This window comes from Polypterus senegalus, chromosome 4, assembly GCF_016835505.1.
Source record: "Polypterus senegalus isolate Bchr_013 chromosome 4, ASM1683550v1, whole genome shotgun sequence".
NCBI lineage: Eukaryota > Metazoa > Chordata > Cladistia > Polypteriformes > Polypteridae > Polypterus > Polypterus senegalus.
In genome coordinates, this window is record NC_053157.1 from 116,883,522 (window position 1) to 117,027,700 (window position 144,179).

General features: G+C 37.7%; 1 protein-coding gene across 1 annotated transcript; it reads right to left on the reverse strand.

Moving 5' to 3' along the window:
• Positions 1-3,389: 3,389 nt before the first annotated feature.
• LOC120527613 (probable protein S-acyltransferase 23) lies at positions 3,390-54,952 on the reverse strand. Its single transcript, XM_039751215.1, has 11 exons — positions 54,901-54,952; positions 54,334-54,560; positions 52,777-53,183; positions 43,616-43,686; positions 29,049-29,111; positions 26,908-27,050; positions 21,586-21,682; positions 16,911-17,063; positions 14,437-14,609; positions 5,814-5,979; positions 3,390-4,736 (listed from the first exon to the last, which is right to left on the reverse strand). Exons 2-11 carry the CDS (start codon positions 54,465-54,467, stop codon positions 4,542-4,544), a joined length of 1,602 nt encoding a protein of 533 aa, XP_039607149.1. The 5' UTR covers positions 54,468-54,560; positions 54,901-54,952; the 3' UTR covers positions 3,390-4,541.
• Between the last annotated feature and the right edge of the window lie 89,227 nt (positions 54,953-144,179).

The following is a 144,179-nucleotide window of genomic DNA, read 5'->3' on the forward strand; positions in this document are numbered from 1 at the left end:
ACTAGATCTATGCAGTATAAATCACAAGTATATCAAATGGTTAGATGTTGCTATTTTAATAACAAATCTATTTGTAGTACACATCATTAAACACCAAGCACTGTAATATAATACATTTTGTGCAAACTGAAACTACCACAGTTCAACACCCAAGTATAGATTTTTCCCACAAATGTTAGGTTTTATGAGGTATTGATTCTCCCATTTCATTGAGCAAATAAAGGTTGCTTAATCACAGTAACTTCTTTCAAACATATTAGAAAATATATACATATAAAACAATAGCACACGTTTTACAAACAGCCATTTCACAATGTATTAAACATTGAAGCAGCTTACATTTTGGCAATATTTTGAACAATGCTAGAAATTAAAAATTTCAAAGTAGTTGATAGCAAATGTGATAATTTTACAGATCCTTACAGTTACATAAATACATATAAATATATACTGCAAATAAGCTATACCTTTATGGCTTGAGGAATCTGCTTCTTTTTGTAACAGCAAAACAACTACATTGAGATTTACAGTTACAGTACAGCAAAATAAATGGTTATAAACACAGTCTCTGAAACATTAGTCAAAATATGCATATTATCACCATTTTATAGATGGAAAAATCTTTGATAACACACCTTTTTTAAAGCAACCACACATCAATTTGTACATAATAATGCAGACTGGAAAAGTAGTATAAAGTGTAAAATGCACTGCACACATAAAAATTGCATCTGTAGTCTGTTAAAATGTATGTAATTGCGTTGACTAAAATGTCATAAAATGTAGCAAAAATAGTTGAGGTTATCTAACTGAATATTAACTGGTTGATTGTGCAATTTCTATTTTATTCAATTGTAGAAATTCACTGCATCAGAAATAAGCTTTCTAGAATATTGAAAAATCACAGTGTTGAGGTAACTGCTTTAAAAATGTGTTTTCCACATTAAAAAGAACACCCATAGACTGAAAAGAGCATCACTTTATGCTGTTTGTGCAGCAGAAGAGAAATACTTTTGGACTTCTTGTGAGGTTGCATCAGTACTCAAAGACACCATGCAGATGCTGATTGTAAGTACTGTATTCTGATTAAGCAGTATGCCAGAATGTTGTGCTTAACTATAATGTAATCAGTTATTATTATTTTTATCTTGGTTGTTATTGTTTTTCTTTTTCATATTTGATAGAATCCATTAGAAACAAAGTGACGATAAATTGTGGCGGAAATGAATTTAATTTATTTATTTAATTAATTTGTGCTTTGTACATACTTTTTTATATAAATAGACTAATATATTATATATATATATATATATATATATATATATATATATATATATATATATATATATATATATATATATATATATATATATATATATGCATGCATTAATCATTTGAGCTTGTGGACTGGTGAAACTAAAATATACGCAATGCTTTAAAATAGTAATGAGACACACAGTATGAGGACTTGCACAAAGGAAGCATTTACAGTTTAATCTTATTTCTTGTATTACTTCTGGTAATGTTCAAGTGCAAAATATTATTTGTTGAATGTAGAAAGCACAGCATGTTTGTTTGAATACCTAAATTCCTACCATTCAATTTCTTGAGTAGAAGGTAAAAATGTTCACATTTGCAGATTTTTTAAACCTGAACTTTGACTTGCAACTACTATAATGATATGTTTGAGTAATGTATCCCAAATATTTATACTTTTTATTGAGTAAAAAATAAATTGACATAAATAAATGGACATAACATGCAAAGTAATCCAAACCACCCAATCCCTTCCAGCCTGAGCCAGGGGATTATTTAGAAAAAAAAAATCAAGGAGTTGCAAACTGAGATTTAAAAAAATTCAGGCACAACAAAATAAGGATTCAATTGCATTACTGGAAGCACCATTAATTTGTGCTGCAGACATCTCCAAATGCATTAAATTGTAGGATGTCTGTCAGCTGTCAACAGTGACACATTCAGGTGTCTTCCAGCGGGGAGGCAATAATTAGTTTGACTGCCAGGGCACACAGACAGAATAACTTGCATTCAAAGAATTTGAGTGGAAGCCTACAAAAGTCTAAAAGAAGAAAGATCTGAGGTAACAGAGGGATACTGCAGGAAAGAAAGGAAGACAGTAGGTGACACGTGTGCGTCCAAAAAGAAAAGACAGGAGGGAGAAGTGTCAGAACATTTGGAGAAAAGTGCCAGGTAAACCAAGGGAATATAAATGACAGAGAGGATCAGCAGTGAGGCCCATCAGAAACTGCTTGCGAGGAGTAGGATAGAGTCTGTGTAGAATTTTGAACTAGGAGTGCTGGTAGTTTGGGTTGCTAGAACAAAGCCTTACATTGGAGAGAACTGTGTCCCATGAAAGGGTGAAGGGAGAGGAGAAAGGTCTCGGGACCAAAGAGAAATCAAGGGCAGAGGTTTATAGCATGCTTTGCATAAATAGTAGAGGGTATAGACAGTTTTTTTTTTTTCTCGGGGAAATAAAGAATAATACAAAGAGTGAGTTGGTTGGGGGTTAGGGAAATTCCACATGTCCTTAGCACTGATCAGAGTTGAAGGTAGAAAAAGAAACTGGAACCAGGTAGATTAAAATGTGCTTGTAAAGACTGGAATGTCATAATCCCTGAACTATTAAACAGATCTCGCAGCAAGCCAATTCCAGCACGCTGCCAAGGAGGAACTACACAGGCTCAGAAAGAGCAGGTTTATGAAATATAGGAGTGAGGGAGTCCCATTTTCCAGAGTGCGCAAGTGACTTTTTCACAAGATGCCAGATGTTGATGGTGTACGGCAAAATAGATCCCAGGGTAAGTTTGGCGGCTTCAGACTTCAAGGAGGTAAACAAGACACCTTGAATTGAAAGTAGGAAAGTAAGGGAGGATTCTGTAGGGAGCCATGGAGGGGGATGAGGAAGAGGACACAGCCATGACAAAATAGGGCGTAGAGAGAGAAAGCCCAATGGTATAGTTCTAGATCAGGCAGCGCTACAATTCCAAATATTCTGTTGTCAATACAGTCCCTACGCCAAATCTGCACCTAGAGTAACACGGAAGAAATTAAATAAAGGGCTAAGTCTGTAAAGCAAACTATTTTTGAATCCACAAATATTAATATAAAAAAATTGTAGGGCAGAATATTAATACAAAGAATATTCTTGAGATAATGCCTTCCTATTATAAGTGTTTGCCCAGGGTCACCAGTAACAACAGACCAATGTATGAAATGCTTAGCATGAACTAAACCATAAAAACTGTATGTACTTCATGAAGAGTAAATGTATTACTGGACTCATACTGTACAGATGCATCTTCTACACAAAAAGCATTGATAGCTAATAAAATGTTTTATTTTAGAAACATTTGATTATTAGAAGTGTTCACTTTACTTAGTGTTTTCTTTTACAAAAATATCAAAGTTATTATTGTTTTTAAAGGACAAAATATTGATCATGAAAACAATCATGCACACGAATATATATAATTCAAATTGTATGAGACCAAAACCGGCTTCAGTGGCACTGGGTGCAAGGCCGGAAACAATTCTGGACAGAAAGTATTAGTCCACTGTAGGGCCCACACATACACCCAAATTCACTCACACAGACTCACACAGAGACCAATTTAGAGTCGCCATTTAAAATAACCTTTACAATGTAAGTAAAGTGGGTTTGGGGAGGGGGTGTGTGTGGAATGGGAGTACCCCAAGGAAACCCACATCAAGACAGAAATAAAAAAAAAATCCTTCACGGATATGAACCAGATAGAAGACTGCAGTGCTAATCACAAAAAATATCCAGTATCCCAGGAAAAATCAATGAATAACAACCATTTAGTAATTAATCTCTTTTGAATAATTCAGATATGCAAGGCTTCTAATGGTACAGAATAAATAGCACCATGTGTTTAAGGAATCTGTGCATTCAGTAGATGAATGTTGCAGGAAGTAAGTTCTCTAGAGTGCAAGCATACTGTCAAATGTTCACTTTTTTTTCTTTACAAGTTACAGTAGCATGACATTGTCCAAAAATGCTGAGAATAGGCAAATTAAAATGGCACTTTGCTTCTTTTACATTAGGTGTTCATGGAATATCTAGTTTGTTCGTTTAGCTAAAAACTGTTTTAAACCCCGATTTTGACAGTTTAAATTACTGAAGTTTTAAAATACAAAATAAAAACCTTCCAGGAAAGAAGTGAAATACATCACATGGCTCTGCCATTGTTTTCATTATTAAAGACTAACTAAGAAGACTTTCAATTTTTATGCACATACTTATCATTGTAAAAATTACAAATCAGAAAAAGCAGCTATTCAAACATGCCTCCTTACAATATTTACATAGTGCATTACGAAATATAAGTATATAATAAAGCCCTTCTGCTTTAGTGCAAAATGCAATCAATGTCTTAACACCTGATTTAGGAAATTTTTTTGCCAGGTAGCTTTCTTCTTAATAATTCAAGTTATCTCCTGATAAAATCACAACTGTAATGGAGAGCTGTCTGATGAAAAATTACATATGTAATATTTAATGTTTATACTATTTTCAGCTGTCTTATATTCCTTATTTTATATCTTAGCAGTTCTTCAAGATGAAAAAACTCAAGAAGGTTCAATAAAATCCCTCTGTCAAATTGATTGCTGAACTGACCCTCTTCATCCTTGAGGTAGAAATACTTCTTCTGATTAATGTGCTCATTGGTTGTCAAGTTCTTTGCTGCCATGAAAAGCTATTCAGACATGAAAACATGTCAAAACAAAAAACATACAAGAATATTAATTTGTAATACAGTAATAAAAAGTTTGATCCATAGCAAAAAGTTCTACGATATTCAATTAACCATATATTTTGCCTAACCTTTAAACCCACATATTTTCCTAAATGGTTCAACTTGTATTTTTAAAAATCCTGGTCTATTTTAGAGTTTAGCTTGCCTTTTTTTGAACTAGACTCTGGTTTGTAGATTACTGTTTTATTGCTTCAGTAGTTTGTGTGTTTCTCTTTCGTTGCTCAGTGCTGTGCGCCTCAAACATGGCATTTACTACTTTCTACCTACACAATTATGAAAGCAAAATATAAACGAATACATGCAATCAGAATAAAAAATGACTAATGCTTATAGATTTGATTGGATTTTAGAGTCATTATCAAATATCTTAAAAAATACATTTTCCTGCTACAATAGTTATGATAATAAAAGCCTAGCAAAACAAAGGTTTAAACCTTCATTGGACTGAAACAGGCAAAAGCCCCATATTTTTAGCTACAGTAATACTTGTCTAATTTGAAGAGTTCTAGATTCTGTTTCTAGATTCTAGAGAAACAGAAATATTTCCAGTGTTACTGATGACATTTACTTGATAGAATAGGGGATATTTGAGATAACACTGTTTGTCCATCCATCCATCCATCCATTATCCAAACCGCTATATCCTAACTACAGGGTCACTGGGGTCTGCTGGAGCCAATCCCAGCCAACACAGGGCACAAGGCAGGAAACAAACCCCAGACAGGGCGCCAACTCATCGCAGGGCACACACACACACACACCAAGCACACACTAGGGACAATTTTGGATCACCAATGAACCTAACATATATGTCTTTGGACTGCAGGAGGAAACCAGAGTACCCAGAAGAAACCCACGCAGGCACGGGGAGAACATGCAAACTCCACGCAGTGACTCAGGAAGTGAACCCGGATGTTCTAACTGCGAGGCAGCAGCGCTACCCACTGCGCCACCGTGCCGCCCAGCACTGTTTGTGCTTTTCCTAAATATTAAAATTTAAAAGTAAAAAATACTTACATATGTGCCTGACATTATTCCAGTAATAACACCAATAAATGCAAGGAAGATGAATCCAATTCCAATAAAAATGCTTCGACCCATTATATAAAACCAATCAATGCACAAGTATGTTCCAAGGAAACAATTAAAGCACATGGAAGCCAAGAACCCTAAGAAGTAAACCCTAAGAGAGAAAAAAAGATAAATAATTAATTAATAAGTTTTAAATTAGACTATAACTTCAGAGTTGAAAAACTAACAGAACTTAAAAACTTATGCTAGTGTGTTTACTGTACTTATTACAACAAACATTCAGTAGTGAGTCTAATCCCAATGTCTATAGATTTTACATGACTTTAGTAATATAGATAAAAAAGTTGTACTTAAAGTGAATTTATTTTATTAACCCTTCCATTATTTCAATATTTAAAGCAGCTATAATTTTAAATTTAAAAAAATTATTTTCTATTCTATTAAATAAGATTTATAAATTGCACTGGATGTGTATGGCAGACCACATCATTAGTACCATGAGGGCTGCTTAATGGTGTGCATGTTTAGTGAGTAGTTAATTGATGGCCAGCCTACAGAAAGCCAAGTAAAAACTTAATGGCAAGGAAAGACAATTGTCACCAGCATTGCAAAAAACTGATAAAAATTTTGGACATGAGCGTCAGTAGGCTTTGCACCCTAGAAGTCAAAGTATCAGAACTATTCTATAACATTTCAGTAATTATTTACCGCTCTGATGCTGGTCTTTCTAATCATAAAATAGGTCATCATGATAGATGAGAAGAATTCAGAATTAATTGCAGAATTATGACATTTGAGGGTTCCTCTAGAGTGCCTCTTTCTCTTGCACAATTTGGCTCAAAAACTAATCAACTCATCGTCATTTCATAACAGGCTTAAGTTTCAAGTTTGGTGTTTTTCTGTCAGGCTGTTTTAGCTCTAAGCCATCCTCAAACTGTGACACAGACACACACATACACATGCACACACACACTCATCACTGAGATATCATTGGAAATGGACTCCAGAAGTACAGCCCTGCAGGGGTCCTTGGGGAATGATAGAGGGTCTAGCCAAGGGAGGTCATCCCTGGTTTCCAGATGACCTGGAAATGCTTCCAACAAGCCACAACTTGCCACCGGAAGTACTCTTGGGTTCACTTTAAAAGGAGCCCGCTTCCATACTGCAAGTGAGTTAAGAGTCAGGTGGAAGTGGACAAAACTGATTGGAGGAGAGAAGGAGAAGAAGAAGAGAAGGCACATCTAAAGTTTATGTATTGGCTATATATTATCATGATTTTGAGCTGTGTGGATTAAAAAATCTTATTTTGAAGAAAAGTATGTTGGGTCTTGTGTGTCTGGGATTTGGGGCTCAGTGGCACTCCATACTGTTCATAAAGTACAGTGACTTTTGACATTATCACATCAGATTGTGATTCTATCTGAATGAACACCAAGGATTTAAAGTTGACGAAGTTTCTGATTTTAAAATACCTAAATGCAAGGTCAATTTACTGTATGTTTGTTATAACAGGTGGGTCAGCTGTAAAAAAAATACAAGTTATTTTGTTACAGGGTCCTTGTCAGCGTATTAATGTAGTGCAGTTACATAGTAAGGACTGTTTTGTATATAAAAAGAGTGTGAAATTAGACAAAAATTTTAAATACAATTGAATGTAGGTTAAATATTTTAGCACTATATATGCAATAAATTTCTATATTATGTGTTTAGTTTTTTATTATCAATATTTTCACTTTTTAAAATTGTAATATATATTTTGACTTTTTTTACTTGCATTGTATCTGTAAAGCACAAATATGTGCAATATTCCTTAAATGATGCATGTGAAATACACAGCTCTCAAACAGATGTAACACTTAAAAATATAGCCTTTCATACAAAGGTTACACTGCAAGCACAGTGATGTAATCAAACAAAACACACACAAAAAAAAAGCAGTGCCATATATGCTCTAATAATCTACAGAAAAAACACAAAATATATCATGACAGCTCAAATACGATAAAGACAATCTTTATCAAATATCTTTTTTCCCCGGATATGTTTTTTTGTCCAATTTTAGAGGCCATATATAATGCAATATTTTTACAATAATTCAGAAATGAAGGAACTGAATGTACTAAATGTTGCATTTTTAGGTACTGTCTGCTCTTAATCAATTTTTATTTAGAACATTCATTTATTTAGAACAATTTACAAACAATTTGTAAAAAGAGTTTCAGTGTTTTCTTTATCAGTGAAGAAAGATTTAAAATAATGCAAATGAACCATTAGAACAATCTAGACGAGAATAGGCCATTCAGCCCAACAAAGCTTGCCAGTCCTATCCATTTACTTTCTTCTAAAATAACATCAAGTCTAGTTTTGAAAGTTTCTAAAGTCCTACGGACTACCATGCTACTTGGTAGCTTATTCGTAATGTTTTATGCGAAATTTACCCTTAACAGGTTTCCAACTGTGTCTACATGTTCTTGATGAAGTCATTTTAAAATAACAGTCTCAATCCACTGTAATAATTCCCTTCATAATTTTAAACACTTCAATTTTGTCTCCTCTTAACATTCTTTTGCTTAAACTAAAAGAGTAGAGCCTTTTAAATCTTTCCTCATAATTTCTCCTCTGTAGTCTTAGAATCAGCCTAGTCACTGTTCTCTGGACTTTTTTCCAACCCTACAATGTCCTTTTTGTAATCTGGAGAACAAAACTGTACACAGTACTCCAGAGGAGTGCATTATAAAGCTTCAGCATAATCTCTTTGGACTTGTACTTCACATATTGTGTTATATTAACTAGCATTCTGTTAGCCTTCTTAATGGCTTACCTATGCTACACTTGGCTCCATGGCTAGATGGAATGATTAAAAAATGTATTTAAAAAAATAAGAAAAAGAAAAGAAAACACACACACCCCACACAAAGACCAATGCTGGAGCAACTAAACTGATGACTTTTTTCCCCCATTTACAGCTGATGCAAAATATATTAAAGGCAGTTTCAATATTTTTTTTTTTAATTTTGCTTTATTGCTTAATGCGTTTCAAGTCAGAAGCCAATGAAATATTGAATAAGTTAACTAAAATATGCACTGCCAAAATTGAAAAAAATCTCTGTAAAAAGGTGATAGTAAAATAACAAAAGGAAAATCAGAAATACAGCAGTCACCTTCTATTGTCTACAATAAGAAAAACAAACTAACCATTCAGAAATGCAAACACGTTGATCCTAGAAGTGATGTGCAAAAATAAATCTATAAAATGCTTATATAAATATTGCGTAGCACATGTGGAATAATACAATGTTGAAATCAGAGTTGTGGAGTCACAAAAAAAAAAAAAAAAGTCTGAATCAGTCTCATGCTTTAGGAAATATTATTCTAATATTTGATAATTATTAATTTATAGCATTATAACTCATAATGCACACCCTCATCAGAATGTGTGTGAATAAGGATACTGCTAAAAAATGTGCATCTGAGTTGTGCAACGGACTCCATTACTCAGATGTCGATAATACTGGCACTTAGCACCAGAAAATGGTGGTTGACAAACTTAACAAACATGAATGAAAACCATTGTAAGAATAAGTTATGTTTTAAAACTCCATTATGATGATGATGTTATTTCCAAGTATAAGATATTCAAAGCACATATAGAAAATGGAGTAGGCAAATGTGCAAAGGACCAACACAACCAGCCAGGATCACATTGTAAAAAAAAAAAGACAGGCAAGTCAAACATCTGGAGCAGATAATCACTGGTTTCTGCTTCAGAAGAAAGTATGCGAGTCATCTGAGCCATTTTAATACTTGATGGCCAAACCAAATTGTGCCTTATAGAGAAGCAAAATGTACTCCCTGCTAGCATTAAGCAAGAAAATAGTGAATTATGTTGAACTTTATGTGTTTGAAAATATTTGCCTTTATGATTTTGTACTGGTAATGGCTTTGTACAGTTTGCTCAATACTGAATTGACAAGGATACAAAAATATGACAGATTTGACAGCCACAAGTGAAAAATGCTTTTAAATACAATGCACATTAAGATGTAACCAGATTAATTTTTTCATGTAATTCTGTACAGCTCCAAAGTATAGATGATACCAGATGAGGGACACTGTGATAAGTCTTTGATAAATGTGCACCCATCGTAAACGTGGACTCACTGTATGGGACGCAGTATCCATATCAACTTTAAGTAAACAAAAGTGGATCCTGCCATCTCAAGCCAAATGAGTACTTTTAGAAAATTAATATGTACTAGGCTGACCCGCCTTTTAAGGCGACTGACTTTTAAGTTGACCACTTCTTAAGGCAATTCAATATGTAGATCAATTTGATATTTTATACAAACTCATTAATTTGGTTATACAGGGTGGGCCATTTATATGGATACACCTTAATAAAATGGGAATGGTTGGTGATATTAACTTCCTGTTTGTGGCACGTTAGTATATGTGAGGGGGGAAACTTTTCAAGATGGGTGCTGACCATGGTGGCCATTTGGAAGTCGGCCATTTTGGATCCAACTTTTGTTTTTTCAATAGGAAGAGGGTCATGTGACACATCAAACTTATTGGGAATTTCACAAGAAAAACAATGGTGTCCTTGGTTTCAACGTAACTTTATTCTTTCATGAATCATTTACATGTTTCTCTTTGTTTACAGCCATTGACATGTCGCAGAGGTTAACACGTGAGGAGCGGATAGAAATTGTGTTGATGTCTGGTGAACGCAGTAACCGGGTCATTGCAGCAGATTTCAATGCAATACACCCTACGAGACTACCCATCTCCCATGCTACAGTTAGCAAACTGCTTGCTAAGTTTCGTGAAACTGGTTCAGTGTTGGATTTGCCAAAATGTGGGCGCATGAAAACTGTCACTAATGAAGAAACATCAGTGGCTGTCCTAGCTTCATTCAGCAAGAGCCCACAGCGTAGCACTCGCCGCATGTCACTGGAGAGTGGCATTAGTCGAACATCCCTTCGGCGGATATTAGCTACTCACAAATGGCACCCTTACAAACTCCAGCTACTGCAGCATCTCAACGAGGATGACCCAGATCGGCGCACTGAATTTGCAGAATGGGCAAAACATAAATTGGAACAGGACCCTCAGTTTACGCAGAAGATTTTGTTCAGTGATGAGGCAAACTTTTATGTGAATGGTGAAGTTAACAAACAAAACCACCGCTATTGGTCTGACACTAACCCACATTGGATAGATCCCTCCAAGACTGTTGGAACAAAAAAATTGATGGTATGGTGTGGTATATGGGGTACAAAGATAGTGGGGCCATTCTTCATCAATGGAAACCTCAAGGCCACTGGATATGCGAAATTGCTACATGATGATGTGTTTCCCTCTTTATGCACTGAAGCTGGCACGTTCCCTGAGTTTTTCCAGCAAGATGGTGCACCACCACATTATGGGTGTCAGGTCCGAGCATTCCTAGATGAACAGTTTCCTGGAAAGTGGATTGGTCGTCGTGGGCCAGTTGAATGGCCCCCAAGGTCTCCCGATCTGACCCCCTTAGACTTTTATCTTTGGGGTCATCTGAAGGCAATTGTCTATGCTGTGAAGATACGAGATGTGCAGCACCTGAAACTACGGATACTGGAAGCCTGTGCTAGCATTTCTCCTGTGGTGTTGCTATCAGTGTGTGAAGAGTGGGAGAAGAGGGTTGCATTGACAATCCAACACAATGGGCAGCACATTGAACACATTTTATAAGTGGTCAGAAACTTGTAAATAACTCATGAAAGAATAAAGTTACGTTAAAACCAAGCACACCATTGTTTTTCTTGTGAAATTCCCAATAAGTTTGATGTGTCACATGACCCTCTTCCTATTGAAAAAACAAAAGTTGGATCCAAAATGGCCGACTTCCAAATGGCCACCATGGTCACCACCTATCTTGAAAAGTTTCCCCCCCTCACATATACTAATGTGCCACCAATAGGAAGTTAATATCACCAACCATTTCCATTTTATTAAGGTGTATCCATATAAATGGCCCACCCTGTATTGCATTTGAGCAGTATTACTTTAATACTCGTAGTTTCTGTTATTTTTGTGATGAACTTTAAACTTTTTTCTATATTGAGGTCGCCCTTTTGAACCCCCCGATATTTACTACGTGGTGAGGCATTTGTACTCCATCAACATTAATTATTTCCAGAGACTTAATTTTGTCTATTTTTCCAGCACATCGCGCACAAAAGCAAAGGAACGGAGGGAGCACCAGAACTCTGCTCACATCATGTCGCTTCATACCGCAAGCTGCAAGTAGTAAGTCTGTGATAAGCGGAATACCGCTACGCTTTCCACTCACGGGACGGAAGGACAATCCCGACCGCTTTTATAAAGTAAGAAAGAAGAAGAAGCGATTGCACAGTCTGGAATAGAAATTTTTTTTCCTGGAAAAATGAAACTACAAATCCCATCATGCATTGCAAAATGGACGGGGCGTGTGTGAAACTCCGCGCCTGCGTAGCACTCACGGGACGGAAGGACAATCCCGACGACTTTTATATAGAAGGATATCCAGCCCTGAATGAAGGTAGGCGGCCCTTTTAATAATCACCTGGATGTGCTCCAGGTGCTTCCTGGCAATCTTCCACCGGCACTCCCAGTGTGGCGGAAGTGCCAGCTGCGTACCCGGAAGCACTCCAGGTGTCCCCGATTGTCTTCCCCCCAGCACCTCCGGGTGTGGCGGAAGTGCTGAGGTCCAGGGCTCCATAGGCACGGGGGCGCCCCCTGGCGGTGACTATGGGCCCCTAGAGGGCTGAGTTTTAAAGCTCTCTACCCGTGGTCCCCAAAGCAACCAGGGTGGTCGCCCCCTCGTGGTCTGGAGGATGCGCTAGCCCTCCTCCGGTCCTCCTGGGTGTCCCGGCAGGGTACCACCCCCAGCCACATGCCACAATATAATGTAAATCACCCTTGTGTACCAAAATGCCACACTTGTCATTTTCTCCACAAGCAGTGTAAAGCAGCCAGTCGCCTTGCTGTTTTTTTTTTTACCCAAGCAGCTTAGAGCAGACAGTACCTTTAAGAGTTCAAGTTGCCAGAGTATCCTTGTCTAGTTCAATAAATAAAAATCATCAGGTATCAGATTTTTAATTACTTTTATGATTGGTTTATTTGGAGATTGAACAGAGCTCATTAGAAAGCAGAGTGGCTATCGGATGGTTGCCGGTTCGAATTCCATAAATGCCAAAAGGGACTCTGCTCTGTTGGGCCCTTGAGCAAGGCCCTTAATCTGCAATTGCTGAGCACTTTGAGTAGCAAGAAAAGTGCTATAAGCGCTATATAAAAGCAAAGAATTATTATTATTACTAGATTAAACAAGATTAGAATTAGGGAACAAGATTTAAAAAAAAAATCTCACACATACAGTACCTTTAATGTGAATGTAAAATACAAAAATACTTATTGGTGTTGGCATTCAAGGTCACATTATAACTTTATTTGTGCATACTGCTTGAGCTGTGTATCTTAAAATCACATAGCAACCTCTGTGCAACTGCTGCATTCCGGCTTTGGGTCAGTGTCAACGTTCTTGAATTAAGTTTAAATAAATTATATTTGTAGCTGTCATACTAGTGTGTTAACCACTTTAAAAAAAACACACACGGACAGATGGACAAGTGGAGTGTTATTTCTGCAGCAGACCACCCGGTTTTGTTTTTTTTTTTAAAGCAGCAAGGTCCTGAAGTATGAGTTAAATTAAAAAAAGTGACTCTGACTCCCGCTCCATGACTCCGACTATGATTTCAAGTTTGACTCCACTCCACTTGAAATTAGTGTGAGTAAAAGCAACTCACTTATATTAGAATGTCTGCTTTTGCATTCAAGTGTTTTTTTTAATTGGTGACACGTTAAAATTATATTCAAATAGTGATTTGAATATATTCGATCTCGCATCCCTGTCTCAACCAGATATGTATGTTGGCTCTGGTAACTACAGTATACAGAAAGCATTTTTTTTAACAAACCTCTAAGGTACTTCTATTGCAGTTTATTAGCAGCATTTTTATCTGTGGAGAACGGTTGACATTCTAATATTTGCAGCTGTCGATACTTTCTATAAATTTCAAATGTGTGCTAGTCCATCATTTTACACTAGATGCAGATTCAATATAGAGTAATTGCATAATTTTCCTCTTTTACCTTCTCGCTCAAAATGTACCCATTTTTGAAATAAAGTTTTATTAATCATGTTGTACTCATGTATAAGTAGTTATAAAATCACAGTTTTGCCATTTATACTATTCACAGCCAATTACAGACTTTCTACAGGAATGGGCACCATACACTAAACTGGCAATAGGATGGGCTTTTCATAAGCAGCAGATTAGCTACTTAACATTTTGGAGCTTTGAATCATTTATTTAATACAAGCATTGTAGCTTAAACAATAAAATAAAAACCAAATGGAAATACTATAAAGCTGTAGTAGCCTTTACAAATTAGTCAAAATTGGCTTAGCCATACTTAACAACTTAGTTTAGCAGCATGGAATAACTAATATTAAAATACACACAAAAAAATCTTAAAACACTATTAATATAATTAAACATGCATTTCAAAGTACTTTAGTTAAGCTCACCTGTTATTGTACCCCACTGAGTTGTAAACATAAGGACAATAGTGATCAAAATCTTTTACACAGCGGTTTGTAATCCGACAATGTTTAGAACGAAGGGGCTTTACCAGGCGACAGGTATGGCACAGTCGATGCAACAAACTCTTCCTATTCTTCCAATCCTCATAAAATACAGCCTGTAAGAAGTTATTATGAAGGCATGAACTGTTAGCAAATTACACAAAAGGCATTGAAAATAAAAAATATTTATGGACAGATGAACTTGAAGGATATTAACTACATTAAGTTCAGCTTTAACTATCAATAGTAGCAGGAAATGTTGCCCATCTTTTTTGCTCAGTTGACTACTTGTAGTATCCAATTTATGGCAATTATTTTAAAATACTGATTAACCCCATCATTTTTGTATGTGACCTATAAATATTAGAACACCACATAATATAAATAGTACTCAAATGATTTTAAATAATGTTAAAAATGTCTTCCCAAAATATTGGGAGAGCCTGTTCCAGCAATGTCAAAAGAGGTATACCATTTTCTAATCCTAAAAACATTAGTTCAATTATCTACCTATTCCCAGCAGCAGTAGGAGCATGGCACAAACCAACACTGAATAGGACTGCGGATATTCACAGACACTCTCAGTCAAATTAGAACTGCCAATCAACCTAACTTGCAAGTCTTTGTTATTTGGAAGAAAACTTTTAATACCCGAAGAAAGCCCACATGGGCACAGGGAGAACATGCTAGCTTCGGGCTTAGGCTGAACATAAAGTTTAAAGTAATTATTGAAAAAGAACTACATATATAAAAAAAACTTTTTCAGAAAATATTACAGTATATGTACTACAATATACAATAATGATATTTATAGTCCTGATATTTTATAACAAAACAATCTGAAAAACAATTTTTCATGATGTAAAGATTGGATAATTAAGCTCTGCTCTCTCACACCAGCTATATCCGGAGTTTCATTGTGATCTGGGCTGCCTTCTGTGTAGAGTTTGCTTATTCTCCCTGTGTTCACGAGGGTTTTATCCGTAACATCCATTTTCCTTCTTTTCACTAAATGTATTATATTGCCACTGTTATAAGTGCCTTGTGTTGGACTGAAGCTTTGTCCAGGATTTGTTTCTGCCTTGTGCCAACTGTTATTGGAATAGGGATCGAGGCACTGAAACTCCAAAGAAAAAAAAAATGGATATGGAGAGACAGAGAGAGAAAAAATAAGATTTACAAATACAGTACAAACGTAAACAGTGTTAAATGTTTTATATTTTATTACCAAACCTTGCCGTTTTAGCTGTTATAAATCTTTGCTTTAACCATCCATTTTCAACCTATGAATATTCTCAGATGATGCTGTTTCAGACAGTTAAACTTTAGTTTAGCAACACATCTTAAACCTTTTTATAAACAAAATCATCTGTAAGAGTTCAGTCTACAGCACATTTTTTAAAGTATGATTTATCATCAATATCCAAACCCAATAACAACATAGCAGAATAAATGATTGTTTCAGAGTTGGGTACAACTATTAATTTCAATTGCTCTCTTAACTGGGGACAAATTAGTTGTTTTAAATTATATTCTTGCTTAATGCATTTTATCCTGTTTCTCTACTCCAAAATTATGCTACATTAATGTTTATTAATGTTACATACTATTCACAACAGTACATTTAATCTCTAGCTGTCTATTTGGTCTCCTTGATAAGAAGATTAATTAGAGGTTCTCTACTATGCATATTTTTATAATTATTACTTTGTAACAAACATGTCATTTTAAATGACCAGAAAGAAAATTCAAATTTTAATAAATATTCTAAACAAAATTCCAGTTTATAAATTGTTCTACAAAAAGAGTATAATTTGATTTCAGGAGCTGGAAACCAAATATTCAAATTGGACAAAAATTCAACATGCAAGAAACACAATTCAGCCTGTAATTATAGATTACAATGAAAATCTATAGCCATAGTTTTCCTCCATTGACCAAGATGAGTAGCTCAGCTGTACACTCTTACTTCAAAACTAAATGAGCTAGAATCCAACCTTTAAGGTAAAGGATCTATGGGTATTATAATTACAAGTGGACAGTGGATCCTTCCATACTGGACGGAAGGCAAAGTTCTGTCCATTAAACCATAAACAGTAAATTTGGCACAGCATTCTACATTTAGACTTTAAATATTTAAATAAGTAAATATTAAATATTTAAATATTAGAAAGTCCATAAGACAGACAACACTTTATTTGTCCCTTGAGTGAAATTTAGCTTTTTCAGACACTCAATATGCGTGTGATACTGGCTTAACTCCTTATGATATACAAGTTTTAATTCTAAATAAAACAAAGACATTCCAAATTTATTTTGAATTTTTGTCTTTCTGTTAAATAGCTTATCAATTGTAAGTTAAACATGAATATGTGCAAATTTTCTCCTTGTGCCAACCTGTCAAAAAATAAACTTACCTGTCTAATAGTTTCATCATATTCATTACTGTCTCTAGAAAGAAACCCTGGATCCATCAATGAAGCTTTTAGGAAAAGAAACCACATCAATACATTGCTGAGCAGGAAGGCCACATGAAACTCCCAAAGCTTGTTAAAGGAGACTGAAATAATCTGTGCAAAGCAACAGAAGGCAATTTTATTTTGTAAGTTTTAGTAATGTAATGCTTTAAAAGATGATTCGCAAACTAATAGCCTTGCTTTACTAAAGAAAATGTTTACCCGAGTCTACTAATATGTAAATGATAGTGCTACAAATCACAGTGAATTAAAACATGCTTTTAAAGCCTATGCAATTACCAATCAGCTAAAGCCAACCTTCTTACGATTAAAAACACACTAGAAAGATACAAGAAACTCTAGTGGAGGGTGTGCATCTTATGCACACAACAAAATATTATCATTGTATTTAATCTCCTAAGATTATACAGTTGTGACACACAGCGATTTTAAACTGCAGGATTTCAATTTTAATATGAATTTTCTTCTTGGGTGCTTTAGAACAAGACTTCAGGATTAAGTACTGCTTAACTGTAATATGTTCTTGCAAAATACTCACACCAGGTTTAAATTCAGATTATATATTTGAAAAATAACCAGCAATACATCTTGCCATACACAGAAAAATAAACCAACAAAAAAAAAAACAAACAAATTCACTGAAGTCATGATCAACTCAGTGAATTTCTTTTGATAGAAAGATTTAAATCTCACATTAGTTGAAGAAAATGGTTCTTAAATCTCACATTAGTTGAAACATTTGAATTTCACCTTGGGGTTTGAAAACAAGAGCTCCTTTAAGTAAATCATTGTCTTATTTTTGTTGTACAAGTGAAATGGTGTCTGAACTTGTACATTTTGGTCTGTTTTGGAGTAGTCATCATCATTATCAGTCTCTCTCTTACACACTCTGTCATAAAAAGCCATCTCTTCCCTCTGCCTCGCTCCAACAATACTGCCATTGCTATAATCTTCCAATACTTCCTCTATGTGGCACCAACCAAGTTTTTTTTCTGCCAGGTCTTTTTCTTGTACTTTCATGTTTCTGTCTCACATCATTTAATTGTGGTCAGAGGCAACACCATGTTCCCTAACTCCATCAGCCAATACAACCCAGGTTTCTTCTAAACATTGTTCTTGACCTTATAGCATACCAGATACAGCTATTATAGTAAACAGTGGTGCACCTAATCACTATGTTCTGCCTAAACATCAGGAATAATATGTGACGATCAAATAAGATTTTTTTTCACAGTTGAATGCTGATGTCACAATGAGAAGTACTTTGATATTAGCTTTCATTCAGTTAAAGTGTCAGTGTTATAAGGATGGCTGTGGAAACAACACTATTTTAAGAAGTAAAATGATGCAAGATCAAAGTATCTGATACAAAGAACCTGCTGCTTCACTAGAAACTACTCAAAACATTTTACAATGACTTATGTGACTGCAACAGGCTGATAGTCAATCAGGATATACTTCTTTCTTACTGTAACATTAGTGGTGTGGTATGATCATGTACAGTACACTTGCCTGACTTATATATGGTGAAAAATCTTTTGTTTAGGCACAATGGTGCAAGATTAAATGAGTTTAAAATAAACTTTTACCAGAGTAGCTTCTATTTCCAGCAAATTATTTTTTGCCACTGTAAAGAAAACAGCTGCTAGTGGTACCAGCAAATGTCCAATGTCCACCAAAGTCAAATGTCCTTTTCTAGTTTATACTTGGAAAACTTCCAAGTTTAAAATGAGCAGCACTGTATGACAATTGCCCTATGGAAGAAGACTAGGATACTTACAGTACTGGTCAAAAGTTTTACAATATGTCAGTTTTTCTTCAAATTTATTCAGTTGAGATGCAGTGAATAACCTAAAAAGGTGGAAAGGTAAGCAGTACATTGCTGCCAAAGTTATACGTACATTTAAAAAGTTTAGGTTAGCAAAAACTAAAAAAAAAAGAATTTCAGAATATTACAAATGAACCTTCTTCAGGAAATTGCTAATAGGTTACAATCTACAAATGTTCTACAGCAATTAAAGTTAAGTTGAAGTAAACAGTTTGCACAGGTGTCCCAACTTTTGTTGATTACTTAAAAACCCTCTGTCTGTCTTAAAGCAGAGTTGGAACAGACTGTGTTACAACACCATCTGAGGTACCACTTAGATAATATTCTAGTGATAATGGCAAGAAAACGGCAATTAATAAAAGAAATGAGACAGACCATTATTACCCTTAGAAGTGTAGGCCTTTCATTTAGAGAAACTGCGCAGAAAAAAAAAAGTGTCAGCGAGTATGATGCCCTACACAATCCAAAGGCACTTGGGAACTAGAAGAAACTCTGATAGAAAGAGATCTGGCAGATCATCACAACCCAATCAGAAGACAAGTTTCTGAGGGTCACTAGCTTGCATGATAGGCACCTCACAGCACAACAGCTTCAAAAACAGCTTCAAGCACAGTTTAACAGAGGTTGAAATAAGCAAGTCTCAGTTTCTACTGTGAAGAGATCTCTTCCTTTCCCTTTTTCAGTTTTTACTAACCTAAGCTTTAAATTTAAACCTCTGCTTACCTTTTCACCATTTAATGTCATTCATTGCATCTCAACTGAATAAATTTGAAGAAAAACTGAGGTGTTCTAAAACTTTTGACCAGTACTTTAAGTATCCTAGGCTTCATCCAAAGGGCAACTGTCATACAGTGCTGCTTATTTTAAACTTGAGGGTCTGTGGCTCACTCCCGAAGGCTGTAATCAGGATGCTGAACTGTGGTCAGATCTTGGAGAAGAAAAAATAAAAAAATAATAAATATAATCAGCTGATGGTGCCAGGGATCTGAGTGTTGCTGTTGGAGTGGACAAGCCTCTTCATCAGCTTGAACCTCTTCGATGGCATGAGGTTTGTGAAAACGAGGGACCCTGTCTCCATTGCCCAGCAGTCATCAATGGAGAGTAGCTCAGCAATCTCCATGTAGAGCAGGATAACCACAAACTTGTTTGTCTCATCTTCAGTGGTGGTGAAGGTGGGGCTGATGTCATTCTGGGTTCCATATAATCTGGTATTGTACATTATGCGCTTGAAGAATTGGGGGACAAAGTCCCTGCTGAAATACTCAAATGGAGTCTCATTAAATCAGGAGGAGAGTGTTGGTACTCTGGCAGGGATGGGTTGTCCAAGTCAACCTTCTTCCAGGTGGTTAGCCTTGCTGCTGGCTTCATCTTCTTGGTAGGCCTCTTAGCTTGAGGTGCTGGTCTCCATCTTTGTTGTCATCATTTTCATACTCAGCACCTCTACTACAGGTCACACATATTTTCTCTTGACAGAGAGGCCCAAGTCTCTCGGGCCCGCAGTGTCCATGTTGTGGGTGGAATGAAGTCAGGGTCTTCACATCTTTGTCTTCCTGCTCGGAACCTTCAATGTTACTGATGGGCTGGAACAACAACAGTCTTCCTCCTTCTGTAAAAGAGCTGAGTAGACAGCTGCACAAGAAAAAAAAAAAAGAGTATATTTTTGAGTCGATATCAAGCCCACTTTGACTTACTTGTGAAGGAAAACAGTAAAGCGTAGATCTACTTTTTTCTTATAATAATAAATAATACATACAAAACATACAATAATAATTAATTATTAAATGATAATAAATAATAACTGTAATAAAACTGACTAAAATCACATATTTCACTATTTATAACTTGAAAATTTCTATAAATGGGTTAAATTTCTCACTGGATTGCTGTATAATGCTATATAAAGCTGTGGAAACATCCAGTGCACTACTGAGTACTATTGTCCTACATTACAACGCGTTATCTGTAATGCTCAAATACAGCTTTCCATTTTTCATGCAAAAAAAGTTACCACTTTCTAGAAATCTTACGTATACAACACCTATCTAAACATTTAACACAACTTTTCAACTATATAATGTGTGAGTTTTATCAACTTACCATTAGTTTCGATGTTATAACCATAGCTGGGGGTGTAGGTAGAGGTGCACAGCCACACTTCTGTATTCTTCCACAATGTGAGAAGTTTGAAAGGCTGCGGACCAGTGCTGATTCGTCAGATTTTATGATGTCACTCTCTGTTATGTAGCCTGATCTTCATTTTTTGGCTGGGAGTAATCCATGTGGCTCTGCAACTTCACATACAGGCATGGGGAGGGTGTTTTGGATGTCCATTGAAGTTAGCAATGAAGCTAGCATGGTTATGTGCCCGATAAAGGGATACGTTTTATTTACTGTTTTACATGAAATTTGCAAATAATGAAAAATGTCTTAAATTAATTCTTATTTGGTTTAACAAAAGACACAGAAAGTAAGCAGCAGTATGAAATGCTAAACAGATTTTAAATATATTATTCATGAGCAGTCTTCTTTATATAGCTTGCGCTACCCAGAATACACATTAAAACAAGTTAGAAAACATTGTTCTGCAAGTTCTGTTCTCCTGTACTGCATCTAGCTAGACATAAGAACATCCATTTGTCTAAAAATTATGTTAATTTGTTCTGATTAATTGACATCATTACATACTAAAAAACTATACAAAATCATTTTATATTATAAGAATTTTGACATGGGTATATGCAAAGTGGACATATAAACTTAAAAGAAAAAAATCAAGTAAGAAATTACCTTTGTGAAATAAGTAGGATATCCCCATAGGAGCAGGCATGCAAAGAAGAAAAGGATTGGACCCTTTGATTTCCCAGGAGGGCCAAATACTAATGTACTGTAAAAATAAATACATATATTTTCTAAATACAAAATGTATGATATTTCCAACAGACTGCACAAAAGAGGATGAACAAAAAACATTTTAATATCAAGATTAGTGAATACATGTGATAATTCACTCAATAAGGTTGAAAGGAGTCCCTTTAGAAACTTCAAGTTACTTTACTGCAACAACTATAAAACTGAACAGAAACTGATTAATTAAGAGGTGTTTTTCTAAGTAAACTAAAACAGACCATACTTCTATTCACAAGTTATATACACACGCATTCCTTTCTCTAATACAATTTCTAGTCTTGCTTTTGATGCCTCAGTCTATGGTATGACTTTTCATTTTTTAAGCATTTATCATATAAATAACAAATCAGTAAGTGCAATCCCAATTCCAAAAAAGTTGGGATGCTGTGTAAAATGTAAATAAAATCAGAATGCAATTAATTGCAAATTTCATATTTTATTCTCAATACAATATAAAAAACATCTCAAATGTTTAAACTGAAAAAATGTACCATTTTAGGAAAATAAATTGATTGCAGCATCATGTTTCCAAAAAGCTGGGACAGGGCATTGTTTACCACAGTGCAGCATCTTTTAACAACAGTATGTAAACATCTAGGAACTCCAGAGAACAGTTGCTGGACTTTTGGGGGAGAAATGTTGTCCCATTCTTATCTGAAATAGGATTCTAGCTGCTCAACAGTCCTGGGTCTTCTTTGTTGTATTTTTTGTTGCATGATGCACTAAATGTTTTCAATCGGTGAAAGGTTTGGACTGCAAGCACGCCAGTTCAGCACCTGGACTCTTTTACTGCAAAGCCATGCTGTTGTAATAGATGCACTATGCAGTTTAGCATTGTCTTACTGAAATATGCAAGGCCTTCCCTGAAAAAGACATTGTCTGAATGGGAGCATATCACGCTCTAAAACCTGTATACACTTTTCAGCATTGATGGTGCCTTTCCAGATGTGCAGGCTGCCAATTCCATGGGCACTATTGTGCCCCCATACCATCAGAGATGCACACTTTTGACCTGACTGATGATAACAAGCCGGATGGTCTCTCTATTCTTGTTTTCCAAAATGAATTTCATATTTCGACTAATCTGACCATAGAACAGTTTTCCACTTTGCCTCAGTCCATTTTAAATCAGTTTTGGCCCAGAGACGGCTGTGGTATTTCTGGATCATGTTCACATACGGCTTCTTCTTTGGATGACAGAACTTTAACATGCATTTGTGGATGGGACAGTGAACTGTGTTCACAGACAATGATGTCTGGAAGTGTTCCTGAGCCCATACAGTGAATTCCATGACAAAATCATTCCTGTTTGTAATGCAGTCACATGAGGGCTGGAAGATCACAGGCATCCAATATTGATTTTCGGCCTTGTCCTTTGCGCACAGAGATTTCTCCAGATTCTCTGAATCTTTTGATGATATTACATACTGTATATGAGAAGTCTTTGGAATTTTATGCTGAGGAACATAATTCTGAAATTGTTCCACAATTTGTAGGTGCAGTTTTTTACAGATATGTGAATCCCTGCCCATCTTTACTTGCGAAAGAGTTTTCCTTTCTAAGATGCTCCTTTTAAACCCAATCATGTTACTGACCTGTTCAAAGTCAAAGTGAACTTTATTGTCATGTCAACCATATACAAGTATACAGATAGACGAAATTGCGAAGCTCAGGGTCCACAGTGTAACAACATGATGTGCAAATAATAAATTAAAAATAGAATTAAAATTTTAAAATTTAAAATTAAAGCACAAACAAGACAAGACATTGTGCAAAGATAGGACAAAGTAGTAGCAGCAATATTGATGTTTAAGATATGTAATATAATAAATAAATATAGATAATATAGAGATTATCAGTGTATGATAATAGTTGTTTAAGACGTGTGTAAACAATGACAGGTCAGAATGTTTCACAGCAGAAGGATATCAAGAGTGTCAAAATACTTAAAGGTCAGTATGAGATTTTCAGTTCTTTTCTACATGCACACTCATCTTTGCAGGACAGTGGTTTTCATGTATAAAAGTTCTGTTTTTAAAGGTGGTTGAGGCTGTGTGTAAGGTCCCAGGGTCGGCCTGGTGTTAAGGAGTCTAACAGCATGGGGGTAAAAACTCTCCTGCAGCCTGGCAGATTTGGCTTGGTTGCTGCAATATCTTCTCTTGGATGGCAGAAGTGTGAAAAGTCCATGTGAGGGGTGTAAGGGGTCCTGCACAATGCTGCAGGCCTTGCGGACACTGCGTTTGTAAAATATGTCCTGTAGTGAAGGGAGAGGCACCCCAATAATGTTCTCTGCTGTCTTCACTATCCTTTGCAGGCACTTGCAGTCAGATATGTTGCAGTTTCCATACCAGACAGTGATGCAGCTGGTCAGGACACTCTCCATGGTGCCTCTGTAGAACATGGTGAGGATGGAAGGGGGAAGATGTGCTCGCTTCAGCCGCCTCAGGAAGTGTAGTCTCTGCTGGGCTTTCTTGATTAGTAATGAGGTGTTATGTGTCCACGTAAGTTCCTCAGTTATGTGCACACCGAGGAACTTGGTACTCCTAACAATCTCCACATCTAAACCGTTGATGCTGAGTGGGATGTGGGCAGGACATGATTTTCTGAAGTCCATGATTATCTCTTTTGTCTTGTCGACACTGAGAGATAGATTGTTGGCTTCACACCATGCGGACAGCCGTTTCACCTCATCTCTGTATGCTCTTTCATCATCCCTGCTTATCAGTCCCAGCACCGTCGTATCATCCACAAACTTGATGATGTGGTTGGTGTTGTGCGTGGCTGTGCAGTCGTGAGTCAGCAGGGTGAACAGCAGTGGACTAAGCACACAGCCCTGCGGTGCTCCAGTGCTCAGTGTGATGATGCTGGAAGTGTTGTGGCCCATCCGAACTGACTGGGGCCTCTCTGTCAAGAAGTCCAGGATCCAATTGCAGAGGCCTTATAGGGGTCAGGAGCGCTCGTGTAATCATTGTCCAGACAGCTTCACCCTCTAGTAGCAAAGTTCAACATCTTGATGAACTTGTCCCCATTCTTCTGCAGAGTTTGCTTCTCTCACTTGCTTCTGTCTGTCCAGGTAATCTAGACATTCTGAATGATTTTGAGATCAGGGCTCTGTGAAGGCCATATTATCTTTTGCAGAACTCCTAGCTCCTATTTTTGCTGAAAATATTTCTTTATGACCTTGGCCATGTGTTTGGGCATACTGTCCCTGCTGCACAATGAAGTTGGGGCCAAACAGACATCACCCTAGTGTCATTGTGTAATAGATGTGAATCTTCTTGTTCATAGGTTACTACTCCACAATGAGGTTCTTGTTCATTGCAACCTTGGCACAAACTCAGTTTTCATAAATGCAGCTGCAAGCCTGCAGGAAACCTCCATTGTACTTCACTGTTGGATGCAGACAATTATTCAATTTAGTGCTTTCAAACTTGCCTCCTATTTGAATCCTTCTATAAGAGTTTTTGTTTCAATTATAGTTTGGTTCAATCAACTCATTTTATCACTGAGCACTAGCACCTGTTTATTTTCATGGTGCATGTATAGCCAAAGACATGAATAAACAAAGTATATACCAAGAGATATATATATATATATAGATATAGATATATATATATATATATATATATATATATATATATATATATATATATAGATATATAGATATATAGATATATAGATATATCTATATATATATATCTATATCTATATATATATCTCTTGGTATATACTTTGGTATATACCACCACCATATTTTACTGTTGGTATGATGCTCTTTTTCTGAAATGCTGTGTTCCTTTTACGCCAGATGTAGCGGACATTTGCCTTCCAAAAGTTCAACTTTTGTCTCATCAGTCCACAAGGTATTTTCTCAAAAGTCTTGGCAATCATTGAGATGTTTCTTAGCAAAACTGAGACGAGCCCTGGTGTTCTTTTTGCTTAACAGTGGTTTGCGTCTTGGAAATCTGCCATGCAGGCCGTTTTTGCCCAGTCTCTTTCTTATGGTGGAGTCGTGAACACTGACCTTAATTGAGGCAAGTGAGGCCTGCAGTTCTTTAGCCGTTGTCCTGGGGTCTTTTGTGACCTCTAGGATGAGTCGTCTCTGCGCTCTTGGGGTAATTTTGGTCGACCGGCCACTCCTGGGAAGGTTCACCACTGTTCCATGTTTTTGCTATTTGTGGATAATGGCTCTCACTGTGGTTGCTGGAGTCCCAAAGCTTTAGAAATGGCTTTATAACCTTTACCAGACTGATAGATCTCAATTACTTCTGTTCTCATTTGTTCCTGAATTTCTTTGGATCTTGGCATGATGTCTAGCTTTTGAGGTGCTTTTGGTCTACTTCTCTGTGTCAGGCAGCTCCTATTTAAGTGATTTCTTGATTAAAACAGGTGTGGCAGTAATCAGGCCTGGGGGTGGCTACGGAAATTGAACTCAGGTGTGATACACCACAGTTAGGTTATTTTTAACAAGGGGGGAATTACTTTTTCACACAGGGCCATGTAGGTTTGGATTTTTTCTCCCTAAATAATAAAACCATCATTTAAAAACTGCATTTTGTGTTTACTTGTGTTATATTTGACTAATGGTTAAATGTGTTTGATGATCAGAAACATTGTGTGACAAACATGCAAAAGAATAAGAAATCAGGAAGGGGGCAAATAGCTTTTCACACCACTGTATATCTATATCTATCTATATATATATATATATATATATATATATAGATATATATATATAGATATATAGATATATATATATATAGATATATATAGATAGATATTATATATAGATAGATATTATATATATATATATATATCTATATATCTATATATATCTATATATATCTATATATGTCTATATCTATATCTATATATGTTATATACACACACAGAGAGAGAGAGAGAGAGAGATATATATAAAAATTGTAGACACATATCGTGATGGCAACTTGCTCTTTTCAAAAAAAAAAAAAAAAATATACATATATTGTTGAGGCAATGCAAGCTCCATTTCCTTAATTGCAAATAGAAGTAATCCCATATTTACTGCATTTATATATTCTGCAACATCATTTGAAAGTAAACTTCTCTACAGTTTCCAGGGTTTCACTATCGTTAATGCTGCACATACCTACTGTGCAATTTAGCTTACAAACTTGAAGTGTTTTAACTATTAAAAGATTAAAAAAACATAGTACTTGCCTCAAATCACATTTTGGAGTTTGATTTCTAAATTGAGAAATAGCATTTTCTAAGTACAGTGTTATCTCTTTAGATTTTCGACCTTTGGAGAGCATCAATGGTGTATTTCCATTCTTATCTGGGATTTCTATTTCAACACAATCCTGTGAAACAATAAACCAGAAATTCATGTTTAGCAATAGAAAAAGAAATCCAAATCAAAGAGTGTGCTAAATACTGTGTAAAAGTTATAGCTAGGTATACACTTCAATTTCAGCTCAATTTAAAGGGACACCGGAAATTGAAGAGACTGAACCCAGCGATCTTACTCTGACTCTACTAATTCCACCAGCTATGAAGGTTTCAGGAGAAGGTCCTTAATTTGAGGACCAGGAAGCCATGTCCATTATCATTTCCATGAGAGGACTTCTCAAATATTAAAACAGAGAGGAATAAATGATTTTCCCATACTGGGGAAATAAACAAACAAGCAAATTTGAGAGTCGTGCTTTATTTTGGTTAATGTTTTTAATAAATGAGGAAGTATCTTCTTCTGGTTTCATAAGTTGATTTTTAAAATTTCAGAGCAGAACTGTTGGGCCAATCAGTGCAGCATGAAATATGTGGCAACAAACAATACAGGTAAAAAATGTCTGTATGCATCTTAAACATGTCAAGAAATCCCCTACCCCTTCCTCCACCCCCACCCCCATTTTTAAATACCCTTAACATACTAAAGATTTCTGAGAGGCAGATGATATTCAGTCAGCACAGGGTGCAAGGCAGAAACTATTTTTGGATAGCACCTCATTCTCTAAAATGAGTAGCAAACAATTGCAAAGCGTAAATCTTAATTATAGGTTCATATGGTCATTATTGTCATGTAACATTAAATTCTTTTTGCATGTGCTAAAAAACTAAATTTATTGAACATTTTGAACATAACACTCTCAAATTCTTTAAAATTCATCACAAAAATATTTTGCATTACAGTACAGGACTGATTAGTACCTTTAAATTAATGAAACCTCTAATTTAGTCAAAACAGAAAGGCTATTCAGTGATAATGAATTCTTCTCGTACTGAAAAGTGGCATTCTAAGAAGTAAGCAGTTTCATCTTGCCATGGTCTGCCTGTCAACACTGAGGTACAACATGTTATAGGCTAATTAGTAAACTCTGGAAGGAGACAATCTGTCGCCTTTGGCTGGACATCTGTCTTCTCAAGGAAATGTCAGCTTACATTAAAGTTCATGAAGACTGTAATAAGTTAACCAGCACTCGTAGCAAATATGCAATTCCAAACAAAAAAGTAAATGGAATAACTAGTGGGACTAAACCACTAACTGTTAATCTTGATATACAGTCCTTCCCTGTGCCATTAGAACACAATCACAGAGAAACATAATTTACAGAAAGCATGTAGGGTAAACAACATGATCAGGACAACTTTGTGTTTATAACTAACATATGGTTCACTCAACACGAACAAACTGTATATGTATTGTAAAACAAAATTAAGATGTCAGCCTCTGCTTATTAACACCTTTTCATTCATTACACCATTTTATTGTCACGTGCAACATAAAAACATTAATATTGTCATTTTTCAATCCATGTCTTCTTAGTTCTCTTGGCAGAGCCTCCAGGGGGAAGGACTCAAGAGTTCCAGATGACCTAGTGCATATTTTCTTGTTTTTACAGAAGGAAAAATGAAATGCTTTACCAAAAGCTTACACACAAACAACCACAAGATGTCACAGGATGTTAAACTCAATTAAGGTTCAAAGAAATTATATTAAACTGCCCATCACAGCCGTTCCCCTCATTTGCTACAATAGTAGAGTAAATGTTTAGCCACCAATCACCAGAGACAGGAACTCTATCAGAGAGTTTGCAATGGGAACTGAAACTATGGCAAAAAATAGCTTTTAAAAGCAACAAGCCATGGTATATATAGAAGTAAACACACCCACCAGAGTTGGGTTTATTTAATTTAACTGAATTCCGGCCTTCTGATTTGCCTACCATGCATAAGGTATAATCCACAACTTTTGTGTTTGTTGAACAGTCGAGCTTAGATTGATCATAAAATGTTAAGAGGTTCATGTCATCAGTCGTTATATAAATCTAATCCAAATATATCTTCAAATGAGTACTTACCTGTTCACAAAGCAGCTGAACAGTCAATAGGTCTCCACTTAGAACAGCAAGATGTAAAGGAGTCTGCAAAAAAAAAACCAAAAAAAAACAAACAAACTGGATGTTATAAGGTCAAACTGTACAACCTTAGCATGCAGGCAAAATAAATTAGCCCATCTCACATAAAACTCTCAGATTGTAATTGTAGTCATACACAGCAGTGTGCTTCAAAAAAAAAAAAATAAATAAAAACTTTTTTTAAACAAATTATTACATCATGAACAAAACCTGATTATAAAATGAATTTTTATTCTGCTGTACAATCAGTTCTTGCAAAGAATCAGTCAAAGTACATAAACAAAAAAAGAGCAGTTTCACTTAAGTTTTATCGTAGAAGAAACATTGTTCTAACAACAATGCATTTCAGCATTTTGTCAATAAACGGTGTCTGGGGAAAAAAGAAAAGCAAACTTTAGTCTCCGTTTTCTTAAACAGAATTTCTTTTCAGAAATTATTATTGTAAAACTTAAAATGACTGTACTGTCTAAAATCAAAACATCATTCACAAATACAGTACATTCAATCCAACTCAGGGCTGCAGGGGCCTAGGCCAAAAATAAAAATATGTAAACCACTACAATATAAACCAACAACTTGGCAATTTCATAATTTATATGAGAAATGGTCCTAAATTAAAGCAACAAAAAACTATTGAAAATTCATTAGACATATGAACAATTACTATTAAGCCTATAGCAGCCAAAATATTTTCAACAACCAACACTGACATTCACTATGAAAACTGTGAGGAAATGGAGACAAAGTTCTCAAGGCAAAAGCAAATGAATAATCGAAGAACCAGAGTCTTGTACCAAAACTACCACGAGAACAGGTCAGGTCAGGTTGGGGAGCAAGAACTGGTTCAGCACGTTGCTGCACACACCACACCATGAAACAGCTTGGGATCCTAGCTGGCAACCCCCCAGGTAGACACGCGGTACAGTCCCACCCCTTGGAAATTAAATCTAACTGCGGCAGCCATGTGTTATCTGGGCGTACCCTTGGCCAGGTCCAGCCATTCAGATTCTAACAATGAGGATACTGCGAGCTGGATAACCCTCTGGGAATCACACCATAGTACCGAAGGAGTCCTGTATTCTTCTCAGGTCACTGCATAGAGTCCATGTCTTGCAACCACATAGCAAAACAGGAAGCACCAGGACTCTAAAGACTTTGACCTTCACCCTTTTGCAAAGCTTTTGGGAGAACGACACACACCTTCCAGTGACCTCCTGACCCCCATGCTCTCCCAATTGGTCTACTGACTTCATAGGAAAAGTCACCAGAGATATGAATGTTGTTGCCAAGGTAAAGTACTGTAAACCTCTCGACAAGGTCAACACTCTTTCCCAACAAAGACACACTGCTGATGGCTGTGCCCAAGAGATCATTAAAGGCCTGGATTTTGTTGCTTATCCAGGACACTTGCCAGCTCAGACACTCAGACTCCTTGCTCAGTCTCTCAAGAGCCCCAATCAAATTCTCTATCAACTCTGTGAAGATCACAGCATCGTCAGAAAAGTCAAGATCAAGGAATCTTTCTTCACCAACAGATGCCCTAACGGCCACTGGACCCCACAAACCAGCCCAACACCTAGTCCATGCAAGCATTGAACAGAGTAGGAGCAAGAACACACCCCAACTAACTGCAGAATCAACTGGAAAAGATTCAGAGTTTATGCATCCACGCTGCACAGCAGTCACAGTACCAGTATACAAGCTAGCCATAATATCCAGTAAATTTGAGGGGATCCCGCAAAGTCTAAGGATGTCCCACAGGGCAGCTCGATCAACTAAGTCGAATGCTTTACAAAAATTCACAAAGGCTACAAAGAAACTCTGCCAATATTCATGTTTTCAATTTATAAGAACTCTCAGTGCCAGGATGAGGTCAATGGTAGACTTCTTAGGTGTAAAACTATACTGCTCCGGTCACTGGTAAGTGAGCAAGTGATCATGGATCTTATTGAGGATGATCCTAGCAAGGGCCATACATGGCACGGAGAGCAGTGTTATCTCCCTTTTTTTTCCGCAATCCGGGCAATAACCCTTCACTTTTCAGATAGGGACGACAAGTCTCATTTAACAGTCTGTTGGGATGATGCCCATTTCCCAAATGGATGCAAAGATTGTATGTGATGCAAGGAGGACAGCCTTACTACCAGCCTGTAGAAGTTCACCCCGGATACCACAGATCCTTGCAGTATTCCCTATTCTAAACGGTTTCACTACCTGGTCAGTCTCAGTGAGATTGGGTGGTTCACAGCTAATTGGAAGATCAGCCTCAAGAACTGTGGGTCCAGAGACGTCCAATGTCCTAGCCAAAAGATCAGTTTTGAACAGTTGCCAGCCCAGTGGGTCACAATTGCAGGGTCATCCATAAGAACCGTTCCATCAGCCATCCTGACTGAGACTCTCTGAGGAACAGATTCGGATGTGTGTAGTGCCTTGATTCCTTTGTAAGCAGGACATGGGTTACTAGACCACAGATGGTGTGTCACATGCTCATACACTGTGTGCACAATTATTAGGCAAGTGAGTATTTTGACCATATCATCATTTTTAATGCGTATATTCCAACTCCAAGCTGTATTAACTTGAATGCTTATTGGATTTAAGCACGTCAGGTGATGTGTATTTGTGTAATGAGGGAGGGTGTGGCCTAAGGAGATCAACACCCTATATCAAGGTGTGCAGAATTATTAGGCAGCTAGTTTTCCTCAGGCAAAATGGGCCAAAAAAGAGATTTAACTGACTCTGAAAAGTCAAAAATTGTAAAAAGTCTTTCAGAGGGATGCAGCACTTTTGGAATTGCTAAGATATTGGTGTGTGATCACAGAACCATCAAACATTTTGTTGCAAATAGTCAACAGGGTCGCAAGAAACGTGTTGAGAACAAAAGACGCAAATTAGCTGCCAAAGATTTGAGAAGAATCAAACGTGAAGCTACCAGGAACCCATTATCCTCCAGTACTTTCATATTCCAGAGCTGCAACCTACCTGGAGTGCCCAGAAGTACAAGGTGTTCAGTGCTCAAAGACATGGCCAAGGTAAGGAGGGCTGAAACCCAACCACCACTGAACAAGAAACATAAGTTGAAAGGTCAAAACTGGGCCAAGAAATATCTGAAGACAGATTTTTTTCAAAGGTTTTATGGACCGATGAGATGAGAGTGACTCTTGATGGACCAGATGGATGGACCTGTGGATCAGTAATGGGCACAGAGCTCCACTCCAACGTGGAGGTGGGGTACTGGTATGAGCTGGTATTTTTAAAGATGAGCTAGTTGGACCTTTTGCATTGAAGATGAACTCAAAATCAACTCCCAAACCTACTGCCAGTTTTTCGAAGACACTTTCTTCAAACAGTGATACAGGAAAAAGACCATGATTTTTATGCAGGCTAATGCTCCATCACTTGCATCGAAGTTCTCCACTGCGTGGCCAGCCAGTAAAGGCCTTAAAGATGAAGGAATAATGACATGGCCCCCCTTCCTCATCTGACCTAAACCCTATCGAGAACTTGTGGGCACTTCTTAAACGCTAGATTTACGGGGGAGAAAAACAATACACCTCTCTGAAGAGTGTCTGGGAGGCTGTAGTCACTGCTCCACAAAAAGCTGATCGTCAACAGATCAAGAAACTGACAGACTCCATGAATGGAAAGGCTTATGACTGTTATTGGAAAGAAGGGTGGCTATATTGGTCATTGATTGATTGATTTATTTTTTTTGAAATGTCAGAGATGTTTATTTGTAAATTTTGAGGTGTTTGTTTATTATTCTCACTATAACAGATGAAAATAAAAAAGTGAGATGGGAAAATTTTCGTTTTTCCTTTAGTTGCGTAATAAATCTGCACACTAATAGTTGCCTAATAATTGTGCGCACATATGTATTCCCCTGATGATGTTCACACTCACATTTCCGTTGTGAAACATTCAGGTTTCAGGTTTATTAACATTTTGGATTGACTGATAGCACTGTGTTTGTTCCATATTAAAATTAATCCTCAAAAATACAACTTGCCTAATAATTCTGCACTCCCTGTAGATTCCTCTAACAAACGCATCCTTATCTGTGTACAGAGCCAACACAACTGTGCTTCTCAGTTGCAGGTACTGACTGGATTTGCCACCAAGTCATGCGTTGCAACTCCTTTCGATAATGTCCATGGTGCCCTGTGAGATGAAATAACTCTTTCTGGGAACACGGGCAACACCAACACAACCCTCAGCAACCTTCAGGGTCTTGTCACAGAAGGTCACCCACATCACATTAGGATCAGTAGTCGCACCCATATCTGTAATCTCCTCACACAAACTGCATTCAAACTCATTAGAAACAGCCCAATCTTGGAGTCTGGCCAGGTCCGGCCACATTCTTCAAGCAGGTGGTAGCCTACTGGCAGACTACTGGACCTAAGCTGGATCTTCAGAGTAGCAACAAGTCTGTGATCAGAATTCACAAACTGGGCACTTCTATAGACCCTCCAGTTCTTTAAGAGCCTCCAGCATTTGCCAACGAGGATGTGATCAATCTCCTACACCGCATGACCAGTATTGGAGTATGAAGTCAAACGATGCAGCTCAGGGTGCTGGAACCAGGATCTAGCAATCTGCAGCCCCTGACCTTTTGCAAAGTCAAGGAACATGTAGTCAGTTTCAACACAGTCGTCAGACCCATGGAGATTGACACAATCCTCATAGCCAGCCATGTTAGTGTGAGTGGTTGCAATGAAGTCAGCCATGACCAGAGGAGTGTCACCACACAGGCACCCATTAACCAGTGAGCAAGTTGCAAATAAAATGTCTCCCTTACCAAGACATCACTCACTGCAGTCAGAGCATACACCAAGACTAAAGACAAGGCATTCAGAGAGCCTTAATCCAAGTCTCATAATGCACACATTGAAGGAAGCGATATCGGACACCATCGGAAGATGCTGATCCGCCACTGCAACAGGTACCCCCCGAGTATGACAGCCATCAGAGCGACCAAAACCAATAAAAAGTGTATCCTTTTCCTACAGACATCTGGCCATTCCCAGGTATGCACACCTCAGAGAGTGTCGCCAGTGAAATGCGGAGTTTACAAACCTCCATCTACATCTACTCAGATGGGCCACCTCAAATTGGGACCAGAGGGCTACCGTGCAATAGGGGACTCTTCAAAGTATGAGGCTCCCATACCCTTCATAATGCAAGTAGCCTTCATATGGGCAGCAGCAATAAAGCCACTCCTGCGGAGAGCAGAAAGGAGTCAGGAGTACCACTTCGGAGCTGTGTGAAGTATTTACAGTGACTAGAGTACTAATCCTGTCACAAACCCCCAAGTTATCCCTGCTATTTGAAGGGCTGCTTATAGTGCCATATGCAGTTTAATATCATACTCAGGACTTATCATGAGAGCACTAATTATCAAAGTCCAAAACCAAACAGCATAACCATCTCTAAACGAGAAAAAATAAAAATTCTAAGACTAAGCAATATCTTAACTAAATTTACAAAAAGCAATTGTGTGTGTGTGTGTGTTTGAACACAAAGCACAGTAGACTGAAAACAGTAAAACAGTATAGGCATGGTGATATTGTAAGAAAGGCTTAGCGACTTCCACATTTTAACTGACAAGAACATTGGGAGTTGCTGCATTGTAAATAGTGCTTAGAAGAATTCTTCTTGCATTTGATTGCAATTGTTTTACAGTTTTGTCATGCAGCCACTGTTGCATCACAATGAAGGCTCACAAGACAAAACTCACTGGGCATATTTGTGGTTCAGTCATAAAGTGCTATATCATACATCAGTTTTACTTTCCATGACAATGTCTGATTGATATTGTTATCACTATTACTCAAACCCACTAACAGATATTAAAGAGTTACCTTAAAGTTACAGTGAAGTGGCAGAGAGCTTTTTTTTTTTTGCAGCATGATGTTATTTCATTTCACTTGATGGCAACAGAATATTGTCCCAAGAGTTATTTGGGCTTAACACTATAAATATAAAAGCAAACTATTACACATCACCCCAAGCCAGACTTTAGTTTACCATAATTGAATACAATTCCGAGGCAGAGTCATGCTTGGAGATAACACACCAAGAAGGTTAAGGGTAGGCCAGAGCCAATATCATATCTTTTGAGAAAGTTTTTTTTTTTCTGCTACAGTAAGTAAACAAATTAAAATCATCCATACTACAGAACATATTATACACCTAATCCAATATATATTTAAATGCAGTTGCATGGATGTATATGTTAATTTATTTTATTATATGAAGCTATTCAAAACACATCAGACTATACAATATGATCGTCAGAACCATTATAGTCATGAGAGAAAATTAATCAGTATGACACAAGGACATTTTTAACCATTAACTGATCAAAAGTGTATGCAGCAATTAAAAGTGCCAGGATAGAGATGGGTTTAAAAGGAATTATCATTCAGTTTATTTTTCCAGTGATATAATTTCTTCAAAGATACAAAGGAAAAGTCCCATTTACAGTTCAACGTCCAAACACTTTTCAAAAGTGTAACTTACCTGAAACTAGCATCATGTTCAGCAACCAACAGTTCCACTTCATGAACATTTCTGTTTAGTCACAATAGGTTGTTTTTTTATAATGTTTTGAATATTTGCTCCTAAAATTAGACCTTTTTACTCGACACAAAAATCCACAAGAAATGCATACTTTAATGTTAACACATATGAATTAGATAGTGTGGTTTGTACCCGACTGGTGTCGGATACTGAAACAATTAATGTTCTGTCTAATCAATATTTGAATGAATGACTTCAGAAAAGGATGGATCGGATGACTTATAGTCTAGTTCTGTAATTCAATGCACATTAGAGTTCTACATTCTGTATATAAGACTACACAATAGAGTTTAAATCCAAAAATAGCATACACTGATCACTGTAATACTACTGTATGTTTCATATTAGCATTATCATAACTTGTATAATGCTGCATTTACTCTGTGATTTTCTTCTCTTTCTCCAAGGAATCCTAAATGTCCTAGAGGATACCTGCTGTTTCCTGTAAATTTCTACAGCATAGTCTCCAGAGATGATATGGCGTGCAAAAATAAGGCTGCTATCTCCTCCTGGAGGAAATGATTCAAAAGCTGCTTTCACAATTGTACATGCAGTTATGAACATTTAATCAGCTACTTTTATGGAATTAAAGAAGAATATAAATATATCCCTCTCATGAAATAAGACAAGATTAGACAAGAATTAGACAAGATTATCTCTCTCACTGGAAATTGAAGATATAATAATTATGTGCATTAAAACCTAATGGCTCTTAAAAGTAAAAACATAAAAAATTAACCTATTATTACTTATTGTAAAAATTTTTTACTCCACAATCCACATTAAAAAGTAAAATTTTAGACCTTATTAATACTTTTTATACTCTAATTTCCAAACCTTTTACCCTCGAGTGTGTGTTTGTTGGGGAATTGTGCTCGTAGTAAATATTTCTTATTAATGAATACAAAAACTTCAGTTTTAATTGTAATCTATGGATAATTAAAATCCAAAAAGTTTCCCCATATTCCTGAATCTTGGTTAATGTATTTATAAACTGCGACATCAGGCACAATTTCAATTTTAAAACATGAAAAAAATAATGCAAAACTTGCATAAAAAGAAAATGGACACAAAATAGTCCTTGAACTGCCCACCCTCAGAAAATCAGCTGACAACAGCAAATACAATGCCAACTTTGCTGTAAGAGGAGACCAAGGACAAAATCCTGACTTTCTTTATTTAGCTCATAACTTGCCAAAGATACTCTTGCTGCTTCCGCATCTCAGTTTACAAAGAAGAGCCAACTGTTAATGTTTTAATTAGTTTTATGCACTGTAAAATTATATTTATTAAAAAAAGAACAATCCTGTCATTTGTAAAAATAAAAATCTGCTTTGTTAACTTAAAAAATTAATGCCATTTTATGAAAAAATCCAATCCAATATAATAAGCACAAGGACATCTAGACAGCTGAAACAAATGCCAAGAACAATTATATGTATATGCATGTTAATTTGTATTCTGAACAACATTATATTATTATGTATTATTGGCATATGCTACACAGATCATAAAAGCTTGCATGTTTCACTTCAGATTTACAAATCAAAATTAAATTACAACCGTTATAAAGACAAACAAATTCAGGATAAACACTCCTGTTTAAAGTAATATACAAAAAAATGAGTGTATACAAATTTTGCATATACAGTTTTTCTGCTAAAGCTACAAAGCTAAAGAGCTAAGCTACAAAGCTAAAGAGGCATCTGAAAGCCATGATACAAAAATATTTTCAAAGAGTACCTTAATGACTGAAGGACTACAAGTAAATCTTAAAAAAAAAAAAAAAAATCAGAAAATTATGGATTAAAATTCCCTACCTGGCATTAGAAAAGTACAGCACAGTGTGGCTAATATTCTGCTCCTTTATTGCAGTGCACCAGGTTGCTATACATGCAGCAATGGATACAGTACCTATTAAAATCTACTCCTTGGCAGTGGGTCAACAACCACCTCATTATACCCTCTCAGGTGATCCCCACCTATCCTGGACACCATACCAGATAGCTGCTACCTATCCAGAGTCTACCCTTCGCTGCACTCACAAGACAGACTTTAAATTGTCATCTGTGCATTCCAATGTTTATGTGGTACAAATAACTTCAGGGCTTTGTCCTATAAGTATAAATTAGATTTGTTGGATTTGATAATGTGTCATTCTGGTGAAATTGTTTAAAAAATATTGCACATTAACAAATTCACCCTGCTGTTGTCAGAGTTAGGTGAAAATCTGGCTACACTACTTTAAAGTTGCTTATGATGCAGATTACCAGCCCTGTCTTATAACAGAGTAGTCCTACTGTATTGAGGATACAGTAAAAACAAAGAAAAACACAACATATTGCTGGGATGTGCGTTCAAAGAGAATCCTTTGCTGCAATCATAAAGAAACGCTTTTTTTATTCAAATCAAGCAAAAGGCCGAAAAAAAAAAACACAGCAGCACCATGCCAAACTCTAGCTGCAGGCACCATGCAGAAGATTATGGGGACAGGGGGGAGTGAAAGGTAGTGCTACTGAGTGTGTATAAAAAGTGGACAGCTGTGGCAAACTGAAGACACATTCATGAAAGTTTAGAATAGTTTAAGCTAGCATGTGTCAGTAAGAATATAAAAGTAATTTCTCTATAGGTTTTCCTTTCTTAGAGGTTTGATATACAGCAGGTTGGCACTGCCCTGTTTTATAGCTGGTAACCATAACTGTTCAGCATATATGTAAGTTGCACATATTCACCATAAACTATGTAAAGATATTTTTGAACTGCTATATGATCTGTAAAATAGTAGTGACAAAGAAACTTGCATTGTGAAGTGTTTTAGAGACACTGCAAAGTGAACAGGACCATCCTAGAACTGCCACTTCATATAATGTATGACACCACATACATATTTTCCTCTTTTCTTCTCTCCAAAGATTTTTTAGCACAACATTAAGAGTGTGTGTGTGTTTGCCAGTGCCTTTCATAGCAGCAATAGGTGCAAGGAAGGAATTTACGGGATGACACTTAATTGAGAGCTCAAGTACACACCCACAAGGAGTCCATTTAGAACTGCAATTAAACCAATTTAAAAAATTTTGGTCAGATGCAGGACGGAACTCCAGGATGCTGGATCCATGAGGTATCACTACTAGCCTATACACAAAAATGCCTCAGAGAGAATCTTATAACGTGATAAGAAATGAAACCAGCAGCAATTATAAACTTTTTAAAGTTCTGTAACAATGAGCTTGTGAATTGATTTGTCACAGAATCACTCCGTTATGTTTGTTACATTATTTATTGTAAGATTTATGCTTGCATTATTAGCCGATTAAAAGCACTAAAGAGGGTGACTCCTTCTTTGCATTTGTCCACACTTTAAGGCTTCCTGTGTGAATTCATTTCATGGTCATGGTGAATGGTCATTTTTACATTAATACATTATTTTAGAACTCCTTAAAACAGCTTTTGTTGTGCTGATTTCAAGATGTCTTATACAGGTCATCAGACTTTGTTATATCTTAGGTCTGTATACTAATCCTGAATTAGAAAATTTAACTGGGTTGATGTTACCTGTAGTAAACTACGTGCCATTCAAAAATTACATCACATTCAACAATGTACTGTTTAAATATATGACACATCTGCATATGCTACATTTATTACTGTTCAGCTATTATAGTAATAAACATTAGTTTGGCTTTAAAAACCAAAGCAATTACACAAATATTGCATTTGGAAATTTTTATTCAGCAAAGAAATATTCAGTTTTGGCACTCCTGTTAACTGTGTGTCTGCAAGATTTTGTATTTATCTTAACGCAGTCCATGTTGTTTCAACAAATGGACGTTGTGCTTTGAAGCACTGAAACAGTAAGTAAATTTAATTTTGGTTTTTAACATTTTTTGCTAGTGCAGACAAGTCAAAAGTAAAGAGATAGACACTTTATCTGAAAGTGACTTGATTAATACGTATTAAAACTGCTAGTGCCATATACAGTGTATCGTTTCCACACACTTTCCAAAAAACATGCAGCTTAGATTATCTGATGACCCTAAATTAGTACTAAGTGTGTAAATGTGGATGTATGTGAAGTTCTCCCCTGTGACCCCGAACTATATTGGGTGGTTAGAAAATAGATGAATACCTACAGTAGACAGATATCTCTAGATGTGCTCAGTACAAAGAGAGAATAAATGTTAAAGTATTTCCAGACTTGATTTCTGCTGTTTTTGTTAATGCAGTGCTGTAGCATCTCCACTGTGAGCCATTTCCATAAGTAACATTTGCTTATGGTTACCTTTTGCCTATTAGCAGTTACGCGAGTACAGTACAGAGTTTCACTACCAACACTGTATAGCTGTTAAAAAAAAACAAAAAAAAACACATAGGTTCAACTAGGTTTTCAGACTTTTCGAATCAACTCAAGGATCAGTTCTTCTAACATCCCTAATGCCAATATGGCTGAAGTACATATGCATGTGATGCCATCAGAAAATATACAGAGGCCAGGCTGTTAGCATTAGGTGCAGAACAGGAGTCAAACCTGGAGGGTTTGGCCAGTGTATCTTTGGATGCAGGGACACTCAGTCAACTCACATAAACACACTGTTACCACAAAATAAATCTGACTTCATAATAAAATACAGTGGTGTGAAAAACTATTTGCCCCCTTCCTGATTTCTTATTCTTTTGCATGTTTGTCACACAAAATGTTTCTGATCATCAAACACATTTAACCATTAGTCAAATATAACACAAGTAAACACAAAATGCAGTTTTTAAATGATGGTTTTTATTATTTAGGGAGAAAAAAAATCCAAACCTACATGGCCCTGTGTGAAAATGTAATTGCCCCTTGTTAAAAAATAACCTAACTGTGGTGTATCACACCTGAGTTCAATTTCCGTAGCCACCCCCAGGCCCGATTACTGCCACAGGAGCTGCCTGACACAGAGAAGTAGACCAAAAGCACCTCAAAAGCTAGACATCATGCCAAGATCCAAAGAAATTCAGGAACAAATGAGAACAGAAGTAATTGAGATCTATCAGTCTGGTAAAGGTTATAAAGCCATTTCTAAAGCTTTGGGACTCCAGCGAACCATAGTGAGAGCCATTATCCACAAATGGCAAAAACATGGAACAGTGGTGAACCTTCCCAGGAGTGGCCGGCCGACCAAAATTACCCCAAGAGCGCAGAGACGACTCATCCGAAAGGTCACAAAAGACCCCAGGACAACGTCTAAAGAACTGCAGGCCTCACTTGCCTCAATTAAGGTCAGTGTTCACGACTCCACCATAAGAAAGAGACTGGGCAAAAACGGCCTGCATGGCAGATTTCCAAGACGCAAACCACTGTTAAGCAAAAAGAACATTAGGGCTCGTCTCAATTTTGCTAAGAAACATCTCAATGATTGCCAAGACTTTTGGGAAAATACCTTGTGGACTGATGAGACAAAAGTTGAACTTTTGGAAGGCAAATGTCCCGTTACATCTGGCGTAAAAGGAACACAGCATTTCAGAAAAAGAACATCATACCAACAGTAAAATATGGTGGTGGTAGTGTGATGGTCTGGGGTTGTTTTGCTGCTTCAGGACCTGGAAGGCTTGCTGTGATAGATTGAACCATGAATTCTACTGTCTACCAAAAAATCCTGAAGGAGAATGTCTGGCCATCTGTTCGTCAACTCAAGCTGAAGCGATCTTGGGTGCTGCAACAGGACAATGACCCAAAACACACCAGCAAATCCACCTCTGAATGGCTGAAGAAAAACAAAATGAAGACTTTGGAGTGGCCTAGTCAAAGTCCTGACCTGAATCCAATTGAGATGCTATGGCATGACCTTAAAAAGGCGGTTCATGCTAGAAAACCCTCAAATAAAGCTGAATTATAACAATTCTGCAAAGATGAGTGGGCCAAAATTCCTCCAGAGCGCTGTAAAAGACTCGTTGCAAGTTATCGCAAACGCTTGATTGCAGTTATTGCTGCTAAGGGTGGCCCAACCAGTTATTAGGTTCAGGGGGCAATTACTTTTTCACACAGGGCCATGTAGGTTTGGATTTTTTTTCTCCCTAAATAATAAAAACCATCACTTAAAAACTGCATTTTGTGGTTACTTGTGTTATATTTGACTAATGGTTAAATGTGTTTGATGATCAGAAACATTTTGTGTGACAAACATGCAAAAGAATAAGAAATCAGGAAGAGGGCAAATAGTTTTTCACACCACTGTATGTATAAAACAAACAACAAAAGCAACTTTATATACAGATTTGGGTTTCTGTGCTGGGCACAATGTCCTTGCTGAATCTTTCTACCTATACCTAGATGAAAAATATGAAGCAGCAAAAAAAGAAAGAAAGAAAAGGTACACACATAGAAGATGTTACCAGTAGCAAAAATGCAACACATTTGTGAAATAACTCAATCTTGGTTGTGAAGTAATGTAACAAAAAAAAAGTTTGCAACACTGGCATATTGACATTTGTACATATTTAATTATTACTAATATTATATGCAATGTTTTTATTAACCCCCGCTTGTGTTGTAAAAGGAAAAACTGTTTAATCTAGAAGAATACTTGCCCTTTGCCCTTGATAATTTACATTTGTTATTTATTTGTTTTCCATAGCACAGTCCCTGTTCAAAATTGCATGCAACATTTAAGCACATGACACCAAACCTTTTCTCTATGGTCTGAACTATACACAAAAGTCAAAATAAGTTCCTTTCAGGCAACTGTAGGAATGATGCAAACATGGTTAAGTAAACTGCAAAGTTATTAAACAACAGTGTAAGAAAAAGCTATAGGTGTTTTGGCCTCCTATTAACAGACAGTATATTATTCTATTAAACCTTATTCTAAGATGCCCCATTTGCAGAAGGTTCCTCTTTTAGGAACAAACTCTGTATAACAGCTTTTTCATTGATGACACTGATACGTACCTGGAAAATGGCTTATAATTCTAAATACAGTATGTTAAATTCGGTCTATTTTATCATACAAATACATAAAGAGGTGTTGGTGCTGTGGTTAGTTCTAGAACGCTCTCAAATTGCATTGTGGGTTATTTTCTTTGCAAAGTTTACACTTTCTTGTAGTGTATGTGAATGTCTGTGTGGGCTTTCTTTGTTTATTTTGATTTTGTCACCCATTATAAAAATATATACGGTAGGCTCACTGCTTAAGTAAGCAGAGACCCCCCGACCAACTATTTAAACAAACAGCTTTTAGAAATGTTGAAAATTAGGAAGAATCATGTCCTTCACTCATGGTTTTCTATTCTAAGGTTTTAAATGAAAACTTCACAAACAGTTAAATATACTCAGAACAATTAGTCCTCACCAGAACAGCATAGTATTTGCCTTGCAAATTGGAAAAGTAGCTGTACAAGTTAATATACGAGCACAAACACAATTTTAAACTGATATGAAGCAACTATTGCTTGATAAAACTTTCCAGGAAAGCAGAACACAAAAAATATTTTGAAACCTTATTCATTAGAATTTCAGAAGATTAGCATATTGTTTGCACTTTCAGCTTTATGACAATTCCAAAAAGCATAAGCGTAATTTCAAGAACATTTACTACATGATTTTAAGTCTTGGAGTGTATTAGAGAATTTAGCTGAAAATACAACAAAAGGGCACATTCAGTATTTAACTGATTGAGCAAAAATGTAAACATTTTTGGCTATGTATATGATGCAGTTTCTGTCGTTCTGCTGTGCTGGATATGGATGATGCTTTCAAACAGCACCTTCTATTCTATGTGGAATGACTGACATGTCACAGCACATTGCATGGTGGGTCGTGGCTGCCATTTCTACTAGACTGTACTGGTTGGTCTACATCTAGAAATGAATAGTTGCAACATACTGCCTGAAACTGCAGTGCTTCTATTAAAGTGAAGAATCTAGGCGTAAAGTAACGCTAGTGAACTTACCTGCCCAACAATGTCAGCTTGCTGTGGACTGAAACCTGAGTAGATCAGCAAACGTGTTAGTTCACAGTAACCTTTGAGGGGAAAGAAAAGACCATAAAGTAAATTTAACATTATACATTGTAAATTATCTTTAGATACTTTCACAGGAGATCCAAGAGCCAGAATAAAATAATTATAGATAGCCTAAAGACAAAGAAAGAGAGGATTTTATTATCAAAATAACAAAAGATGTTTCAAAAAGGTTTCACACAGGGAGAGGAAAATTAAACCCACACACATACATCGTGATGCTATCACTAATAAAACTGGTGTGCACCATGCTCAGTAATAAATGGATTGTGGTCTAAATAGCAATTATTTTATAGTCAATATCCTAGAAAACTGTATGAAAAATGAAGGCTATAAAAATATTAAACAAGGGAAACTAAGCGGACCACACAAAGTATACCTAGGGATAGTAATGAAGCTATATTGCAGTTAGTGGACTATCAATTTTGCAAGTTTTATCATTTTTACTTTTAATTCTGTTAAAAGTGTGCATTGTTATATGACTAATTTATCCTGATTTTGCAGTAAGTGCAGTGTATAACACTACCTCACAAACCTATTTAACATTTTAATAAATGACAATGTTAAAATACTACAAAGCATGATTTCTGACTTCTCACAAATATTTTTGTGGATTACTGCAAGAATGGTGTTAAAGTAACAGTTAATACACACTAAAAGGGTTGTAATTTACTGGAAGCACAACTTCAGCATTCTTTAATATTTCTGACTACTTCTATAGCGCAACTTATAAATGATGTACATACACTAGTTTCAATCATGACTGACATTACCATTCACACTACTACAGCTGAAACATTTCAGACCTAAAATTTTGCCTGATCAGTTTAAAGGTTATTAATGATCAGAATCAGAGACATTATGGTTATATTCCTTATTTACAATCATGAAATACTCTTCTGAAACAGCAGTGAGAATGATTGCAGCAGCATACTCTGCAGATATGAAAAGATTTTCATACTATTATACCATAAAAGTTTTACCACTGCCCACAAATGCAAAAAACACTTCAGCAAAGATGTTTCCTTGATTTCTACATCATTTAAAAGAAAAAGATTAAATAAGATGTAATCACAAGTTAAAGTTCATTGACACAAATTCATCATTTCCACTAACTGAAAAAACTATACTATACATTTTGTAAAAAAAAAAAAGTTTCCCTACATTATACTGTTAAATTTGATGGCTGCCAAGCATGGACAGCCTGCTTTAAATATCCCATAGATTTTCTATGATATTCAAGTCAGGGGACTGTGACGGCCATTCCAGAAAATTGTACTTCTCTCTCTGCATGAATGCCTTTGCAGATTTTGAACTGTGTTTTGGGTAATTGTCTTGTTGGAATATCCAACACCTGCGTAACTTTAACTTTGTGACTGATGCTTGAACATTATCCTGAAGAATTTGTTGATATTGGGTTCAATTCATCTGACCTTGACTTTAACAAGGGCTCCAGTCCCTTAACTAGCCACACAGCCCCACAGCATGATGGAACCGCCACCAAATTTGACAGTAGGTAGCAGGTGTTTTTCTTGTAATGTGGTGTTCTTCCACCATGCAAAGTGCTTTTTGTTATGACCAAATAACTCAATTTTTGTCTCATCAGTCCAAAGCACTTTGTTCCAAAATGAATCTGGCTTGTCTAAATGAACATTTGCATACAACAAGCGACTCTGTTTGTGGCGTGAGTGCACCCTGCCATACAGATGTTCTTAGTGCAAATTGAGCTGAATTGTAGAACGATGTATAGATATACCATCTGCAGCAAGATGTCCTTGCAGGTCTTTGGAGGTGATCTGTGGGTTGTCTGTAACCATTCTGACAGTCCTGCACATATGCCCCTCCTGTATTTTTCTTGGCCTGCCAGACCTGGGTTTACCAGCAACTGTGCCTGTCGCCGTCCATTTCCTGATTACATTCCTTACAGTTGAAACTGACAGGTTAAACCTCTGAGATAGCTTTTTGTAGCCTTCCCCTAAACCATGATACTGGACAATCTTTCTTTTCAGATCTTTTGAGAGTTGCTTTGAGGATCCTATGCTGTCACTCTTCAGAGAAGAGTCAAAGGGAAGCACAACTTGCAACTGACCACCTTAAATACCTTTTTGCATGATTGGACACACCAGCCTATGAAGTTCAAGGCTTAACAAGTTAATCCAACCAATTTGGGGTTGCAAGTAATCAGTATTGAGCAGTTACATGCATTCAAATCAGCAAAATTGCAATGGTATCCAAATTTTTGCACAGCCAGTTTTCACATTTAATTTAATTTCATACAACTAAATATTGCTTCACTAAAAATCTTTGTTAAGAAAACACCCCAGTACTCAGATCCATCCATTTTCCAACCCGCTGAATCCGAACACAGGGTCACAGGGGCCTGCTGGAGCCAATCCCAGCCAACACAGGGCACAAGGCAGGAACCAATCACGGGCAGGATGCCAACCCACCGCAGGACACACACAAACACACCCAGCACACACTAGGGCCAATTTAGAATCGCCAATCCACCTGACCTGCATGTCTTTGGACTGTGGGAGGAAACCGGAGCGCCCGGAGGAAACCCATGCAGACACGAGAAGAACATGCAAACTCCACGCAGGGAGGACCTGGGAAGTGAACCCGGGTCTCCTAACTGCGAGGCAGCACCGCTACCACTGCGGCACCATGCCGCCCCAGTACTCAGATGTGCCTAGGAAATGAAAGACATACCACTGTTATCTTTTTTTGTTGAAAGTAGAGTGACTGTATAACAGATATTCTGCAGCCCTAAATATACTGATATTGCATTTTAAGATTTATATTTCATAATATTCATGTATTTTTAAGAAATAAATATATATATTAATCACTGGGAACTGAGTTTCAAAAAAAAAAAAAAAACAACACACACACACAACAACCAACATGCAATTATAAAATTAATACATGAATCATGAAGTAAATAAACACTCAATCACAAAATTAATGTAGAATTACACTACTTGAGCAAGTTCAACCTGAATTTGAATGCCTTTCTAAAAGGCAAGTTGAAAAAGACGGCAATATGAAAATAAGGCCAATGTATTAATTCTCAAATTGGCATAGCATATTAGAGACAGATGTGTCAGTTAATAATAGACAATTGAAACAACTATTAACTTTGAATGTATTGCTGAAAACTGATTTAATTGAAATACATTTTAAATGGGCACACATTAAAACTTGCGTTAAAACCCTGCAAATACTATTCTCATTTGCTAATCAGTTGTTCATCACCATCAATGACTTGACAGATTATACTCTACACAAGTGATTTTCATCTGGTGCGCTGTGGAAATAGCAGTGTAGTGCCCCTGGGCCCCGAACCTGAGAGGTTCATGCTCCTCAGGTGGTAGAAACTTGTTTGAGGAGGACAGGAGAAGAGGACATTAAAAGAGTTCAATTGTCGCCATTTTGCATACAAAGCACATAAGGGTGCACTTTAGTAACCAGAAGACATGTTGGAAGTTCATCGGCCAGGGTGCATGTTCGCCAGCAACTCTCGCACAGCTGAGGGACAGTGGGCATATGAGCTGCCTCTGACCCTGGGTCAGTGGAGTGAGGCAGAGAGAGCCTGTATGAGCAGACAAAAGGGTGAGGCAAGAAAATTCATCCAAAGTGCTCACTAAGTGCTGTGTCTGCAAATGGCAATCTCCAAGCCACTTTTTTTGGCACTCCCTGTCCTGCCTCTTCAGATAGTTTAACATCTCTAAGAGATGTGATCCTTTTTTGTTTGGTAGAATCGTGGTGTGCCAAGGGATTTTTGGTGTTACAAAAAGTATGCCAACACAGAATAAATGTTGGAAAACACTGCTCTAAGTATACCTTTGCTCCTGGCATGCTAAAAAATGTCTCTGTAGCTGCTATTTCGCTTAAAAACTGACACCATGCATTACCGTGAATGGTTTTGTTGCATTCTTTGCATAAATTAGAGAAGATGCTGCAAACTGGAATAATGAGTATGGATAATCATTACACTTCTGTTTCATTGAATTTTGTCGTTATATTAGGGCAGTCAGCACTGCAAACTACTTGGCAGATTTATTTTGGTTTTTGTGCCACTCAAAGATAACTTATTTAGCACTTATAAGACATGACATTGATTCAATCCTCTTTCAGAAACATGAAATGGAAAAAAGAGCATAATTTTTACTGTCACAACTTCTCTCTATTATAGGATTGCCATAAACTCCCCCTCTCCACCCCATTTCCTCCTACACCTATGTCAGTATGCATAAATCAAGAAAATAAAATGTATTGCTTGTCAACTGCATAATACGAAATGTTAAACATTTGAATGAAAATTTTATTTCATAAAATATTTCAAAGTAGTATATAAATACATTAGGGTTCATCAAGTGTATGCACTTTAGTTTCCCCTTGCGGGGATCGAACCTTGGATGTTAGCTCCAGGGGCAAAGCCTCAGACATTGAGCCAAGGTGGCTGGGTTGCACACACACACACAAACACACATATATTACAGATAATTTTTCTGCATCACATTAAATATGTCAAAATTGCACAGCAGCCTATTACTGTAATTACAAAGTGTACATTACTTTGTCATCCAAGAAAAGTGTAACAAAGCATATAACAGTTGTAGTATTTTTCAAACATACTCAGAGAGATAGAAGTATGCTTGAATATATTTTCCATCCATCCATCCATCCATTATCCAACCTGCTGAATCCGAACACAGGGTCACGGGGGTCTGCTGGAGCCAATCCCAGCCAACACAGGGCACAAGGTAGGAACTAATCCTGGGCAGGGTGCCAACCCACCACAGTGAATAGATTTTATCAATGTAAATACTACTTAAAACAAAACGAGCTCACAAAATTTCACATTCTATCTGTTGTATGAAAAGGCTGCACTAAGAGAACATCCTATGGAACACAGCAGAGGAATAAAGATTCACATCCAAGCTGATTATACTGCATTGCTTAAAATATCATTTACAATCATATGCCATCATGGATTTTCACCCATCCCCCCACTTTATGATAGTAGGTTCTCTTTAAAGAATAAAGTTATAATTTCCTTTATATAAAAAAGGAGTATTTTTAAAATGTTACAGCAATGTATACTTTATACCTACAGAGTATTTATTACCTTAATACTTAACAACTATATCTGCCTTCGAACTGAAGGACATAATTTGAAACACCTCTGAATACCTCAGCTTTACTTTTCAAAAGTTATACCCACCTAAACTAAAAATAGCTTTCTATTAAACAAACTATTTTAACCTCATTTAATTATGTGCTATAAAGTTTTTAATCTTAATGCAGGAACTTTTTAAAAAAACCATATATAAAATATATGAGTAAGGGAAAAAGTTCAACACTTGTTGTTTGACTGAAATTTCAATATTCGTTAATAAAATAACAAATGAGAATAGGAAAACAACACAAACAGGAAAGCAATAACAAATATGAAAATAAATAACAGTTATCCTGCAGTCCATCTGTACCATGTGTGAACCACTTAATGCCTTTGGCATATATAACCAGAGGGCCTTCAAATCTGCAGTTGTGGGATATTACCTCACTCCTGCAAAAAAAAAAGCTGATGATGTTGCTAGCAGTGTCTCTTGATATTATAATCCAGGTCATCCCAAAGGTGTTCTTTGAAGTTAAAGTCAGGTCAAGGCAATATCTGTACACCAGCATTTCTCTGGACAGTTGTGAACATAGTATCTGTGTGTGGCCTAGTATCACCCCGCTATTGAGATATGCAGAAGGTCTTAGCTGAATGCAAGGCCTCTGAAAGGTAGTATTGCCCTAAGGGAAGCAGCACAGAGTCTGCCTTTAACTGTCCTGCCATTAATGCAACAACAGTATAGGTGGCAGATCTGAAATTTCTTTGTGGTAGACTACACTGTCTCAATCCCAACTAAATGTGGCCTTTGAATCAACGCCTTTTAAAAGATGACATTATAATGCAGTTACACTTGCATGTCATTGGGTGAATGGGCAACTAACTAGCTTGTGTGTTATTTGCAGTGCCTCACTGTATAAGCTAAACTGTTGATCTGAAGGGTAAAACAAATGACAACTTTTTGTTAAAACACACATTTCTTGTTCAAGACAATGCTGGAACTTAATTTTATATGTGGAGGAAAAGAAAAAAGGTCACTTTCCAGCTTTTACATGAATTAGGACAGTCATAACAGTCAATATATATAACTATATATAGTAATATACCTATTTTGTTTCTCTCTCCTGGTTAACATGCAAATTATTTAGTGGAAATAAAACTCCATAAGTCCTAATTTAAATGACCTTCATAAGATGGATGCCTACCATAGTGAACTGCCAATGTTTTGCCATTATACTGTAATTATATGAATCTTTTAAAAGTACTACTGTATAATTGTAAGAGGTGATACATCTCAAATTGGTATTTATAATTTATTACAGATGAGAGCTGAAAAAATTAAAGCCATTTCATTAACTAAATAAAAGTTTCATATATTTATTCATTCCCTGAAGCTTAACATGTGATAGTTTCTGCTTCATGTTAACATTAGCTCAAATTCTGATGGACTTTTCCTAATGGGTTAGAGTAGGATATTCTATGTGGTTCTATCTCTAGGGAGGCTATAATAACATTGTAATGGAAAATGATATTACCCTGTAGATGCACATACATTTCCTGCCAACTGAATGTCTATTGATCTGTTTACATTCATGTCCATATGTCCTCAATGTTAAAAAGCAGTGGCTCCAAGATTCTTTGGACCATAGCTTTTCCTGTACTTGTTTGCCTGTATAATTTTTGATGACTGAGTGTATCAGCAGCAAAACTCACACCTTAAGTTTACAATATTTTGTTAAAACTGAAGTCTATTAACAACAGAAGCAAATAAAAGTATTTTAAAAAAATACAAAGATATCTGTGTAGCTTATTAAGGACAGAAAAACACACCTCTTGATGAAAAAAGGATAATGCCACTTTAGACCACGGATATTGTTTTTCCACATTTTAAACCTTAAGTAATTTGGCAATGCCATTTTTGTTAAATATGTTTTCCCCTTTTTTGTAGATGGTTTACTCCAGGAAAGGCATGCAATCATATGGGCTTCTAGAAATAAGCTGCTTTGGTATCCATATCTGGACGTGAAACTAGTTAGACGTAATATATCTCACCCATAACTAAGAATGAGTTGTACTCTTGAAAATGGATGAATAAGATAGAATTTTCTAATGACTTTAATCATGTCTATAACAGTAAAGAATATTTAAAAAAAAAATCATATTTTCTTTGCAGAATATTAGAAAATAAAAAGAATGTAACGCTTGCACAACATTGTTGGGTTATACAAGTGAAATTGGCACTCTCGGTTGCTTCACAACTAATTACACCCTACAGGGAACAGAAGCTTTCCGTCTATTGTGAACTGATGCTGCCACTTTTGTCTTGTGTTATGCTACCTGTCCTTTGAAGAAAACTAAATTACTAATCTCCAGAAAGGCAAGGTTATAGTGAAAAGATGTGCTCCTTACAGTTTAGTGTATGGCTGTTTAAGGAATCCTATATTATAAACTTTACATATATATCATATATATCAGCGCTTTGGTCAGTTGTAATGCTGTGTTTTTAAGCGCTCAACAAATAAATATGGTATGGTATGGTATGGTATCATTTATTACTAAAAAGCAGTCTTTCTCCAAACAAGTTTAACATATATTCTTAATTATTTATATTTAGTACAGCACATTTGACCTAATGTACCGTCAATTCTATATTTTATGATATAGTAGTACAAACCTGAGGAATCAAACTCAAGGGCACTATAAAAGGGCATGATGGATTTAGGTTTTTACTATAAGTAAATAACTGGTCTGTTACCTCTCTTTTAAAAGTATGTTACCAACCTTCTGCAGCAACTTTCTGAAGAAGACTTCACCAATAAATTCTGACTGCATAGAATGCCCATACAGTAGTGATGAAAGAAGGACAACCAGGAAACAGATTTGCCAGATTTTTTGAGAGACTAAGCATTTACTTTATTTTCCTGTCCTGCACTGTATAATCTGTACATTTGACCTTGATTACTGTGAGGAATATGTATTACTTACAATCCCAACATGTCATTTACTCAATTGTAATTTATGCAACATTCTTAGCCAGGATATTTTCAATAACAATAAATAAAATTTCATTTGCAAGCATGTGCTTCGTTGAGGATGGTACAGTTGCAAGATAGTTAGCATTATTATCTCACAGAACCATGAGTTTCATTCTATTCTCAATCAAGTCTTTTTTATGTGTATACTGAGCATATTCTTCTAGTGTCTGTGTGATCTATACAAGTTTTCTTATACATCCCAGTGATTTACATATTAGGTTTAATCTGGAACTCTCCAGTCTCCCAGGATAACTGACCAGGTATACATGCAAGTGAACAAGTGTGTCCTCCGGTGGACCAATCATGTCCTTTATGGGGTTTTTGCTTGCCTTGCACCCATTGCTACCAGGATAGGCTATAAATGTAATGGAAAAGTGGGATTGTAAAAAGATATATTTTCTTCCCAGAATCTCTCAACTTGGATTCCATCCATGTTACACTGACTAGCAAAAAGAACAGTTGTAATAATAATAATACATTTATATAGCACCTTTCCTATGCTCAAGATGCTTCACAGAGTCTCATATGTACAATCCATATTAAACAAATAAAAAGCTCAACACAAAAATATACCAAGTACATTTATAAACATGCAAACTCAAAACAAGAATTTTAAAATATCAATATAACTAGCTACACCAACGGACAGCACACTGTTTCATTAGTATGTTAATCAACCGCAGGAAAAAGTTATGAAATATTCAAAAATGGACAAAAGAAAAAATAACCTAGAATATTTCCACACCACAACTTTTTAATGAGAAGAGCAACATTCAATCTCACCTGAAATCTTAAAGCACTGAAAAAACATACTGTAACTGGAATAACACTGATACTTAAGTATATTTAGAATTAAACTACAAAAATGACAATGATGGAAATAAACTATTGGAACAGCTTACAAGAGTTACCACATAGTCATAACTTCAACTTACCTTTAAAGGCTGCCCAGTGTAGTGCATTGTCACCTTCATTGTCACAACTGTACAACTGAGCTCCCTTTCCAATGAGATAGCAGCAAAGTTCAGTGTGTCCATATTGGGAAGCTAGTATCAATGGAGTACACCCTCTTTTATCTGTTACATCAAGGGATACCCCGGTCTCATGCAACAAATCCACAACAGAAATGTGCCCATTCACTGCTGCCCAGTGGATGGGTCTTTGCAAATATTCAGAATTACTTTGGCGATTCACATCAACGTTACAGTTTATGAAGTACTTGATGAGTTCAACAGACCCAATGAGGGCTGCCCAATGAACTGGAGTGTGTCCTTTGTTATCAAACAGTCTCAAAACCGTGGTTCCCTCAGCTTCAACTATTTTCCAACATGCGTTGAGATTCCTAAGTGCAATAAACCAAAAACAAAGTTAGCAAACTGATTTGAACATTTAGTAGGGTGTTAAAAATTAAGCATAACAGAAGATTAAACCAGTAAATGTCATACTTTAAACACAGAACTGCATCCTGCAATAATCAACTTTTTAGTGTAACTACCTATCACTAGTTCCCAAACTCATTGATTTAAAACCCTTTGAACTTGGCTTTGACACTGAACAGTTCATCATTTTCTTTTTAGTACTGTACATACAGTTCACAAAGAGTTATACAGTAGGTGCTATATATAAGATAGCAATTATAATTATAAGATAATTATAATACATAAGATAACAATTACTGAATCAATGAAAAAAGAGAATTTCTCAACTACTAAAAAGAAATAAAAAGAAATGTAACTGCTAAAGTTGATTTTGTTATTAAATAATGTAGAAAATGTTCATTAAAATTTCAACATGAATAAACAAAGCATAGTGTTAAGACCCAAAAATTAAAAATCGATCTACTCATTTAGCTGCACCAAGCATCAAACTGCTAATAAAAGATGGTATTACATATTCATATGCACGTATATAGAATTCAAATAATAAACACTGCTACACTCAAGAATCTTAGACAAATTAGAAACAACTGATAAATCAAAAAATCATTATGGAAATGTTGAAGTAAATGTTATGGAACTGAACTTAAAGCAGTGAAAAGAGTCTGCCAACAATGAATCTTTAACACAATTAAAAAGAAACGGATACTTTGATATATTCCTTAATCGTGCTGCGAAATTATCTAAACTGATAAATTGTCTCGGTGTTAGAATATACTTAGACTGGATCGCAATATCCATAACGTTTACTCCCGATAAAATAAACGCTCGTTTTCTTTTTCTTCTGTTTCAGCTGTATTGTTACTGATGATTATTTTTCATTCATTTTTTGCATGACTTACTAATTATAGTTAACTCCTGAGAATTTGGTTAAGTTTATGCCACAAATGGGTAATTAATCATTAACAGAGGTTAAATAGGATACAACTACTTGAAACCCACACAGAAAACCTATTAATACTTAAGTATGCAAGTTTAAACAGGGACTTTTTTAACACTGCCTACTGTTTGAGAGCAGGGCTTACTCCTAAACAACGCAGAAATCCTTAAACTTACCCAGTTTTCGCAGCCTGGAATATGTCCACTTCATTCTCCACTTCAGATGGCGCTTGTGACATGTGTCCTTTTTCACTAAACTCCTTGTGTTGACCTGCTGTGTTAAAGGCAGGGGGCTGGGGTGCAGGGACCATTCTGTTTTCTTATTTTACACACCCGCACCTGCACGACGTTAATCTGTGCACCGGCTTTTGTTTGTCCAGATTTCATTAGCAACGCCCGTCCTTCTAAATAAAGGGTGAAGTTTTAACCAAAAATTTCAGCGCTGGAACAAATTATAAAATGGATAAACACATAAAATAATACAAAAATAGAGCTGACGATGAAACACCAATCGCCCATAAATAAATTACGATCTGTAAACCAAAACTTGCGCAAATACTTAATAGCTGAAAGACGAGAAAAAGCTTAAATTAAACATGACTTTTCGCTTGACAAACAGATATTGTACCTAAACTCTGTAAGTAGTATTTTCAAAGTGACAATTCAACGCTAATAGCTATCATTTAATAGGTTACAATAATAGTGCCCAACTTGGGATAACACCGCATCTATATAAAACTATACCTTTCAAACCGCAGCTGTCATGTACCAGTTTCAGAGAACGCGGCGCTCGAGACACATCCCGCGGGAGTGCTGACGTCCTTACGCATGCACGTGCCCACGCCCGCTGCTGCAACTTCTTGCAATCGCAGCTGAAGTCAAGAAATAATCTTGCCGATGGTTATTCACCGGTGTTTCACCTACCTGCTGTCTTCAGGACATCATATACACAGCTCTTTCTGCTGGCCAGAGTAATGTTCTACCTCTACAGTATGTATTACGTGGACATAACATGTATGTTGTTGACGCTCCCGGTTCGCCACCTCCCACCATCAGAACCTCTGTGTTTTTTCTCTTAACGGTGCATTCTTTATGGAGTTTGAACGTTTCCAGACGTTTTCTAAGAACGTGAAATTACTTTTATAGGCCAACAGCATACTGTTTTGTTAATTAATTACTCTAAACTGGGTCATCTTTTGTTTCTGTAGGCAATGCTGTGGATAATCCTTTAGTACAGGGGTCGAATTCGTATTGAATGCCATGAGTCGTGACAGAAAGATGTGTGCAGCCTTGTCCTCATATGCCACATATTTGACTGGATTTAATTTTATTTTAAACTTAGTCATGATTATATATTAATGCTTACATCACTGTTGTGCAGTGATTGGAGCTACTGCTTCTCAGTTCAAGGAAACCGGGTGAAAATCTCAGCCCCTTCACTTTCTGTTTAGAATTCTCCTCATATCTCCGATTTTACTCTATCATCCTGGTGACCATATGACTCTTTTCTCTTTAAATATAACAACTACTTTTTGGGCCATTATTGTTTAATTAGCAGTGTAGATAGATTGAACTTTACTTGACACCAGGGAGAAATCTGGCTTTTTACAGAAGCTCTTTGTATATATATTTATCTAATTTATTTACATACCCTATGGTATGAACACACACCAGAAAGACTAAAAAGGAATAAAATGAATAAGAGAAAAATCCTGACTTGGCAGATACAGTCCCAGTGAAGCATTATACATGAATATTGCTGTTGATCTAAAGGAGCCCCAGTAGTGTTTCCTGATGCATATATGCTGAATAATGTTTGCTGAAAGTACTCAGTGTTTGTGTTTCAGAGAGAGGATATGCACCTTTGTTTATAATGGCACTCAGTTTGGTTTTAATTCTCTACTTTGCTACTACCACCAGGGGATCCAGAATACATCCCATAACTGAGTCTGCTCTTTTAATTTGTTTTTTGATTTGAAGGGCCTCTCTTGAAGTGATGTTACCAGCCCAGCACAGACATTTCCACTGCCCATCACATAACTGTGAAGGATGTCATTGCCCACATTAAAGGAGCACAGTCATTAAAGGTGCACAAAAATAGTTATGCATTTCCTATATAGTTCCTCAGTGTTATGAGAGTAGTCCAACCTGTAATTGATTTGACCCCCAATTACTTGTATGAGTGCACCACCTCTACATTACAGCCACTCCATGAATAGTGACTGGACATGCCATTAGGAGTGGTAGTAGTCAATAAGTAGTTCCTTGCTTTTGCTGATGTTAAGTTGCAAACAATACTTTCTACACCAAGAATCAAAGTTCTCCACCTAATTCCTATATTCTGCCTCTTCCCCTTTATCAATATACCCCACAAGTGCCTAATCATCTATGAATTTCAGAAAACTGATATAACCTGGTGTTCTATTTATAGTCTGAGGTATACAGAGTGAAGGGAAAATAAGTCAGGGCTGTTCATTTGTGGTTCTCCAGTGTTGTTCACATCTCTATCAAAAACACAGTTCTTGAGTCTCATAAACTGCAGTCTGTCCGATAGATAGTCCATTATCCAGGACACCATAGGCTCATCCACCAGCATATCTCTGAATTTGGCCATTAACAGAGATGAGAGGATGACCTTGAAGGCACTGGAGTAATTGAAAAACATAATCCTCTCATTGCTGCCAGCTTTGTCCAACTGAGAATAAGCATTGTGGAGCAGACAGATAATGGAATCCTCTAGTTTGGTTTAATTGAGATGGTATATTGCTGACTTTAAATCGGCCCGGTGTGAGTGAGATTTCTCTCATGATAGACATTTCTCCATCCAGGTTTAGTGCCTGCCCTGCATCTGGTCCTGTCAGAATAAACTCCATGACCCTGAAATGTTTTAAAAAGGTTTAACAATGGATGGACTAGAATACATTTCACACAGTATTACAATTAAATGCATAAACCTGTTTTTTGCTTCCATGAGTCTACACAAAGGAATAAGTGTACATTTCAATATTTCAGTAAGTAAGGTTCACGAGAAGGTGTTTAAGAAATCCACAACACTGTTTCTGGCATATAAGCAGTGAGGTGCTCTATGTTTATTTAAGCTAAAAATTAAGTAAGAATATTGCTGTGTTTAATATATGAAAACCAGCAAAGTTATTCCAGCTAAAAGGTTTTAACTGTGTAGTGGCTAAGGACTGTGCTGAAGTATCAATCCCAGTCATACCTAAAGGGGTACAGAATTATCTTTGTTACTAGACTGCATTGTGGCACTGACCTGTTTGTGGGTCTGATGAGTCACCCAATTACACTGCAAGCCTTCCGACCTGTAGGTAAGTGTACTCCTGTGTCTCCTGCAGCTAAAGAAGATTTTCTTTTCAACTACTATATTTATCATTATCACTTAGCTAGGATTTTAGCAGTTATCCACTATTCTGTTAAATATTTATTGTGATTCCTAGTCCCATATTGTTGATTTTCACTGCTTGCAAATTTGTATTTATGTATATAGTATTCCTTGAATTGGGTGTGTTTTATTTAAGTCAGTAGTGTTGACAATGTTGATCAAATTCAGCTGGGTGTGTTTTGGGTTTTTGATCTTAGAGTTTCATTTTAATGGGTCATTGAATCCTGCATCTGGCTACCAAGTAAAAGGAGAAATGTTTTTAGTTAATACAGTAAGTTCTGAGTAAGGTGGCATAGCGAAATGAGCTTTCTCATAATATCCAATATATGGCTAAATTTCCTAAGACTTAATTTTAAATACTGTATGTTCAAAATTTGAAAACCTTTAGCTTAAGAAATAAATGTAAAGTTCATAATGCATAAACAACACACGATAGCATTGTGGTAAATATGGTAATATGCTATTTTTTTACTTTTTCATTCGTCTCAATGAAATTAATTAAAAAAAGTGTAGTACATAAAAAAACTGAACGTTATAGACACAGTTTGCATAAATAAGTAAATAAACTGAACTGTCATTTAACAAGCTTTTTAACAGGAAAAACCTGTTTGAAATAGAATGGAACAAAAGTTGCACAATCATTGCGAAGCAACCCATTGTCCTTCGCAACTGATATTGTAACTTCTAACCATGGTTACCTGTATACATACTGAAGTTGGTCTCCACATGAAGTGAACATGCTCCTTGATACATTCAAATACCTTATAGTGGACAAAGAGAAGATATAAGGTTTCAGCATTATAATTGAGTTATACAGTATGTTACATATTATACTGAAAGGTAAACCTTAACTGGGCCTGTTGATTCAGGAATAGCAGCATAATGATCACTTCACTTCACAATCTTTGTCTTCAGGTCATTTGAGAGTTGTTTTGTGACCCCCATGTTGCTACTCTTCAGAGAAAATTAAAGGAGGAGGGAAACTTACAATTGACCCCCTTAAATACTCTTTCTCATTATAGGATTCACCTGTGTATGTAGGTCAGGGGTCACTGAGCTTACCAAGCCAATTTGAGTTCCAATAATTAGTTCAAAAGTTTAGCAATCAATAAAATGACAACGGTGCCCAAATTTATGCACCTGCCTTATTTTGTTTGAACAATTATTGCACACTTTCTGTAAATCCAATAAACTTCATTTCACTTCTCAAATATCACTGTGTGTGTCTCCTATATGATATATTTAACTGATATTTTTTATCGTAACAACCAACGATTTATACAGGAAAATAATGACTATTAACAAGGTTGCCCAAACTTTTGCATCCCACTGTATATATATATATATATTGTGAACGGCACCCGGGCACAGACAGGCGGACATCTCGTTTAAAGCACCACCACACGTTTATTTACAATATTTACAGAATAATAGTGGTCACAAAGACCCAGTCACGTGCACAAACCCCAAATAGTCCTCAAACTCCTGGCCACAATGCCTTTCTTCGGGCCGCCTCCACACTCCTCTTGCCGTCCTACTTCCACCCGACTCCAGCCTCGAATGAAGGAGGCGGCCCCTTTATACAGGACCGGATGAGCCCCAGGTGTTCCCGGCATTCCTCCTCTAGCCACGCCCAGCGTGGCGGAAGTGCCGGCTGTTCTCCCGGCAGCTCTCGGGTATCCTCCAAAGTCTTCCCCAGCACTTCCTGGTGTGGCGGGAGTGCTGGGGAAACAAGTCCCCAAGGCATTGGGGCGCCTCCTGGCGGTGACCACGGGCCCCTACAGGGAAGGGCTTCCATGCCCTTGACCCGTGGCCCCCAAAGCAACCCGGAAGGCAAACCCCACGTGATCCAGGCAGGGCTCTGACCCTCTTCCGGTCCCTCCTGGCGTCCCGGCCGGGTCATGGCCCCTGGCATCCCTGACAGTGCCCCACAGCCAGCGAAGACCACTCGTGGGCAAGAGCGACCTGTCCCGCGAGGGCAGCAGAGCCCCGAAACGGGCCCCACTCGAGGATAGCCGGGGTCCGGCCCCGCACTCCTAGCAGGGACAGGGGCGGAGACACAATCCGAGCACCAGCCCTTGGTGCATCCCTGTGCCTCGCACAGGTTGTGCTCCCCCCTTTTACCGACACCCCGGGGCCTCCTCGATCGGCACCCCTCCGAGACCTCCGCGCCCCTTTGGTCCGAGCCACTCGTTCCCCCGTAGGCTCCTCCAGCTGTGAGCGCAGCTGCGCACCGGCAGAGAACATTCCGCTGACGGCCCGACATCAGAGGGCTGTTCCGCCACGAAGGGGTTCCTTCAGCCCGCCCGGGGTCCGTCCCTACAAAAGAGAACACAGGGGCAGAACCGCTGCCAAAGCACCCAGCTCGTGCCATGCGGGCAGCGTTCCCCCCAATCACCCGGCACTTGCCTGATCGGCACCCTCTCCGCGGCTTTCGTGTCCCTCGATGATGGAGTCGTCGGCACCGCCTGCTCTCTCTCTGCCTGCCTCAGGGATTCCCTCTGCTCTCCCAGAGGGCAGCCAGCCGTCTGACTGCGTGCACCCAGCAACGCGTCTCACCATATTGGAGGAAGCGCACCCAGCCGCTTAATCCTCCCTTCACTCTCGGGCGCCTTGGCGGTGTGCGACTCAGATAACCAACGCGAGCCCCTGTCCGTCTGCGTCCCCTTCATATCGGAGGAATCGGCACCCAGCCCTTTATTCCTCCGTTCACTCTGGGACGCCATGACGGTTTGAGACTCCTTATGGAATAAAAGCGCCTCTGTCCCGTCTGCGTCCCTATAGTGCGGCGCAAGACCGCAGCCGACTCGGGGCGGAGGGCGCTAGGACCCGGGGCACTTAGCAGCCCGTGTCCATTCAGCGTCCTCACGGACTCCCCCCTCGCCGCGCATACAGCCCGCGGCGCCGCACCTCCTGTCGGAGGGCTGCTTACTCGGAACTGATCGTTGTCATCACAGCCTTTTTCAGCAGACCCTCCCGTATGCTTTACGGAGTCGGCTGTACTCACCGTCTCCGCTGTACCTCTCCGGCTGGAGATTCCAGCGTCGCGCCGTCCCGTTGTTGATTGAAACGTTCTCAGCGCCGCGAGCGCCTTCCTCTCCAGTTCCAGCACCTCAGCCCGGAGGGCACATAGCACCTGCAACACGCTGCCCGCGGGCTGAAGGGACACCCCAGCTCCGCCAAAGCAGCCGGCAAAGACGGGAAGTGAAGCGGCGAGCCTACCTTTCTGTCAGCCTCCAGCGCCGCCACTTCCTGTGGGCCTTCTCCTCCGTCCCAATCGGGTCTCCCCCCTGCCCGTGATGGACATTCCTTGGTCCCCGCCTCTCTGCAGTCATCGGCGGGCCCGCAAGACACACCGTCCAATCGCGTGCCTGTCAGGGGGAGGGACTTCTGGTCCGCGGCCATCTTGCCTCCCCTTCTGCGGTGGCGGCGTGCCTGCCGGCAGCCCTGCTGTTGCCAGCGCCTTTCGAGCTGCAGCGTCTCCTCCTCCACAGCCCTCGCGGCTGCGCCACGCTGCCAGAGCCCGCGCAGACCAGCATGCGCCTGCCACCGACGTGGATCCGGGAGGTCCCTGCCTGCAAAAGAGAAAACACGCCCGGTCCCCATGGGCGGCTGCCGCTAGGCAGGGAACTCACCTTCCCGGACTCGTCAAACCGAGGACACTTCCTCGGCGTGGCCTTTCTTGGCGCCATGCGGTCCCGGCTCCTTCAGCAACGGCCTGCTTGTAGGAGACTGCTGCACTCGTTGTAGGCACGCCACCTGCCCGCATCAGGAAACATGGCCTTCCTGCGGACCCTGGCGGTCCGTGGGGTTCCTTACCCCGGGGCTGTGTGCACGCAGCCCCCGCGGTGCGTGGGTGGGGTCCCCTGCTGCACCGGGCCGTCCACAACAATATTTTTTAGATCAGGTCTCCGCCTTGAAACAGGCGGAGCATCCTGCCGACTACGCCAGATGTGAACGGCACCCGGGCACAGACAGGCGGACATCTCGTTTAAAGCACCACCACACGTTTATTTACAATATTTACAGAATAATAGTGGTCACAAAGACCCAGTCACGTGCACAAACCCCAAATAGTCCTCAAACTCCTGGCCACAATGCCTTTCTTCGGGCCGCCTCCACACTCCTCTTGCTTCGTCCTACTTCCACCCGACTCCAGCCTCGAATGAAGGGAGACGGCCCCTTTTATACAGGACCCGGATGAGCCCCAGGTGTTCCCGGCATTCCTCCTCTAGCCACGCCCAGCTTGGCGGAAGTGCCGGCTGTTCTCCCGGCAGCTCTCGGGTATCCTCCAAAGTCTTCCCCCCAGCACTTCCTGGTGTGGCGGGAGTGCTGGGGAAACAAGTCCCAAGGCATTGGGGCCTCCTGGCGGTGACCACGGGCCCCTACAGGGAAGGGCTTCCATGCCCTTGACCCGTGGCCCCCAAAGCAACCCGGAAGGCAAACCCCACGTGATCCAGGCAGGGCTCTGACCTCTTCCGTCCCTCCTGGCGTCCGGCGGGTCATGGCCCCTGGCATCCCTGACAATATATATATATATATGGTGGTGGGCATGACGCCCAGAGTGTGGAAGTACCGAGGGGGAGAGTATTTTTGGGACAGTTTCTCCTGCGGGCTAACAAAGGGCAGCTCCCCTGGTTTCCAACAGGGCCACAGGTCATGAACATGGGAGCTCAATCCTGTTGGAACCTGTGGCCACCACCAGGGGCGCATAGACCTTTCCAGAGCCTTATTTGGCCACATTTCCGCCATACCCAGAAGTGTGGCTAGAAGAAGCCCGTTAGGACCCTGGAATACTGCCTGTCTGTGTCTGGGTTAGGTATATATATATATATACTACTCAAAAAAATTAAACAAATACTTTTTAATCAGATTCTAGAATCAAACAATCAGAAACAAACTTTATGAAGGTGGCCTGAGGGCCTGACTTCTTCTATTGGCCCTGGTGCTCACTGCCCGGTACCGTGGAGCTCAATTGGCATTTTCCATAGAATACCAGAATTGGCAGGTCCACCACTGGCGCCCTGTGCTTTTCACAGATGAGAGCAAGTTCACCCTGAGCACATGTGACAGACGTGAAAGAGTCTGGAGAAGCCGTGGAGAATGTTATACTGCCTGTAAGGTCATTCAGCATGACCGATTTGGTGGTGGGTCAGTGATGGTCTGGAGAGGCATATCCATGGAGGGACGCACAGACCTCTACAGGCTAGACAACAACACCTTGGCTGCCATTAGGTATCAGGATGAAATCTTTGGACCCATTGTCAGACCCTACGCTGGTGTAGTGGGTCCTGGGTTCATCCTGGTGCACGACAATGCATGGCCTCATGTACCGAGAGTATGCAGGCAGTTCTTGGAGGATGAAGGAATAGATACCATTTACTGGCCTCCAAGCTCACCTGACCTAAATCCAATAGAACATCTCTGGGACATTATGTTTCAGTCCATCCGACACCGCCAGGTTGCACCTCAGATTGTCCAGGAGCTCAGTGATGCCCTGGTCCAGATCTGGGAGATCACCCAGGACACCATCCGTCGTCTCATTAGGAGCATGCCCCAACGTTGTCAGGCATGCAGACAAGCACATGGGGGCCATTCAAACTACTGAATATGATTTTGTGTTGCTGCAATGAAATTTTGGCAAAATGGAATAGCCTGCCACGTCATTTTTTCACTTTGATTTTCAGGGTGTCTTGGAATTCAGCCCTCAGTAGGTTGATCATTTTCATTTCCATCAAATGATGTGGCATCCTTTTGTTCCTAACACATTACCATATCAGTATAGATGTCCAGCATGATTTTTTTCCCATTGAGATCTGATGTGTTTTCAAAGTGTTCCTTTAATTTTTACTATACATATATAACTCCCAAGCCTATGGTGGCGTGACATTTGAATTTAGTGGCCATGTTATACCATTAAATGTGTGATAATGAGGTGTCCTATCAGTCATAGGACAAGGCAGACATCTATGTATTTGCATATTATTATATACTAGCAAAATACCCGCGCTTCGCAGCGGCGAAGTACTGCATTAAAATTTTTATTAAGAAGAAAATTAAACCTTTTTAAACTGTGGGAAAATATGCCAATAATTATTTGTTAAGGATCTCTTTGTATACCATGTTGTCAGTTCGGCCCTCCGGTTGTAATATGACCAAGCTGTGCGCTGAGCTTACTCTTGAGCATGTAACTTACAGTTGGCCATGTGAACAGTAATCTTGTCTCAAATCTCACAGCTTGGATTACTGCTGTCATAATCGGTTTGAGTTTCATGGTTTGTTTCAATTACGACAGTATTTGCAGAACTTGTGTTGAAGACACATTCGGCATCTGTCAAGCGTTGTTAAGCATACAACCGGTTTCATCGATAACTTCACATCCAGCTTTTGAGAGTTTAAACATTCATAAACATCAAAGTGTCCACTACTGAAATCGTCACCTGTCAATCTAAGATGTTTAAGAGGCATTGGCGGTTGTCGAAAGGTGTAAAATATTTGGCCATTTCGGTACACTTGAAAGTGACAACCGAAGAATTCAGCGGCAGCCATCAACTCACATGCAGAACAATAGGTGAAGAGCTTAAGCATTTCACTCTTCTAGTGCTCCTGTGTAGTATAATTATCTCCTGTACCATCATCAGTCCACACCTTGAACCTGTCCCAGTCATTCAATACATAAGACACAATGTTCTTCCGGATATCAAGAGTAAGCCTGAAATGTCCGTGCAGTATGTAACAAAGAGAATGGAAAAGGTAGGTGGTATCTCCGGGCATGGAAACCACTCGGTAAGTGACAGTTCTTTGATCGATGGTGATCACCTCGATAGACATGTTAATGGGGGTACGGTTGGAATGATAAAGGAAATGGGTACCTGAACAATGTAAAGTAAGTCTAAAATACCTACACAATATCTCTAATCGTAATAAATGAACAATAAAACAGTGGAGAAGCCGTGGATTAAATAAAAAGGCTGTAGTTATCAGCAGGGAGACGTGAATCCGTGGCGAAGCAAGGAAGGGAATGTAGAGACCGGAGCGACGGACGGCCTTATATAGGCAGGCAGCCAACAATGTGGGTAGCGTTGGGATGGGGGACCCAACGCCGCCTCACTCGGTGACTGAGCTGCAGGCTATGGACGTATATATGTACGTAAGTAGGATTCAGTTAGCGTTGGGAACCCGTTTACCAAATTTCTTGAAGATGGGCCCATAAGTAACAAAGACTGTTGAAAAGTTCAATATGGCGGCCAACAGTGGCATCATACCACCGAAATAAGTACGTACATTGGTTTCGGGTTAGCGCAGGGAAGCCGCCTACTAAATTTCGAGAAGATGGGGCCATAAATAAGAAAGTTCAACATGGCGGACGTTGTTGACCGTTATGACCATTACGCATAGAATTTTGAAATAAAACCTGCTTAACTTTTGCAAGTAAGCTGTAAGGAATGAGCCTGCCAAATTTCAGCCTTCTACCTACACGGGAAGTTTGAAAATTGGTGACGTTGGAAAGTTCAATATGGCGACCAACAGAGGCGTCATATCATCGAAATAAGTAAGTACATCGGTTTTGGTTAGCGCAGGGAAGCCGCCTACCAAATATCGTGAAGATGGGGCCATAAATAAGAAAGTTCAACATGGCGGACGTTGTTGACCGTTATCGACCGTTATGACCGTTACGTGTAGAATTTCAAAATGAAACCTGCTTAACTTTTGTAAGTAAGCCATAAGGAATAAGCCTGCCAAATTTCAGCTTTCTACCTACATGGGAAGTTGGAGAATTAGTGATGAGTCAGTCAGTGAGGGCTTTGCCTTTTATTAGTATAGACTAGCAGAATACCAGGCCAGGAGAAGTAGTGTGTTAAAGAAGGTACGAAAAGAAAAGGAAAAATTTTAAAAATAACGTAACATGATTGTTAATGTAATTGTTTTGTCATTGATATGAGTGTTGTTCTCATATCTATCTATATATATATATCTCTTTCTATCTATATATATATATACTCGCGCTTGGCAGCGGAGAAGTAGTGTGTTAAAGAAGGAAAGAGAAAGAAAAGGAAACATTTTGAAAATAACGTAACATGATTGTCAATGTAATTGTTTTGTCACTGTTATGAGTGTCGCTGTGATATATATATATATATATATAGCAAAATACCCGCACTTCGCAGCGATGTCATGTGTTTAAGAAGTTATGAAAAAGAAAAGGAAACATTTTAAAAATAATGTAACATGATTGTCAAAGTAATTGTTTTGTGTGTTTGGCGGCAGCGTCACGAAGTTGTTTTCGGTAGCTGCATCAGAAAATGTACCACGACGTCTGACACGCCTCCTTTTTACTGTTTTCTCGAAGCGCGGGTATTCTGCTATATATATATATATATATATATATTTACACACACACACATAAACATATATATATACATATCTATACATATACACATATATACATACATATATATCTACATATATACACATACATATACACACACACATAAATACATACACACATACATACATACACACACATATATACACACAAATACATATATATATACATACATACACACACACATATATAAACATATATATACATATACATACATATCTACATATATACACACACAGCTATTTCGTATCAGTGCAATATGCTGCTTGTTAAAACGGATGACTCCCGCTCTTACATGCAAGTCTGCGTGGATATTATGAACTATCGTATTTGTTCAAGTTCTATTTAAATTTTAAATAGAAGGAATTTTTATTTAGTCGACAGAAATATCTTTGGTAGGAATGGTAAAAACAGACAGGAATATTATTCGTGAATAAATCAACTCAAACCTTAAACAACTTATAATATTTTGCTCTCCATAAAAATATATCCTGTCTAAATTATACAAGTTAGAAATAAAGTAAACGCGTTAAAAGAACAAACATTCAAATTTCTTTACTCTTATGTAATTTTATATAAAAAATAAACTTAGATTTTAAATATCCCAAAAGATTTTGCTGTCCATAAAAATATATCCTGTCAAAATTATACAAATTCAAATATGAACATGCTGCATAACAAAACCTGGAAATATAAATAAAATGTGTTCATTTCAGCAAAAACAAATCAAATCATTCAGTTGTCTTTGCTCATATGTCATTTTAGAGCTGGACGCCTGGCATCTTTTTTTGGCCACAAGTTCGTTTCTGTTTGCTGTGAGGTTCTGTGTTGTGGAGATTCTCAGGATGGATTGAAGGTGCTCATCAGTGAGGCGACTCCTGTGTGCTGTTTTGTTAGTCTTTATCACTGAGAAGAACTTCTCATACAGATATGTGCTACCAAACATGCACAAGGTTCGAGCCGCATGTAGACGGACTTTTTTTGTTCTTCAAAGTCACCAAAGCGCCGTGCAAACTCAGTGCGCTCAGTTTATCAGCAAAGTGCGTATTTGGGAACACCGTAGTGACGACTTGGTTTAACATTACTTGGCAACAGGGAAAGTGGGACAAGTTACACTGGTGCATTTGTGTCTCCCATAAAAGCAGCTTCACTTGAAATCACTTTGTGATTGTGCACGGGTTAAAACGTCCGCTGAAGTGTCAGATTCTTATTTAATTATGCTGCTTTCTGTATCTTCTGCATTGCATTCAGGTTACCCTGATGTTTTGTGTCATAGTGCAGTCTTAGATTAAATTCTGTAATTACAGCCACATTAGCTCCACAAATGAGACACACGGGTTCAGTAAACATATATACTCAGCCTCCAATCGGTTTTTAAAGGCTCTATTTTCAGAATCAACTTTTCTCTTCAGCATCGTGTGAGCTAGCTTCGCAATAACTTGCAGCATCAGAAGGTAGACTTGATTAACGCGGTAAGTGTTCGGCAAGGCAGCTGAAGCGCTGCATTATGGGATCTGTAGTTTATTGTGTTACCAGCGCTTCATATACCCGGGCTTTAATAACAATAATACAGTATATAAAATGATCTCGCTGGCCGGATATAATTACACGCCGGGCCGGATGTGGCCCGCGGCCCTTGAGTTTGACACATATGGACTAAATAGAACTTGAAAAGATATATTTTTTAAATGTGATCGCGCAATTCAAATAGAGTTGATGCGCACTACAGCCGGCATGCCTCAATAAGTCATCCTCCCCTCGCTCTTACTTTTTTACCGTTAATCTAATGAATACACTGAGTATGGCTTTACCAAAACAATCATTGATGGCGAATAAAGTATCCATTATTCGAGTATGTAGATCGGGATATATACATATACTAGCAGAATACCTGCGCTTCGCAGCGGAGAAGTAGTGTGTTAAAGAAGGTACGAAAAAGAAAAGGAAAAATTTTAAAAATAACGTATATCTCTATATATATATATATATATATATATATATATATATATATATATATATATATATATATATATATATATATATATTGTTCTCATATCTATCTATATATATATATCTCTATCTATCTATATATATATATATATATATATATATATATATATATATATATATATAAAATATATACAGTGGTATGAAAAACTATTTGCCCATTTCCTGATTTCTTATTCTTTTGCATGTTTGTCACACAAAATGTTTCTGATCATCAAACACATTTAACCATTAGTCAAATATAACACAAGTAAACACAAAATGCAGTTTTAAATGATGGTTTTATTATTTAGGAGAAAAAATCCAAACCTACATGGCCCTGTGTGAAAAGTAATTGCCCCTGAACCTAATAACTGGTTGGGCCACCCTTAGCAGCAATAACTGCAATCAACCGTTTGTGATAACTTGCAATGAGTCTTTTACAGCGCTCTGGAGGAATTTTGGCCCACTCATCTTTGCAGAATTGTTGTAATTCAGCTTTATTTGAGGGTTTTCTAGCATGAGCCGCCTTTTAAGGTCATGCCATAGCATCTCAATTGGATTCAGGTCAGGACTTTGACTAGGCCACTCCAAAGTCTTCATTTTGTTTTTCTTCAGCCATTCAGAGGTGGATTTGCTGGTGTGTTTTGGGTATTTGTCCTGTTGCAGCACCCAAGCTTGAGTTGAGAAACAGATGGCCGGACATTCTCCTTCAGGATTTTTTGGTAGACAGTTGAATTCATGGTTCCATCTATCACAGCAAGCCTTCCAGGTCCTGAAGCAGCAAAACAACCCCAGACCATCACACTACCACCACCATATTTTACTGTTGGTATGATGTTCTTTTCTGAAATGCTGTGTTCCTTTTACGCCAGATGTAACGGACATTTGCCTTCCAAAAGTTCAACTTTTGTCTCATTAGTCCACAAGGTATTTTCCCAAAAGTCTTGGCAATCATTGAGATGTTTCTTAGCAAAATTGAGACGAGCCCTAATGTTCTTTTTGCTTAACAGTGGTTTGCGTCTTGGAAATCAGCCATGCAGGCCGTTTTTGCCCAGTCTCTTTCTTATGGTGGAGTCGTGAACACTGACCTTAATTGAGGCAAGTGAGGCCTGCAGTTCTTTAGACGTTGTCCTGGGGTCTTTGTGACCTCTCGGATGAGTCGTCTCTGCGCTCTTGGGGTAATTTTGGTCGGCCGGCCACTCCTGGGAAGGTTCACCACTGTTCCATGTTTTTGCCATTTGTGGATAATGGCTCTCACTGTGGTTTGCTGGAGTCCCAAAGCTTTAGAAATGGCCTTATAACCTTTACCAGACTGATAGATCTCAATTACTTCTGTTCTCATTTGTTCCTGAATTTCTTTGGATCTTGGCATGATGTCTAGCTTTTGAGGTGCTTTTGGTCTACTTCTCTGTGTCAGGCAGCTCCTATTTAAGTGATTTCTTGATTGAAACAGGTGTGGCAGTAATCAGGCCTGGGGTGGCAACGGAAATTGAACTCAGGTGTGATACACCACAGTTAGGTGATTTTTAACAAGGGGCAATTACTTTTTCACACAGGGCCATGTAGGTTTGGATTTTTTCTCCCTAAATAATAAAACCATCATTTAAAAACTGCATTTTGTGTTTACTTGTGTTATATTTGACTAATGGTTAAATGTGTTTGATGATCAGAAACATTTTGTGTGACAAACATGCAAAAGAATAAGAAATCAGGAAGGGGGCAAATAGTTTTTCACACCACTGTATATATATATATATATATATATATCTCTATCAATCTATATATATATATATATATATATATATATATATATATATACCCGCGCTTGGCAGCAGAGAAGTAGTGTGTTAAAGAAGGCAAGAGAAAGAAAAGGAAACATTTTGAAAATAACGTAACATGATTGTCAATGTAATTGTTTTGTCACTGTTATGAGTGTCGCTGTGATATATATATATATATATAGCAAAATACCCGCTTCGAGCGATGTCATGTGTTAAAGAAGTTATGAAAAGAAAAGGAAACATTTTAAAAATAATGTAACATGATTGTCAAAGTAATTGTTTAGTGTATTTGGCGGCAGCGTCACAAAGTTATTTTCGGTAGCTGCATCAGAAAATGTACCACGACGTCTAACACGCCTCCTTTTTACTGTTTTCTCACAGCTTGCATTGCTCCTGTCATATATATATACACACACACACACACACATACATATTTATATACATACATATCTTCATATCTACATATATATATATATACATACCTATCTACATCATATATACACACACACAAATTATATATATGTGTGTATGTATGTATGTATGTATGTGTGTGTGTGTGTGTATGTATATATATATATATATATATATATATATAATGTAGATAGGGGTGTGTGTGTGTGTGTATATATATATATATATACACATACATACATATATATATACACATACATATACTTGTGTGTATGTTTGTATGTGTCTATATGTGTGTGTATAGCTTTGGTCACTGAGTGCAAGGGAAAAATAATAAAATATAGTCTATAAGTTATTAAACAGTAAAACATTAACGTTTTAAGAAGTACAGGTACATTGAGCACTACTGGAGTGGTTGCGGGTAAACTATATTTTAAAGACTGTGTAACACAACAGGTAAGTAGCTAAAATATATATGGATCATCTCTCGGTAGTAGATCCCTTTTGAAAGGTGCTACACGACGGCTGTGGTATAGAAATTACATTTTCTATGTGAACGTTCAAATGTGTGCCTCTGGTAATGTGCCTTACCGCATTTAAAGAAAATTAGTTTTGTGTCCTCTGCAGTGTTAAGAGAGAAAGGCTTTGGTTTGGGATAAAAGGAAAAAGGTGTAAAGAAAGGAAAGTTGCCTTTTTCTTTTATATAGTATAGAGAGATGTGTTCGCTGACGTTATGATCGCCTTTTGGGGACAGTCGCGGTGGGTCTTGTGTAGACAGGTGAGACGTTAATCGGCTGTGATGGCACTGTCAGTCCTCCACTCGTGTGTGTGTCTTCATAATCCGAGGTGAGGACCTGATAATCGTATACGTGCAAAAGAAAGTGTGAATCGCCTTAATATTATTTTGCCGTGGTGTAGAAAAGGGGTCCCGTGTTTGCACTTGTCTGGGCTATAGCGCAGGGGAGGATGAAAAAATTAAAAGTGCTTACTTTGACTTAAGGCAGAAGCGCAGTCAGCATCTCCAATCCTGGCACAGCTATGCTACCTGGCTGCTCGACTTTTGCTGGGCAGGAGACCCCAGTTTTGCAGACACGCTCATGATATCAAAAGTCTCAGCTTTTGGAGGTCATTCATATATATATATATATATATATATATATATAGCAAAATACCCGCGCCTTTCAGCGGAGAAGTAGTGTGTTAAAGAAGTAATGAAAAGAAAAGGAAACATTTTAATAATAACGTAACATGATTGACATTGTCATGAGTGTTGCTGTCATATATATGGCTGCCTAAATAAGTCACCCTCGCTTTGCTCTTACTTTATTTACCGTTCATTTAATCATGGCTAATGGCGGAAAAATTATAAAATGGAAGGAGGATGGCTTTACCAAAACAATTATTGATGGCGAATAATTGGTGATCTGTTTTTCTGTGTTAACCTCATATTTTTTCATACTTCTTCTCAAACTAAGGTGGTGCGAGGGTAAAATGAATCGGGATGCACTGATCAATGTAATCGTGTACCAGGAAATCATGCATTGACAAAGCTCCCTTTGCTTGTAATGCAAAGTGTGATTAAATGCATTATTTTTAACGCGTTATGGAGCACATGCATCAAGCTTCTCAGCTGTGCTTGTGCTAAGAAAAGGAAAGATTTTAAAATAACGTAACATGATTGTCAATGTAACCTTTTGTAAGTAGTGCCTGGAGGATTCAGTGTGGAGAAACTCTAGAGACAGTGTGTGTATTAACTTGTGGATTTTTCTGGGAGTATTTGGTGGCAGTGTGACGGTTGCTTCGAAGACGCGGAGCTCAGCTCAGACCGAAATGAGGTAAATGGGAGGGAGATGATGACGTGACTCCCCACCCGCCTTTAACTGTCAATCCCCACAAACACAGTCTCGAATTTGCATAAGCACACCCCTTCACCTACAATTTTAACTTAGTTACAAAGTGATCAAAACTCTCGTTTATATCCTCGTCCTCTCATTAAACTTGTATCCCGCATTACCTGTGGGCATGAGAAACGCCAGCGTAGCCTGTCTATGAACTTAATTTAAAGTTTAGGTTTACACCTTGCTTTCTTTCCGAGGTAGCAGCACTCATGAATATGGTAGTATATGTTACTCGCTCGTTTCTTATTGTTTCGCTGCCTTCTCAATTATATAATGCATGTTTTCTTAAGCGCTTTTGGAGGTCTTCCTGGTTTTCTACGCACGCGCTGACAGTCAGTTCACGTGATTACGTGGGAGCGTGATGATGTCACACGAAACTCTGCCCCCACGCCAGTTACAGTTAATGGAGAAAAATACCTTCCAGTTATGACCATTAGGCGTAGAATTTCGAAATGAAACCTGCCCAACTTTTGTAAGTAAGCTGTAAGGAATGAGCCTGCCAAATTTCAGCCTTCTACCTACACGGGAAGTTGGAGAATTAGTGATGAGTCAGTGAGTGAGTGAGTGAGTGAGTGAGTGAGTGAGTGAGGGCTTTGCCTTTTATTAGTATAGATATATACCCGCGTATGCATGGAGAAGTAGTATGTTAAAAAGCTAGAAAAGAAAAGGGAACATTTTAAAAATAACGTAACATGACTGTCAATATACAGTATTTGTTTTGTGAGTGTTACTGAGTGTTGCTGTCATCAAGGATTTGATTATCATTATTTCTTTCAATCAGGTTCATATTTGTAGGATGTGTTGTGTTCAAGTTACATTCCGTGTTTGTCAATCGCTGTAAAGATGACAGGTTTCATTCATCGATTCGTTTCTTACTGCATCAATAAACAGCTCGTCTTCTTCTTTATCTGAGACCAGACACACTGCATGCACGGGTTTTTTACACTGTCTTCCTTTAGCGGGACATTGACTTTTCCAACGTGTGCTTTGTTTCCGCAGTAGTTGGATTTATGAATATGCTTGTATGTATCAGGCGCTTCATATTTTTGCTGCCTTTTCAATTGTGTAATTCGGTTTTGTTCAGCGCTCTTTGGAACTGTTGCTTTTTATCTGTGCACTCGCGCCAGTTCACGTGAGCCACTCGGTGTACATGCATCGAAGGTTCCCAGCTGTGCTGGTGCCATCTCGTGCTATGTCCATGGCTGTATTTAATGTTACCTTAGTCCTGGCACTTAAAACTTTCTCTCGCAGTTTCGCTGAGTTTGTGTCAAACACCCCTGACCATCTCATCTTCCTCTCCATAAGCACAGTCCTTCACCCGTGAATATTTACCCGTGGCAGTTTGCTATTGGATTGCCGCTGACGGACGGCCTTATATGGGCAGGCACTAAATTACAAACGCCAGCGCAGCCTGTCTATGAACTTAATTTAAAGTGTAGGTTTACATCGTGCTTTGTTTCAGTAGCAGAACTCATGAATATGGTTGTATATGTCACTCGCTCGCTTCTTATTGTTTCGCTGCCTTCTCAATTATATAATGCATGTTTTCTTCAGCGCTTTTGGAGGTCTTCCTGATTTTCTATGTACTGCGTGATTACGCCGGAGGCGTGATGATGTCACACGAAACTCCGCCCCGGCGTTGAAGCTCATCTCCATTACAGTAAATGGAGAAAACTGCTTCCAGTTATGACCATTACGCGTAGAATTTCGATATAAAACCTGCCCAACTTTTGTAAGGAAGCTGTAAGGAATGAACCTGCCAAATTTCAGCCTTCCACCCACACGGGAAGTTGGAGAATTAGTGATGAGTCAGTGAGTGAGTGAGTGAGTGAGTGAGGGCTTTGCCTTTTATTAGTATAGATTGAGAGATGTGTTCGCTGACGTTATGATCGCCTTTTGGGGACAGTCGCGCTGGGTCTTGTGTAGACTGGTGAGACGTCCCTGCCATTAATCAGCTGTGATGGCACTGTCAGTCCTCCACTCGTGTGCGTGTCTTCATAATCCAAGGTGATGACTTCATAATCGTATACGTGCAAAAGAAAGTGTGAATCGCCTTAATATTATTTTTCCGTGGTGTAGAAAAGGGGTCCCGTGTTTGCACTTGTCTGGGCTATAGCGCAGGGGGAGGATGAAAAAAATTAAAAGTGCTCACTTTGACTTAAAGCAGAAGCGCAGTCAGCGTCTCAAAGGCCGGCACAGCTATGCGCAGCGCTGGCTGCTCGACTTTGCTGGGCAGGAGACCACAGTTTTGCAGACACGTTCATGATATCAAAAGTCTCAGCGCTCTTTGGAGGTCATTCATATATTATATATATAGCAAAATCCCGCTACGCAGCGAGAAGTAGTGTGTTAAAGAAGTAATGAAAAGAAAAGGAAACATTTTAATAATAACGTAACATGATTGACATTGTCATGAGTGTTGCTGTCATATATATGCCTGCCTAAATAAGTCACCCTCGCTTTGCTCTTACTTTATTTACCGTTCATTTAATCATGGCTATTGGCGGAAAAATTATAAAATGGAAGGAGGATGGCTTTACCAAAACAATTATTGATGGCGAATCGATTATTCATAAAGCTTGAATTGGTGATGTTTTTCTGTGTTAACCTCATATTTTTCAGACTTCTTCTCAAACTAAGGTGGTGCGAGGGTAAAATGAATCGGGATGCGCTGATCAATGTAATCCGTGTACCAGGAAATCATGCATTGACAAAAGCTCCCCTTTGCTTGTAATGCAAAGTGTGATTAAATGCATTATTTTTTAACGCGTTATGTAGCACATGCATCGAAGCTTCTCAGCTGTGCTTGTGCTAAGAAAAGGAAAGATTTTAAAAATAACGTAACACGATTGCCAATGTGACCTTTTGTAAGTAGTGCCTGGAGGATTCAGTGTGGAGAAACTCGAGAGATAGCGTGTGTATTAACTTGTGGATTTGGTGGCAGTCTGACGAAGTTGCTTCGAAAGACGGCATTAGCCGCGGAGCTCAGCTCAGACCAAAATTAGATGAATGGGAGGGGAGATGATGACGTGACTCCCCCACCCGCCTTAACTGTCAATCCCCCACAAACACAGTCTCGGAATTTGCATAAGCACACCCCTTCACCTACAATTTTAACTTAGTTACAAAGTGATCAAAACTCTCGTTTATATCCTGCGTCCTCTCATTAAACTTGTATCCCGCATTACCTGTGGGCATGTGAAACGCCAGCGGTAGCCTGTCTATGAACTTAATTTAAAGTTTAGGTTTACACCTTTCTTTCTTTCCGAGGCAGCAACACTCATGAATATGGTAGTATATGTCACTCGCTCGCTTCTTATTGTTTTTTGCTGCCTTCTCAATTATATAATGCATGTTTTCTTAAGCGCTTTTTGGAGGTCTTCCTGGTTTTCTACGCACTGCGTTGACAATCAGTTCACGTGATTACGTGGAAGGCGTGATGATGTCACACGAAACTCAGCCCCCCACGTCATTCCAACTCAACTCCATTACAGTTAATGGAGAAAAATGCCTTCCAGTTATGACCATTAGGCGTAGAATTTCGAAATGAAACCTGCCCAACTTTTGTAAGTAAGCTGTAAGGAATGAGCCTGCCAAATTTCAGCCTTCTACCTACACGGGAAGTTGGAGAATTAGTGATGAGTCAGTGAGTGAGTGAGTGAGGGCTTTGCCTTTTATTAATATAGATTAACAACACAGTGGTGCTGTACTGGAGGGACCAGAGCAGACTGTACTTACTAAGGAGACACAGGTCTTTTGATGTGTGCAGCAAGCTGACAGAAATGTTCTACCATAGTAGCCAGTATGATTTTCTACACTACAGTCTCCTGGGGAAGGAACCTGAGGTCAAAAGATGTACAATCCCTGACCAAATTTACCAGGAGTGCCTGCTCCATCACAGGGTGAACCTGGGACACACTTAAATAGAGGATGATGGCAAAATTGGATGTCATCATGAAAAATCCCTTTTAGGTGGCGCTCTCTTATTAGAGCACTTTTAGCCACAGGCTCCACCAAGGTGTGCTAAGAAGCGCCTCTGGAGGTCTTTTCTGCCCACTGCCATCAGGCAATTCAATGCTTCAACTTGATGTACTCTAAGTTTATTTTTATCTGTTTAATTATTTACTTATCGATCGATTGATTGATTGGCTGTATTATCAATTTTTTTTTTGTTGTTGTTGAATTTCCCCATGGGATTAATAAAGTTTATCAAAAATAATCTAATCTGATCTAATAGTACCAAATTATCTCCCCCAATGCTGTTGATACTATAATCACAAAACAAAAATGTAACCAATGTCTGAAATTACTTACAAAAATACCATTACAAGAAAGCTGTTAAATGATATGGCTTGCCATTTTTGAGCAACACAAATGGCCATACCTGTCCAGTGTTATTTATATACTGTACCTGTCATGTACTTTACATATGGTGATCAGTCTGTGCCTTCCTGGGCATTTGAGTTTATTTGGCATGCAAACACAGTTTAGATTATTTCTGGTGTAAGCTTTACTAAGGCATTATGTAGAAAGCCTGTTAGTCAATGCCAGTCAGATCTCCCATTTGTGCTGTTTGAAAAGATGCATATGGTACAGCATATTGAGTAGTGATACGCAAAACAGCCAAGTTTCATCTTTAGATTTGCAAACTTAATGATAAAACTCTTTTGGAATGGGGTAACCCAATTGTGAAACAAAATAGTCACTAAAAATTGGCATAATAACTAAATAGTAAACTAGAAGGAAAAAAAATCCTCCCAGCAGAAATCACAGGAAAGCTGTGCAACAGAGTAAAAGCCAAATGTGCACAAAGGAGCTGCCATTGCCTGCTATTCCTAAGGGTAAACCTGTCAAATCCCAAAACTTCAAAGTGTGATGATGCTAGGAGTCCCAAGCACCACAGAGTTTCAAAGCACTTCCAATAATACCCACTAGAAGGTGATTTCACCAAACCCTGGAACCTCTTGAATCCAGAACCATCAAAAGTCATGAACTGCAATGAGCCAAGCACATGAGAACACACACATTCAGCAAGGGGTTGGTAAAAAAAAAAGTGCCAAGTACTTTTATTAAAACCCAGAAACAAACAGTGTCTCATAGTGTTGTATAAAACAGTCTTTCATAAATAAATCTACTCTCTCTCTATATATATATATTTACAGTATATATATATATATATATATATAATCCTAAACCTAAAAGTGCAACGGTGATGTTTTTATGTCACATTTTGACTTATTTTAAAACATATGTACATATATATGTTTGGTATCATTCTTTTCAGAATTTATCAAACTTTAATGTGATATCGTTAGATTTTCAGATTCTTATTCTGTTTTTAAATTATAAACTAAAAAATATAAAGAACTCACATCCCACGAGACAAGACTTTGTGCTAAAAGATTTAACCATGCCTGGGGCCAGAAATAAAACACAAAGAGTAGGGCAGCTGCTGTACAAACTTTTAAATGTTCAAACCGCCATGCAAAATACAGATCACGCAGCACGGTGGCAGCAGCAGCAAGCCAGCAGCTGATCAAGCAAAGAGAAGCTAAAAAAAAACCTGTATTTCTTTCCCATTGTATCATCGTTTTAAGGGGTTTCAGAGAAGGGACGCGTCTTCTTGGGGTGCGGTCATCACCCCCCCTCACAATGCGATTGGCAGAGACACAAAGTGGCTAACGAGTGAAGTGAGCAGGGAGGAACCCCCTAGTAAATAAATAATACATAAAGTGAAAGTCCTTAAGTTAAAATCCAGCCAGTATAAAACAACAGTCATCAGGTTGTTAATCTTCCTGCTTCCTTTCCACACAAGCCCAGTGCATCTCCCTCTCTGTCTCCCCAGCTCACCCATAGATCACTGAGCATGAGGAGACTTCAGCAGTCACAGTCCTCCTCATCGACCCCCAGCTTGGCTGCCACTGTCAACGTGTGCCAGGTTGCTGGGCGTCTGCTGTCCTCCCATCTTTCTTTTTGTACAACTGGCCTCCCTTGGATCCCTGAGGACTCTACCATCAAAACATATGGAACATAACACAGGTAAGATATACATAAGTTTAAAAACCAAGAATAATGCACATCAGTCAACAAAAATCTAAGAATTCAAAATGAACAAAAGACACATAAAACATGAATATGAACCTCATCCAAGGCCGGAACCCTGGCTGTAATATGACACAAATAACACAATATATTAGCCCAAAACTGCTCCAACTTAATACTATGGGTACAACAGACACAGTTTCCAAAATTGGAAATGACAGCACAGCAAAAAATGTTTTATATAGTATCTCAGCTCGGGTCCCTCGCCTGGCTGGAGTTCAGAGTCTTGTTTTTTTGTCTTCTTTGTTCGATTATGAGCCATTGAGATATGTTAATGTTAGTTTAGTTTACCGCCTGGTTAGTTTTCTGTGCCTGTGTTATGTTCTGTGTGTTTTTACCTGCCAGTCACCACCAGGATCTGCTCATTCATTTCAAATGTGCTAGGGAGTTAGTGAGTGTTACTTGGGTTTTTGTTGTGCTTTTGCTATTTTGATTAACTGGATTTTTCAATAGAGTCTAGCTGATGAGACACTCTGAAACTTCAAAGACAATTAGAAATCTGGGACATTCTAAGGCCCATAAGATGAGTTCTCTGTCAGCCACATTCTATTTTGACCCTGCCCACTCTCTATGCCCCCCAGGGTAAAGCCAGGACCGTAGTCTTAGACACTATGAATGCCACAGAACTTATCATTTACACTAGCTTGCGGTGTTACATATGTTGAACATTCTGGAAAGTATAACCTTTGCGTTTTTAAAAGTGATGCATAAAAATGTGAACTTTAAAAGTAAGTTAACATAATATTTGCTGTTTATTATTTTCTGTTTATAAGCATAAGGGTATGGTGTTACACATGCTATATGATTTGAAAGACACAAACTTAGCATTTTAAGTGTAACACTAAAATAATATTTTAAAATGTATACTTTAGAGGAATGTAAACATGCTATTTGTTTTTTTATTATTGTTTGCAATAGTAAACCATTTAAAATTATTTAGGTATTTTGGTATTGGTACACATTTTTGCAGAATTTACTGTTATAGTAATGGTGGCATGTTAAAAGTGTGTGCAAAAAATAATTTATTGTAAATTACCAAAGACGTTATGTTTATGTAACAAACATCTCTTCTTACTTGTGACAAGGTTGCAAAGCATCCTCAGTAGGTATCCACAGATTCTCAAGTCAGCTAGAGAACAGGCAACAACTTTGTATCTGTTCGGGCTCCTGAGGGTGAGAATGTCATTCTCCTGGAGCCTAAGTCCACCACAATTACTGTAACATTAATATAAAATAATAAAATATTGTAGACTGGTAATAAAACAGTAGTAATGATATAAAAGAGAGTGGACTACAAAGATAATAGTCTAAAGAAAAACAGACTCATGTTTCTACCAAAAGAATTATAGATACTCTAGAATGTTTTTTAAGAGTCAAGTTTCCTGCAAGAGACGCAACATTTCACGTTTTTGTTGAGGTCCTAACGGGCCATGATTATCAATATTCATGTGTAAATTGCAGATACCATCCAGTAATGGTTGTAATGGATCTGCAAAAGAAAGGTGTTTTCAGTATGACTGGGGTGTCTTAGTGTTGTATTTTAATTTACTCTTTTCACGTTTAAGTTTTGACATCTATAGGCACTTAAGGCAGAGCAATTTATACATATGTGCATTTAGAGAAAAGAAACTGAAAATCTGCATTTCACAGCTGAGCCTATATAAAATGCCTTCCAAACTGTTTAAGTCAATGAAAAAATTTTTTATAACAACATCCACATCAGATGTCTTTCTTGTATAAAATTATTTTTCAAGTTGTTAGATGTCACATATCTTTGTATAATGTGAAATTGTCCTTTTCTTGCCAGTGTTTAGGTATGAATATTTCCATCATTTTTAATGCAGAAAAAATTGTTTTCCTCTCTCTCACAGTCGGCAATATTCCAAGTTTTACACAACTTGGTTCAATTTTATCACTCTGTGCATCCTGAAATGATTGCACAAGGTTTTATTTCAAGTAAATAAAAGTAAATTTGTATTATCACCTTTGTTTTTCATCTCCTCTTGTATTCTTGAATTTATCCAAGTTTAATTCTTTAAATGGCATAGGTAACCTTGGGACTCCATGGGTGATAAAAACACTTGTAAAAGTTATCTGGCCCTGAATGCGAAGTGTTAGAAAAATACCAATGTTATATCCAGTTCCAAGGCAAAGAACAAAGGATAACTTGATTCATCAACTGGTCACTTACGTACTGCTTATATACAGTAAAATTGTGTATGTGCATTTATCATTCATTATGCAATTCTCACTGAGTTCATTACTGGTTTGAATTGTACAAAAAGTTTTGTAAGCAGTGCCATATTGATAGCAAAGGATCCCACATGGAACTTCTGTTGAGGCTGCAAACAGCTGAGGATGAGGCATACAAAGTCTTCCAGAAAATTTGGGGGACCTTGGGTTAGGTTAACTTTTTTTTGGGAAGAGGTGTTAATTTATACAGAATAAAAGGCTGACATTAATGTAATTTAACTTATGTCTACATGGAGTTGTATATACCCTGAAATTTAATTTGCATGCAGAGAATCCCAGAGATTACACATATCTTCTTTTTACTTGGAAACATTTGCCTAATGTTTCAGTGTTTGATTTTGCGTGTGGTTTGGTGACACATACAAATTTGCAATTCCCATATATGCCCTTCCATCCAAATGAAGGGAGGTTAACAGAATAAAATGCACAGAACTTTGATGTAGCTTGCAGAAGATGTCTACATGTATCTCTCCCTTGGCTTATTGAAAAGCCTGAAGGCCATCCTGTGACTGGTTTTTCCCAATACTATGTTCTCTATGAAAAACTATATGAGGCTAACACTAAAAAACCCCAAGGAATTATCTTTGGAGGATAAACCTTGCTCCGAACTTGAAGGATGGCTAAACAGTTTGGTTACTGAGCTGTTGTATCCCTTGGCCAATGGTTCAAGTGGCTCAAGGATGTCCATACCAAGCTGCTCAAAAGGGATGTCGATTATGGGCAAGGGGACAAGAATAGCATGATCCTGCCAAGATATCTGGGTCAGTCGGCATTGCGGACAGGATCAGTAAAAACGTAGCACCATAACCTAGTGCATGCTAGGCCAACAGAATTATGCCGTGATGTGCGGCAGGGTTTTTTCAGGGCCCAAATACCAGAGCAAGTAGGCATGGGCTAGGTTGCATATCTCTCGGCAGTAGGGCTGAAGGACAAGTTGTTGGTTCTGGAACCCATCCTGGTTTTCTGTCACCCGATACAACTGATCATGGTCTAGGACAAAGTAAGGAGTGAACAGCGTGGACGACAGAAGGGTGTCCGTTAATGGTGGTGACCGCATTCCACTGCTCATGCTTAAAACATATGGGCAGATTATCAAAACAAAGCTTCAGGGATGCTTTAGGGTCAAGGGTGTCACCCAACACTCCAGTGGGATCTTGTGACAGGAGTGACGGCTCTCTTGAGGTTGAAAGTTCGTCCTCTACCTGGTTGAGGTCCAAGAGATTGTACTGGGTGCACACCCCTTTAGCTGTCCTCTTGAATGACTGGGACTCTCTTCCAGGTATTTGGTCTTCACCCATCGCAAGGCTCATTGGTCCAATCAGGCTCAGAAGGTCCCAGCTGGATTCTTTCTTCGGCCATTCTCTTCCCAAAATCACAGCATATGGCTGCTTTGAAACCACCACCACACGTATGTCTTAAGTTGCCCTACCATGACCAGCCAGCAGACAGTGGAGAAGCTCCTAGCCTACCCGCAAATGTAGGTCAGACTAGTCTGTTTTCAGTCATATTGTTCTGATGGAACATAATGGCCTACAACAATGGTGATGTTGCTGCTGGTGCCATTGAGGGCCTGGATGGGGTGTCCGTTTACTCGGGCCATGCCTGTAAAAAGGAACCATAAGAGAGTTAGGTGCAACTGCAAAACAGTACCTGTCTCCTCAAGTCCAGCAGCATTCCATTGGGCTCTGTTTGCAGGGGCAAGTTGCCACCGCAGGCCCAGGATCGCCACACCGGTAGTACCAGAGGGGTAGAGTTAATCATTCCTTTTTCCATGGAGGTGTCTCTGCTTTCTTGGAGTCATCTCAATCAATGGGGTGAAAGCAGCATTGTTCTTCCGGGCACTCACTCTGGCTCGCAGCGCAGTACCGATCTATGATTTCCACAAGTGTTTCCATGTCCGTCCAGGGTTGTCTCTATGGAGTGGACCAGGTATTCTGGGAGGGTGTGAATGAGGTAGTCAGCTGCCACCATTTCTAAGATCCACTCCACCATATTCTCTCAGTCGGAGCCAGCAGGCCATTCGGCCCAATGGGTCGAAGGCCAGCACCATCAGAGAGAGCTCCAGGTCAAGTTACCATTCCCAACAATTTGGGAGCTGGCAAGTTGTGGTGAGCCGGGCTAGGATCTCCCTCTTCAGAGTGGCCTCTTCATCCAGATTATAGTTAGCCCACTGCACTTTGTCCGTTAGGAAGGGGGAGATGACTCCAATCTTACTGCAGCCAGTGTTGCCAGGTGGCCATGCACTCACAAATTAGGAGGTAAGCTTCGATGTTGTCCTGGGTTTTCATTGGGAAGAGCAGCCGCATAGGCCTTTGTCCTCTACCTCCCTGGAATAGTTGGCCTCTTGTCAGGTCTTGGCGTCCAGCAGCTCAACATGCTCGAGTTATAGCTGGGTGACTCGGCCTGCCAGCTGTTGGATGCGTTCAGTGAGGTTGGTTGGGTCTGTCATGGTTCCTTGTATCTTGCCAACAATACCACTTGTACAGGAATGACACTATAGCCAAGAAATTTTGGGAAACCAACTGGGTCATCAATTTTATTCATCTCAGGACAAGGAAAAAATAAAGGAAAAGATTGTAAATAGCAAATGGCAAATGTCCCTTCAATGGGGATTGAAAAATTAATTCTGGGGCTTTGCTTTAGTGGATTTCTGCCTTGCGGCTTACTCTGGCCAAAAGTGACTCCTGTTTCTGGGACACCCATGTTTTATATCAGCAAGGACTGGAAGTTATAAAGCATAGTGCCCTCACTGGGCACCTTCTCAGCACTGCAGGAAAAGAAACAGAAGACAGCTTAAGCAGCAGTGCCCTGTCTAACCCCAGCAGGTTATTACTTACCTCGACAGAACTTGTGAAGGACTCCTCCAATATACATGCATGACTAAGGAAATGCTTTGTTTTTAGTACTGGTACTGGATGCCCAATGCGACTTCTCAAGTGTAAGTATTTTTTAAAAGCGAAGTGTACAATTCAAACAAAAAAGTTGTGAGTGTATTCCAGCTTTTTAAAAATGTTCTTTCATTTAATTTTTTACATGCTTCCTCCTATGTTATTTTACATTGTGGTGTTACTTAAATGTTTATGTAAAGTTAGTAAATTCTCCATTTAGCACATCTGTTCACTTGAAGACTTATTTAAAGTTGAACGACTCATTCAATAGATAACACACTGCCACCAAAATGCCAGTTGTTTAAGGTGAAATGGATCAACCAGTGCAAATTATATCTGAATAGCGACTGGGAGCCCAATCAAATTGGGGTACAAATTCTACATTTGTGAAATCCATACTTTCTCTGCAAAGAATTATTTGTTTTTTTAAGTCCTTGAAATGATTTTGTTATTATGGCACTGATTTGTGTTTAAAATAGACCTTTTTGGCCGATGTAATGAAGAGCTTCCTGTTTAAACGGGGCTGCGAGACGTGAAATTAGCTCTTCAGCGCACCTCATTTGATTTTTTCCGACAAACAAATTTTCAAAACAAACTATATTTTACGACTCTGATCAGAGTTGGATTAATAATTATGTTGGCGTGGTCATTTTAGATCTGAGATCACCTAAAATTTAAACAATGACCGTTGTTAATACCCAGCCGTCATTACTCAGTTTGCCAATAGATGTCAGAAGGACGGATGCCAAAACCGAACTGCCCAAAGATAGATTTTGACGTACCAAGCAAATGGCGATACGTTCTAAATTACTTACGGTTCCGGAGCTGCTGAAGGGTTTAAGTCAGTCGACGATGTTAGTTCTGGAAAGTACTCCCCACCAAACCAATGTTTCAAAAACCAACCGAACTTACTGCTATCTGCTTGAACCAACACCGACTTACTATACTCGGCCATCCAGCGACATCACTGAAGCATTCGAACATTCTTAGCCAATCATGCAATACTGCGTCCGCGTTTGCCACGTTATGTTCTAACTACAGAGACAGAGTCCCATTGCATGGTTCTAACTTGTATTGAGTCAAGGTATTGACACGAACATCATACATACGGGGTATTGATGTGAACACCATACATATGGGGTATTGACGCGAACACCATACATATGGGGTATTGACGCGAACACCATACATACAGATAGTATCAAATTATATTAGGGGTGGGAATTTAATGTGTTAAATGTGATTAATTAATTTGAAAAAAAATAATGTGTTTAAAAAAAATAACGCATTTAATCACACTTTGCATTCCAAGCAAAGGGGAACTTTTATCAGTGCACGACTGGTACACCGATTACATTGATGCACACATCAGAGCTACAAAAATGGAAGATTTGGAAGAAAGCGCGTTGCTAGGACTGATCGGAGGCAAATTTCATTTCAAAAGACTTCCCGACGGAAGCCTTGATAAAAGCATGGTTTTGTGCAAACTGAGCAAAAAGGAGTTTGCATACCACCGAAGCACTTCAACCTTACGGTACCATCTAAATGCAAAACATGTTGCAGCGAGCACAGAAACTGTGGGAGCTGTTAGCGCTAGCAGTACGAGTTTGAGTACCAACAAAAGGTGTCGGCAGCCCAAACTTGATGAAATGACTGACTTCAGGACCAAAATTAGTAAGTCAACATCGGTGAAACTTACAAATTCTCTCACAAAAATTGATTGCTTTGGACTGTAGACCACTATCTGTGGTAGAAGATAGGGGGTTAGAAAATTTGCTACAGTTAGTGTCAGGTGATCCAACTTTCCAACTGCCAATGCCGAAAGACTATTTCAAGTAAAATTCAACAGCTTTATGACACTGAAAAGCAAGCAAAATTAGATGCATTACAGAAAGCGGACTTTGTGGCTCTTACTGGGGATCATTGAACGTCCGTAACTGTTAGTAATTCTAATTACATCTGAGTCACTGCACATATTGTTGATGTCACAGACGGGACATGGAATCTACAGTCTTTTGTCCTGACTGTGCAGAAGACAAACACCAGAAACTATGCCGAAAACTGCGCTGAGCAGTTTCTCTTTGTGGCAGGGGAATGGGGAATTCAACAAAAGGTCACCACAATTGGAACAGACAGTGCACGAACCATGGTGGCTGCAGCTAGACACCTCCCAATCCAACACATGCCTTGTGTTGCTCACATCTTGCAAAGAACCATCACTGTTAGCCTTCCTGACAGTGATTTTAGTGATGCATTAGCAAAATGTCGCAAGATAGTGGGTCACTTTAAACACAGCACAAACAAGACTGGGGCAACAGAAAGAGCCACTCATACAGGATGTTTCTATACAGTGGAATTCAACACTGGATATGGTTTCTCGTCTACTAAAGAATCAAGAAGCTGGTTTTGCTGCTTTAGACAAACAAAAGCACAAGCTAGTCATTTTAACTCCATCAGAGCTGGTAAAACTCCAAAAGCTGGTGACTGTCCTTGAGCCATGCAGGTAAATAAAACTTTTTTAACTTATTGTTACTGTTTCTTCAAAAAGCTGTATAGTTGACACTTATTGTGTAGATTAATAATTACTTTCTTGAACTGTCTACTACAGGTTTTTGACTGAGCTTCTTGGAGGTGAGACATATGTCTCATGTTCAGTGGTTTTACCTGCTTTCTGCCACCTGCATCACACCATGGAGGTCTCCGATGATGACTCACACTACATGATGAAATTTAAGACTGCCTTCACAAAGGACCTATCCCAACGTGTAGCTACACTCAACCATCAGTGGCTCAAGATAGCTACTGTGCTCGACTCACGCTTTAAGGATTTAAAATGTCTTGCAAGAGGAAAGCGAGAAGAGGTTTGGACCATCCTTGAGGCCCTGCGGCAGGAACAGTGTAAAGATGTCACCACAAAGGAGCCAGTAAAGACAAAGAACCTCCTTCTCTCTTCATTGTCTTCAGACTCTGATTCAGATTAGGAAGCCCAGACTGGACAGACTGCCCACTGCAGTGGTGGTCCAGTCGAGCAGGGACCTACCCACAGCTGTCTGTCCTGGCCCACAAGTATCTGATTAGTCCTGCCACTTCTGTCCCATATGAGAGACTGTTCTCACTTGCAGGTCACATAGTAACAAAAAAGAGAGCTGCCTTGATCTCTGAAAATGTGAACAGGCTAGTTTGTCTAAGTAACTGGCTGAAAGAGACGGACAATAAATAAGCATGGAGGTATTGTGAGTCCAATGGGTTTGTTATTTTTTGCGCTAAAATGTTCAATGATCACACTGTTTTAGCGTAATGTACTAAATAATTTTGCCTAAGGTTACTCAGACTTTAAAGGTGAAGTTGGTCAAATTGCCTTTTATGTTTCTGCCTTATTTTTTTAAGAAGAAAAACTGCACTTTATGTTGAAATTTTTATTATTATTTAAAGACAATACCATTCTAAAGTACTTAAAATAGCACTTTATTTTTTAGTCTGCCCAATTTTAGCCAGGGATATTATTTTTTGTTTCTGTTTTGAATTGAAATGTAGTTTAAATGCATTTTTTTTTTTAGAAATTAAAAGAGCTTGAGTTTACAATATTCATGTCCATGTCTATTATTTGATTCTGTTGCCCACTAAAACCCTTTTAAATTAAAAAAACATTTGCGCTTTGGGGCAAATTTTCTTGTGTGATTAAATGCGATTAATCAAGATTAATTAATTACAGAGCCTCTAATTAATTAGATTAATTTTTTTAATCGAGTCCCACCCCTAAATTACATATAAGGATTCACGAAAAAAGAATGGTTGTAAAAAAGAAATTTTATACAAATCAAGATAAATGGTTTACTGCTATATTTTGTGTACACCAGGAGGCGTACCAGCTCCCCAAATCACAGACAGACACCACACACGTGTCCAGCACAATATGTGATTATTTAAGTGCTGGAAAATGCTTTCCAAATCATTTCCCCTGCACTGTTCCAGCTTACACTACAAAACAAACGCTTTTTCTCTTCTTCTCGCTGGTTTTGTCTTCTGCCTCCACTCCTGTGGCAAGCTTCATTCTTTTCTTCCCGACTGGCTCTTCAAGTGAAGTGAGGCAGTCCTTTTTATGCTGCACCTGGGAGCACTTCAGGTGGCTCATCAGCATTATCTAGAAGTACTCCCAGGTGTGGTGGAAACCCAAAGTAGGGCTCTGACGATCTCCCTGGAGGTTCCCACGGAACTCAACAGGGCTGTGCCAAACTCCATCTCCCATTGAGCCCTGCGGGGATCCGAAGTGCTGCCTGCAACCCAAGGTGGTGCCATCTATCGCTCTGGGGAAGGCAGTGCCCTGTTTACATCAGCTTTCCTGGTCCTTCCATTATGACAACCTCCTGGCCGGGAAAGGTCCTTATCTATCTGTCACAATGTTAAGACCTGCTTTGCATTTTTTCTATGTCATGGGAGTAGAAGAACCAGTGGCAGTTGTCTAGAAACAAAAGGTTTTACATATATAAGGGCATGTAAGGATAAAATGACTGTTCACTGATGGAAGTATCAAATGATCGAGAAGACACCACTGCTGATACGCCTCTATATTTGCAGCAAGAAACAATCAACACTTCATAAGCCTTGACCATAACAAATTGCTTCTTTCATTGATATCACTCTGCTCTTATCCTTTCCCATAAGCATAAGTTTACTATGCAGAAAAAATGTGTGTGTGTGTGTGTGTGTTTCGCATTCAAAAAGTATGAATATTACAATAGTAGCAGTTTTAAAATAAGAACTAAACCAAGGAGTCTTAAAATTGCTATAAATGTTGCTCTGTAAATGAAAATCACATACTGTCGATATGTAATGTTATCGAATTAATGTAGCATCAAAACTGAGTAGCAAACAGTTAACAACAAATGAGATATGGCTCTATCTAATACATGAGAAAGTTTAGAAACAGGTATACTTTATCTGTAAATAGTGTTAAAAAGATATTTTTTTAATCATTGTATTCATTCCCTTTTGTATAAAAGAGCTTTTCTCCAGGTACTTTACCTCTACCAAGCCATCCCCCATTGCAGTTTTCAGCATGTACTAGTGGGGTTGACTGGCCACTCTAAAATGGCCCAGCGTGCCTGAATGTGCCTTGAGATAAACTGCCTGCTCTCAATTCAGTCTCTCCAGGGTATGTTACTGCTTTGCTCCTTGTGCTGCTGGGATTTGGTCTGAAATCCCCAAACCGAGCTGGAGTGGATACATTCTTATCATAGCTTCATTTGCATTTTCAATTATTATTTTCTAATAAATAACAGTACTTTCTTTGATACCTAGTTTAGTCACTTTTCTTAGCAGGTGGCTATTTGTGTTGAATTTGTGTCTTCAGTTTATCAGAAAAGCATGCAACTGAAAAGTCAATATGAAAATATGTAAATGTCATGCTGCATTATTAGATGGATATGATATTTACTTGTATTCATTTTATTCAGTCATGCTGGAATGAAAACATATAGCTTTTGGCAAATACCTATCAAGGAAGACTTATGGATAATTAGGGCACTAAGAATTTGAAATAAAATAGCTTGAAATAATTCCCTAGGCTACACAACTTGCCTGTACTACAGCAACTAGTTAAGGCTTGTGTAAAGGTCAGTACTTATGCTTTAAAACACAAGAACAGAAGAAACCAAAGGTCTTTCTTAACATTTCTTTGGCTTTATTGCAGCAGGTTAAAACAAAGATAAGTATGATTCAACATCGTTGAAGTAAGTATGATTGCAGAATGTGAATTTATTTATTAGGTGTGCACTGCAGATAAGCAGTATTATTATTATATTGCAACAGAAATATATTTTTTAAAGTTAATATTTTGCTATTGCTTTAAAATACGGCCAACATGCATTTGTATATGGTGTTATATATGTAAATCCATATCTGGGTTTAATGTAATCTTGATAAGGTTATTAAATAGTAAAGGTTTCAATAACATGGTTTTCATTCTGAATTATGTAACTGGCTTATACTCATTTATTGGCTAGAGTTTATGACTTAAAAAAGTAATTGTATACAATATTCCCATAATACGCGAGATATTGAAATCAATTGGAAAATACGTGGAGGTTATTGATTAGGTCACATTCATTTTATTTCTCGCAAACGCTTGAGTTCAATGAGCGTAATGGATCTAAGCAATCTAAACGACGTGACGTATCGTAGGACGTCGAACGTAATAGAAAAGCGATCAAACGAAGTTAGTTTACGTAAATAGCAGGTCGCCTCTAATGCCATAAATATTAATATAAATTAATATTAAAGACTTTTTTTTTTTTTTTTTTCCATTTTTATGTTTCTGCTCACATTCATCGCCGTGATTCGTGAGACAGCCGCACACACAGTGCTTATTGCCTTGAACAGCTTCTCCTGTCATGCGGGAAATAGTGCATATGCACTGTTCTAATATATATATATATATAGCGAGAGAGATATCAACAGTCTTTCGTTCGTTTGTCGCACATCTGGGTAGTTACATTTTATACAGTATATGTGTTACAAGTAAAACGTTTTAGAACACCCCCATTTATCCAATTCTTATTGAAATTTAAGAAGTTGTACTCGAGTGAATAATGGTAAAAAGGTAAACGGTGTACTGCTAATTAACAGGTAAGCAACTTACAGCTTTTCTGTAGTAAAATTAATTAAGTTTTAAATGTTGATGCAAAGAATTCTTACAGGTGTTACCCAACTTTTGTGGATAATAGACGGACCCTCTGTATGAATGCAGTGTTGGAACAAACTGTTGCTTCACCCTTTGAAGCATTATTTGAACAATATTGCACTGTATTTTACTATCATAATGGTTAGAAACAGGCAACTAACAAAAGAAGATAGACCGTTATAACCTTTAAAAGAGTATGTCTTTATTTTTGAGAAATTACAAAGAAAGCCAAGCTTTCAGTGAGTTTAGCTTCCTACACTAGCAAAAGGAGCATGAAAACTGGAGAAAACTCATATAGGAACTGGTCTGGTAGACCTAACACCACAACAGGATCAGAAGATATGTTTCTGAGAATTATTGGCTTGCATGATTGCTGCCTCATAGGACAACAGTTTGAAACACAACTTTTCCATATCTCAGACTGTTTAGTTAAATAAATAAATAAAAATAAATAAATACATATTATTTATATTGCACTTCATATTTTAGAAATCTCAAAGTGCTACAGAGTAAAAACAAAAATAATAAAACAAGAAAATCTATGTATACTTTAACAAAATATCTTTCTAAAAAGATGAGTTTTTAGATTCCGTTTAAAAACATCAGTCGACTGTGGGGCTCTCAGGTAGTCAGGGAGGGCGTTCCACAGTCTCGGCGCCACAGATGAAAAAGTCCTATCACCCATACTGCAAAGCTTGGTTCTAGGGACTTGGAGAATATTAGTGTGTACAGAGCGGAGAGTGCGTGAGGAGGTATGAGGGGTAAGGAGTTCCTGTAAGTAAAGGGGGGCATGTCCATAGAGCACTGATGGGTGAGGAGAACGACCTTGAAGTCTAAGTAGTTCTAAGACTTTTGGCCAGTACTGTGTGTACATACAGTATATACATACCAGACACACATCCAGTCTGAAGTCTGTTGGTCCTTCCATCACTGGAAGAACTCTTCAAAATTTTTTTCTGTGTGGTCCACCAGTAGGTCAGTGAGTCAACTTGGGCCCTGTGTGCATGTTCTTCAGACACAGGTTTTTCTGTTAATACTCTCTTTATTTCTGACGTACTTTGATTTGTGTATAAGGCAAACTGCCCTGAGTGTGAGCTGAGTGTGTGCATTAGGCCCTGTCCACACGGGCATTTAGATCTCGGTTAAATGCGTTCTGAGCAACCTAAGCATTTAAATTTCATTTTGTAGTGGTGCTTAATTGACTTCAAAATGACATTGTATTTGTGTTTGTTTGGCTCTGATAAATGCCAACCTGCAGCCCAAACTGTAGTTTTGTTTGTTTTCCTGTTGGGGACAGTTATAATGTAATCCCATGTGTTTTAACCTGCCCCATTTAAGGTTCATCCTTCTTTGGATTCATGCAATATGGATCAGTTGGCTGAACATTCACCTTCTTGTTTTAAAAATCCTCCTGATACAGAGATGTAGGCAGAGAAACATTGCCGGCACTACTGGATTCATCCTCTGACTGCACAGCGTGTGTGTAATCTATGAAGAAATGTGAAAAAGAAAAGGTGGTACAGCACCATATTACAGGCCGGTCAACCAATATACGAGTCAGTGATAGAACTGAAGAATACTACTTGTCACGTTCAAGTAAGCAAATATACAAACAGTACTCGTGTATGCAGTCACCCACTGGCATTAATACTTCATAGTTGCTAAAGTAACATCATTAGCACAAACCTACAAACTGTTTTGAATTCTCCATTATTATTATTATTACTATTTTTTTTTATGTAAATGTGTGTGTATGTACAGTTTTTTATATATATATATATATATATATATATATATATATATATATATATTTTATATAAACTATATAACACAAACACACACACATATATAGTGGCATTCTGGCCAGTTAGAGGACTGGCTTCGGGGGTATGATTGATGGTAAAGGGAGGAAAGGGGGTGAGACCCTGAACAGAGGGGTGGGGAATGCAGGCAGGGAAATAGAGGATTTGGGGACATCAAGGTGGGTTTTTTTTTTTGGGTTCATTAATGCCATCTCTCAGGGCCATTACAATGAGAGATTCATAGACAACTGTAAGTAGTTCAAAATCGTTCACCTTTTTTGACTTCTTTGTCCTTCTGTGTTTCCTCCTTTTCGAACCGGAGATGTTGAGGTTTCTATGTACACACACACATAATTATGGGACATATGTGGTCCTCCAGAATGTTAAATGAACAACATGTAATTGCAATACAGATGTTTTCTTCATGTTTATCGGGATTTTGGTAGAAATTGATGCCAAGAAAAAGCTGCATGCCATCTGAAAGTGCATCTAACCAAACACAAATGGTGAAACCCTGTGTGGATGGTCAGATTCACTGCAATGAGCAAAAAAACATATGGTGTTCAATCTGCTCTCGCCAGGCACTACAGACGACAGAAAAACACTCAGTTCAGACATCCGTATGGACATGGCCTTAGAGTTCCATGCACTTGTTTGACCATTATTTGTTCTTACTTCAACCCTGATGTTGTCAGATAAACAACAGACCTCAGTATTCAGAAAATGGATTAAGTGGGTATGATAATTTATGGATGGGTAATTAATTTGAAACATTTGAAACTGTTAAGTATATATTCCTTAAAATTATTTGTGGAATTAAAATGTAATAATAGTGTTTGTAAGTTTTCTAATTATGTTTTAATGATATGTTAATATATTCTAGGATACAAATCTTGGCTATTGGTAACATTCTGTGTTTAACACAGAAATTTTTCATTTATATATCAATATCTAAATAAAACTAAATCTGAAATACAGTATTATTGTAATATATGCTGTACTGTGATTTTGCCAGAGGAGCCCAAGTATACTTTTTAAATTTATGTCCAGTAATGTGTTGCTTTGCGGTTACATCAATAGAGATATATTATTGGAGACATATATTTAGAATTTGTATTGTTATCTATAAAACAGTAAATAAATTAAAGTAGGCAACATTTGAGTTTCAATATTACTTACCACATTTTGATATCCTCTTTTTTCTTTACTGCAAACAAGGAAAATTCATATTCAAAGACAGAATGAAGAGTTTTCTTAAACAGGAAAAAAAAGATGATCCAGATGAAGTACAATTCCTTACAGACAGATGCATTTCACTTGAGAGAGAGAAAGGTACAATTTAATGTAACCAACACTCTAGTAGTTTCATTCAGTTCCAAATAACTGCTTTCTAATATGTGGTATTCAGCTTTGTGTCATCTATTTTCTTATCTTCTCCACCTATTAGTATTTGTGAAATGCTATCACTTGGTACATTGAAATTTCTCTTAAATACTCATCTCTTATCTTTTATATCTGAATATATCCCATTTAAGTCTATTCATCTTTTCTTTAATAATAGTACTAATCCTAATTCTGTCACCTCAGGTTGTTTTCTCTGCTGAATTATTCTGTTCTAGGGATCTTTTCTGCCTGCTAATATCAGACAATTCAATTTTTCCTCCCGATGTTACAAACTAAATGTTTATCCCCTAGGTTCAGTGTGCAATTTCTGTATAATATACAATTTGTTTATTATTTATTTGTTTATATACAGTATGTATTTATTAATTAATTGTAATTTTTTCCCTATGAGTCTGTGCCTTTGTTTTTATTTACAGTATCTGCTCCTGCTGATGCATTCATCTATATTTCACCTTGGGATTAACAAAGTGTATCTAGTCTAATCTAATCTATTCTAATAAATTAAAGTATGGGATTAATAAAGTTTATCTAATCCAATAAAGCATTTTTCATGCTGTGACCTTGGTAAAGTTTAGACTTAATTTTCTCATTACTATTTACTATTTGGAATGATATTCTACTTGTAGGATTACAATTTGATTCTAAACTTTAAAAGAACTAATTGGAAGTTCCTAGGAGCAAAGGGTGAAATATAGTATACAATGTAGTGCTACTAGATTTAGAATGCTTAATCTGTGGTCTTATGTTTATTATTGTAATTGTTATTATATGATTGTAATTGCCTAATTTATTATGTATCTGTTATACTAAGAGTTCCCAAAGTGGTCAATATCGACCCCCTGGGGTCGATTTGAACTTTCTAGGGGTTGATAGTTTCAATAAAAAAATTTGGGGGTTGACGACAGCAAAAATAGACCCCCTTACTACTGCAATTTGTTTGTTACTTCAAAATATCTATGATTCCAATAGGCACCTAATTAAGAAGTAAAATAATTCAAAAAAACACTTTTTTGATAAAAACACATTACATACCAAACTTGGGAACGAAAAAGTAAAATGTGTCATTAAAAGAGTCGCACATAAGAATGCATGAAAATACATGCAGCACATGTTTGTGCATTGTCTTATCGAACGTATCACAGCAAGTGCGGACATGAAAAACCATTGCATGTCCGCACTTGCTCGCGGTGGGACAAGACAACGGATATTTGATATTAGCAGAATCTATCAGTCTTGTACGTTCTTTCTTTCATAAAACACTATAAATTGGTTCATTTGATGTGACATGTACTGATTTGTGATTTGAACTTTGAATATAATTATTTATTGAGGAGCAGTACTATGAAAAAGAAAATCAGAGGACACAGTTTATTTATTTGTGTTTGAACAAAAATCTTCTGTTTCAAGTAAGTACATACTTTATTGCTGTTTTTTTTTTTATCACAGGGGCTGTTGAAATTGTTTGTTAATAAACATTTTTATTTTTTCAGATAATAATATGACTGAACCAAAAACGAAATGCAGACAGTACAGCTTGGACTATTTGTACTTATTTTGAATTTACATATTTATTTCATAAATGTCATGTCATGTTTTTTTGCTTTAATTTTCGTTAGTGCAGGTTTTGATATTAAATGTTGCACAAGATAATGCCATATTCCGTAGTCCTTTTATCTTTTTCAATCATTAATTACAAGTGATTAAAATGAAAAGTTTGATATCTAGTGAAATATTTAATATTGAGTACTGTACACATTTATTAATTTGAGTAAGTAAAGTAAATGACTAGGGGTCGACGGTTTTAAAAGTTATTGGTAAAGGGGTCTGCGGCCGAAAAAAGTTTGGGAACTCTTGTGTTATACGTTGTTAATGCCATTGTTTCTTATAGAAAAGCTAGAAAAAGAATGTCTTGAGGCTAAAGAAAGAGAAAGACATGTAAGGAATGAGCTGCATGAAATGTCAGTTCAACTCCGCTTGCAGGAGAAGCTGAACTGGGAACTACAAGAGAAACACCAGCAACTCATTTTGGAAATACAGCATGAAAAGGCAAGTAAATTCCTTTTCTGTCTCTTTTTAATATCCCTTTGATGAAAAACAGACAAAACTGCATTGGAACTTAGATTTTTTATTTTAGTGAGTGAACTTTATGGACAACTAGCCATGGGTTTATGTCATGGAGTTATATCTCGTCCCAAACGCATTCCTTGTAGGCTGATTGGTAGCTCTAAATTTTCACAGTATGAGTGTGTCTTTGGATAGTGTCCTGTCCAGTACTTGTTTCTGTCTTGTGCCAGTTACTGAATTAGTAGGTTTTTGTATCCTGGAATTCTATGTTGGAAACAGCAGGTTAAGAAAATGCATCTATGGATTAACTATTGCTTTCTTATTTCAACAATACAAATGTTTTATAGGTTTATGTTATGCTTTTTAGTGCTTCCTGAGTTGTGCATTTGTCATCAGGATGCTTAGTTTTGGAGATTGCTGCATTCATTACAGATTGGTTGTTATCATATTATTAAAAATAATGGGGTGAGTAAGTTTCAGGAGCAGTCTGGAAAAAATATTTTTCAGTTCTGGTGGCACAGTTTCTTTAATAGTAGACAAAGGTAGGGAAACCACCCTACCTTATAGACATGATCCAAAGCCTGTCTAGCTAGGCACAGTGATGCAACTAATATTTCTATTTTATACTTTTTATTTCCCCATTTTGCATCCCTTCCTTGTATATTTATGTTGATTAATAAATAACATGTTCAATAAAGTTCCTATTTTTGGTTATACAATTGAAATTTATTTTTTTTTGATTACAGAACAAAGAAGACAACTTATCTTTAAAGCATGTCACTATCAATATAAACATGGAGAAAAAGCCAATAAGATATTAGCATAACAAATATGTAAACAAGAAATTTGGAACACAATTATAGATACTGTATAAATTATTAAAGTGAAAATAAAATTAGGGAGAAGAATAAAATAACTGAAAAATGTAACAAATATTCTGAATCCTTGCATTCTTTAATTCTAGTTTAGGAAGATAACGTTCAAGCCAAAATGTCTTTGATAAAATCAAATATTCTACCTCAATACTCAGTGCAGAAGAGCTTGATCAAATTTAGTAAGGCTTAGTGCAGCATACAGGGTTTTCCCTTCTATTTATTTGTGTAATACTTTGTCCTCCCATTATTTGTCCCTCTCTTTAATACTTATTTTGTTCAGTAAACAAATATTTTTGGTTAAGATCTTGTTTTTGTTACTTTTGTTTGGGATATGTATGTACAGTATAATAGTAAGAGATGGTCTAAGCACATAATGATTGAAAATCAAGTTTAAATAATGGAAGAGAAAAAAAGACTTCTAGTTTGGTCACATTTTAACTACTATATGCAATTTTAAATACTAGAAAAACAAATTTTATGACTAATTTAATAGATGTGAGATTGCAGTTTTTAAATTTCAATTGACTGCTTTCTCTGTTAAGGAAAAAAAAGTTAAATTTTACTTCCATGCCAAAAGGAAAGAAGGTTAAAGTACTGTATAGTGTTTTGACTGTATAGTCTTTATCAGGAAAGAGCAGGTAACATATATAGGAGGGGAAGGAGGGAACAAAGCCTGGGCAAATGAAAGGAGAGAAGGTGAGAAACAAGCTGCCATTAGAGAAGATGAAGGGAGAGATTAAAAAGGTATTTGGTCATTAAGACCTGGAGAAATATATGATCACAGGCTAAGAATAAGCTTACCTTCTTCTGATTTTCTTTGAAGAGTGTCTTTAAAGCCCTGTCAAAGAACACAGATATAACTGTGGCTATGATCAAAGGATGTGAAATTTTGTACAATATACTTTGTAAGGTCTTTGTATGTTTTTTTTGTATCTTTTCTCTAATCCTTTGCCATCTGACATTATCATTGGACTCATCTTTAGAGACAAAAAAATATATATACTATTTATAAGGACACCATGAATCTACTAATTATATATGTATTTTATATAAGTCTGTATTGATTTATTTTTTGATGTTAATTATTCATTATTATTCTTACCTAAAAATTGTGTTTTTTCTCTTCTTGATTCTGTTTCTTTGACATTTTCTAAAACACTTTGAGTTACTGTACATCGTGTGTATGAAAATGTGCTATAGAAATAAGTGTTATTTTAGTTTAATGATGCAAATGTGCTCCCTGAAATGGTCTGCTAGCCATCTCCATGTTTCACTTATGTAGATGGCTAGGCCGTTACTACAAGAAGTGCAAGAAATAAGATTAGACTGGCAAAATGTCCATTGTTTAAAATTGATTTTACCAGAGGGCCAGATAAAAAGGTATTGTTGGTGACATATTTTCAAGTGACACAGTATCACTGTTACAGCTCAATGTGCTTGGTGAGGAATTTAGCTCTCCTCTGCGAAGTGAGACGCAGACAAGGGGTTTCCACAGGTTAGATGGTTAACAGAAGAAGATCAAGTGAGGGTTATAAAAAAGTCCCTGTGGAAGGATCAGACTGCCCAATTGTGGAATTTTATTTGATGGCCAGTGGGAGAAATAGAATGTTAGGGTGGAATGGAAGGACTAGTGGGATGCAGATTTTTATTAATGGGATGCCTCTTAGAGTTAACGTTACAATGTCTTCTCCTGGCTTAACTGAGAGCACTGTCAACAATATGAGAAGGGAATCCTGTATCAATAAAGAAACTTGTCATTCTGGTGCTTCATTACAGAAACCAACCTCATCACTGGAGGTGAAAGAGGTAGAGAGTTTTTAGTATGCCAGGGGTGGAAGGAGCTATATTGAAGGTAATGTTGACTGTAGAAATGAGGGATGGATGGAACTAGTAAAATAATCACTCAGCTCACTTTTCAGAGCAAGAGGCAGCACCGGCAGAACTGGTGATATTTCTTTTATACAAGTTCAGTACAAATGCCTAGGTAGGATATGAAATGCTCTTCCTCTCGTCAACAAAGATGTTGACATGGCTAGGTCCTATTCTAGTACTCACTGCAACTCCATTGACTTGGTGAAAAAAGTTGTTATTAAAAGAGAAAGACTGCTAGGTCTTAATGACCCACTATGTTTTTAATCTCTCTCATAATCTTCTCTAATGGCAGTTCATTCTCACTGATTCTCACTTGTTTTCCTTTCATCTTCCCTAGCTTTATTCCCTCTTTCCTCTCCTATATATATTACCTCATTGCTTTAAGTGGTCTGGTACCAGTACCTCTTCTAAGTTCAACACAAAGTACTGGAACCTTTTCTTAGTGTACGAGTGAGTACTGGTACATATTCTGATTTACAGGGGACACCCCCCACACTCTTCTCTTTGATCGAATACCACTGTATCACCATAAAAAGAGAACTGCAGTAATTTGTGTCCACTTCAAGCAATTTGCTACCTTCTCTTTCCTTATCAGTTTCACACATTATGAAAGCAATACAACTGAATCACTGTGTCTTGATCCTTCTTTCCTTTTCAGCATGCAGATAACCTTCAACCTTTTTGCTTTGCATCTTCCCCCACCATAATCTATCATCTTTGGGAGGAGTGAAAACTTTAAATTCATCAAAAATTTCAGTCTTTGGTTTTCGACGGATCTCGACATTATAGTGACCCGATACTGAAAACATCAAAATGTCGATGATGTGTGTGTGTCTGTCTGTCTGTCTGTGTGTGTGTGCCTGTGTGTCATGGTTTCTTTAGGACAGTCAAGAAATAAAATCGCTGGACAGAAAAACACCAAACTCGAAACTTAAGGCTGTTATGAGATGACGATGTGCTGATTAGTTTTTAAACAAAATCGTGCAAGAGAAAGAGGCATTCTATAGGAACCCTCAAATACCATAATTCTGCAACTAATTATGAATTCTTCTCATCAAATGCTATCGTAATGACCCATTTTATTATCAGAAAGATCATCATTAGAGTGATAAATAATTACTGAAATGTTATAGAATAGTTCAGATAACTTGATTTCTAGGGTGCAAAGCCTACAGACACTTATGTCCGAATGTTTTCCTTTGCAAATTCTTGCTGACACAGCCCCACACTAAGTATTTTTTCTGTTGTTGCACAGGAGATGGCTAATTTGATCCAAATGCAAATGGAGAAACTGTTATTGGAGTACAGTGAGGATGATGAAATTCTGAGGCAGGACCTAAGGAATGTTCTTTTTGATCTTGAGATGCTCAGGGACACTGAATTTCAACTGGAGGCTCTTACTGAAGATCTGCATCTCCAAAATCTTTTACAAGCACAGCAAACTGAAAGGATACACACTGAATTCTCAAGGTAGCTGTTTTTTTCCAACATATTATTTTTTGTGCATGATTAACAAATAATTATCAAGTTCTGTAGCACCTACCTATTTTGAATAGTGTTCCAGATCCCTTTATACATTTATTATATATTTCTCAGAGCCACTGTTAATGTTTGTGGCAATGACTATTTTTTAAGCATGACAAAGCATCAATTTTCAAATCAGAAAAAACAAAGATACTGTATGGGGTATGTCAAGTTAAGCAGGCTATTATAAATATTTTAATTACACATAATCACATTATTATATTACAAACACTATTGTAATTAAACCTATTACATAACATATTTTAAATTTTGGTAGCTTTTATTTAGTCAGGTTGTTCTGTGTGAGATATTTTCATTTTTCTGATCTCTTTTTAAATGTGTTCATATATAATGTGAAAAGCACCTATTACAATAGCCATATCAATCAGTCTGTCTGTCTCACTCTCCAGAGGACTGATTTCGTTAAAATTTGGCACATTTATTTACCAAGGAACTCTGTCAGAACAGTTCAGTTTTCAGTGAGATTTCTCCATTACTGTGTATTGTACACATTTTTAAAATTTCTAAATTTTTCATTTCAAAACATTGGTGAATTTACAAACACATCTCTCATCTATGAATTAATTTACTGTTTCAGTTTAATCTTGAGAGTGGTTACTTCAACCTTTACATTTACTTTTTTTTTTTTTTTACTTATCTGACAGTTGCTCTTGATGGCTAAACAGTGAAATATCTGCAGTTGTGAGTGCTGAAGCAAGAACACTCACTAGTTGACGCAAGATGGGGTGGGGTCCTATACAGGCAGGTTAGGATAGCAGAGTATTATATAAGAAATATGTGATGTTAGATGCATATTTATTTTTTCAGTTTATTAATAATGATATTCTTTATTTATTACAATACAGTAGTACTGATACTGTTTATTTATTAACCACTGTACAAGGTAAGGTCCTGCACAAATGCAGGGATGGGTTTTGTTATATGCTCACAGTCTGGCTTCTGATCATTCATCCCAATGCTTATTTCTGCATCTGTGTAGTTTCTTGAGTGACCATCAGTCCAGCACCTCAATTCTCCTTCTCCTTGAAACTGAAACAGGTAATTAACATATTCATGCCCTTAAAACTAAAAAATAAAATCAGCTTAACTTACGTAGAAATGTATGAAAAATGGCCAGTGACACTTTACGCCAAAGGTACTATATGTCTGTTTCTGTTTACACAAAAACAAACTCACGACTGCATTAGCTAAAAATTACAATGATTGTGATATTACTGTGACACTATAATTAATCGGTAAAGCACCTTTAATGATCTGGTTTCTGTTATGTTTGGATGCATACAACAATTTTAGCTTGAGATGTAGCACTGATTTTGAATCTCCATCAGGTACTTCTTTGAAATATCTTATATTTAAGAAATTTGAACTACAAATAGCCCTAGATGTTTTACATCCAGCAACAACCAACAATAGCACATGAATCTTTTCACCACTTGAGTTTGAATCTGCTGTTTATGAAAGCACCTTCAGCCTCATATTATTGTAATACGGTATTAAAAAATGTATATTACTAATATGGTATTAAAAAACATTTTGTATATTACTAATGCATGTAATTACATTCTATTACAACTGTTATTTTTTAATATGTTGCAAAAATATGTAATAGACAAAATTGTGATTTTTAAATTCTTTGATGAAGTGTTAAGAAATTTTTAAAATGTTAATTCTTTTAAACCAGCTATCCAATCTCTGAATGCTCTTGAATGTTAAATTATACATACACTTTCTTACTACTAATCTTAACTATCTCCAAACCTGTTACTATGGGTAATCCATGCTCACCTGTAATTATTTTTATTCTGTTAACTTTTAATTGATAAGTAAAAAAGAACTAGGGATGCATGAAGCAATAATATTCTCAAAATCACAGCGCTTTATTAAACAGCAGAGATTGAGATTTGTAAGTGTAAGATTCCAAAATTTAGAAGGGGCAAGATTATTTAAGGCTTTGCAAACCATTAGTAGTAGCTTAAAATCAATTCTAAATGACACAGGTAACCAATGTAATGACACTAAAACTGTTGAAATATGCTCAGATTTTCTTTTTCTAGTTTAGTACTGCGACTACTCTCCTTAGAAGTGGGTGCCCAGCCAAGATGACTTGAAAGGCACAATGGAGAATGTTTAAGGAGGTAAAAAGAACCCTACATTAACAGCTAAAGACTTGAAGCTATTCATTAGGATAGGTAACATTTCTGATCATGAGTTTATGAAACACAGAACATTTAGCCAATGCTAAAAAAAAAAAGTCTGACAAAGACCACCTTGATACTCCAGAATCATCTTCTTCTTCTTTCGACTGCTCCTGTTAGGGGTTGCCACCACAGATCATCTTTTTCCATATCTTCTTGTTCTCTGAATCTTGCTCCATTACATCGCAGAATGCTATTGAGAAAATGTTTTCTTCACTAATGAAACTTAGATCGAAATGTTGGAGAAGAATATTCAACAGTACATATGGAATAAAAAGGGCACCACATTCCAATATGAGAACATCATCCCAAAGATGAAGTACCGTAGATAGAGCATCATGATTTGGGGCTGCTTTGCTGTTTCAGTGCCTGGATAGCTTTTCATCATCAAAGGGCAATTTAATTCCCAAGTTCATCAATGTATACTACAGGATATTTTTCAGCTTTGCTGTCCATCACTTTTGGAGTCCACCTTTTAAAGTGGCCCAGTAACAGTTTATGATGCCCAGGTTACCAACAGTAGGCATCACTCCCTTGAATCCAGGAGATTGTAAGCCACAACCAAGGATGGATTGGTCAATGAGGACAAAGAACACAACAAGAGTTGTTGACAATCGACTTGTGCTTTTATTAACAAAGTGTTCCCTCATCACGGGCCACAAGACCACAGCAGAAGAGACAACAATCCACCCCGCTGTTTCAAGTAGTTTGTGTGACATTGATGGAGTCAGAATTGGTTGCTGAGGGCAGCTGACTTCTCAGAGGGTGTTCTATTTAATGGAGCTGATTTTTGCATTAGCTGAGGATGACTTCATTGCTGAGTCAGTAGCAGTATGAGCTAGTATTCTTTCATTCAAATGATCAGTTTCAGAACCAGCCGCAGTGGAGACTATTAAAACTACAAGCCTGCCACAATCTCATAATCTCCAATTTAAGATGGTCAGTCAATATAAAATAGGTTCTTGAGATGAAGAAGATGATGTCCACGATGCTGAAAAAGAGGTGTTGTAATTGGGTCAAAAAGGACCTGTAAGGAACAACATTGAGTCAGTATTTGTGAAAATTGTAAGAGCTATCTACAGTATATCTAATATTTTTTTAATATTCCTTGAATAATATAGGATTCTGAGTTGGAATTGTTTCTTCACTGGACCTTTTTGACAATGGAAGGTGCAAAAATTTTGGAGTGGGTGGCTGTTGCTCTTGGCTGTTAGACAAGAAACATAAACAAAATCATTCTGTTGTAACCCTATTGTGTTTCTTTCCTTGCTTTGGGAGTATAGAATGTGTTACAAAGAATATGGGCTACTTATACACTAATCAGCCCCAACATTAAAACCACCTGCCTAATACAGTGTAGGTGTCACTTGTGCCACAAAACAGCTCTGACCCATTGAGGCATGCACTCCACAAGACCTCTAAAGGTATTCAGTTATATCTGGCACCAAGACATTAGTAGCAGATCCTTTAAGTCCTGTAAGTTGCAAAGTGGGGCCTCCATGGATTGGCTTTGTTTTTCCAGTACATTCCACAGATGTTCAAATGAATTGAGATCTGGGGAATTTGGAGGCACAGTCAACACCATGAACATGTCATGTCTCTTAAACCATTCCTGAACAATTTTTGCAGAGTATTATCTTTCTGAAAGAGGTCACTGTCACCATGGAATACCATTGCCATAAAAAGGTGTACGGTCTGCAACAATCTTTAGGTTCATGGTAAATTTTAAATTAACATCTACAAGAATGCCATGACCAATGGTTTCCCAGCAGGACATTGCCCAGCGCATCACACTGTCTCTGTTGGCTTGCCTTATTCCAATAGTGCATTCTGCTGTCATCTGTTCCCCAGGTAAATGATGTAAACACACCCAGCCATCCGCAGGATCTGAAAGAATATATGATTCATTAGACCAGGCCACCTTTTTCAATTGCTCCATGGTCCAGTTATGAAATTTGCATGCCTATTGTAAACACTTCCTGCAGTGGACAAGATAAAAATGGGAATTCTGACCAGTCTGTGGCTACACAGTCCCATAAGCCTCGATATACCATATGTTCTGACATCGTCATGTCATGGTCAGCATTAAGTGTTTCAGCAATTTCTGCTACTGTAGCTGCTTTGTTGGTTTGGACCCAATTGACTTGCCTTCTCTTCCCACACGCATCATTGAGACTTGGGAGCCCATAAACCTTGTCACTGGTTTACCGATTGGCCTTCCTTGGACCCCTTTTGGTAGGTACTAAACACTGCATACCAGGAACACTTATACAACCTACCATTTTGGAGATGCTCTGACTTAGTTGTCTAGCCATCACAATTTGGCCCTTTTTAGAGTTGATCCTTACGCTTGCCCATTTTCCTGCTTCCAACACATCATCTACAAGAACTAACTGTTCACTTGCTGCCTAATATATCCCACTCCCTGACAGGTGCCATTGTAATGCCATTATCAATATTATTCACTTCACCTGTCAGTAGTTTTAACAATGTGGCTGATCTGTGTGTATATGTGTTCACAGGGTTATGAAATGAGTCAAAACTGGGGATAGCAGTGTCAAACTTACATCCTGAAAAAAGATATCTATTATATTCACTGTTGCTTGGGTCTCACCCAGACCTCTGACTCTCTACTTTACTTGTTAGAGGCATTTTTACCCAATTGCCAGATAATTTGGAGAATTAATATACTCAGAAATTGTGAAATTATACAGTGCAAAAATGATCAGTGCAGTGCGAAATGAATCAGTGCTTAAACTATATATCAGTGTCCTCATATTCAGTCCTGCAGGGCCACAATAGCTGTAGGTTTTCTTTCCAACCTATATGTTTTATTGAAAGCCAATCCTTGCCAAGTCAAGTAATTTTTATATAATCGATTTTTCTGTCCAAACATTGCAACAGTTGTGCCAAGATCAAGCCGTTGAGCCAAAGAAGCTCATCCATTTTGTTCACCTAAATTATCCAAAATAAAATCAAGTCAAGGTTTGAAAGTTGCTAAAGACCTACTCTCCACCACTCTATTTGTAAATTTATTCAGTGTGTCTATGGTTCTTTGTATAAAGGTAAAGCTTCTAATATTTGAGCAAAGTCGGCCATTAACAAATTTCAAATACAGTATATTCCTTTATTCTTGTTACAGAACTTACTTTAATGTGACAGCTGGGATTCATTGTCCTAACTTCTCTCATAATTTTAAACACTTCAGTCATGTCACCTCTTTATCTCCACTTGCTTAAGCTGAAAAGATTTAAGTCCTTCAGCCTCTCCTCATAGCTTAATTTTATTTTAATTCTTTTCATTTTTATTACTATTTAATTTAATATTGTTTCCTTGTATCAGTATACTGCTGCTGGATTATGTGAATTTCCCCTTGGGATTAATAAAGTATCTATCTATCTATCTATCTATCTATCTATCTATCTATCTATCTATCTATCTATCTATCTATCTATCTATCTCTCTCTCTCTCTCTCTCTCTCTCTCTCTCTCTCTCTCTCTCTCTCTCTCTCTCTTAGACCCAGAATCAGTAAAGTCATTCTTCTCTGGACTCTCTCTAGTTCTGCTATGTCTTGTTTGTAATATGGAGACCAAAACTGCACACAGAACTCGAAGTGAGGCCTCACTGGTGAGTTATATAAGTATAACCTCCTTTGACGTATACAACACACATCATGTTATATAACTTCACATCCTATTAGCCTTCTTGTTCACTTCTGTACATTGTCTGGGTGTAGATAGTCCACTGTGTCAACTATGACTTCAAAGTCCTTCTCATAAGTGGTACTTTCAAGTTTTATTATTCAGATCTAACATTTCTATTTCCTATGTGTAATGTTTTACATTTACTTATGACAAATGTCATTGGTCACAAATGTATGTATTTATTTATCTCTGCTACTTATCTATTTACTGTATTTATTTGTACATCATAATCATCACTATAATTGTGGTGCAAAAATTTCACTATGTTCTCAGTGTAGGTAACAATAAAGATCTCTAATCTTCTCAAAACTGTATGCACTCCAATTACATTTGTAATTATTCCGTTGATTCTACATTATCTGCCTTTCTACCTCATTTGGTATTGTTGCAAACTTAACCAGCTCGTTATTTATATTCCTATTCCTAAGAATATATTCCTATATCTAGAGTTTCACATGCCATTATACAGATGCGGTACTCACATTAGACACCGTGTATTCTGTAATAAGCAAACCCACTGTGCTTTCATCCCAGTGCTTTCATCACAGTTTCTGGAGACTTTAACCATGTTAATCTTTCCTCCTATGCTCACCATTTGTACCAGTTTTTGGATTGTACAACAAGTTAATACTTATTATTATATGCAGATGTTAAAGAGGCATACAACTCTCTTGCTATGCCACCTTTAGGCAGATCTGTCCATAATTTTGTACAGCTTATAGGTGCATATAAAACCATTATCCAATGGCTGGCAGTCATCAATAGGACCATGTAGAAATGGACAACGGAAGCTGATATAGCTGTGAACGATGCCTTTGTGGACAGGGCAGATTTGCATTTCTAAGTCTTTCACTTTATTCTCTTCCATTTCTTTCCAAATATTTTATCACAACAGGTGCTTTATTATAAAAACATAGGTGTATATGGGATAAATTTAGGTGGTGATTTGAAATTTCCTTCATCATATACCTCTCATGGTTAATTGGCAGCTGGTTAAGTAAACAAGAAGCCGTTAAAACAGTAAATAAACCTATTTAAAATGAAAAAGCAATGAAGGTTTGAGAATATTAACAACTAATCTAACTACAATGAAGGACAAAAATGTTACTTAAGCAAAAAGTGCTTCAGCAGCAATAATTGTATTAGAACTTATAAAAGAAGCTGGAACAAATAACTGCAGCCACAGTGGAATTCCATGACTGAAGTTGAGGACACTGTATATTTTTAGGTATTTTCCTTATAAAATGGTTCTGTATGACACTTAGATGACAAGTATTTGAACATACTGTACCTAGGTTACTTAGATATATTTCTAATTCAGTTTTAGACTGGTTCAAATATAACTCAAATATAACTGGTTCGGTACAGTTGTAGGGCCTTGAAATGTTCACATACTGTTGATTTCTTCAGGTTTACTGGTTTGCCCCCAGATCTCAAAAATATACTTTGTGCTTGGTGTTTTCACGTTAGAATTTCACACACCATAAATTTGTACCTGACAAAACTGTTTCATAAAATGTGTACAAGAGATAACACATTATTTTTGATATGAAATGCTTAATTTTTAGAACATCACACGAGCTGGATGAATTGAAGAAGCTGCACAAATATGCTGTCCATGAGCTCCAAAAGGAAAACCAAGAAAATCTGGACAAACTACAAAGTTCAACAGCTCAGTTGGAGAGGTTTTGTCAACAACAGAAGAACTGGATTTTTAGCATGCATAGGTAATGTGACATTGTTTACTTTTTCTATATTTTTTCAAATGATTTCATAGCTAGTGATGTCAGTGTTATGATATGAGTTTTATTGTTCATTTTGTATTCACTTTTGTTCACCAATTGATCTTATACTTAGTTCGCGGGTTTCCTATATCGAGGTTTCTGTTTCTGTCATTTTTTTTGGTCAATTTTAATAATAATAGTTTAGAAGTTGTGTGTTTTTTTGTAATATTTTGGATGCCATTTTAATTTCTAATGGTTGGCACCATTTTTGTTATCTGTCACTAGATCCATATCTTTTGTTGTCAGGGGCATAACCTCAGGGGATCACGTCCTATTGATAATCAGCATGATGGATTAAAAAGTCAGCTGTTGGTTCAGTTACTTATTTGATCTATTGATTCCTTAAAACTTTCAAAGACCTTTTTTGTTATTATACTTGCCTGTATTTTCCTTTGGAATGTTTTCGCCTGAATTTTTGACCAAGATTTTTGTCTCTGGCTTTGTTGCTATTGTTTGATCTCCCTGCTTTGAACATTATGTGCAACCTCCAGTTTTTGTTTTTTTTTTTCCAAAAACTAGGGGGCTTCGCTCACCCACCCCTGGGTTTGGTTTACTGAATATACAATTTAAAGAGATTGTTATTTTCATAGAGATTGCTACATATGCATTATTTTCACTTTTACTTTAAAACTTTTTTAAAAACAATATTTGGAATTAACTTTTCTTCAAGATCACATTGAATTTTGATTCCGTGTTTGAACTTACATCGTGACAAAACAATGTATACCTGCCTGTGAGTGAATATCGTTTCTTTCTGTCTAATAAATAAAATGACTTTCTCAAATGTTTGTCCATGCTCTTTCTTCTTCGCTTTTTTGTCGACTTGTCATCTAGAACATATAAAATTATTGTCCTGATAAAATTTATAAGAGCCGAGAGAGTAGGAAGTGTGTTTGACAAAAGCATTCACATGACTGAGGTTAGATGACCGTGGTCTTGTTTGAAAATAGTTGTAAGTAGGGCATCATTTGAAAGAATCTCATGTTAAAAGTCTCCATATCACGCAACTTTATGCGATAACGATGTTTTTGGAATCTTTTAATTCACTCTGGCAACACGAATTAGAAGATCTTCAAGTCTCCTACTTAAAGTTTATATCCGAACAATATATTTGATGTGTTTTCGCTATTCCGTTATTTCACCGAGTAATAATTTCCGTTTGCTTGCGCTAATGTGATCTTTCCTGTCCTTTTTTTGAGAATTTGGAATTTTCGTACTTCCATTACCTCTAACATTTTTGAATTCTTTACGACGTTCTATTTTGTCATCTACTCTTTGTCCTTTATTTCCGGCCCCGGGCGTGGTTAAATTTCTTTCTCACGGAACGTATAATGCTGCTCACTTTGTGAGCGGAGGGGGCTGAACACACATTAAGGAGCTGCGGTCGGATCAGCTCATGTCTTACTGCTGCTGCTGGCAAGCTGCGTGTTCTGCTTGTTGCGCTGTACATCAATCATTTAAAAGCCTGTACAGCAGCTGTCCTTTTCCCAATTTGTGTCTCTGCCAGTCGTGTTATGAAGGGGGGACCCATGCTAAGGACATGCGGTCAGATCAGCTTCTGTCTTGCTGCTGCTGCTGGCAAGCTGTGTGTTCTGCTTGTCGTGCTCCGCGTCGATCATTTAAAAGCCTGTACAGCAGCTGTCCTTTTGTTTCACTGCCTCGTCTCGCGTGACATCAAAGTGTCTTCTGAGAAGATCACATCTCTTCTCCCTCACAATATATTTTTTTTTATAATAGAGAGATATTCTCCTGTCAGTGCACTGTTTAGACAGTCAGAGGCACTTTCCACAACTTTGGAGCTGCCTGTTGTTATAATGGTAACCTGAAAATTAGAATAAAATAGGGCTTAGATGGTTTGCACAAGATATCAAGAGTATTCCAATAAAATTGACTATTCCAGATCTATTATTTGTTTTTAATTTTTGTAAAAAAGTTCTTAATATCCCTTTGATAAAAAAAATCTGTATTTTTTGATTAAGGTTTGCTTTATTATTATTTATATTTATGTATTTAATTTTATACTTAAATCTGTTACTTATAGGTAGAGTCCGAAATATTCATGGTAATTGACGGTGTACCCTTAGCACTCTGGGCCTATTGTGTATATACAGTAAATAGCTATGGAGAATATTGACAAGTTAGGATATGCGTATCCCCATCACCCAATACTTCTGAACCGCATCACACACAACGTCACTTTTTCTCACACTTGTACATTTAGACGGTTTGTGAAAGGCTGCACCAGTTCCGTTCTAATCCATTGCCTCTGAACATGACTCTCTTTAAAGTGTATGCTGATCAAAGCCTTCAACCTTTAGCTTCGGCGCATTCTTGCTGTCTGCCAGGAATTAAAGTCGTTTTGTCAGCATAACCAAATATTTATCGCAATGTAAGGTTTCTAAACTCTTTTTGGGCTCCCCCCAGTTGGACAATACGCCAAAAAGCGTCCCAAAGCACAATCATCGCATCTGTGTAAGACAGCACAGCATATTGGTGACCGGGGCAACCGCAGACTCCCAGCGCTGTAGCAGCTCGCTGCAAAAAAAAATCCTAGGAGATTGCAGTCACACTATGAGCGCTTGCCGTCGATGGGTCATGCAAGGAATATTGTAAATGCAGGGAACAGTAGTACTTGGCCATTAACCTGGTCACGACCCTACCTGATTGCTGTGTCTGTGTATATGAGATACAATAAATAATCATGCTGTTCATGTTTCAAGTTGAATAAAGCTGGTTTTGCTAAAGTACTGAGACTCAGCCTTGTGTTTTGGGGTGCAAGACAGGGACACACACATCACATGATACCAGAAGTGGGGTCCTTGCACCGATGGATCCCCAAGAAATACAGCAAAACCCAGAGCAAGATGAGGCTCCAGCGGCTGTTGCTGCTTTGGCGTGGCCATGATATGTGCTGCCAAAGATGGCTTACTCAGACAACCCTGAGTGTTTCCTATTCTGCTTTGAACTTGTGGCAACATTGATGTGCTGGGACAGGGGAGCCTGGACAGCCATTTTAGCCCCTTTTGTAACCGAAAAAGCCCTCCAAGTGGTATGGAATCTCCCTCCTGAAAGGCTCAATGATTATGACTACCTAAAGCAGCAAATCCTCCTCCGCACGGCTGTGAAGCCCAGTGGTCAAGGGATGCCAGTTTCAGCTGTGGCATATTGATCCGGATCACCCTGTATGAGGACAGATTCAGGACTTAGTGGACCTGATTCAGAGTGTGAAAACCATAGTGCGGACTAAGCACAGATAATCTCGCTGTGATCAACTGGGAGTGTCACCCCCCACCTGCACAAACAATGGCTATTGGTCTGGCCCAGGTATGTGACTTGCAAGTTTTGTTAAAGGAGAACAATTTTAAGGTCTCTATTGTGTTGGCCAGATGGAATTCTCTGCGCTATTGGAGTCTGGTAACCACCTCTGCGTAGTCCACCATGACTTGCTCCAGCAGACCCCTTATAAGGCCACAGATAAAGTGAACATCCACTGTGTCCATTAAAACATGTGAGACTATATTACTCCCCCTGAAATTTAAAGAGAAGAACTTTAAGTTTTGGACTGACATATCAGACACCTTACCCTGGCCATTCCTAATAGCCACGGGTCTTGGCCACCTGCAGAACACCTACCCCCATAGTGAATAGAGTGGGACTTGCCTTAGACATTGTCAGTCAAGTTAATGGATTTGAAATTGAACCAGAGTTGTCCAGCGAGATGGGGACAAATCCTTAAGTGAAGTCCCGGGACAGCTGGCAAACATTTACGTGCCGTCACACGCACCAAGAGCCTCCACATACCAGAGACTCAATATGGACACAGACGAAAAAAAAAATAGGGAGGTGAGTGCAATGTTGCATTGGATACGGTAGCAGTGGGAGGTGAGGGGGACTCTGCATCAAACATGGAGAAAGCAGAGACTGGCATCCAGATGAAGTTTGCTCGCCAACAACGAGCTGATAACAACTTGGATTTTGTATTCAGACAAGCCCACATTGCAAATGACTCTCATTTTAAAACACCACATTTTTTACTTAAGGATAGTTTTCTGTATCGGGTGATTTCTGATCGAATGGATAATGGACGTATCAAGCAGTTGGTAGTACCAAGTGAGCATAGGGAGAACGTTTTAAAAATTGCTCTCAGTCACATTTTAGATGGTCACCTTGGCGCAGAAAAGATGAGGGAATGCATTTCGAAATGCTTTTATTGGGCCGGGATGTGGAACAGTTTTGTAAGGCCTGTCCTGAATGTCAAATAGTTTCCACTCACAGACACGCCAGGGCACCTCAGTACCAATGCCTATTTTAGACATCCCCTTTGAGAGGATAAGATTAGATATTGTCGGCCTGCTTCCAAAGAGAAAAAGTGGCTTTCAGTATGTTCTTGTGTTAAACAATTACACCACAAGATACGCAGAAGTAGCTGTGATGGGAGGATGCCCAAACTATTGCAAAAGCACATTCAGATATGTTCACACATATTGGTATCCCTCGTGAGGTTCTTACTGATCAGGGCACACCCTTTATGTCTTGCATCATGAAGCAGCTTTGCGAAAGTTTTAGAATTAAGCAGTTACACTCCACAGTTTATCATCCGCATTTGAATGGCCTGACTGAACGATTTAATAAAACCCTAAAACAGATGATTCTGTGGGTAGCCCATGATGATCCAACTTCCAGGGATACTGTGTTACCTTTCTTCCTGTTTGCTGTTTGGGAGGCCCCGCAAGCATCCATTGGAATAAGCCCTTTAGAACTATTATTTGGCCAGCGAACACATAGGTTATTGGACATTTTTCGGAAGGAATGGACAGGGACTTGCAAAACATCATTTGGTTTGTTAACCGAGTCATTTCCCTGCAAGAGCAGGCTGCCAGATTGTCTACTATTGCACACTGTTAACCTTTCAGCAAATGATGGACCAGATCCTGTGTCCACATTCCATGTATGTGGGTGCCTATCTTTACGATGTGGTTATTTTCAGTATTGACTGAGAATCTCATTTCGTCCACCTTCAGGCGGTGCTTGACAGTTTATGGCTGGTGGGGTTGACGGCCAACCATAAGAAGTGCATGCTGGGTATGTCAGAAATCCACTATTCCATGGGGAAAGGTTTGCTCAAGCCTCCAATGGAAAGGTGGGGGAGGTGCTTGCATATCCCCATCTCGAAACACAGAGGCAAGTTTGTGCCATTCTTGGGCTCGTGGGGCATTACAGGCAGTTCATTCCAATTTTGCACATTGGGCCACCCCCCTTATTGACTTGAGAAAGCGCAAAAAGAACCATAGCGTTGTCTGGGCTGACGCCTGTGAGAGAGCTTTCGCAGACCTAAAAGCCGCTTTATCATCATTTGCAGTTCTGTGCAATCCTAACTTTTTGGAGGAACTTATTCTGCAAATGGATGCTAGCAAGTTTGGTTTGACAGCGGTGCTCTCACAATGTTTTGAGGGGAAAGAGCACCCCATTGCATTTCTCAGCAGAAAGCTGCTACCCAAGGAGCATAATTATTTCACTATTGAAAAAGAGTGCTTGGCAATTAAGTGGGCGGTGGAGGCCCCTTCGTTACTATCTCTGGGAGTGACAGTTTACCCTGGTGACTGACCATGCCCCGCTACAATGGCTGTACAAGCAGAAGGATACAAACACAGTTTGCTTTTGATATTTGCCACTGTCCCTGGAGCCTCATGCATAACGGCGTGCATAGAATTCATACTAAAACATGGTGTACAGACAAAAACGGGAAATATGCATACACACAAAAAAATCCAGATGCATAAATCTATGCGTACGCCTACTTCCACATTCTTCCGCTACATAAATTCCCGGTCAGTGTGAAAAGTAACGCACATGCATGCACCTGCCGCCACTCCCCAACTCCACCCAGGATTTCACCTCTTTGAATATGCAAATCAATATAAATAGCCCTTAAGCTCAGCGTTCTGTGAAAAGACAATGGCAAAAGCATGGGGGAAATAGAAGAATTTCAGCAAATACCAGGTGTACTATTTGTTGGTTTAAACAGTGGTATAAACAACAAGGAAGTTGATCGAATGAAATAGAGTGTTGGAGAAACTGGAAAGTTCAAGTTCACAGTGCCCAAAATATAAAAGAAGTTGTCAGATATCAAAGTCGCCGTGAAAAGCTTGAAATGTCAACTTTAATCTCTAAATTCCACTTTAATCACGTAGTTTATTTTGTCATTAAAGTAGAACATCATAAACTTCATCTTAAAATCATTTAAATCACTAGTTTATCAAATTCCATCGTAACTAAAATAGCACTTTAAATGCTTTGTTTTGTATGTGTTCTTCTATGTGTTCTGTGTGTGTGAATCACTATGTGCTTCTTAAACGGGCTCTCTCTTCCTCCGACAGGACACAGAATCCAGTACATTCATGATATTACAGCTTCTGAATAATTAAAATACTGAGATGTATACCTGATATCATTTTCATAATGATAGGAATTAAAGCATGTTATTAAACATGGGAACACGGCGGTGCAGTGATAGTGACGAGCTGGCACCCTGTCCAGCTCCTGGCTGCACTGTGCGTGACCTTCGATAAAATAATTTATTGCAGCAGTACTGTTTCTTTCAAACGTACGGCAATAACCCCCAATTCCTGTCCTTCCTTTTCTTTCTCCAAATACCCAATTGCCACACAATCAGCTGTGTAACAGATGTAAAGCCACATGTAAGCTGAGAACACCGATTCTTCAAAACTTTTAAGGAACATTGAAATATCTTCATAATACATGTTTAAATATTCTATTCATCTATCCATCCAGGGTTGCAACAGCCCCAGCAAGCATACAGCACGAGGCAGGAAAAATCCCTGAACTGGATTCAGCTCATCGCTACCGCTGTCCACCATGTCCTCACATGTTTAATTATTAACAACATAGCCTATTTAAATGATTTTAACATTTTATCTGTATAATGTAATAAACATATTTTGCTGCATTTCATCTTAAAAATGATATTGTCATTATATGTAAATACTCACTTTATACAGTGGCTCAGGTTGTGCAATATTGTAACTGTATCGCAAGTTTACAGTGAGGTATTGCACTAATAAGTACAAACAGTTCTACAAGGAGCACTTGATGGGCTGATTGAGTGCATTTATAGTTCTTGGGATGAAACTGTTTCTGAACCGCGATGTCCCTACAGGAAAGTCTCTGAAGCATTTATCGCATGAGAGCAGTTCAATAGACTGTGCGCATGGCTGAGGCAGCGTGTGCTTGATGCTGTATACTGATAATTCTCTTTCTGATCAGCTGCTGTAGAGCTGTGATTCCACACTCAGATACAGTGGGATAAATACTCTGAGTGGTGCACTGATAGTAACAGCGCTAAAGCAGCTATGATATTTGGACTAGTCTGGAAATTCCATGGACCATTATATTGTTACAGGTTAATTACAATCAGATGCCTTAAACTAATAAACAATATGTGGTTAATTTCAGTGTATTTGATAAAGTCACGTCAGGGATGTGGATCTAAAAAAGAAAGGGAAACTGCACTGGAACAAAAGCACTGCTTTGACTCTGGGTGCTGCCAGTTTGCAAAACCGAACTGAGAACTAGCGTACACCAAGGATTTAGCTGGAGTGAAAATGTGTGTGGCTTTACGCCAAGTTTAGTTTTTATACATTGTGATGTGAGCATGGAAACGGGCAGACACAACATTTTTGTGCATACACACCATTTATACATGAGGCCCCAGGGCTGCACACACTAATGCGGATGTTCTCTCCTGCCAGGCTGAGCCAATGGCGTCTCAAAAAACAAGGCCCGCTCATGCCTGTGGTGACGTCACAATCGAGGTGCTACAGCAGCAAAAGATGCATATAGAGAACCTGTTGCGTTATACGCGTGTAAATAAATTATTCCCGTGTAAAATTAATTAATGCAATGCGTGAAATAACAAAGGCAAGTCAGTTGCGTTATGCATTTTATTTATTTTTATATAAACCGTCACATATAACGTTTAAATCACATATTTAACATATATATCAGCAACTCGACATTAATGCAATTAATGCCTTAAACATGAGATTAACCTAAGAGTAACACTGAATACTATATTGAATAAAACAATGCAATACTGAATGTTCATATATGAAAATGACTATGATAAAGTAAGACAAAAAAACTAGAAAATCACAGCGATGAGTGGTTGGCACCATATGAAAAATGAATATTTACATGCATCTCAGGAAATCACATATTCCTGGATTAAACAGAAGTAACGTGAAAAATAATGCAGATTTACCCGTTAATAATCACAAGAAAAGCTACATTTAACACTTTGTTAATGCAGTTAAATCTAAAAAATAACAAGCAACACCAGATAAAATACAAACAGCCATTATTTTGGAATGACTAATGATAAACGATGATTTTTTTCATACCATCATAAAATAAGCAAATTAACAAATGTGCGGATGTTAATCTGTACGAAAGCAGAACGTTATATCAAAAGAACTGGCTTATTAGTTACCTCTTTTTTTGTCAATGTAGCCAGTTTACGTTTGGGGTTAGCTTTTTCCTTAAAAGTACCATGTTTATCTGCAGCTCGCTTGCAATAATTATTTAAACAGATGTTGGCCACTGTAGACATGGACAACTTCAGTAAGTCACAGATTCTCTTCCTACAAACGCAATTACCAACTTGCAGTCCACATCTAAACAGTGAGATTAATGCAGATTTTGGATTTTTTTACAATAAAAAATTTGACTCATATTCAGCATTAGTAACAATTGACTGAAAAATCAAAAACATTTGTGTAACACATTCAACCAACAAATATGAGGGCCATTTCAGACCACCCCTGTCTGAGTCAAGCAGGTAATTATATTCCTGTGAAAATTCTAAATGCAATGACTTATTCATGACTAGCTCATTTCTGCACATGTCACACTGAACCGCGTCTGTAACCATTTTAAACCCTACATAACCAGCAACAAATATAAGTGATTTTGACTGTGCCTCAGTTAACATTAAATCATCACATTTAGAGATAACAGTAACCAAATCTGAATTAAGAACCTCAACATTGTTATCATTTGAACTATCAGTTGTTTCAGTTGCCTTGACAACCAGGGACACAGCAGGTTGATGGCATCTTGTGACCTATATAAAAAATAAACTAGTTAAATTCACATATTTGCAACACTAAATAACACCATGCCTGCAGCTTACTGTTCATATACATTTTTACACAACTGTTGCTAAACATTCCTTTCTTAAGCCTACTCTTGACAATAACATAGGTAATACTACTCTGTATTATTGTATGTTTAAAAAAAATTGTCGTGGCGAAACCTCCCATCATTTCACTAGGTGACACCTAACACAGGTCACAGAGTCACACCATTATACTGCATTACATGCCCTAACCTCCACTTGCAGCATTATTAATGTTACCCGGCACTCTGGTCACGACCCTGCCTGATTGCTATGTCTGTGTACAGGAGAGTGCTAGATCCCGCTAAAATAAATTACCATGCTGTTACTATTTCAAGTTGAATAAAGCTGGTTTTGCTTAAGTACTGAGACACACAAAAACTTTGAACCTGATTTCCCCATTGGTAGGTACCTTGGGTCTGATAAGGTAAGCAGTTTGAAAGCAGGTTTAACAAAGTAGCAATCATTGCTTATTAAACTTGTGAAGAAATTCTAAGCTGTAACCAAACTATTATTCAGAGAGGTTCATTGTTTAGTAAATAATTGATAATCCTTTGCAGATGTTGGATTTTTCAATAAACTAATGATTCTTGTGGCTAAGTCTAAGTAAAAAAAAAAACCCTGAAATAATGTATTATAATTCTGGCACCAGTAAATAAAAAAAAAAACAGATGAGGCCTTAAAAAAGACCCTCAGAGAAAGGCCAGAATCCTGACTGCACATCCCCAATATAGACTTCACCCATTCACGAATTACTCTATGGAACTGGAAGGCATCAGGTCAAACTGAGCCCCAAATGGTGAACAGGCTTTTAAAGTAAAAAAAAAATAACAACAAAGAGTCTCAAGAAGCAAAACGTCTGTCCCTCCCGGGGGCACCATAAAAATTCCAGCTGGGGCTAGAGACATATCTGCAAAAATCAAATCAGAGAATACAACAAAATGTTCAAAATAGGGAAAAAGCGGCAATAGGAGTTGTCAAGAAGGCAATCTGAAAGTAAACAAGTCCTAATACAAAATACCAAATCTAAATTCTAAGACAGAAGCAAAGAAAGTTGAGAAAAAAAGAAAATCAAAAGACAATAACAAAAGCAATACTTACACTAACATTCCAGTAGAGCACATTCAGTGGAAGGGACTATGTTTTAGAGTTGACAGCAGTCCCTCAATTGTGATGGACAGGAAGCCCCGCCTCCTGAGGAACTACCCCAAAGATACAGCTAACATAATAAAAATAACAATATATTAAACATATTGACTAATTAACACTGTACATGAACAGAATGATATTAAGATAAATAACCATACTAAATAATTCAAACTGAAAAATAAATGAAAAAAACTAAGAAAATGAACATAAACATAAGCCAGTGAAAGAAGCCAGGCCAAAAGATAACATAATATTCAATACATGGTGCAGTTATGCTCATACACAATAGTAAAAAGAGTTTCTGATTTGTAAACAGATGTAGAGAAGCAGCTGGTAAAAGACACAGGGTTTCAGTGTAAAGAATCAGTGGAGCCAAATGTGATACTGTCTATATGATAGTTCTCATTAAAATATTTTTGAAGAATTCTGTGTGAAAGATGAATTTGTGAAATTGTGGCCTTTGAAAACAACCACCAATTGCACTAATATGTAAAACTCATTGAAGAACTATCTCCGCCATTAGGAAAATTGCACTCAATGGATGCCCAGGGTATGACAGAAAGCACTTATTGTCCACTGTAAAGCAGACCCATATTATCTTTGCTTTTTGAATCTTTTTACCATGCATCACCAGGCTATCTTTGGCAGAGTCATGGGATCTGATTATGTTATGACACCTGTCATTAAAATCATAAAATGTCAAGCAGCATTCAAATTTTACTGTCATCATAATTTAGTATCCTTTTGCTGAAAATAAAGTTTGACTGCTAGACAGAAGAAAACCTACATTTTTTTTATCACCTTTCTCTAAGATCAAGGCATTCTTGGAAGCAAAGCAAGAGTATACCACACTTTTATTTGTGTGGAAAATGAAAAGACAATAACTGATATGTCCACTGTTGTGAAAACCTTTAAGGCCAAACGGGTCCTATTTTCTCCAACATTTTCAGAAAAATGCTGCATTTTCCCTCCATGCAAGGAATGCTTGGAGAACGTAAAGTTGCATCTGACTTTTTGGATTTTCTTAAGTACAGTGAGCAAGCTTTGTACAGATGCCATATCCATTCCAAACTGTTTAGAAATGTGTACCTATAGTAAATGAGTGATGTATTTAATGTTTCTGCTATTGCATTGCAGATGAAAATGATCAGCTTGGAAAATGAAATCCAGTTAAAATCACACCGAGAAATATCCCTACTTTAGCACAGCAGCCATGAAAGCTGCTATACTGTTTGGCTCAATATGTCCCAGTCTTTTATTTCTGATACGTATTTTAAAAAGTCAAAGTGATGAGCTCCTAGATTAATTCATCTGGTTTAAAATCTCTGGAGATGCACTGAATTACTTAAAACTCTTAAAAATCAGACAAATTAAATTTAGACTTCAAAGAAAGATGAAAGTTGTATTATTATTATCAACCCTGAGACAACAGAAAAAAATCTAAAGTGAGCAATAGAGTAAATAAGGAGACCAATTAACATTGAGATTGACATTAAATAAAGAAATGGGTTTTAAAAAAAAGTTTAACCCTGTGTCCCCCAGGACTAGGATTTTCCTTTTTAGGACTACTGTCGTCTCCATTTGCTGCAGTTGTAGACTGCATATAATGGGTGTCTATAATCAGATTAACCACTTGTTATCAGGTCATCCACATCATCTCTCACAATTTGGTTGTCATACTGGTAACTGTTGAAGTTGCTTTACATTTTGATTTTGTCTCAAATGCTAGAACAGGAAGTGGAGCTGAAAGTGATAACAGCGTGGATCACATGGTGATAAAAGGCCATCATGGGGCCCCTTCTACACTTTGAAGAGTATGAGCTTACAGAGGAGAAATAAGGGCTAATTGCATTCAAAATTGTTGGTTTTGTATTACAGTTTCACTTATGATTATTATCAATGTTTCCTAATTATTTATATTTGGTTGGTATTTCACTTCCTATCCCAGAACTGAGAGAGCTGAATGTACTGTCACTCTCCCTGTGCATGTCTCACATCCCCATAGACCCATCTGAACACTTGATAATAGAAAACTTATCATTATTTTGTGTCACTATGTCAATATCACTTTTTTCATTTAATTTGTAATGCAGAAATAACTGAAGGTGGGAACCTCTGTGTTTGACACAAATGTGCCTTTCAAAAGTTTAAAATGATCTGATGTCTAAGAACATTTTTAGGAAATAATCCTACATCCATACCTTGTTCAAAATATAGTCATTTCTTGGTTAAGAAATTATTTGGGAACTAAGTTCCTTCGTTCCTGCACTGTACTAGTCATTGTGGAAGTTTCCTACAGGGAATGGACATAATACTATAAATTGAGTACTATGATTATTTTGACTTTTTAATAAAGCAATAAATATAATCTGCCCAGTATGTCATAAAAATGTAAAGCAATATATTTATAAACGCAAATGCTGATTATAAATGGGTTAGAAGCCAAAGAAAAGAGATAAATAATAATAATAATAATACATTTTATTTATATAGCGCCTTTCCCATGCTCAAGGCACTTACAGAATATAAGAAATAATGGCAGGGTATACAGTATATAGCATAGTACAAAGCAAATTAATAAATAAGAAGATTAAGACAGTAAACTTAGAGAAAGCCTAACAGACAACAGAACTGATGGTCTAGCACACACATACAGGTTACATGAGCATCTTGACAGAGAGGTAAACTGAGAGAAGGGGAATGAAGTCAAATAGAGCTAAAAGCCTTCCTGAACAGATGAGTTTTAAGTTGTTTTTTAAAAGAATTCATGGAGTCAGCTGACCTGATTAATTTCGGTAGATCATTCCAGAGTCTGGGCGCTATACAGCTGAAGGCCCTGTCACCCATGGAGTGAAGATTAGTGTGGGGCACAACAAGATTGCCAGAATCAGAGGACCTTAGTGGACGGGCAGGCACATAGTGATGGAGAAGGTCACTGATGTAGTTTGGCGCGAGGTTATTTAAGGCTTTGTAGGTTATTAGTAGGATTTTATATTCGATTCTGTAAGACACAGGGAGCCAGTGAAGACGGAGCAGGATGGGTGTGATGTGCTCATATGAGATGCCACATAGCAGAATCATTAGGGTTGGCGCCTGGCCATGATAGGATCTGGTGCAGAGTATAGAAGAGGGAGTACAGATAAAGAGCACTCGCCTGCAAGCAGACAGCACATCTGCTCTGCTAAAATCGATTGGCTTGGGTCTGTGACTAGTTTTCCTTAAGGAGTCTGGCTTGGATTGGCTCATGGAGCTGGTAAAAATTAAACGGATTGTGTTGCATTGGACATCAAGTGCAGTGCAAGGAAAATCTTGCAGCAAAAATGTGCAGGCACTGGACAGGACAGATGAGAATATATGGAGCTACGTGGAAGGCAACGCCACACCACAACCCAAAACCCCCTCCCTGCACTGGCATTTCACTGCAATAAATATCAGTATTTCTCCCTCCTATGGTATACATACCTCTGATAAGAAACTTTTTTATAACAAACTGAAGTCCTGGAAATTCATACTTTATTAACTGAGATATTACTGTAAATATAACTTAAATAGTTTAATATAATGTGGTGTAATAAAAATGGTGGGAGAAAAGTAAGCCTGCCATATCTACTATATAATAAAATAATAAGATCTGTGTGTGTGTGTTCTGCCATTTAGAGTAGCATGATTTGTCAGTTTGGCTTTGTTGACACATTCAAAAGAGGAAGTGCAAGTGTTAGATATATGAAGTAGTGTAAATAATGACAGAGTCTGAAAAGCAGGTTTCATGGGAATGCACTCAAGAGAGAGAGAGCTGATGAAGAGAGATTCAGATACTTGTGAATACAGAGGAAATGTGCTAAAGTAACACAGCAAATATGTTTAAATTATTCCATTATGTGTCGTTGACAGGTACTGTTCATAGTGTGTAATAATTCAAAGGTAGAATAAAAAAGGAAAAGATCTAGATAAATCTTGAGTACTTTCAGTTTTTGTAGTTTACCTTCTTTCGAGTGTTGTGATTTTGGGTTTTGAACACTGTAGAACCCATTTCTGCATTTAATTATTAATGTTATTTTATTTATTTACTTATTTTTGTTGCAATTTTATGAACAGTTTTTAACCAAAGGCACTGCTGTTTTGTATGGATTGTTGTTGAAAATGGCACCCTGGATGAAGCTCTATGGTTCCAGAAACGTTAGCATGTGACATCATTGCCTCAAACATATAAAATACAGCAGCTCCCACTTTCCCTGAAAACAAGTTCAATAACAAACCTTGTGTGCATTCTTAAAATTATTTCCTGGAACTAGAACCTTTTTTTTTTTTTTGGTGTATTATTATTTGGTTGCCTGGTACAACACTTTTTTGCAGCCCACCTTCTCATGCCTAATAGAACATCCAGGCATTTTCAAAAGTTATGAACTGTCAGAAGAGAACAATATCACATGCATCCAGATAGCCTAAATGTGACAGAGACTGGAGGGAGACTTCAATGACATTAGTAGGCACACCAAAAACAAATCCACTGTGATTCAAGTTTAATACCTGTTCCACATTACATTATTTGTCTTTTCCAGAATTTCCTTTCTTTTAGCTGTACTTAAATAGAGGATTGGTTTGCGTAATCAATGAATAGACAAAAAAAAAAAGTTCATAAAGCAAAAGATCTTGCAAAAAATAACCAAAAAAACAAACAAATAAAAGAAATAAATAGAAATAGTTTTTTTTTTTATATATTTTAAGAATTTAGATATAGTAACTATGAGCAATGATAAGTGTTTGATAGATTAGGAGGACTAATATACTTAAATATTTTATCATTAATCCATAAATCTTTAAGCAATTAATGAGTCAGACTTTTCTATTTCTGTCACAGAGTTAAAGACAGTCACGGTTGATTTTTTTTGCCTGTAGCTTTGCATGAATTATTGTTTTTTAATATATAAAATATTGTAATGTTTTATTTAGCTATAATATTGTTTTAACTATTGAAAAACAGCAATTTCAAGCTCCCCATAGTTCATCAAGAGATAAAGCTCTTCAAAAAGATCAGTTAGTTAAAAAAAAGAAGATTCTGGTTAGAGACAGATTGCTTGATATTGGCCCCTTTTATGCGCTTTTGTTTTGCACGTTTTGAATTTTACTAAACAATTTTCTTCATTTCTTTTCCTGGTTTTGGAATTTGCTTTTCCAGGGCATTGACTTTGTTTAGTACAGTATTGGTCCTTTGTTTTCTGGTTAAATATATCTCACAATAATTCTAGGTTTTTCAATTTGCCCATAATACTCACAGAGTTTGAAATGCTGTTCCCATTACCACAGACTATATTACATATTGAATATTCTGATTAGGTACTCTAGACTATAACCATTCAATAGTCTTTCTACTGACCTAAAACCTACTGTGGCAAGAGCGCTTGGTTGGTGCCGACCTGACACCAGAGGACTGACTGACACCAGAGGCACAGGTGAAAATCAACAAAAATATTTTATTTGTTCTTTGTCTGTGGGATATGCCTTCCTCGTACCCATAGACAGAACACAGTCCCCAACAGAGTTGAGCTCTGGTGTTCCATGATTGTGGCCCCGATGCAACCCACCAAGTGTTCCGGGGGACATAGTGTTCATCCCATGGCTGTTCTGCCAGATCTAGTGCCAAAGGGGCATCATGGCCGGTCATGGGTCCCGGTCGTCCGTCACACAATGCATAATCAACCTATTGAATGCTAAAAGAAAGAGAATGACTGATGAGATACTATTAAATAGCAGAGGTTAGAAAATGTATAAACAGAACAGTGCACTGACATTTCCAAAGTGCAACCTGATCTTTAAATTTGCAAACTGAAAAGAAAAATCTATTGGTCAAATTAAATCACATGTCGTAGCTTCTCAGGGAGTATGTCTACCTTGTTTCTTCAATTATCTTTATGCCATATAGAAGATATTTGTATTGTATTTGAGAATGTTTTAAAGTTATCTCAGAATTATTTCCATTTATTTCCTAGCTTGTACTGCGTTGTTGATTAAAGATCAATTTCTATTACCTAAAAATAATTTAGGAAATTTAGGTGCTGTTTTGTTTTCTTGGAATTTGTGTGGTTTCCATCCCCATTGCAACCACATGACAGTCAGAAGTCTCAGCCCATGATATCACCATCATAACAGAGCAGATCGTGGATGCAAATAACAAATTACATTTATGGTGGTAGTTATTCTGTTTATAATTGACTTTAGGTTTAGGATCTCATGTCTGTGCTTTTGGTTATGATCTTGTGAATGTGTAATGGTCATGGTTGGTTTGGTATATGTTGACTACATTTATGACCCCCCACTAGGACTTTCATCTCATATATTTGCTGTTCTTCATATACAATTTCTCTTGCCACTTTTCCAGCAAGGCAAAAGAATGTGGAAAGAAATTTTAATAGTAAATACATGAGGAGAGTCTATAAAATAGTTATGTGTCATTATACATGAAAATTATTGAGTATTTGCACTTTAATATAAGTAATAACAAGTTACGAGCCCATTTTGTAATCTTTATATTTTGCCTGTAAGAATTACTTATGAACGCTTTGAAAGCTTTACATTCACTTCAGTTTTTTTTGTCTGGTGCTACCTCCTGACTTACCAGTATAAGATTACCCCCACATTTGATTATAGTTCAACAAATCTCAATGTCTGGCTTTTTGGTGTCCCCTCCTTATTTTGGTCATCTGGACCTGAAAACCCCTAGTTTTTAACCCATTTTAGACCATATTTTAGACCAGGAAGTTACACCCTTATGATAAAGAGAAATACTAATAGGTATCTCCATCAAAAAATGATTAGAAGGGCTTTAAGTTGTAAATGCCACCTAAACCAACTCCAGGGGTTCACCCACTAATGGGATATGAGGGGTTAAAGTTACTCCTTTTCGCAAATCTGGATTTGATTTTTGATCCTTTACTACAACAACAACAACAACATTTATTTATATAGCACATTTTCATACAAACAGTAGCTCAAAGTGCTTTACATAATAAAGAATAGAAAAAAGACACAATAAGAAAACAAAATAAATCAACATTAATTAACATCGAATAAGAGTAAGGTTCAATGGCCAGGGGGGACAGAAAGGGTCTAGCCCTCTATGGATCTCTATCAGAGGGTGAAAATGACAAATTTGTATTTTGATCGAGAATGTTAAGGCTTTAAACATTTAAACTGAAGCACACATTTTAATATTTCAAATATTTGATCTAACTAATAATTTTTATTGTGTTCTTCTCCCTCATTAAGTAAATCATTATATTTGTTATGAACACCCCGAATTAGGATGGCTTACACTAATTGAAACTTTTTACTTTTACAGATGTTGATATTTTTTAGCCTCAAAAGAAATGCTTCTAAATGTCCAATGCTTTAATATATTTAACTGATTGTAGAAACTATAGTATTTAACCTCTCAATGGTCATTAAATCAAAGATGAACATTTATACCTATCATTTACTTATAGATTCCCATGGAGAATGTTCACCTGGTGCTGTGAGGCAACAACGATAATTGACAAGCCAAGTAGATGTTGTTAAAATAATTGATATTAATCTTTTACAGTACAGATTTACAGTATGTTTGAATGTTCCTTTGTTGATATTTTTTAAAAAATCATATATTTCTCACACAGGAGCAATATTTAGGCAAAAAAGTGAACCAATCTTTTTTTTTTAGATTCAAGGCAAGCATGGCAGAGGAAAAACATGCCCTACTGTCAAAGATAAAACTGATGGAAGGAGAGCTGGCACAACTTCAACAGCAAACAAGCATACAACACCAAGGATGCAGCAACCTTTTGAGTGCAGCAGATGTCAGGTGCAGTGACAAGTATGGTAGTGGAACACTCACTAAATCCACATCTCTCTTCTGTGACACTTTATGAATATGGCCATCTTTAAGAAAAGCTTCTATTTTACAATTGTGTGTAAATAGTACTCAAAACTATATTCGGCAATGCATTAATTTTTTAGGATTATTATTTGTATTAAATCTATATGAATGTATTCATTTTGTGTGAAAGCTTAATTAAAAGTTAAAATATGGACTACTAATTAAATCTTTAGTTTGTTTTAGGGTCACATAACTTGTATAAGAACAGTAAATTTTGCTGAAGTTGTCATTTTTATTTTACCTGTAAACTTGATACAGAGCTTGTACCCAGTGGAGGACACTATACAAAAATAAATCGAAATTGATTTGATAATCTGTACATTCACACATAACACTTACACAACATTGAAAATCACAAGTAAATTGATGGTATACAAAGCAGATAGAATTTGAAGGCATGAGTTCTTATACTGGTATGTTATCTTCCTTCAACCTAAGGTTAATCTTTTTAGCAGAAACAAAAAAGGAAACAGTGACAAAGAGGGCAAGGTAAAGAAAGCAAGCTTAAGGTAAAGGTGATGCAATGCACTAATCGAAAAAAAAAAAGCAAGTGACATGCTTTAATGTAATCTTTTCAATGTAAGGGTTACCGTTATAATGTAGCTAGGTAAAGGAGCACAGAGATTAGTGCACGTACAAACATACAAACAAAATTTCTTCCATAGTATATCCATCCATCCATCCATTATCCAAATCGCTCTATCCCAACTACAGGGCCACGGGGGTCTGCTGGAGCCAATCCCAGCCAACACAGGGTGCAAGGCAGGAAACAAACCCAGGGCAGGGTGCCAGCCCTCCATAATATATACTTTTAATAAATAAACATTAAGGGACCCAGTCCCATGATAGGTTGGTGCCCCATTTAGGTCTATTTCACCTTGACTACAGGGGGTAAAGGCTATACCATAATATATACTGTAGCTATGAAAGAAAATTATATTCTGTTCAAATTAAGCAAACACTAATATGAGCTTAACTTAAAACATTAACTTTCTAAGATTGCCTCTTACAATTATTAATGTAGGAAAATTTGTGTAAGGGTATAAGAAGAATTGATTTATTGATACTAATCAATAAGTTAATTACAAACCAGATTCCAAAAAAGTTGGGACACTAAACAAATTGTGAATAAAAACTGAATGCAATGATGTGGAGATTGCAAATGTCAATATTTTATTTGTAATAGAACGTAGATGACAGATCAAACGTTTAATCCGAGTAAATGTATCATTTTAAAGGAAAAATATGTTGATTCAAAATTTCACGGTGTCAACAAATCCCAAAAAAGTTGGGACAAGTAGCAATAAGAGGCTGGAAAAAGTAAATTTGAGCATAATGAAGAGCTGGAAGACCAATAAACACTAATTAGGTCAATTGGCAACATGATTGGGTATAAAAAGAGCTTCTCAGAGTGGCAGTGTCTCTCAGAAGCCAAGATGGGTAGAGGATCACCAATTCCCACAATGTTGCGCAGAAAGATAGTGGAGCAATATCAGAAAGGTGTTACCCAGCGAAAAATTGCAAAGACTTTGCATCTATCATCATCAACTGTGCATAACATCATCCGAAGATTCAGAGAATCTGGAACAATCTCTGTGCGTAAGGGTCAAGGCCGTAAAACCATACTGGATGCCCGTGATCTCCGGGCCCTTAAACGACACTGCACCACAAACAGGAATGCTACTGTAAAGGAAATCACAGAATGGGCTCAGGAATACTTCCAGAAACCATTGTCAGTGAACACAATCCACCGTGCCATCCGCCGTTGCCAGCTGAAACTCTACAGTGCAAAGAAGAAGCCATTTCTAAGCAAGATCCACAAGCTCAGGCGTTGTCACTGGGCCAGGGATCATTTAAAATGGAGTGTGGCAAAATGGAAGACTGTTCTGTGGTCAGACGAGTCACGATTCAAGTTCTTTTGGAAATCTGGGACGCCATGTCATCCGGACCAAAGAGGACAAGGACAACCCAAGTTGTTATCAACGCTCAGTTCAGAAGCCTGCATCTCTGATGGTATGGGGTTGCATGAGTGCATGTGGCATGGGCAGCTTGCATGTCTGGAAAGGCACCATCAATGCAGAAAAATATATTCAGGTTCTAGAACAACATATGCTCCCATCCAGACGTCATCTCTTTCAGGGAAGACCCTGCATTTTTCAACAAGATAATGCCAGACCACATTCTGCATCAATCACAACATCATGGCTGCGTACGAGAAGGATCCGGGTACTGAAATGACCAGTCTGCAGTCCAGATCTTTCACCTATAGAGAACATTTGGCGCATCATAAAGAAGAAGGTGCGACAAAGAAGGCCCAAGACGATTGAACAGTTAGAGGCCTGTATTAGACAAGAATGGGAGAGCATTCCTATTTCTAAACTTGAGAAACTGGTCTCCTCGGTCCCCAGACGTCTGTTGAGTGTTGTAAGAAGAAGGGGAGATGCCACACAGTGGTGAAAATTGCCTTGTCCCAACTTTTTAGGGATTTGTTGACACCACCATGAAATTCTAAATCAACATATTTTTCCCTTAAAATGATACATTTTCTCAGTTTAAACTTTTGTTCCGTGATTTATGTTCTATTCTGAATAAAATATTAGAAGTTGGCACCTCCACATCATTGCATTTAGTTTTTATTCACAATTTGTATAGCGTCCCAACTTTTTTGGAATCCGGTTTGTAATTGTCAGTTTTGCTTTCCGTAATTCTTGTAATTAATTAAATAATTAGATAAGGCTCCTACTTTGTTTTTCTTATCTTTCTTTGTAGCAGGGATTTCCAGCTGTTAGAGTTACATCAAGGTAACCGAAGAAGAAGGAATTCCTGCAGAGGTGTCAGCTCAGCTCTGATTTGTTATCAGATGAAGTACAAATATGCAAATAGATGTTACTGCCTATGGCAAGTTTTGACTGTTGGATACTTTTCAGAAAAAAAGAGTAAATTGTGTACCAAAACCAAAATGAAAGTCAAATATGAATGGGTCTGAAACTAAATTAGCATACATTCCATGATGTTTCATATTTCACAAACACTGCCACAGTTGCACAACTGGGTTTCATTTTTAGTATAGTCACTGTCCTAGTAAGCCACATACATTCTCCACATCTCTGTATATATATTTTTTGCAAGATATACATTTTATAACCCAAAGATCTGCACGTAAAGTAAATTAATTACCCTAAATTGGCCTATTGTGAGGGACCTTAAATATGTGTATAACAAAACATAAATTCAGAAAGGTAATTGATTTGATTGATTATGCATATTATATTGCAGTGCATTGCTGATTTTGAGCACCAAGCTTCCTTGTATCAATTCATTCATTTAAAATTTAAACCTACTTTTTGGATAAGGCTGCGGTGAACAAATGAGAACAAGACAGTTAAACAAAAAAGATACCTGAGCCATGAATAAAACTAAACTGAAAGTGATGTAAAGTGGTGTAGGTGATAGCCAGTGGTGACAGTATTCTGGTCTGCCAACACAAATATTGTAGTAGTCTTAACACTACAAGTAGTCAGATTAGTCAAGTGAATTGCCATACCTCCCTGACATGCATATGTAGCATTTAAGTGACAATGTAGCAGTGTTTTTCTAAAGGAGCATATGCAAGACCTCTTTGGTGAATGCAATAGATTTTATATACCCTGTTGGACTAGAAGTTCCCAGTGCTGTTTAAAGGTGGACCTGAAAGGTTTCACCATAAATGACACAAGATATTGGCTCCAAAAGTGGAAAGAGATTATCAATAAGAGAGAAAGAGAGGCAGCACATGTGACAAGTGTGGTGATAATGCCAGGCAGAAACATCACATGAGAAACTGCAAATTTTCCAGTGGATGTGGAAACAAACAGTTATTCTTGTTCTGAATCCATAACAAACTAATTCTATTATCTTGGGAACAACAGTTCAGGTCTGTAATCTGGCAGCATTATATCCACATTCATTAAAACTGAAGTGTAATCATTATAGAATGCCTGGGGAAATGTTAATTGTATTCTATGTGCTTTAAAAAGTGCTTGTTTTGACATACAGTACTCTGAAAATATAGAACATGTCAAATTTTTTGTTAGGTCAACAATGGCATACTCAGTATGCTGTAGAAAATAGCATAATCACTAAGAGTATGGTATGCAATGGGTATTTAAAGAAAGTGTATGTAAATTTAATAAAGTTGCCTTGACCGTTAGCTGTTTTCTCAGTATCTTAAAACAAAGTTGTAACCTTATGAGTTGAGAAGGAGGAGAATACAAAGACAGTGAAAAAGTTACTGGGTATTGTATGAATATCTTATGTTCACAGATGAGATTCCAATCTTAAGGAATAAAACATGACATTAATCATAGGACTTGTGTGTTTTATTGCTAAATTATGTTATAATGACATAACATTCTTAAACCTGCTTGATTTCATTCCAGCTTACTGGGTCAGAACTTATCCTGGGAGCAGTGAGAACAAGTCAGGAAAGAGCCCTGAATGGGCTGAACATGCCTTAAACGGTCCACTCTTGCATAAACCTGCACTCATACTCTGGCCCATTTAGAGTTGCCAGCTAACTTAACCTACACAATTTTGGCAATGTGGGGAAACAACTCATCAAACAGGGAAAGAAGATGGATTTGAAGTGAGTCTCCTGGATCTGTGAAGCTGCAGCTCTAACCACCACAGTACTGTGTCACCCTTAGTGAGATACATTCACGTAAAATAAAGCAATAGGATTTGGACACATTGCATAGCACAACACTCTATTGACATAGCAGCAAAAGGCAGTTAACATATCATAGTAGTGCATTCCTCATATTATAAAGAAATTGTCAAAAGAAAGGTAACACAAATACATTTGCATCCCACAGTGCACCTGACCTGTTTACATTTTTTAAAATTTATTTTTAATAATATTGCATACAATCAAGTTGAATTTGTACAACAAAAAAGAAGAAAGCAGGATCAAAAACACAAGACAAAACCTAATAAAAACAGAATTCAACACACCTATACAATAACAAAATTGTTTGCCATCACAAGGCAACTTCCAAAACAAATGAGTACAAAGCAACGGTACAAAATTCAAAGTCATTCAGTACATAATGCATATCTATCATATACTTTTAAAAATGCATCATTGGCTTCTACTGCTTTCAAAATAAAGAAGAGAATTCTTGAATGTTTGCCAGGATTCATTTGCTTCTGTAAGTTATCAACTCAAGACAATTTCTCCAAAGCATATTTGTCCAACCCTTTCAGGTATGCACTTGTCTATGTCATCATTTTCTGTAAGCTTTCTCTCAGGGGCCAGTAGATGATGGTGGGGGAGAAGAAAGTGAAATCTTTCCATTCATCATGCTGCAAATAATTGCCAACCATTCCACAGCTTATCCTCACTGGGACAAAAGGGAATAGCAAAATAAAACACAGAGTGTTCCTTAGAGTTTCTTGTAAAGCAAGTAATTGGTCACATGGCTCTTCCACTAATTAATACTAAAATTCCAACTGAAAGTGGTAGATTCGGCATATACGTCACAGAAAAATGAAAAGTAAAAGCCCTTTTTGTAAAGGAATAACTTTCGAGGGTCTCACAATGCTTAAAATAGGTTAACTTTTTTTTACACAATGTTTTTCGGGTATCATACCTAGGCACTTTCCAATTATGGAGCCATACTACCAATACCTTGTGTTTTTTAAACATTTTATCAGCAGACAAAAATGGAGGGTCACACAATATTTGCCATCTTGGGGAGCATCCTAACTATGTGTTATAAATCAGCCCAAATGGAACCTCTCAATCCAGAGATGCAGTGATTCTCCACCATAATAATCCATAATTGCTGTGCCCCTCACCCAATCATGAAGAATGAGCCCTGCAATCTTACAAATGAATTTCATTTTGGCTTTCTTTTCTTTCAGTCTCATACATTTTCCAGATCATATGACCGTTCAAGAGAATGGCAGATGTAGACTGACCTGTAAATCAAAAGCTTAGTCTGAGGACATTTCACCACCATTGTCTTGTACAATGTGTTATGTTGTGTTATTAATATTATTCATTTTGGACAGTAGGTGGCACTGTATGAAATTATATTTAAAGAACTGGGTAAGAGATGGGAAGATAGTTCTTATAGCAAGACTTATGAGATGGAGATTTTGCTGTAAGAAAGAACATATTTGGAAATTACAACCTGGAGATTTCTTTATGTACTGATCAATATAACACAATGTTTCCAAAACTTCTACCACTGCACCAGTTCATTGGTTAGTCTCATGATCTCATCTACACTCGCTTGAAAGCAAACCTGAAATGAACAAACCATTCTTCTTTGGGATTCTGAGATTCTGAGATGCTAATTCTCATCCAAACTGCATCACCCTCAACTGCAGATAATTACAATCTTCTTCTTCTTTCGGTTGCACCCGTTAAGGTTTGCCACAGCAGATCATGTTCTACCATATCTTTCTGTCCTCTGCATCTTGTTCTGTTACACCCATCACCTGCATGTCTTCTCTCACCACATCCATAAACTTTCTCTTAGGCCTTCCTCTTTTTCTTTTACCTGGCAGCTCTATCCTTAACATCCTTTTCCCAATATCCTCAGCATCTCTCCTCTGCACATGTCCAAACCAACGCAATCTCTCCTCTCTGACTTTCCCTATCAAACGTCCAACTCGAGCTGACCCTCTAATGTACTCATTTCTAATCCTATCCATCCTTGTCACACCCAGTGCAAATCTTAGCAACTTTAACTCTGCTACCTTTAGCTCTGTCTCCTGCTTTCTGGTCAGTGCCACTGTCTCTAACCCATACAACATAGCTGGGGTCATTACCGTCCTGTAGACCTTCCCTTTGACTCTTGCTGATACCCGTTTGTCACAAATTACTCCTGACACTCTTATCCACCGATTCCATCCTGCCTGCACTTTCTTTTTCACCTCTCTTCCACACTCCCCATTACTCTGTACTGTTGATCCCAAGTATTTAAACTCATCTACCTTCACCAACTCTACTCCTTGTATCCTCACCATTCCACTTACCTCCCTCTCATTTACACACATGTATTCTATCTTGTTCCTACTGACCTTCATTCCTCTCCTCTCCAGAGCATATCTCCACCTCTCCAGGGTCTCCTCAACCTGCTCCCTACTATCGCTACATATCACAATGTCATCAGCAAACATCATAGTCCCTAGGGACTCCTGTCTAATCTCATTTGTCATCCTGTCTATCACCATTGCAAATAAAAAAAGGACTCAGAGCTGATCCCTGATATAATCCCACCAATACTCATTGAAGAGGTGTTTTAATCAAAACACAGTATCAAGTTTTTCCAGCATTTCAAGCTGGCTCTCCTACTCCTGTAGCGTTACCACTACATGGTGTTTTACTCAATGGAACTATCTGACCTATTGAGATGGACTCAACCCTTAACCAATGCACCTGGAACTGCCTTCTCCAAATAGGGTGTATTCATTGGGTTTAAAAGTTCCACAAAATGATCCTTGCACTTCTCAACAATAGATAAGGCCAGTGTTTCCCCACCCATGCTCTGAATAAACTTAAAAAGATGTTGAATGGTTCTCCACAACCTCCTGAAGAATCAAGACAGCTTCCATTGTCTCATCAAACTGCACCATACTCTGGCTTTCACTGTTCACCACTAGGGTTGGTGCCGATTTGGTCTGCAGGTACTTTTCAGACAGACCTGGAGACTCTCTACCTAACTTTGTATATAGTACTAGTTGTTGTACCATGTTAGCCATTATGAATGTAGTGAGAAGTCAAGCAAAATGACACCTTTGACTGTCTAACTAAACAGACTACAATATGCAAGCTTTGGAGGCAACTCAGACCCTGTCTTCAGGCAAGATGTAATCAAAACATACCACCTCAGATCAGATTATACAACTAAATAGCTAAGCATTAAAATTTTGTCCAAAGGTACTCTAGTACCAACTGTAGATTTTTTTTAAACAAAATTGTATTGATAAAATAAAACAGACAACTATACAAAAGCCCTATACAATGTATTAGAAATACATATATATATTCATACTAATTATTTAACAAAACATACTCAAACATGCAAACTTTCCTAAAAAATAAACTGTAGCTCTTCATTAATGCCATCACAAAATTTATACTTTTAAAAATTCTTTAGATTAGTAAAAATTAAAGTCTACTAATAAAAAAGGATACTTTTATTGATTGTGATTTAGCAAAATATTTTTTTTCACAGTGGTTGTGTTGATATGCTTCCTTTTCTTAGAAACAACTTACCCAGCCTTCAAGAACACAATCTCACATGGGACTGAGAATGCTAGAGAACATAAAAACTGTAGTGCCAGCTGGAATAGCTGGGATATGCATGTTTTCGCTTATTCCAGTACTGAAGTGGATCCTCAGTTCTTGAAAGGTTTGATTCATTTACAGTAAATAATGATGCATCTGCAGTGGCATTTAAGATCCTTCTGTTCTGTTCAACAGTCACAGGTCACCTAAGAAATATGCAATATATTTATATTGTAAGGTTTCTAAACTCTTTTGGGGCACCCCCAAATGGGATAACACACCGAAGAGCATCCCGAAATGCAATCGCCGTGTCTGTTGAAGGCATCATATCGGTTGCTGGGGCAACCACGGGCTCCCAGCGCTGTAGCAACTCGCCAGATAAACCAATCCTAATTGATCACGCTGGTCATGCTATGAGTGCCTGTGGTCGATGGGCGATGCAAGGAATATTGTAAATGCAGGGAACAGTTTTACTTATCCATTAACCTGGTCACGATCCCGCCTGATTACTGTGTCTGTGTATAGGAGAATGGTAGATCCTGCTACAATAAATAACTGTGCTGTTGCAACACTCACAACAATGTCCATTTTGCAGTTCAAACATATCAGATTAGGTTGGTGATGAATGAAGGGTGGAAAATCCTGTGAAAGGTTTCCTGAGCTGAATGTTAAGTTTATCCTACCGTTTTCCTGAAGGGATGAGGTGAGCGGGAGCTCTCCCTTAGATGAAGTTGCTACCAATCCGTTCACTCACATGAAACAGAAGGGCACTAGATACACTATATATCCAACCACAAACAGTAATCCAAGCCAAACCATGGGAAATCCAAATAGGTGAAAACTGCAATAGAATAAACAACAGCGATTCTCCTCGCGTCTTGCCAGTTCTTCCATTTAAAGGGCCTGCTTTCTTCCCTGCAGCCCCTACATCCTCCACTGTGGTCCAAAAGAGCAACACTCTTGGGGCAGCTGGGATGAATATTGCTTCTACAGGTGAATCTAACTATATCTAGCTGGTATTTTTCAGCCTCCAGCCCTTTCCCTGACAGTGAAGTTATGGTCCTTTTAGTTATTTGCCTGATGCCTCTATCCAAGGAAACTTACAACATTTGAGATGGTCACGTTTCTTTTGTTTTTCCAAATGGAACATTTGTTGCCCATGGTCCCATGGTATCAGCAGTAGAATTTGAACCCACAACCTCAGGGTCTGGAATCCAAAGAGCTTTAACCTGTACGCCACACTGCCTATACTATTTTCTAGTTGGAAATGCTCCATATTTATTTCTGAAGCCCCACTACTAAGTAATTGCAGTGTAATTGAGTACATTCACTAGGAATAGAATATAGGCAAGAGGCCAAGCATTAAAACAAAGCTTCAAAGTGCACACATAAGTGGCTTGGAAAAACCTTGAAAGCAAATTAACATTATGGGCAGATATCAGGCAGGTATTAAATAAAATTAAGCTGAAAAACACCAAAAGGGAAAGCAATTGGCAGAGCCTAGGCTAAACCATCCATCCAACTGAAAATGAGAAAAAATTCATTGCTAAATTAAATGATGGCCAAAATTATTAAAAACAAACATGAAAAAAGCTCTCTACTTAATAATGTAATGAGTTTTCAGGCTTGATTTACTGTAAATGTTGTAACCAAAGAAGTCTCACAAATATTGACTAGTAGTTTATTCCAGATGTGGATAGGGAGGTTTCTCTTTTTACCCTAGTTTTATATGTATTTTTTATATGTATATTTTAACACCTGCATCATAGTGATTGCCCTGGACTATAGAAGTTAACATATTCTGAAATGTCTATGAGAAGGCTAGGCTATTTATGGCTTTACATATTAAAAAATTGATTTTAAAATTGACTCTAAAGTGGAAGTAAATAAACTAATTTATGAACTAGAGTAATGTGATTATACTTTGTAATTCTATTGGTGATTGTTGCTGCAATGTTTTGGCTTATCAGTTGAGTAGTAGGTGAACAATTTGAACAGCCTGGTATTAGTGTTACAGTAGTCAGCTCTGCCTGAAAGGAGTGCATGAAATAGCTTTTAAAGACCCTGAAACTTTTTTTTAATATTTCTTAAATATTTCAAAGCAAGGGGCAACACATTTTAGACAATACCAAATATGACAACTGAAGAGTAAATCTGTGTTAAATTCCTGGTGGATTTGTCCAAGCAAATTTTTTGTACATTTACTAGACACAGCACCTGTCAAAGAGAGGTAATAGAATCAGTTAAAAATATTTGCTATCTCTTGCTCAATGTGTACTTTCAGTTTCTTTCCTCTGTAATTGTGCATGTGTCTGAACCTCTCTTCACCGGTGTTGCGACCCCGACTGAATGATGGTCATCTCTCAGACTGATGGTTTATGAATGTTTATTACCATTTCCATGACTTTGTTTCATAAACACACCATAAGAGCTATAAAGGCAAAGTACAAAAAAATAAAAAGCATTTAAATCACTTAACATAAACATTCGTAACTTTTGTTTTACATCTAACATAGATAAATTAATACCTTGTTCACTTTTCAGCGAGGTGCTTGTTTGTTAACCCCATATGTCGCCATTTTCCTTTCCTATTCCCGGCAAAAACTGCACAAATAATTATGTAAACCAAAGACACCCAATAAATTATCAAAATAAAAGTCACACAAATGCTGAGATTCAAGCCCTGCTGAAGCATCATGTGTCCTTTACAACCAGCGCTCCCATGTTACTGTAAAGCCTGCTTCTCAGACTGTCATTATTTTTTAAAATGACTTTCTCGCCTCTTTTCCTGTTTTATGCTTGTTGTCTTTCAAAGCAACTCTCTCAGCATTCCTCCTATGCCTTTACTTCTCCTCGTACGTTTCACACTCGCACTTCTTCTTCCACTGCATCACCAAAGCCAAATTGATCTGAGTGCTTTATTGTATGATAGATTTTTTGTTGCCAATTTTTTGTTAAAGTATACTTAGAAATTATGATTGATTTACAGAAATAAATATTTGATAACAAAGCCCAAACTGTCTTTATAATATGATAAAACAAATCAATGTAAACAGAATACGACACCCCTCCTGTATATCCCAACCTTATGATTGGAAAATATGCAGGCTAATAATGTCTGGACACACTGAGGAGAACAGTTTGACACAAACAGTGGGTCCTGGGGTTGAGATTATTATTTGAAGGGAGACATTGAGGTTTCTAGGCCACCCATCTTTGGAATAACTGCACCAGAAACTGCCAGTGAGCAATGTTAAGGCCTGAAGATCCCTTAATCCTTGCTACTGACAGTTCTAGAAGACTGAGATTCAATAAAGAAGCTTTCATGAAACAGAAAGAAGGAGCAGAACTTGGCAGCAATTGTATCCATAGAGTAACCTCTGCTGGTGTGGAGAGATACAATAGATAGTAGATTTGAGGATGAAAAGGGATGTTAATGAAAAGGGCACCTGACAGAAAATTTAAAACAAATTCTAAACTAAAGAACCTAAAATACCTTAACAGAACTATGTAAAAATGTACTAGGAATGTTACCCTGATGGAAATCTTAGTTTGAATCTTGAGCTGGATCCATGACAAAATGTTTGTAAGATAAAGGCAAAGAACACAATTAAATTTAATGCTTTGAAGGTTAGGTTTTCTGGAGGAGGCACAAATATTTGGAACAAATCAATTCTTTGGAAATTGGGGTTGCAGGGTGGAGGTCACAAGATCAATTGACTGGGAAAGGGTCTGCTAAATTCAGTAGTTAACCACGAGTAGGGGAAGAATCTAGAGGTGTGGTAATCCAGCTCTAGGTCAGGTGCAAGACATAACACTAATTCTTTGACATAAAACAAATTCTTTATATTTTTTGATTATTTAAAAAGTTCTTTATAAGACTAAAAAAGTTTAGAACAGTAATTACTTCCCAAAATTTAAATCTACTCTATATATTGTAAGTAAGTGGACACTAGGTGGTACTATTGCCCACCTTTTCCCCAACTGATAGATGCTCCTTACACAGGCTTAAAAGCACTAAGAAGTATTTTAATTTTCTTCTTAACTGGTGCCTCTAAAGCACCACAGCCACAATAAATACACAATGAATAATCACACAATAATTCTCCTCCTCTCCTCCCAGCAGCTCTGTCACACTCCCTCCCAACTCCGGCTCACTCGCTGGGTCTCCCATAGTCCTTTATATCGTTCTTGACCCAGAAGTGCTTCTCCTATTCTGTTCACATGACTTGGGAATACTTCCGGGCTATATGGGAAACAACAAATCCCCATGTCTTCCTGCAGTGTCACACAGCGGCACCCACGGTACCCTGCAGGGCTGTGAAACCTAATCCCATCTCCCATGGTGCCATGCATGAAACCGGAGCACCTCTAAGCTGCAGGGAAGTCGCCATCTTGTGTCCTGGGTGTGTTGGCAGGGTTGAGCTGCCAGCCGTCCATCACAATATATAAAATCCTAAGCCTAAAAGTGCAACGATTTTGTGCAACAATTTCATGTGACCTTTTTATGTCACATTTTTTGTCACGCTTTAAATCAGGCTTATTTTAAAACCTACATATATATATTTGGTATCATTATTTTCAGAATTTATCAAACTTTAATGTGATGTTGTTATATTTTCAGATTGTTATTCCTTTTTTAAATTATAAACTAAAATATGAAGAAAGTTGTGCATCGACCACAGTGGACCTCAGTTTAATGGGAATACTCCAATCGGTAAGAGAGTAAATATTTTATTCTCGTTTCTGGTTTTTACTCCGTTAAATAATAAATTTTTTTCACATATTTAAAGAATGCGCCAAAGGCGTCAGGGGGGGCTTGCCCCCCTAGTATGAATAATAATTAGTTAATTACAAGCAGCTTTAGGGTTAGACAATTACTCAGCCCTTAGAAGACTGACAGCTGTTTGATAGCTTTTCTTTGATTCAAAATGACTGTAACAGCTTATCGCTATTACTGATTAGTTAATATGCTAACATGCTAAATTTGGTGAATGAAGCAGGCTCTTTAAAACTAAACTTAGGGCCTTCAAAATGAACTCATTTTTTCAGATTAGTATTAGAAACCTGTCAAGACTTTTAAACACAGTGTGTATTTTTCTGTTTTTCAGTGGTAGCTAAAGAAATAGTCCTCTACCTTTCTTTATGACACTTATTGATTCCAGGCCGGACAGTGCTTCAGGCAGGTGCCAAATCTTGCAGTGACCAAATAAATGCATTGTCAAACTGTCCGGTCACTGGCATAATTGTATGAAACCTCCATTCCATTGTTCTTACCCCTGCCAAGTGGCATCTTTTGCTTTCTTAAGATTGTCTGTCCTACTAAAATTAAATAAGAAAGCATGTCCTCATTAGTGGACAATGAGGGAATGTTACCCTGACCATTTTATAATTCTTCAACATAATGTATTTCTTCTTAAAATCAGCATCACATTCTTCATTCTCTGAATCAGGAGCCACAAGACTGACATTTACACATGGCGGAGAACAAGGACATTGAAGCCTGTTTATGACTGGGTGTACATTTAGTCTTCTGAATAGAATTTTTATCATTATATATATTCTTATCTTACGGTGATTACTAATTTCTGATTCCTCATGTTGTCCATTGTTCAAATTTTCATGCTGCTGAAGTCTTGCGAAATGGTATAAAGACCGGTTAAGTGCTGTTCCGATGAAAAATTAAATCAGGATAAGCATGCTCCTGCAACACACAAGGCCCATATTTGTCCAACAAAAAATTGTTTTTTTTGCTATTGGGTTTCTTAAAGAAAACCAAAAAGGAGTGTGCCCTGCAATGTTAGGGTTACCAGACATCCGGCAAAAGGAGGATATGTCCTCCTGTTTGGCGTTGTGTCCTCTGTCCAGCAGGCATTACATAAAAAGGTGAAAATGTCCAGCTTTCATCAGTCTCTGACTTGACCATGATATTGGCTGAAATCATACACTATCTTGTCTGTTTTACATATATCATCTATGTTTTATCAAAAACAAAACATGGCTACGTGCCTTCACCCACTTTGCCCTTTTGTGTTGTCCATACTTGTTATACAAATATGCAGTAGTTTTTTTATCTAAAGGTGTCATCCAGCAGTAACACTAACAAAAGGAAATGCAAATTCTCGGACCACAATGAAGTATCTGTGCTTTGGTGAAGGACACACTGTGTTTGGTTTGTGATTCTTATTTGTCCATTACAAACAAGAACACCACTGATTTAGAACAACATGTTATCAGCAAAAAACACAGAAACATGTTAAAAATGTCTGCTTTGTCTGCAAAAGTTACATCGTTTTTTTCAGAATCTTTGAAGACACGTGTTGCCAAAGCAACATTAACATTTCACAGTGTTGCTCATCATCTATACTAATAAAAGGCAAAGCCCTCACTGACTGACTGACTCACTCCCTTACTGACTGACTCATCACTAATTCTCCAATTTCCCATGTAGGTGGAAGGCTGAAATTTGGCAGGCTCATTCCTTACAGCTTACTTACAAAAGTTAGGCAGGCTTCATTTTGAAATTCTACGAATAACAGTCATAACTGGAACCTACTTTCGACCATATATATGGCCATAGCCTGCAGCTCGGTCGCCATGTGAGGCGGAGTTCCGTCCCGCATCATCACGCCTCCCATGTAATTGAGTGCCTGCCCATATAAGGTAAATATTCGCGGGTGAAGGACTGTGCTTATGCAAACGAAGATGAGATGGTCTAGTGTTTGGCACAAACTCAGCGAAAGTGCGAGAGAAACTTTTAAGTTTCACATGAACTGACTGTGAAAGCAGTACGTAGAGAACAAGGAAGAGCTCCAACACAATTGAGAAGGCAGAAAAAGAATATGAAGCAAGTGATGCATACAAGCATATTCATAAGTGTAGCTACTGCGGAAACAAAGCACGGTGTAAACCGTAAGTTTAAATTAAGTTTATAGACACGTTGCAACTGACGTTTGTCATGCCTACAACGTATCTGATATTCGCGAGATAAAAGTTTAATGAGAAGACACGAGGTATAAACGAGACTTTGGATCACTTTGTAACGGAGTTAAAATTGCTGTAGCAAGAAACTTTTAAGTGCCGGGTCTTAGCTAACATTAAATAAAGCCATGGACATCGCAAGATCACATAAGAGAGCGGCTCACGTGAACTGACTGTGAACGCAGTATGTAGAGAACAAGGAAGAGCTCCAAAGAGCGCTGAACAAAAAACGCATTACACAATTGAGAAGGCAGCAAAAGAATACGAAGCGAGTGACGCATACAAGCATATTCATAAGTGCAGCTACTGCAGAAACAAAGCATGGTGTAAACCGTAAGTTTAAATTAAGTTTATAGACAGGCTGCCGCTGACGTTTGTCATGCCTACGACGAATGCGATATTCGCAAGATACAAGTTTAATGAGAACACACAAGGTATAAATGAGACTTTGGATCACTTTGTAATGGAGTTAAAATATGAAAGCAAGGTGTAAAGCTTAACTTTAAATTAAGTTCATAGACACCCTGCCACTGGCATTTGTCATGCCTAAAACGAATACGATATTCGCGAGATATAAGTTTAATGAGAGGTTGCGGGGTATACAGAGACTTTTGATCACTTTGTAACTAAGTTAAAATTGCTGGTGAAGGACTGTGCTTATGCAAACGGAAATGAGATGGTCAGGAATAGAATAGTGTTTGGCACAAACTCAGCAAAAGTGCGACAGAAATTTTTAAGTGCCGGGTCTGAGCTAACATTAAATAATTGCTGGTGAAGGACTGTGCTTATGTAAACAAATAGAAAGCAAATGTTACATTATTTTTAAAATGTTTTCTTTTCTTTTTCATAACTTCTTTAACACACTTCTTCTCCGCTGTGAAGCACGGGTATTTTGCTAGTCAGTCATATAAATCAATGGACTGCAGTGCTGGTCTAATGTGTAGGCTGTTCGGTGATTCTAAAACTATTAAAAATATTATATGTGCCAGGACAAAAATGGAGGCAATTATAAACAAACTGTTACAGAAGTAGTAAAGTTATTAAATGGCATTGTGATAAATAAGATGTCTGAAACGGTATCTAATTACCTGCTGGAAACCCTTGAGAAATACAGTCTGTCGTCAGGAGGTAATGCAAATGCGAACTTTGGGGGCATCAACAGGAAAGACGGTGAGAATGATTTTTCACAGTTGAAAATGAGCCTTAAGAAGCCATTGGTGGGTCTTGGATGTTCAGCCCATGTTCTTCACAACTGTATTAGACACAGTGCAGATTTAATGGCAGTTGATGTTGAAGCAATTGTTGTTCTGTGTATACTGTTCGCACGGAGGCTCTAAAAGATTTCTGTGAATTTGTTGAAGTTAACTATCAGCAGTTGCTATACCAACTGAAAAACCATATGGCTCAGCCTATTTCCAGCAATTGAGAGGCTGTTGTAGTTATTCCCCACGGCGAATGCATACTTTCAAAGCATAAATCAGCCACTGTGAATGATCAAGTATTGTTTTGCATTTGTTCATATCAGTTTTTCAGGTGAAAATTGCAGCTATTGAAAGGGAAGAAACATTGGCGTTATAGGTTGGTAGCATCCTACAGTCGACAAAGCAAACTCTGCTTAGCAGACAGAGTGAAACTTTTATTTCAATATGTGGACGCTAGGGGTCACAGTTGCCCCTTAAACCCAACAGACAGACATGCAGGACACCAGGTAAAAGCACCAAGAAGATCTTTTTAATTATTTTCTTCTATAAACAGTGCCCTCCAAGCACCACAACCACAATAACCAGTCAAGTAATATAATAAGCACAATGACTACAATACATATATTTCTCTTTTTTTTCCTCCACACCTCTCAACAAGCTCTGTCCACCAACCACCCGACTCTGGCTCATTCACTGGGTGTTTCACAGTCCTTTATATATGGTCCATCCTGGAAGTGCTTCTGTTCTTCCGTTCATGTGACTTGCCAGCGTTTCCAGGTCAGATGGAGAACTTGAGTTTTCTTTAACCCAGAAGTACTTCTGGATTTCCATCCTCGTGACCCACTAGTACTTCTGGGCTATGAAGGAAGTATGACTCCCCAGGTCCTTCTGCAGCGTCTCCTGATGGCAATTAGTAGGGCTGTGAAGACGAACTCCAGATCCCATGGTGCCCTGCGGCAATCTGGGGCACCGCTATGCTGCAATGAAGTCTCCATCTAGCTTCTTGGAGGAGGCAGTGTCTAAAACTAGCTGCCTTCCCCCATCCTTCTATTCTTGGGGCATCCTGGCCAGGCTGAGCTACCGGCCTTCCCTTACACTTGAAAGTGTGAGAACTTCCGACAAAACTGTGTGAATAAAGCCGAGATGAAGAATGCAAGACATTCATGACAGATATTCAGTCCGTGTACCAAGGGTGCATTGATTATTTGGGAAAGTGAATTTCAGTGCTTTCGTTGGATGTTTTTTAACAAAGTGAAAGACAGTATGTTTGATGATCTGTTGACAGTATATTTGCGAAAATTGTATTGTTATAGACAACGCTCAGTTGTTTGACCAGTACTGCAATCTGAAATCATTCACAGAAAGATTTAAGTTTTTTGACATTCTCCTTCATTTACAGTGGTGTTCATACTTTCAAATTTGTGCAAATGAAGCCAGTTACTCAGAGCTGCTTAAAATCTGAAGATTTTTGTTTTGTACTCCTGGGCACAATGCCAACGTTGAAAGAGTATTTGCATTGATCAACACACAGTGGACAAGTGAAAGAAATAAACTGTTGACTCTTCTTACAAAGTACAATTTTAAAAATGTTTCTTGTCTGGAATTCCACACTTATGTTGCTGGTAACGATGAACTGCTACGAAAAGTCACCTTGCCTGAAAAATATGAAACTGCATAGTTATACTATAACTTTTAATTTTGTTGTCTCATTTTGTGACCTGTCAAATTAATTGTTTTTAAAGTTTTCATTGTAATATTCAGTTCACACTGCATTTTGTGAATAGAACAGGTCATGTTCACCTTTGTCCTCCTTTATCATGGCTTTATCCTCCTTTATGACCTTTGGTGTTCTCCTTTGGGTTCGCAGGTATTTGGTAACCCTATGCGATGTAGTAGTGCTGTGTTCATGGTTTGTTTCTCCCTTGCTCCTGATGCAGTGAGTACAGGCCTAGCATTCCATGACCTGCTGTTATAATTATCAGGTTTAGAAAATTATTTTAAAATAATGAACTTAATACATGTTTTTTTCCTTTTGCATCATTGTTTAATTTTATTGAAAAAATTATGTCAGGGTTTCACATCTGCCTTCTTAGAATAAATCAGTCACTAAAAATACACACAAAATAGGCGTAAGATTCAAACCCCAGTAAAGGACACATACTACAGCCTATACATTTAGGCTTACATTATCACATCAGTATAAATTAAAACTAGGATTTATAAAACAAAATCTGAAAATATGGCATTTTTACTATGTCATTTTTGTGTAAAA

What these genes read in the sequence shown, in the direction of transcription:
- LOC120527613 (XM_039751215.1), bottom strand. Translation starts at nt 54,467, where the DNA reads ATGGTCCCTGCACCCCAGCCCCCTGCCTTTAACACAGCAGGTCAACAC. An exon ending in TTCCAGGCTGCGAAAACTGG is followed by an intron (nt 53,184 to 54,333) that starts GTAAGTTTAAGG and finishes TATTGCACTTAG; the next exon opens with GAATCTCAACGCATGTTGGA. An exon ending in AAGCTGACATTGTTGGGCAG is followed by an intron (nt 29,112 to 43,615) that starts GTAAGTTCACTA and finishes TTTTTTTTGCAG; the next exon opens with ACTCCTTTACATCTTGCTGT.